Here is a 144,179-nt window from a genome sequence, read left to right on the forward strand (position 1 = left end):
CAGTTCAAAAACATCAATTGTTCGGTGCTCAGCTTTCTTTATAGTCCAACTTTCACATCCATACATGACTCCTGAAAAAACCATAGCTTTGACTAGATGGATCTTCATCTGCAAACTAATGTCTCTATTTTTTAATTTGCTGTCTAGATTAGTCATAACATTTCTTCCAAGGAGCAAGCATCTTTTAATTTCATGGCTGCAGTCATCATCTGCAGTGATTTTGCAGCCCCCCAAAATAAAGTCTGTTTCCATCGTTTCTCCATTTGCCATGAAGTGATGGGACCTGATGCCACGATCTTAGTTTTCTGAATGCTGAGTTTTAAGCCAACTTTTTCACTCTCCTATTTCACTTTCACCAAGAGGTTCCTTAGTTCTTCACTTTCTTGCCATAAGGGTGGTGTCATCTGCATATCTGAGGCTATTGATATTTCTTCCAGCAATCTTGATTCCAGCTTGTGATTCATCCAGTCCAGCATTACTCATGATGTACTCTGGATATAAGTTAAATGAGCAGGGTGACAATATACAGCCTTGACGTACTCCTTTCCCGATTTGGAACCAGTCTGTTGTTCAATGTCCAGTTCTAACTGTTGCTTCTTGACCTGCATACAGATTTTTCAGGAGGCAGGTCAGGTGGTCTGGTCTTCCAATCTCTGGAAGAACATTCCACAGTTTATTGTGATCCACACAATCAAAGGCTTTTGCATAGTCAATAAAGCAGAAGTAGATGCTTTTCTGGAACTTTATTGCTTTTTTGATGATCCAACAGATGTTGGCAATTTGATCTAGGTTCCTCTGCCTTTTCTAAATCTAGCTTGACCATCTTGAAATTCACCATTGACGTACTGTTGAAGCCTGACTTGGAGAATTTTGAGCATTACTTTGCTAGCATGAGATGAGTGCAATTGTGCAGTAGTTTGAGCATTCTTTGGCATTGCCTTTCTCTGGGATTGGAATGAAAACTGACCTTTTCCAGTTTTGGCCACTGCTGAGTTTTCCAAATTTGGTGATATATTGAGTGCAGCACTTCCACAGCATCATCTTTTGGGATATGAAACAGCTCAACTGGAATCCATTACCTCCACTAGCTTTGTTTCTAGTGATGCTTCCTAAGGCCCACTTGACTTCACATTCCAGGATGTCTGGCTCTAGGTGAGTGAAAAAACCATCTTGGTTATCTGGGTCATAAAGATCATTTTTGTATACTTCTTCCATGTATTCTTGTCACCTCTTCCTAATATGCTGTGCTTCTGTTAGGTCCATTCCATTTCTGTCCTTTATTGTGCCCATATTTGCATGAAGAGTTCCCTTGTTATCTCTAATTTTCTTGAAGAGATCTCTAGTCTTTCCCATTCTATTGTCTTCCTCTATTTCTTTGCATTGATCACTGAGGAAGGCTTTCTTATCTCTTCTTGCTATTCTTTGGAACTGTGCATTCAAATGGGTGTATCTTTCCTTTTCTCCTTTGCTTTTCACTTCTCTTCTTTTCACAGCTATTTGTAAGGCCTCCTCAGATAGCCTTTTGCTTTTTTGTATTTATTTTTCTTGAGGATGGTTTTGATCCCTGTATCCTGTACAATATCACAAACCTCCACCCATAGTTCTTGCGGCTCTCTATCTATCAGATCTAATTCCTTGAATCTATTTGTCACTTCCACTGTATAATTGTAAGCAATTTGATTTAGGTCATACCTGAATAGTCTAGCAGTTTTCCCTACTGTCCTCAATTTAAGTCTGAATTTGGTAATAATGAGTTCATGATCTGAGGCACAGTCAACTGCTAGTCTTGTTTTTGCTGACTGTATAGAGCTTCTGCATGCTGCTGCTGCTGCTAAGTCACTTCAGTCGTGTCCGGCTCTGTGCGTCCCCATAGACGGCAGCCCACCAGGCTCCCCCGTCCCTGGGATTCTCCAGGCAAGAACACTGGAGTGGGTTGCCATTTCCTTCTCCAATGCTGCAAATAATATAACCAGTCTGATTTCACTATTGACCACTTGGTGATGTCCATGTGTAGAGTCTTCTCTTGTGTGGTTGGAAGAGGGTGTTTGCTATGACCAGTGCATTCACTTGGAAGAACTCTATTAGCCTTTGCCCTGCTTCATTCTGTACTCCAAGACCAAATTTGCCTGTTAATCCAGGGAATTCTTGACTTCCTACTTTTGCATCCATTCCCCTATAATGAAGGGGACATCTTTTTTGGGTGTTAGTTCTAAAAGGTCTTGTAGGTCTTCATAGAAACATTCAACTTGAGCTTCTTCAGCATTACTTGTCAGGGCATAGACTTGGATTACTGTGATATTTAATGGTTTGCCTTGGAAATGAACAGAAATCCTTTTGTATTTTTTGAGACTGCATCCAAGTACTGCATTTTGGACTCTTGCTAACTATGGCTACTCCATTTCTTTTAAGGGATTCTTGCTGACAGTAGTAGATATAATGGTCATCTGAGTTAAGTTCACCCATTCCAGTCCATTTTAGTTTGCTGATTCCTAAAATGCCAATGTTCACTCTTGCTATCTCCTGATTGATCACTTCCAATTTGCCTTGATTCATGGACCTAACATTCCAGGGTCCTATGCAATATTGCTCTTTATAGCATCAGACTTTACTTCCATCACCAGCCACATCAACAACTGGGTGTTGTTTGTGCTTTGGCTCCATCTCTTCATTCCTTCTGGAGTTATGTCTCCACTGATCTCCAGTAGCATATTGGGCACCTACTGTCCTGGGGAGTTCATCTTTCAGTGTCCTTGCTTTTTGCCTTTTCATACTGTTCATAGGGTTCTCAAGGCAAGAATACTGAAGTGGTATGCCATTCCCTTCTCCAGTGGACCACGTTTTATCAGAACTCTCCACCATGTCCCATCCATCTTGGGTGGTCCTGAACGGCATGGCTCATAGTTTGATTTAGACAAGGCTGTGGTCCATGTGATCAGACTGGTTATTTTTCTGTGATTGTGTCTCCTCAGGAGATACTCAAAGACTGTTCTGTCTCAGTCTCTGTGTTCTGGTGCACACAAAGCATGTTTGATCCCTGTGAGCATCTTTGGCAGGTATGGGGTTAGAGTCTAAATGTGATTTCACCCCTCCTACCATCTTGCTGGGGTTTCCCCTTTGCCCTTGGATGTGGGGCATCTCTTCAAATTCGCTCAGTGCCACACTGCCATCATTCCAGCACCGCAGTGTCTTTTACGTTGACATTTTTTGGTAGTAAAAGGTTTAATTACTTCTTCATTTTTTTATGTGTGTATTCTATAGCTCTTTTCCTTGTGGTTACCATGGAGTTTACACTTAACATACTAATTATAAATTCTAATTCAATTTATACTAGCTTAGCTTCAATAACATACAAAAAATGTCTTTACACTTCTGTTTCCAGGCTTCAGTCGTTGAGGTTCCCTGAATTACATCTTTATACACTGTGTGCCCCTAAACGTAAACAACTATTTTAAATGCATTAGTCCCTTAAATGAAGTAGAAAACAACATGTAGATTTACAGACCACAATTACAATAAAACAAACTTATTGACTAAACATTGTCTATTCAATGTATTAGTCTATTAAATCCTGTAGATAACAAATGTAGTAACTGAACACTTTTACAATATTAGCTTTTATAATTGTTCCTATATTTCTCTTTATTATGCTCTGCATTTCTCCATATGACTTTAGTTATGATCTAGTGTCCTTTCATTTGACCCTTGCAAGATTTCCATGAGCATTTCTTGCAAGGAAGTTCTAGTGGTAAACTCTTTGAGCTTTATGTAGGAATGTCAATATCTCCTTCACTTTTGAAGAAAAAAAACAAACAAAATGGTCTTGCCAGATAGGAAATTCCTAGTTGAATTTTTCTTCTTTTAGCACTTTATATCAGCCCACTTCTTTTGGCCTCCCAAGTTCCTGATGGAAAATCTTCCGATAATTTTTGAGAAACCCTTTTATGTGGGTATTCACTTCTCTGTCTTATGCAATTTTATTATGTCTTGATATGGATTTTTGAGTCAGTTTTACTTGGAATTCATTGAACTTCTTGGATATTTATATTCCTAACTTTCATCAGATTTGTTTTCATCTATTACTTCCTCAATTATTCTGTCTCTTTCTGTCTCTCCTGTGATTCAGTGTGCCTGCTGGCCTGCTTGATGGCTTTCCACAGGACACTTAGCCTATGTTCACTTTTCTTCAATCTTTGGATTGTTCCTCAAATTTGATAATTTTCATTGTCCTATATTTTTTGTCCAGTGTACACTGATCCTTTCTTCTGCATACTCAAATCTCCTGGGCATTCCTCTAGTGAATTCTCTGTTTCAGTTATTGTACTTTTCAGCTCCAAAAATATTTGATTTTTAGGTTTCCTATCTATTGATATTGCCATTTATTCATAAATTGCTTTGCTTTTACTTCCTCCACATCTTCTGTTAGTCCCTTGAGCATCTTTAGAACAGTTATTTTACTCTTTGCTTAGTATATCTACCATCAGATCTTCTTCAGGAATAGTTTCCATACATTATTTTCCTTTGAATCACTCAAATTTTCCTATTCCTTTGTATGCCTTGTAAATTTTCTTTTGTTGAAAACTAGTCACTTGATTTTACATTATGTTAACTCTGGAGTTCAGATTCTCCCCCTTCTACAGTTTGCTCATTGGTTATTGTTTTGGGTTTTTAAATTATTGCATGCTGTATCTGTGTTAAGGATCAACCTGAATTGTAAAATCAAGGTCTTCTCATATTTTTTACCCTTTCCCTGGGTTTAGTGGTCAATTTCTAATCTTCCCCATATGTGCAGTTTTTTGGAATGTCCTAGTCTTTAAGCATGTCTGACTCTCCAAAGTGGGAAAACTAAAGAGGAAAGGAAAAAGGGGGGACCTGGCTTATTATTCCCCTGTAAGTCACTTCACTGGGGGTGGTAGAGATAGGAGAGATGGCTTACAAATGTGGGACGTGTAACAACCATGGCTGCCAATCTCTGCACCTCTGTGATCAAAAGTGGCATAAACAATTATGGCATAGATCCCTCAATATTTAAGAGTTCAGTGTTCTCTTTGCCCACCTTGACTCCTATCAGCAAGGTGCTCCAGGATACATATATGGATGCCTGCCACATGGTTGGGGTTGGGAAACTGGTTGCTATTACTATGCTAAGAGCTGAAACTGGCCTAAATTAACTACAATTTACTGTCCGAGGCTTCGTCTGGAAGTTGCAAGCCCTAGACTCCAGAATTCCAAAATAGTGACTCTGGTGCAACTATATTAGGTGTTAGGCTGGACTCCTGGTACTTCCTACTCCATCATTTTCCCAGAAAACTCTTAGGTATAGATTTTTGTGTGAACATAGTTTTTGTTGTTCTTAGATAAATACTCAGAAGTGTGGTGGATAGGTCACATGTTAACATTACTACAAACTTCCTCAAACTGTTTTGTAAAACAGGTTGTACCATTTTGTAATTTCACTAGCAACGTATGAAAGCTGTAGTTGCTCCACATTCTTGACTAATCTTGGTACTATCAGAGTGTATTTTAAGCCACTCTAATAGGTGTGTGATGCCATCTTATTGTGGTTGTATTTTGTATTTGTCTAAATAGATCAAATTGCCAACATCCGTTGGATCATCAAAAAAGTAAGACAGTTCCAGAAAAACATCTATTTCTGCTTTATTGACTATGCCAAAGCCTTTGACTGTGTGGATCACAATAAACTGTGGAAAATTCTGAAAGACATGGGAATACCAGACCACCTGACCTGCCTCTTGAGAAACATGTATGCAGGTCGGGAAGCAACAGTTAGAACCGGACATGGAACAACAGACTGGTTCCAAATAGGAAAAGGAGTATATCAAGGCTGTATATTGTCACTCTGCTTATTTAACTTATATGCAGAGTGTGTCATGAGAAACGCTGGGCTGGAAGAAGCACAAGCTGGAATCAAGATTGCTGGGAGAAATATCAATAACCTCAGGTATGCAGATGACACCACCCTTCTGGCAGAAAGAGGAACTAAAGAGCCTCTTGATGAAGGTGAAAGAGGAGAGTGAAAAAATTGGCTTGAAACTCAACATTCAGAAAACTAAGATCATGGCATCCGGTCCCATCACTTCATGACAAATAGATGGGAAACAGTGGCAGACTTTATTTTGGAGGGTTCCAAAATCACTGCAGATGGTGACTGCAGCCATGAAATTTAAGGACGCTTACTCCTTGGAAAAAAAGTTATGACCAAACTAAACAGCATGTGAAAAGCAGACATTCCTTTGTCAACAAAGGTCCATCTAGTCAAGGCTATGGTTTTTCCAGTAGTCATGTATGGATGTGAGTGTTGGACTATAAGAAAGCTGAGGGCCAAAGAATTGATGCTTTTGAACTGTGGTGTTGGAAAAGACTTTTGAGAGTCTCTTGGATTGCAAGGAGATCCAACCAGTCCATCCTAAAGGAGATCAGTCCTGGGTGTTGACTGGAAGGACTGATGTTGAAGCTGAAACTCCAATAGTATGGCCACTTGATGTGAAGAGCTGACTCACTGGAAAAGACCCTGATGCTGGGTAAGACTGAGAGCAGAAGGGGACGACGGAGGATGAGATCGTTGGACGGCATCACCAACTCAATGGACATGAGTTTGGGTAAACTCCAGGAGCTGGTGATGGTCAAGGAGGCCTTGGTGTGCTGCAGTTCATGGGGTCGCAGAGTTGGACACGACTGAACTGAATGGATGATGATGTGAAGCATCATTTCATGTGCTTATTTGTCACCTGTAAATCTTTGGTGTTTAAAATTTATTGTTCATTTTTATTTTTAGTTATTTATATATATCCTGGATAGTCTTTTGTCAAATATATGCTCCCCAAAGATTGTCCCCAGTGTGTGACTGCCTCTTCATTTTTCATAGCATCTTCTGAATAAGATTTTTATTGGATGACATCTAATTTATCTTTATTTTCAATGGAGAAAACTCTTGGTGTTGTATACAGGAATTCCTTGTGTAAGCAATGTCACACAGATATTTTTTCCTGTAACTTTTGGTCTGTATTTCAAATTTTGTGTGAAAGAAATTTTTTAAAGGTTTCCCTTTTGTGTGTGGTGGGGGTGGGTGGGGGTGGGGTGGGGTACAGGTGTCCAATTATTCCAACATATTTTATTTAAATAGCAATCCTCTCCACTGAACTGTCTTCTCATTTTTGTCAAAAATTAATCTGCCATACACGTGTGGGTCTACTTGTGGACTTTTCTATTTCAGTGATCTATGGATCTATCCTTCTGCCAAATACACTGCTATTCTAGGTTTATAATAAACCTTAGAAGTATGTAACTTAAATCATATAATTGTTTTTTTTTTTTTTTAAATTGTGCTGGACATTCTGGTTGCTGTTATTCCAAAGAGCTCTGAAAGTCAGTTTAGCAATATCAACAAATTATCCTGCTACAATTTTCAATTTGAAATGAATCTATTTGAGGTGACATCACAATAATCATGACTCTTTCAGGTCATGTATACAGTATAGTTCTCTCTTAACTTAGGTCTTTATTTTTTATCAACATTTGGGGAAGGGCCTTTGGTATAAGTGTCTAGTACACATTTTGGTAGACTTAGATATTCAAGCTGGTTTTAGAAAAGGCAGAGGAATCAGAAACCAAATAGCCAACAACCGCTGGATCATCGAAAAAGCAAGAAAGCTCCAGAAAAACATCTATTTCTGATCATTGACTATGCCAAAGCCTTTGACTGTGTGGATCACGATAAACTGTGGAAAATTCTGAAAGAGAAGGGAATACCAGACCACCTGACCTGCTTCTTGAGAAACCTATATGCAGGTCAGAAAGCAAGTTAGAACTGGACATGGAAAAACAGACTGGTTCCAAATAGGAAAAGGAGTACGTCAAGGCTGTACATTGTCACCCTGCTTATTTAATTTATATGCAGAGTACATCATGAGAAATGCTGGGCTGGAAGAAGCGCAAGCTGGAATCAAGATTGCCGGGAGAAATATCAATAACCTCAGATATGCAGATGACACCACCCTTATGGCAGAAAGCGAAGAGGAATTCAAAAGCCTCTTGACGAAGGTGAAGGAGGAGAGTGAAAAAGCTGGCTTACAACTCAACATTCAGAAAATGAAGATCATGGCTCTGGTCCCATCACTTCATGGGAAATAGATGGGGAAACAGTGGAAACAGTGTCAGACTTTATTTTTTTGGGCTCCAAAATCACTGCAGGTGGTGACTGCAGCCATGAAATTAAAAGACGCTTACTCCTTGGAAGGAAAGTTATGACCAACCTAAATAGCATATTGAAAAACAGAGACATTACTTTGCTAACAAAGGTCCACCTAGTCAAGGCTATGGTTTTTCCAGTGGTCATGTATGGATGTGAGAGTTGGACTGTGAAGAAGGCTGAGTGCCAAAGAATTGATGCTTTTGAATTGTGGTGTTGGAGAAGACTCTTCAGAGTCCTTTGGACTGCAAGGAGATCCAACCAGTCCATTCTGAAGGAGATCAGCCCTGGGATTTCTTTGGAAGGAACGATGCTAAAGCTGAAACTCCAGTACTTTGGCCACCTCATGCGAAGAGTTGACTCATTGGAAAAGACCCTGATGCTGGGAGGGACTGGGGGCAGGAGGAGAAGGGGACGATAGAGGATGAGATGGCTGGATGGCATCACTGACTCGATGGACCTGAGTCTGAGTGAACTCCGGAGTTGGTGATGGACAGGGAGGCCTGGGGTGCTGCGTTTCATGGGGTCGCAGAGTCGGACACGACTGAGCGACTGAACTGAACTGATACCTAATTATTTCAATTCTGGTACTGCTGCAAATGTTAATTGTAGAAAAAAATGTCAAGATTTAGTAGTTCATTGCTAGTTCATTTACTGACTTCTACATATTTACTTTTAATCTTACAATCTTGTTTAACTCAATTGTTGGAGCCTTTAAAAATTTGGGATTTTCTACATAAACAATCATATCACCTCTGTATAGGAATAGTTTTATTTCTTAATTTCCAATTTGTATACTCTTCTCTTTCTCATTTTATGAACTGGCTTTCAGTGAGATGTTGAATAGTAGTGAGTGTGGCCTTCCTTGACTTGTTTCACCTTCCTTTTGGGAAAAACATTTAGCCTTAGGACTTCTCTGTGGCTCAGAGGGCAAAGCATCTGCCTACAACACAAGAGAACCAGGTTCGATCCCTGGGTCATGAAGATCCTCTGGAGAAGGAAATTGCAACTCACTCCAGTACACTTGCCTGGAAAGTCCCATGGATGGAGGAGCCTGTTAGACTACAGTTCATGGGGTCATGAAGAATGGGACACGACTGAGTGACTTCACTTTGAAGAACAATTGAGAGACTTTGTAGACACTTTTCAGCTTAAGGAAGCTCTTTTCCATTCCCAGTTTACTGAGTTTTTACCAAGAATGGATATTTAGCTTTGTCAAATGCTTTTCTTTCATTTATTAAGATGATCATATGCGTTTTTTTCTTTAGTCTGTCGACAGGATAATTTACATTTATTGATCTCAAAAGGTTTGATAGACTGCCCTTCCCAATATAAAGTTCTCTTGGTGATGATTTAAATCCTTTTTACATATGGCTTGATTCAACTTGCTAATATTTTGTGGCAGATTTTTGCATCTACACTTACAAGAAATATAAACAGTTTTCTTTTATGACCAAGGTAATGCATGCATCTCAACATGAATTTGGATGTGTTTTGTTGTACAGTATTGTTGGTTTCTTCATTTAATGTTTTGCAGAATTCACAAGTGAAGCCCTTCAGGCCTCCAGGGAAACTTTTAACTACAAAGTAAATTTATTAGGTACAGAGTTATTCAGAGTTGAGAAGTAGGTTACCTGCTTCTCAAATTAGTTTAATACTTTCAGGAAGTTGGCTCATTTCATCAAAGTTGTCATATTTATGGAAATAAATTTACTAAAAATACTCCAGTATCATTTTCTTACAACCTGAGAGGGAAGAGGGGTTTTCCTTTGCCTTCAGGCTAGAACTTTTTCAATTGATCTTCTCAGGAACTAGTTCTGTTTCCAATATTTTCAACTCTTTTCTGTCTACAAGTCACTGATTTATAATTATTTTCATTATTTCCTTGTTCTGCATTCTGTTTATTCTTTTTCAGTTCCTTATGGTAGAAGGTTAAATCTGTTATTTTTCTTCTTTTCTAATATGCCAAATTCTCTTTTAGCTGGAGTTCCCTAATTTTGATGTAGTATTTTCATTTTCATTTAAGTATTTCCTAATTTCTCTTAAAAAGTCTATCTTGATCCATACATATAACATGGAAATGCATTACTTAATATCTATAAACTTGAATGTTTTTCAGATATTTGTTACCAATATCTGATTTTGTTCAGCTAAGATCAGAGAATTGCATGATTTAAGATTCTTAGCTTGCTAATAAGAATAATTATCTTTTAAATTCTACTGCTGGTTAGTTCACTGGGTTGGGCAGGAAGAAAAACCTTACTCTTAAAACGTAAGAACAGATACACAAATAGTCCAAAAGAGACATAACATTATACTGTGGTATTAAAATTTCATAAGGATGATTAGGAAAAAAAAGTCTAAAAATTCATGGCGGTAAAAGGGCAAAAAATGGCTAAGAAACACTGGATTAGAGCTGTTTCACTATTTTATTTTTCATTTAAGAGGTGATATATTTGTCATACAGAAAAGTGTGAAAAAGTGTAACAGATCCCATATCCCAAGACCCAAATTTAATAATGTTAACATTTAGAAATATATACAAATATCTTTTTAAAAGAAAAATCCAATATATATATAGAGAACAACCCACTCAAATTTCAACCTTTCCCCTCCATATTTTTCTTCAACAGAAAGATATTAAATGTTTTCATAAATAATATAACATTTTATGTATATTAAGCTCTGAAAAGATTCATGATAAAGAAATTAATCAGCTGTTCATATGTTCTTCTGGAATTCTTAAATTTTCAAAGATCCTGGTATATAAGTACTAGAGAAATGGTATATTGATGCCATACCATAATGTAAAAAAGAAGTCCTATGTAGTCAAATACCCTTTCACTGATTTCTGATATACATATAAATATACACACATATTTTAAAATATCATCCCTTTAAATCTTTGTATATTAAATCATAAATAATTAATTGATCTCCCAGTTCTTCCCCATGGTAATAAAGCTTAAGCTCAGCGGGAACAGAATCTCTCTTTCCTTGTACTTTTTCAGTATTTGGTGAGTCTTGGGTTGTTTAATTTAAATTCCCTATACTATCCTTTGTGTGAATGCTTTATCTCTATTATAGTTTGCTTTCAGGAAATTCCAGTGTATAATATATAGTAGCTTAAGTCATGGGGGTGGGAATTCTATTTCTGAGAATCATCAGTTCTGTCTCTTATGTGCCTAACACATGTAGTTTAGCTGTCATCTCTACTGAACAGTCCTACTGAAGTCACTATCTTTTGCTTTACATGCATTAGTAAAAACAATTAAATGTAATGAAGTATCTTATTAATTTACAGTTGAAGTTTATCAAAAAACTTCATTACTCACAAAGGGATGTGTTCTCTTCTTATAGGGTGTTAAAGATCAAACTACTATACATAAACAGTACAATGTCTTTAAAGACAAAGGTACTTTTAATAGGTATTGATTCCTTTGTCTTACTTCCTTTCAAATTTCAAAGACTTAATCTCTCAAGACATTGGTTTTTGAAGGAGTTTCACTTGCACAGCAAATACTTTCCAAATCATCTAAACCAGCAACTTGTATGCTTCGCTGTTGTTGTCTAGTTGCTAAGTTGTGTCCAACTCTTTTGCAACCTCTTGGACAGTAGCCTGCCAGGCTCCTCTATGCATGGGATTTCCCAGGCAAGAATACTGGAGTGGGTTGCCGTTTCCTTCTCCAGGGGCTGTTCCTGACCCAGGGATCGAACCCACGTCTCCTCTATTGCCAGGCAGATTCTTTACTACAAACCACGAGGAAAGCCCAACTTGCATGCTACCATTTTTTTTTTTTTTAATGTGGTGATTTACCTAATCAGGATTATGCTAATTCTGTTAATGACTAGGGTACAGTGAAGAGCACCTGCATTACTTGAAAGTATATGCCTCCTTAAATTTTACACCCTAGGAACTTTCTTTGCCTTACACTAGTCCAGGCCCTTGTAAAAGGCATAAATGGAAAACAATCACATGGCAAAAAGAGTTTTATATACTGCATATTATAGCAAAACATTTGTTTTTAGCTGCCTAATATCTAAGTTTCTTTTCTGATTTTACAATGCTATGCTTTTCCTTTAGAGAACAAGCCTATTCCCAACTCTCATTTCACATGGTTTATATGAAACTTCTATATGAAACTTCACTTCTCGCCTCAGAGGTGACATGTCTGACCCACTTGGCCAGTGTGCCAAATCTCTCTGGCAAAAGGAAAAAGGTACTTATTATTTAAAGTAACTGAAAAATCCAATGACAGCTATTTGGGCTCTTGCTCTGTAAGTATTTTTCCAGCTCCATAATTTCTAGACACCAAAGATCCTAAACTTTTCAAATAGTCTCTTGTTCCCTTGGTGTGGCAAGGAAGAATCTGGGCATCTCAGTGATAATCAAGGTGGAAAGATGACCGATTTTTTATTGAAAATCTCAGCATTTTTTATCACCTTCAATATCAGGGCGAGTTGAGAACCACCACAACTACCACTATGAGCGCTAATATTTATTGAAAATGTGACTCTCTCTCTCTCTATACACACACACACACACACACACAATCAGATGTAAGTACTTTATATCCATCTAATCAACTTTAAAACAATCCCAAATTAGGCATTTTTATTATTCCCATGGAAGATGCAAAAAAAAAATAAAGTCATAAAGCAAACTAAGGCATGGACACAAGATTTGAATTTTGAACCTATACCTGTAAAACCACTTTAATACACTATTTTTCAGTGAACTATTAAGGGTGAAATTCTCAACACTACAGGAGGATGGGTACTCCAGGGTTTTATTTAGGTTGATTTTTAAAAATATTCTTTTTTGATAGAGTTTGTGTTAGTCACTCAGTTGTGTCCAACTCTTTGCAACCACGTGGACTGTAGCCCTCCAGGCTCCTCTGTCCATGGAATTCTCCAGGCACAAATACTGGAGTGGACTGTCATAAACCTGACAAATTTACACATTCCAAGGAATAATTTAGCTTTTGGCTCACTACTCCTATCATAATTAATGATAATTTCAAATAACACATATGATCCTTTTGTAATCCAAGCTTCTCAATTTCTTGAATTCATCTCTTTCCATAACCTCACTTTCACTCAACTACCATACTCACATTCTAGACGTCACTAATTACTGTGCTCTAATATTTTCAATCTCAGTCCCTTACTCTATTTCAACCTCCCAAATTTCCTACCTCTAAGAAATAACAACACACCTTCAAACACACTGCAATCTCAATGGATCATACCATTTCTCTATTGTGCCTGAAACTCTGTTTTCTCAATTTGCTTATTACCAAATTACTTTCCATGTCCATCCTTCATAATCATTCTTTTGATTATGTCAACACTTTCCCCCTTCTCCCTTTTTGTTATATTCATGTGAGAAAATACTAATTTTAAAAATCTGACTGTCTACTCAATAGCAGTACAAAGGCTAAATTGGGAAAAACACAAAACCACATTGACTGATCTCAATTAAATTAACAACCATGGACTTCAAGTAGGCACCTTTTAAGTAATATCCAGCAATCCTTCTAAGCATTTTTTTCTCACTTCCCTAAATATCTATATCTTCTTTCCTCAATCCATTTTCCCCCAAGAGTTCTTCCCCTCTACTTCATGACCTTGCTTCCTATTTACTGAGAAAATACAACAAAAACTTTATATGCTCCCATTAGCTATACCAAACTGCAAATATCTAGATCTTTATAATCTGTCCTTCCTTCCACTGCAATTAATGAGCTGTTTACACACCCATCTTTAAAACTAACTCTTCTCTTTATACACCGTAACTATGGTTCCAGTGACATTCCTCTCACTCCTGTATCATGTCTCTGTTTTTTCTCTACTACATTTCACCATACAAATCTGCTATATTTTCAATCTTTATCAAATAAAAACAAAACCTTCTTGATACTATATCCCCCTGTATTAACAACCCATTTCACTATTCCCTCAGAAAGCAAGACTCCTTAACAGTTGTCTTCGGAACTCATCTTTCTTGCATCATCAACAGACCTAACATATTTAATCACTCCTTCCTAGCTGGGCTTCTTTCTTCATTTGGGTTTACCTACTCTTAGTTACATTTTCTTACCACTTGACATCTAAATATTAGATTGTTCCAGGGTTCAAATCCCATTCTTCTATTTCCTACCTTTAAACTTTTCACTTACCTTACTTCACAAAGCTATGAGTAAAAGGGAAGAAGCTGTGATACACAATATCATTCCAACAAAGATCTAAGTGACTCTAAGGTAAAACTGTTACTACATACTCACAGAAGAGTATCAACCAGAACAAATTCAATAAAACATATCAATGTTTCCTACTTAACATACAGCTGAAATTAATTTTACTAAGGGAACAGAATAATTTTATATAGGAAAAATTTATTGAGTGACATTCTGATACACTGGGAGACACAACAATGAAAACCTGTTAGGGCAAGTATACAAATTCCCTAACCTGTGAAAAATCCCCCACCACTTAAGAGAAAAAACAAAATCAAAACAACAACATCAAAATCATCAAAACTCAACTAAGTAAAACTACTCTGAGAATAATTACAAAAAATAAGTGCATCAGTATACAAGTAAGAATGAAAAAGGGTAATATTTGTAACCATAAAAGAAAATTTATATTTAGTATCATAAAATTACTTGATAAAAAATTTATGTAATTATCAAATTATACTTTCCTCAATAAATAACAAAGAAAAATTAAGATTATTTTAATTGGAAAGAAAATAATTTATTATATGAGGAAGATGATTAAAATACATGTTATAGATCTCTAATAAACTGATTTAAATGCATATAGATTTAATTTTTAAATACACTTTAAAAGCTATTACGCACAGTTCCATAGTCCAGGTGGTCAATTTCATCTCCACAAAGGTGGAAAGTACTTGAGAGATAAAAGGAACCTAAAACACCATAAAAATTCATTAAAAATAGTGATTATTAAACAGTTCACTAGTTCGAAAATAACTAAAAGCTAGAACATTTATATTTGGAAAATTAGTGAATCATGTCAGTGCAACAAAATTTTAATTATCTAACAGCACGTAAACTGATTTATAACATTAAAAAATAAAATATTTAACTGTGTCAAGAGAAAAAAGCAACAGCAATTTGAATATCTCCTGCTTTTTGTATCTTTGAGTGATAATGATTAACAGAATTTTGCATTGTTTTCATTGTACTATTAGTAGGATTTAGTAAGAAAATCCTACTATTAGTAGAATTAGTAAGAAAAGGGATGTAAAGACTCCAATGCTGTATTTTCCTACTAATAAAAGTTTAGATGGCTAGGGTGATATCTTGGATCCATGTAATCAGTTTAATCTAACAAAGCAGTATTCAAATTGGTCAGTCTTTAGAACTAATAAGGGAAAATTAGATTCTTGGTCCTGATTCCAGAGATTCTTATCTATCAGTTCTAGGATAGAGTCCAGGAATCTTAACGTATAAAAATCCTTCCTCAGTGGTTCTCAATCTTGGTTGCACATTAGAACCAATACTCTGTGAGGTTTGAAAATATTGATATCCATGCAGAAATCCAGGCCAATTAAAACAAAACTCTGGGAAGAAACCCAAGCAACATACTTTTTACTTTATTATTTTTCTTTAGTTTTTTTGTTTTTTTTCTTTTTTTTAAAGTTCTGCAAGTCATTCTAATATGCAGCCAAAATTGAGAACCACTATTTGGGCAGTTCTGATTATCAACAGGTCTGGAAACCACTTACATACCTACCAGAACTGTTTCTTTCCACTTACTGTGCTACCCTGAGTCAACTTTATGTCTTCTCCTCTCTGTTACTCTTTTCTTAATCCTTTTATTTTGTTTAGAAAAAGAAAGGGAAAAAAGATACTTCTAGTTGCTATCTCAAAGGAGATTTCAATAATAAAACCTCAGATGTCTGCTACTCTTATTTGGAATTCACACTGAAATTCAGTTATTTAAAATGTCAACACATGTACTTTTTATAGGGGGGAAAAACCCTTTTCCCCAAATTTTATAATAGGTTATACAGAATGCCTAAACCACATATATCATGAAAGAGAAAGCATTTATGTTACTGAATTAGAAAATACATAAATAGAAGAAGCAAGAATAAAATCTGTGTTAAAGCAAATGTATCCATTCTCCACGTAAATAAGTTGACCTGATTCACTAACTTTCTCTGGAAAAACTACATAACCTAAAGGATAGCATAGAAAATTCAGCAACAAATCTAAAAACCACATAAAAGATCTGTTCAATCAACACAGATAATTTAGAAATACTTAATTTCAGTACATTGTTAAAAAGAAAAATTATTGCATAAGCTGGATCAGTGGGTTGGGGAGAGACAAAACACTTCTATGAAAATAAAAAAACACTGCCCCAAAAGGATACAACAAGAAAGGATACACTTTGTATGACAGTATTACAGCAGTATTTACGCAGGGATGCTTCTAAAGAAGAACAGCAGAATGTAGTTTAATTTTTTTCCCTCATATTTCATGTTAAATTTACAAGTAATTTTTTTAAACACATAGAAAATGGTTTATTTTCATCTGTTCTTCTAAAGTATTTGTAAGACGTCTGACTATATCAGTATAGATACTTTACTACAAAATTCAAATATTCAAGGTGCCTCCCAAAAGGAATAAACATTAGCAAAACTTTCTTTATATAATTTTTTCAGCTTAACCATCAATAATTTTGGCCCATTTATTCATGTTCTTCATTATTCTAAAGCAGAAAGATTTAAAACAAAATGAATATAGTTCCACTCATCTTTCTTAAATCAACACTGACATAAAGTGCTTCATTTTACCACTTTTTAATTATGAAATTACTGAATTATGAATTAAAACTACTTATTTTAAAGCTGAAATACTTCATTCCAAAAAATATGGACATATTTCTGTGAGGAGGACAATTAGTAATTAGCAATGCAAATTCTCAGGTCCCACCAAGGGTAACCAACTTGTCCTGACTTGGCAGACATCTATCTTCCCAGTGTTAGCATTAAAAAGTCCAGTATCCTAGAGAACCTCTTATTCACAGGAAAACTAGGAAAATTGATTACCCAAAGCCAAACACCCTTGCAGACCTACTGAATCAGAAATTCTGTGTGGGGGTTAGAGGAAACCCCGTAATCTGTGTTTTATCAGGCTCTCTAGGTGATTATAATACATGTTAAAATTTAAGAAGTACTCTTTTTTTCTAAGAAAAGAAAGTAAATTAAGAATAATAAAGATACATTGCCCTTATAAAATTCATTCTCTCCAAATTTAATTTTTTACATACAAATGAACTTTATTGCATAATTGTGAAGTTTAATGAAAATTAACAGCATAGTTAGACAGTCAGAGTGATGCATCCTTTAAAAACATTACTCAGGCTGTTATCCTTTCTTAATTTTCTCTCAAGAAAGTCTTGTCCTTTTAGTATGTTATCGCCACACTTACCTTTACTAATTTTTAACACTTTCTTTTTCCTTCTTTAGAATCTTGTTTTGGTCTAGCAGATCGAGCAAACTGCTAATATTTAAAAATTAAGGTTAACTTCACAAACATGAAAGGAATCTTTTCTAAAGAATTATCAAGAACATCCTAATGTAGGGTAGGAGCAGAGTTTTTAATTTCTCTATTTGTCTTCCTACTCAGTCATTCGTCAGTATTTCTTGACTGCCTCTTACTTGTCTATGACCTGGGGGAGAAGTAAAAAATTTTCCCTTCCTTTTATAGTCATTTTTTACACCTATACCTCTGCTCCTTCATTTATCCACTAATTTCTAGTTTGAAATTGCATTAACTGCGGAAAGCATGATGGCTAATCAATGATATATTGTTATTAAAATTCTTAAACATAAATATGAATTACAATACAATAAAATGATACTGTACTATCTTTGGTTTAACAAGTATATATATTTTAAGTATTAAATAAAATGTTTAGACTTGGATGGATTTTAATAGCCTCATTATGCTTATTTTCCAATAAAAATCTAAATAACATTGTCATCTGACTCAAATGTTTGTATTATAAATATTATAACTGAATATTCTCAAGCTGGAATGCAAGCTGTTGAGATTTCCAAAGCATAATATAAAAATTAGTTTCAACTATACCCTTACTGCTATAAATTCAATCTGGAACCAACTAATTTGAAGGATACAACCACCATAGGTTTTCCAAAAAGAACATATCCATTAGCTTCCTTTAACGCTTTTGCTGCTGCTTTTTCATTTGGAAGGCCAATGAAAGCTTGTCCTTTCATGCGACCTTCTTTCATCAAACGTATATCAAACCTAGAAGTCAAGGAAGAAATAATGTTTTGACTTAAAGAATGTCAAAGAATTCTGATGAAGTGAATGAGAATGTTTTAAGTTAAAATTCTGCTATTTCAGAATAAAAATGACTCTACTATCTGATTAGCACATTATTTAGGCATTCTAAAATTATATTTTATATTGTTTTAAAATTGTTTTCATAAGTAGGTAATATAAGTTTGATGATGTTCTTATCATCTTTTAACCATCATAAAAGTATATATTATTTAAAAAAATCATATATACTTGCAACTATAAAAGTAAAGAAGTTTTTCTTTCATCTCTTTTTTAAAAGTTTTATGCAGCCAATTTAATACTGTTTACTCACGTGACAAAAACAACTATACAACCAAGAATAAAAGGGTTGACAGAAACTATAGAAAAGTAACATGGAATTTCAGAGAAGAAAGGGACCTTATTGATCACCTAGTCAAAAATTACCATTTTACAGACAATGTGTACGGAGATTGAGTGAATTCTTCAGTGTTATACTGATAGCTAAAGTTAGGGCCAAAAATACAAACCAGATTTTGTATTCCAAGTTACTCTATTATTCCATAGTGTATTCTCCTGTCAATATTTCAGGGGAGGAAACTATACTCTAAACTACTTAAAAAACAGACTATAATTTACAACTAAAATACTGCCTAGCATTTAGTCTATGAGATTAGCAAAAGCATATAAAGAAATTTTAAGAATCAAAATGTGCAGTTAAATTTTTTTCTAAAAAATTCACAAGACTAGTCCCACAGGAAACAATTATTAATTTATCATTTTGATGTGTACAGTTTCTCAATACAGAATTATTTTTCCTCTCAAATGCTAATGGGAGGCAATACTGGAAATAGAAAGGATGCATAAACATGGTGTGTACATACACACACACATGCATATATATATATATATCAGATCAGATCAGTCACTCAGTCATGTCTGACTCTTTGCGACCCCATGAATTGCAGCACGCCAGGCCTCCCTGTCCATCACCAACTCCCGGAATTCACTCAGACTCACGTCCATCGAGTCAGTGATGCCATTCAGCCATCTCATCCTCTGTCGTCCCCTTCTCCTCCTGCCCCCAATCCCTCCCAGCCTCACAGTCTCCTCCAATGAGTCAACTCTTCGCATGAGGTGGCCAAAGTACTGGAGTTTCAGCTTTAGCATCATTCCTTCCAAAGAAATCCCAGGGCTGATCTCCTTCAGAATGGACTGGTTGGATCTCCTTGCAGTCCAACGGACTCTCAAGAGTCTTCTCCAACACCACAGTTCAAAAGCATCAATTCTTTGGCACTCAGCCTTCTTCACAGTCCAACTCTCACATCCATACATGACCACAGGAAAAACCATAGCCTTGACTAGACAAACCTTTGTTGGCAAAGTAATGTCTCTGCTTTTGAATATGCTATCTAGGTTGGTCATAACTTTCCTTCCAAGGAGTAAGCGTCTTTTAATTTCATGGCTGCAGTCATCATCTGCAGTGATTTTGGAGCCCAGAAAAATAAAGTCTGACACTGTTTCCACTGTTTCCCCATCTATTTCCCATGAAGTGGTGGGACCGGATGCCATGATCTTCGTTTTCTGAATGTTGAGCTTTAAGCCAACTTTTTCACTCTCCACTTTCAGTTTCATCAACAGGCTTTTGAGTTCCTCTTCACTTTCTGTCATAAGGGTGGTGTCATCTGCATATCTGAGGTTATTGATATTTCTCCCAGCAATCTTGATTCCAGTTTGTGTTTCTTCCAGTCCAGCGTTTCTCATGATGTACTTTGCATATAAGTTAAATAAGCAGGGTGACAATATACAGCCTTGACGTACTCCTTTTCCAATTTGGAACCAGTCTGTTGTTCCATGTCCAGTTCTAACTGTTGCTTCCTGACCTGCATACAAATTTCTCAAGAGGCAGATCAGGTGGTCTGGTATTCCCATCTCTTTCAGAATTTTCCACAGTTTATTGTGATCCACACAGTCAAAGGCTTTGGCATAGTCAATAAAGCAGAAATAGATGTTTTTCGGCACACACAATAACACAATACATTTGTGTGTGACATATATACATTTACATACACACACACACAAATGTATATATTTTTAAATTTTTTCTGCTTATACAAAAGCAACAACAGGAACAAGGGTTACCATTTTGCACATCCAGCAAAATAAACTTTTGGTATCCCTATAAAAAGAGGTATTTGCCACTAATGAGTATAAATGGACATTTTTAAAATACAGTGCATGCTTATATAAAGAAGTACATTGCCCAGGTTAAGATTTTAAAATATTAATTTTAAATTTAAGTTTAGAGTATAGTTTCCTCCCCTGAAATATTGACAGGAGAATACACTATGGAATAATAGAGTAACTTGGAATGCAAAATCTGGTTTGTATTTTTGGCCCTAACTTTAGCTATTAATTAGTCACTTCTCTATCTAACTTCCATTCAAGAGTCTCCCTTCTTACATTTTCTAATTTTTATTTCTAATTTATATGGCCAAGGTCATACATATTTTAGACTTAACTAATTATAAAATTTCAAAGAATGAAATTCTAACTTCAAACATTACCTTTTAAATCATTTACAATCATATCCTTCTCTTTTGTACTCATAAAATGGAAGTCTTTTCAACTGAAAGAGAAGCTACCACTACAGGAAGAATCTAAAACACTTGGCTTTAGTACCATATACTCCTGGTTTAGTAATTAAAACACTAGTTTTCAAAATCTAATCTTTGGACCAGCAGTTGTGGCATTATCCACAGGCTTTTTAGAAACACCAATTCATCCATCCTATCTCAGTTTCGAAAACCAAACTTTCTAGGATGGGCCAAGGAAATGGTTTTACTAAACTCTTAGACACGTTAAAGTTTGAGAACCACTGCTTTAGGATTAGGAAAGAAGTCTAGAATTTATGATGAAGCCTGTTTCTATAAATGTTTTATTGGAACTCAGTCATTAATATTCATTTATGTATTGTTTAGAGCTGCTTTCATGCTACAAAGACAAAACTGAGTAGTTGCAACAGACACTGTAATATTTTAATATAAAAATATTAAATTTTTACTGTTCATTTAAAAAGAAATTTGCTGAATCCTGATCTAGATATCTAAAAGATTAATTATGCAACACGTATGAACAATTTCTTCATATAATTTTAATCACTAAAGGGAAAATGATATTTAAAAAGGGTTAATTTCTAACAGATTAAAAACAAAACAAAATTTGAGAATATACATTACACTTACATTATCCGTTGGGTTTCTGATGAAAAGTCAACATATCTTCCAAAAATAAATTTAAGGTCCTAGAATTTCAACAAAGAAAAGACTAATAAGGAAAACCAGGGGAAAACATGCAAAATAATAAAACCAATTTATAAATTTCAACTTACCTTTTCCTGAACATGTTTAGCTAAATTCTTTACATAAATTCTACAGTTTGGTTCACCAGGTTCGTAACTTCTAAAAACTGAAAGTGTTTCCATTTCTTACATAAAAACAAAGCAAGACAAGGATACAAAATTAAGACAGTTTCATCAATTTTTTGAAGAAAAACTTTAACAGAAATCAAATATAACTGCTAAATAGACAAAATAAGCATTAAGAAAATGTTAAAATCATAGAAATTAATGACAATGTTACTAATGGTATAAAAATACCCATTAAGAATCTAAAGTGATGTTAAAAAATTTCAGGCATCTAAAATTACTAAAATGTATCCATAAAATATTTTTATTAAAGCTTAATTTTAATTTATTTGAAAGACTGAAGCAAATAAATATGCTATCAAACATCTGTGTTATTTTCTGATTAAAGTCAATCTCCCTAAGTACCAGAAACCAATATAGTCAAATGTAAAATAAATTACTCAAAATGTAATTATCAAGTATTTCAGACAAACTGTGGGCTCTGAATCTCTATTTAGCTATTTCTATTCAGTCTCTGAAATGTGTTCCTGACAACTAGATGTTTAAGCAAAAATGCTATTTAGAAGTCAGTTTCCAATTATTATGAAAATATTGTGTGTCACATGTCAATCTAAAACCCCTAAATATTTTAAGATATACTAAAATAGGAAAAAATCCATTAGAAGTAAAAAAAACTATCATATTAGGATATAAAACTCATAAACACAGGCTTTTAATTACCAAAGAGTTAAAACTATATTTTTAGACAAACAACTGCTTTGCATACATCTCAGACACAGTATTGTGATGGTCTATCAACTGTATCTTGAATACAGAATTCCAGACTGTTGGTCACACTGACTTAAGATGTCATATAAAAGTCTCAGAAATGAAAACATTCTTCCAAACAAATATACTCTGGGAACACTGTATTGAGCGATACTTTCTTCCCTATAAAAGTATGAGCACTAAAAACCAAAAGTGATGATTAAAAACATTTAACTGAAGATATGTCTTGAAGTACATGCTTTAGTTAAGGTAAATAACATGAAGATATTTATTTTGCTTCTGAAGGGCCAAAGAAATGTAAAATAGTAAGTTCTGGTTTATTTCATGCAATTACCTTCTCGAGAAATTCTGCCCTTTTCCAACTCCCTTCTAGAAATACATTCTGATGGCATTTCATCCGAGTCATCTTTAATCTCCTCTGTGATGTTCAAATTTGGTTGGGGGAAGATTTTTCCAAATCCTATATTAGATGCATCAGCTTCAGTAGCAGGTAAATCTAGAGTTAACATTGACATTAGCCATTAAAAATCTTCCCTTCAAAATAGTTTTTCTTTTCCATTTTTAATTTTTAAGATATCTTCTAGCACTAAACCTCTTTGGTGTTTTTCTCAACGCTTTGAAATGGGTGAGCAAACTTTTTCTATAAAGGTTCAAACAGTATAGGTTTTGCAGGCCATATGGTTTCTATCATGACTATTCAATTCTGTCACTATAACATGAAAATCATAAAATAAGACACTTCCATTTGAGGATACTTTTTAAAAAAAAAAAAAAAAATCCATCCATTATACTTCTCCCCACCAAAAAAAAAAAAAAAAAAAAAAACAAAGGTCAATACTGGTGGTCCTACAAGAGGTCAAGAAAAATATGTATTTGCACACTTACTCAATTAGGAAAATTAAAATCATTATAAATTTTAAATTCACAACATAGCAATATAATGAATTTCATTCAGAAAACATGAATCTTAGCTTCAGTGAAAGTTAAACTGATTTGGGGTAGAGGGTTGGGAAGAACAGGATTAAACATGCAGTAGAAAAATTCCCAGTTATACTACCTAAAAAGGCAAACAAAACCTTAAAAAAGCTATGAAAACGATGCAAACATGCCACATTTGCATGCCACATTTAGGATCTTAAAAGTCTCCTAATGTAGAAAAACTATTGTTCCAAGAGATCTTCTGTGGCCTGAAGGCATCAGGAAGAAAAGAGCCTTTAGAACTGTTTTCATTGTTTATTCACCATTACTCTACATTGATACAGAATGGGATGACTGCCACGCCCCTCAATAAAGTCTTTGAGTAAATTATGCTTAAAAAATAGAAATTTGTGTCAAAGGGTCACTAGCCATCAAATACAGACACTGAAAGAAAAAAAAAAACAGCTATCTGTAAAGGCAACGTGTTCTCACTACCATCAGACAGACAAGACTTAAAACTAGCTATTCATTCAGTACATCTGCAATACTTACTAGAACTCTATCCTATATTCATACAAGGGCTTTTAAAGATGTATGTACAAAAATGTACATACCAGAATTTCTATAATAATAAAATGAAAACCTCAACTTCAATCATTAGAGTTTGATTGAAATATTGACATAACTCTACTATGGAGTGTAATGCAGCCTCAAAAAGTAACCTATGATGATTATTTAAAAAAAAAAGAGAGAAAATAAAATGTTTATACACAAGCATAGGATGAGATGTGGAAGGACTATCTTCATATCAAATTACTAACAATGCTTATCTCTAAGAAGTCAAATAGGGAAAAGTGGGGTTTGAGGTGTTAACTTTTTAAAATTTCACAGGCTTCTGTTCTGATTATATTTTCTATAGGCTGGTATTATTTCTAAAATTTAAAAATTTAAAGAATAAAGAAATGCCATTGTAGTATAATATCAAAATAATGTTTAAAATAAGCAGGAAAAAAATCTGTAATATCAGTATATTATTTTTAAACTTAAGAATGGTATCTTGTTTAACAACCTTCCGTGTCTTTTGAATTAAAAAAAAATTACATGAAATGTACTAAAGATTTCACAGCTTGTTTTCCTAACCAGTAATTCAACTGTACTAATAAAACCACAGAGCATCACACATTTAGTAAGCAATGAAAACTAATTCAATACAAGAAACATTTATATTTTTGGGGTAAGTAAACATCAGGAAAAACCAGACTAAATTTCACCCTAGAGTTCATTACTCTAAATAAAAGGTAACACATTTAGCACCAATTTTAGTTTTACTTAACAAGTTTAAAATGAATAGTATTCCATGACACTAAGAAAGATCTAATTGCACATTTTAAATATACTCACAAATACTAAAAACAGAAGCATATAAAATTTAATTCTAATACAAAAAACTGACTGAGAAAAATTTTTACATAGCATGTTAAAGAACTAGAATATGCTTACCACTATTTTCTTCTTCACAATTCTGTTGCTTTTCTAAATCTTTCTTAAATGCAGCTTGCATGTCAGTAGATATATGGAATTCAATTTTTTTATTACCTACAGGTTGTGGTTGGTCAAATACATCCGAAGGTAACAACACTGGATGTAAATTGCTGTTTATAAACAATGATAGCATTACTTTGTAATTGCAAACAAAATTTTGAGAAAAACATAATTTCATATTAACTTTAAATTTAAAAAGCTAATAAAACACACTAGAGGCACTGAACAAAGTAACTTACATTTAATACTTCAAAAATCCTAACAACTATTCTCATATGGATATTATTAAATTCTCAGTTTAGACAGATAAGGAGTTTGAGGTTAAAGGATGTTAAATAATTGCATACAGTCAGAAAATGACAAGAGATAGAACTTTAGGACTACTGATTCTAAACGTCAGGATATTGGCCAATATGCAAAAAAGTTCATTCTGTGTGTAATGTAAGCATTTTATGCACTGTATTCTATATACTACATATAATAAATCTATGCTGGCCAATGGAGTAGCCATAAGCCACATGTGGCTAATAAGCACTTGAAATCTTGCTTATGTTCTAATTTGTACTTATGTTCTAAGTACAAAATATACACCAGAGTTTGACAACTTTGTGTGGAAAAAAAGAAATGTAAAACATTTCAATAATGTTTTATATTAATTGTATTTTGAAATAACAGTTCAGGTATAACTGGTTAAATAAAATACATTATTAAAATTAATTTCATCTTTTAATGTAGTCACTGGAAAATTTAATTGGTTCACATTACAGCTGACCTTTGAACAACTCAAGAAGTTAAGGGCCCTGATGCCAGGAGTCAAAAACCTGTATGTATGTAACTTCGTCAGCCTTCCATATCCATGGTTCCTCTGTATTCATGGATCCATATCCATGGACTTAACCAACCTCAGATCATACAGTACTGTAGTATTTACTGAAAAAATCTGCATACAAGCGGACCCACACAGTTAAAACCCATGTTGTTTAAGGGTCAACTATATTAGTTTTTAATTGTTTGGTGCTGTTATAGGGATTAAAAGCACGGGACTGTGGTGTCAAAACATACACAGGTGGGAAATATGCATCATATTATGTACACTTAACATGAGAAAATAATTCTAAAAAATCCAAAGATTAAAGACCCATTCCTTTAAAAATGTAAAAACATCATTTTAACAAACTTTTCTCAATTTATGAAGTTACTTACAAGTTCAAAGGAAATTTACCTTGTAGAAAAGCTGAACAGAATTAAAACTGTAATTAATGGCAATTTTCATTGATTAAGATATTTAAGTACACAGAAATCCATGGCAAACAGGCTAATAATTTCTACCATAATTTCAAAAAAAAAAAATTTGTTAATGCAAAATGTCAGATAATCAGTCAAAAGGGATAATACATTTCAAACAAAATACACAGTAATAAACACTATTACATTGGCAATTTCTCTATTCTAACACAAAGTTTAAGACATACTGGGAAGTTAATTTATATCTAATAAAATTCTTTCATATGCATTGCCCTGATCATCACCCCACATCAGTATATTTCCTGAAAGCTTACTATAAGATGATAAAATCTGAGAGAAATTTTTAATTTTTTAATGTATTAAAACAGCTCCTTCAATGTATTCAAATATTGTTACATAACATTTAAGGCAGGTATCTCCACATCCTTCTAGCTTTCCCTTTCATCATTTCTATTCCTACGCACCAAACTGCCTTACCTCTGGAAATGTACTTTTTTATTCAAATTGCATCTCTCTTCCCTGACTCATTTTTGCCTCTCATCCTTCAAGCCCAGCTCAAATTGTCTCCTCTGTCTTCAAGTCTTTCCAGATTTCTTAACTGGCTGTGATTTCTCCTTTCTCACAATCTTTCATTCTCAGTTACATCTTGTTATATCATTTAATATTATAATTGATAATACAATAGTCATCTGTGTGTATGTTTTACCTGCCCATAAGACTATTAACTCACTGAAAAGATAGCACTGAGCTTTGGAAGCATGCTCCAAACCCCACAATATTTAGCATAGAACTTATCACACATTTAATAAATATTTAAAGGTGGGTCCTGTGTGCTAAGCCATGTGAACTTGTACCTGCGAGGGTACTCTGAAGCAAAAAAATGTTTGATATCAGGTAGTGAAGTTAGGAAAAACTAACAAACTTTCATATAAGCACACTGGTGATGCCATTATCAAAACTGTCAGTACAGGAAGAGAAAGACATAATGAAAGTAAATTAATTTTGCTTTGAATAATACCTTAAGTGCATACAAGACATTGAGTATCCAAACAGGAAACTGGAAATAAAACTCAGGAGTTTAAATCTAGAGATGGAGATTTGGAATCTATCAGTTACAACTGGTGAATCATAAAAATTAATGATATTAACAAGAAGTAAAAATATATGAATAGAAAATGACTACAGACAGGAATATATGGAATCCAATATTTAAAAAGCAAGTAAGTGAGTGAGTGAAAGTCATAAAAGAAAAAAGTAGGAAGAAAAAGAGGAAGAGACGGAGTTAAATATGAGAAACAAAAAAATTAAAGGTGGACAATTTTGAAACCTGGCATAGTCAATAGTATCAAATGCTGGTCAACTTTGAGAAAATTAGGGATACTTGTGAATTTGGCAAATAAGAAATCATTGGTAAACGAAATGCACTGATAGAAGTCAGAATGAGCAATGATTTCAGTTAAGCAATTAAACAAATTATATAAAGAACTCTTATCGTATAATCTAAAACAAAACTACCTGTGTGAAGCAGATGATGGTATATTCAACATATCCTTTATTTTTCTCTTTTTTCTCACATGGCGCTGCTTTATTGGTTTTGGTCTTTTGGGCTGAAGATTTGCCAGTTCCATTAGTTTGGTCATTCTACATTAGCGGAAAGAAGAGTAAAAAAGATTTATGCAAAAGCCCAGTTATTTACCATTGTTTTTGTTAAGCTTAAATTTTTATTTGAGCTTATAAATTATAAAATGATTTGTATGGCTTAAGTAGAATTTCTAAGTCATAATTCAAGATATAATTCATTTGACAAAAGCTCAAGTTATGAATCTCCTTGATCAATTTTCATCTTAGCTTGAAGGAACTGGGAATTTACTTAATTGCAACTTGTCAAGTTTTAAAGATGTGTTTTATTATGAAAATTATTAGTTCCCCAAATAAATGACTGAACGTTGTGTCACAAAGTTAAACAAGATACACTAAATATAATCTATGTAACTTTACTGCTCTTGCCTTGACAGATAGTCAACAGATCTTATAAACACAGTAAAATTATTTTGATTAATATTCTAATTATTAAAGAAAACCTAGACTTAAATACTTAATTTTAAAATATTTTGTGCATAATTGTTGGAAAGCATCCTTATATAAACAAGATAACTTACACTGTTCCTGAAAACACAGTTTTCAAATATTATACTCTAAAGCAGCTTAATCAACCAAAGGGTGACAATTGATACTTTGTATATAACTTATCTCCATTATGATTATGAATATTTAGAATAGATCTTCTCTAGTCTTTATTGGCTCTTCCACAGGATCAGATACAATGTTTCCACAACGCAAGTTCAAAACCATTAGTCACAGCTCTACTTCTCCAGAGTTAAATTTGTGAAATTTGAAAACAAGCACAATAAAATGTAGTAGTTAAGAAGAGTTAAAATAAGTATTAAACCCTTTTTCCTTAAGCAAGAAAAAAATGAAAACATATGCTACAAATTTTTAAAGCCTCTTAAAAACCATGGTTTAACAAAAATTTTATGAATAAATCCAGTTATATGAAACATATATCTATATTTATAAATTGCTCACCAAAAGTATACTAAGCCTCTACAACAGTGCAAGGCATATTTTATGTAAGTAATCAATAAATATTTTTTTGATAAATACATAGTAGCATGTTTTATAATATTTTCAAAAGATAACAGAGAAGCATGAAACCAGAGCTTAGTTCATTCAAAGGCTTTGTTCTCATGACTTAAGATGAATTAGTTGCCGACTTCCTCACTACATCCCTAAATGGAAATTCAAATAAAACGCAAACAGTGTGGCCTATAAAACATTTCTCATTATTATCATTGTTTTCATAAAGAAAATAAAATTTACAGAGGTTAATTAATCCACTGTAATACTTCTTGTTCTTTATTTAGCAACAAATTAGTCTATCAAAAGCTACCAGCCTTCATAAATATCTCTATACAAGACAGATGGTCTACTAACTCCCATTTTGGTAGTTTTAACCCCACCTATGCTTTGACTTTTAACTCTCTCCCTAGAAAGAGAATGTATAAGGAGCCATACTATTCAAGTGGATGTTGCCTCAATAACAGTCAAATTGCTGCTGATTACTTGTATACGGTGCCTAGATTCTCTGCTTGGATTCTGACTCCTGTTAAAACACTCCCTCTATCTGGTGGCTTCTGTGTGTATCTATGATTCTCACCATTTGCCTATACAGGTCTTCTAGGCTAGGTTTGACAAATTACAGCCAAAGGACCAAATCTAGTCATTGTCTGTTTATTTTTAAATAGAAAGTTTTATTGGAAGATAGCAACATCCATTCATTTAGGTATCATCCACTGGTGCTTTCCCACTACAACAGAACTCTGGCCCTTTACAGAAAATATTTAGCAATTTCTATTTTAGGCTCTGCTGAACATTATTAACAACTTATTGCTCTTTGCCAGAAGCTTTAAATAAAATATATGTAGATCGTCAAGAACAACCAATAAAAAAAAAAAAAGAACAACCAATAAAAGAATAATTCGTTTGTAGTAATTTTATTGTGAATATTCTTGTATAAAATTCTATAAAGTTGCTCTAGAAATTACTCTGAGGTAAATAAAGTCCAGGGAAGTAAACTGACAAAACAGAAATACAACCTAACTTTGCTCTGTAAAGGCTTCGCAAACATTGAATTACTGAATAATCAATCACTGTCCCTAAAGGAAATTCTGGATTAGGTTCCTGCAAGCACGTGCTCACATTTCATCAACTGATCATTACACACCTCGTTTTATGTTTGTTTACTTTTAAGAACATCTTATTTAATATATATTTTTGGTTCAATAACACTGAACTCATAGTCAACAGCACTGTAACTCAGGCCTGAACAAAGTTTATCTAACACACAGAATTTTCTCCATAAAACACATCACAGCCTTCTTGATTTTGGAAACCCTAGACAGCACTTCAACACTACACTTGAGGGCATTTTAAACAGCAAAACCAACAACAAACAGCACAAAAATGTGAAAAAGACCCTTATTTACAGTATAAGAGTTGAAACAAGAAGACAGAATGTCACTTTGTTCTACCTCATGAGTGATGTGCATATCAAATGACTCAAAATTTTCACCATTCTGTACATGCCCATGTCTGCTAGAAGACCGTAAAAGCACTGCAATTACTGATGTTGAAGTTATAAACAAACTGTAACAAGTGGGCAAGTTCTCAAATACAGAATCAATAAAAAACAATGATCAATTTTATACCATGATCAATCAAAAAAATTACTCATCATGCAAAAATTTTTCCTTAGGTCTTGATTTCTAGTCTCAGGCCTTAATCTATAGTATGATGGGGAGCTGGGAATGAACAAATGCTAAGGACCCTGAATTAGGAAGAACTATATGCAAAATTTATGAAGAGTAAGAGAATTTCATTCATATATTCTATGTTTATTAGAATCTACACAAATATTTGACATTACATACCTTTGACGGTCTTCATCATCACTGCTTTCATATTCTGATTCTTTACTAGATAATTCCTCATCCTCATCTGGCAAAGGAGGTTCCTCTGGTGGCTGAGGAGATGTAGGTGGAAGAGGTGCATGTAATGGCATATAGTCCTCATACTAAGTAAAAACAAAAAATACTATGGTAATCTATGATGTTTACAAATAGAAAACTATTTCCATTCAGGTACATGATTCTCACATTTCTCTATTCCTCATGATTTTCTTTTACACATTCAACATATATTGATGGAACACTTGCCTTAGTAGACTTTAGTCGATCACAAAACTTGTTTCTTCTGCCTTGGCACCTAGCTGGACTAAATTTCCAAACTTCCCTTGCAGTTAGATTTCACCCAAGTTTTAGTCAATGAAAAGGTAAGCATAAAGACTTCCCACACATAAAATTCTCTCGTTTCTTTATCTGCAGGCTGCACAGTACTGTCCTCACCAACCAGGGAATGCATATAGTGCAGATTAACTTGGATCTTTTTAGTAACTCAGGAAAGAACACCATTCTGCCCTACTTTTGGAATGAACCTGGCACAAGCAAGAGATAGTCTGAATTGTGTTAAGTGACTAAGATTTGAGCTTTGTTAATAGCAGCTAGTATAATTTTAACTATTATCCTCACAACATGCCAGGCATTGAGGTTTTGGAGTTACAAAGAAAAATTATGAAGCTAATATAGACATTAGAAAAGCAATCAATGCACAATACAAAAGCAAATTTTCAATTTGTTAGCCTTCTAAAATAATTTCTCATTGCTGTTACCTAAAAAAGTACTAAAGGGACATTTATACAATGGAATATTACTCAGCCATTAAAGAGAATGAAGCAATGCCACTTGCAGTGACACAGATGGACCTAGAAACTGTCTTACTAAATGAAGTTAAGTCAGAGAAAGACAAATATCATATAATATTGCTTATACATGGAATCTAAAAAAATGGTACAATGAACTTATTTAGAAAACAGAAATAAAAGAGTTACAACATGACTTAAGAATCACTCATGAATCTGAACAAACTTATGATTACCAGGTGGGAAGTGAGGGAGGGATAAATTGGGAGATTGGGATTGACATATACACACTACTATACATAATATACATAAGAACCTACTGTACAGCATAGGAAACCACTCAATAATCTACAATGGTCTATATAGGGAAAAGAATCTAAAAAAGAGTGGCTATACATATATTTCGGAGAAGGCAATGGCACCCCACTCCAGTACTCTTGCCTGGAAAATCCCATGGACGGAGGAGCCTGGTAGGCTGCAGTCCACGGGGTCGCTAAGAGTCGGATACGACTGAGTGACTTCACTTTCACTTTTCACTTTCATGCACTGGAGAAGGAAATGGCAACCCACTCCAGTGTTCTTGCCTGGAGAATCCCAGGGACAGGGAAGCCTGGTGGGCTGCTGTCTATGGGGTCCCACAGAATCAGACACGACTGAAGTGACTTAGCAGCATACATATATGTATTAATATAACTGATTTAGGTGTGACTGCACACCTGAAACACAACACCGTAAACTATACTCCAATTAATAAAATAAAATAAAATAAAACAAAGTACTGAGTATTACAGCAAAATAATAAAACTACTAAAATTACTGAAGAGCAGACATAACCTACCAACAAAATTATCGATAGATTTGCATAGTAAATTCTAATAAAAAATTATCAACCTTTTTTCTGCAAATGTAACTTACTAGCAATAAAACCAGAAAAATGGAAATTTTAGGCAATTCAGCTTGTTAGATGTAACTATCTTGTAGGATAGCACAATGTTCTAGATCAAAGGACTAAATAACCCTAAGAGAAATGATGGCCTCTATTACCAAAAACATTACTTTAATATTCTGGGGAATTCCCTGGCTGTTCAGTGGTTAGGATTCCATGATTCCACTGCAGGGGTCATGGGTTCAATTTCTGATCACAGAACTAAGATCCCACATGCTGCACAGCATGGCCAAGAAAGAAAAAATTAAAAAAAAAAAAAAAAGTTCTGGCTTTTTCCCACTTTCAGTTCTCCACAGGACTATTATTACGTTAACTTTGTATTTGTTCTTCATTTTCAATACACGTTAGAGATCACTGGCACAACATTTGTAAAATTTAGCCTCAATAATCTCACCACAAGAAGCGAAATTTTGAATGTTGAAAATTCCAAAAGCTTTCTTACCATGGGAGGCCGGGTAGTAATTGGTCCAAAAGGTGTGGGCAAATTCATTTTATTCATAAGATGAAGCACCTTAATAAAAAGGATAAAACATTTGAAATCAAATAGAAAAATCATGATTCAACTCACATCTGATAGTGTACTTAAAAACTCTGCAATAATACTAGTGATTAATTTAGTGCAAAGGAAGGATCACCTCTTGCCTTTATAATACCAGGAAAGGGCTAAACTGGTATATCTCAGGCACTGGTATAACTTAAAATATCAACCTTCCTAAAATATTTATCAATTGTACAAAATACCATTATTCTCATTATTAAAAATGTCATATTCTTACAATGTGAAATTTACTAAAGTGTTTTTTTCCCTTGATTATTGCAAATTATGAAACATAGAGAAACATAATAAAGAAAATCATCATCTATATTTTGTACTTAAAAGTATCTTTTATTGTCAATATTTCTAAGCATTTATTGAGGGATCCTCTATATATCTTTTCCTCTAAGAAAGGAAAAAGCATATGCTAAAGTAATGAAGAATTACCAGAAATTACATTTCCCAAATTAGCTTATGCTTATTAGTATTAATACTAAACATAGTATTTTTACACTATAGTTTATAAAAACCCTTACTTGAATGTAGTTATTTTTTCACTACCTTCTGCAATGGACTGAATGTTTATGTCCGTCTCAAAAATTCATATGTTAAATCCTAACATGTAATTGTATGGTATTAAGACATGAGGCTTTTGTGAAGTTATTAGGTCATAAGGGTAGAACTCCCATAAATGGGATTAGTGTACCTTATAAAAAGCACAACTGAGAGCTCTCTCACACTTTCAGTTACATGAGGTTACAAAGAGAAAATGGCCATCTTCCACCCGGAAGAGGGCCCTCACCAGAACCTGACTCTACTGGCACACTGATATACAACTTCCAACCTCCAGACTGTGAGAAATAATTTTCTATTATCTAAAAACCGCCCAGATCATGGTACTTAGCTATAACAGCCCAATCTAAGGCATCTTTAAAATTCTGTAATATTATCACCCCTATAGGAATTAGTCTGATTAATATAACTATTTTTTAAAAAGTATGAGAAAGTATTTACTTTGAGAAATGTTTATTCTACTTACCTGCACATAGAACTTAGGCACACTTGCCAAAGCATTTACTATATTTGCTAGGATTGTACTTGAAGGTGGTGGGTACATATACTTGAGGCATGAATTTAGAGGAAAAGTCAGCCTAAAAAAAATACTTAAAATGCTTATTGTGTTTTAGTAAGATTCATATCAATAACTTATTTTAGGTAACCTAATAACATACAAATTGCTCAAATGATTCAGTAAATCTAAGAGTACTCTGTTCCTAAAAGATCTAAATGATTACATTTAAACAGCAAGTTGCCTTCTCTCTGCATTATAGAATATAGCATTTCTTTTCAGAGCTTATCTTACAACTTTGAACATTTTAATGGAACCAAATTCAGTGACAAACTCTTAATGCTCAATATGTTTAATCAACACACTAAAAATCTTCATTATATATACTAAAATATCCTTTAAAAATATCTTGACAACACACACACACACATAACCCCCACACACAAACCTACCTATCCAAAATAAAAGCAAAAGACACAATGAAATACAAACAAAAATGCTAACCCATGGTTTGGTGCAATTCCATTTTCTATGGTTAAACAATCAAGTTCTTTCTTTTCTTTATCATCTTCCACAGGATCATCAGACCTAAGAAATATGGAATCAAAATTGATGTTATCTATAGAAGAAACAGAATGACAAAAATGACACTATCTTTTCAAACACAGCATTATAAAAACAGCTGCAAAAGTACAATTTTCAGCTATTAAGTAAATACCAATGAAAAAGAAAACTAATTCCAGATATTATATAAGGCAAGCCACGTTTTCATTTATTCTTCATAGCAATGACACGAAGATGGTATGATGAATCTTACTGACAGCCCTCACCCACCAAAACTGAAGTTCACAGGTATAAAATACTGGCACACAAATGTCTTTAATGTCCATCAGCAAGGGTTTCTTCAAAATCAGACGGCTGGGGCCTATCCTCCTCACCACCCCCAACAACCCAAATTTCTGATTCAGTACGACTAGGTTAAGGACGAACAATCTTTCCTTCAGTCAAGATTCTAGATGATGCAGCTGGTGCAGGGATTGTACTATGAGAACCACTGGTGTAAAGCAATTTATAAAGGTTATATAGCTACAAAGAATTACAGCTAGGAATCAAGGCTGTGCCTATTAATGATACCTTGCTATATATTAGGACTTTATACTAGTTACCTTCCCTCCACTTAATAGTTGAACGCTTTCACCTACTCTCTTTTCATTTCACACTGGTTAAGTCCTAATATTAAATCAATACTCAGGTTACTAATGCATAATTAGGAACAAACAAATGTATTGCTTTCAAGTACTAGATTTAGTAGAGAGATACAATCATTTACTGTTTCAGATTATTTACTTGTTAGTCTGAAAATAATCCAAGAGCAATACAACTCTTTAAAAAAATTAGTAATTTTTTAATTTAAAAAAAATTTTTAATGAATTAAAAAAATAATAATAAACTTTTAAAAGGCTAGGAAAACCTATCTACATACCTTTTCTTTTTTTCAGTGCCCAAAGAGGGACATGGTGAATGAACTCGATCTTGCTCTTTTGCAAATTCAACAACTAAAGTATGACCCAAAAGTTTCAGTTGATGAAGTCTTGTCAATGCCTTCAGTTGGAAGAACAAAAGAGTAAAATAATTAATAACTGTACCTAAGTTATCTGTTACAGACCACATATAAAGTAATTTATACACTTTTTTTGTTAATGCTGATAACATTTCCTTGGCTATTTTTCACCCATTTCTAATGTCAGGCTGCCAAGCCTTCATATACTCATTAGGCAATCACTTCCAATCACTTAGCAAAACTAAGATCTGGTTAAATCCAACTTTTCCTGTGCTAATGCAGCAGAAAATGTTTAGAAAAACAAACATAATGAACTGGGCTGGTCTCACTTTAAATTCACAATCACAACCACCAATCTGAGGGCAACCTTTAATGAAGCCAACCAGTTACATACTACATTCTCAGTTCATTTTTTTCTACCAATCTCTAAGATAATATTTTGCACTATTTCCTTCTTCCTTAACTTCATGATAGTCCTGTCCCATTCTTTTAGCCTTGGATATCACTTCCTACTTTAAGAAAACAAGCTACAAAATGAGATTTCGGATTCCAAACCATAATTTCTCATCTACCATCTTCTGAATCCACATATTCTACCTTCTATCTGTTATCACATATCAACGATCTATGTTCTTATTTAAATCTAGTTGACTTGTATATGCTTCCCTGGTAGCTCAGACGGTAAAGTGACTGTCTGCAATCTGAGAGACCTGGGCTCAATCCCTGAGTCAGGAAGATCCCCTGGCGAAGGAAATGGCAATCCACGCCAGTACTCTTGCCTGGAAAATTCCATGAATTGAGGAGCCTAGTAGGCTACATTCCATGGGATCACAGTGTCAGACGCGACTGAGCAACTTCACTTCATTTCACTTCACTTGTACACTAAATCCCAGCCCCTCTTCTTCTTTCTGGAACTGTACAGGGTGTGTTCCTACCTACATTGCTAATTTTCTGTCCTCTACGGGATTGTCCACAACAGCATACAAACACAATCTGATTTCTCCCATCCTAAAAAGTATTTTTTCCTCATCTATTGATCCCACTTATCACTATTCCCCTCTTCCCCCTTCCTCCTCTCAAATTACTCTTACAGTAAAGCTCCTCGAGGAACATCTATGCCCTCTATCTAAAATTCCTCTCCTCCCATCCAGTTTCAAACTCACTCCAATCAGGTTTATGCCTTAATCAGTCCACTGACACTGCTTGTCATAAACAAATTCTGTACTGCCACACCAATGGTCAACTCTCAATCTTCATTTTATAGTATTTAACACAATTCACTCTTTTTGATACATGTTCTTCACTTGGAGTCTAGACATTATAACTTCCCTACAGTTTTCTTCCACATTATTGTGTTTTACTCCTCAATCACTTTGGTTTATTTATGATGTCTTGAACTCTTAATGTTGGTATACTCCAGAGATCTATTTTTGGATCTAATCCAGTACCCTAAATTTAAAGACCGTCTCTATGCTGATAATTTCCCAACTTATAATTTCAGTCAAAATCTCTGTCCTTAAGTCAAGGAACATATTTCCCAACTACTGGATAGCTTCTCTTAATTTTAAACATTTTAAAATTAACACTCCAGGAATTGAATCTTCTCTCCCCACCCTCACCTCAAATGTTTCCCATCTGGAAACTTTCAATGGCAACTCCCTTCTTTCATTTACTCATGTCAAAAATCTTGCAATAACCCTTAACACCTCTTTCCCATGTTGCATAACCAAGCCATCAAAAATTGCTATTTGCTTCTACCTCCAAATTAATCTAGAATCTAACTACTCCTTACCATCTCCACTGCTACCACCATGGTCCAAAAAACCATCATCTTTGGACTGAACTAACAGTTTAATCTTTTAACACATTTTCCTGTTTCTACTCTTCCCTGCCTTCCATCTATTCTCAACACAAAGTGTTGAGTTCAAGTTTCTTCCTCTAAAAATGTGTCACACATTCTCTTCAAAGTTATAGCTTTCAATTTTTAATGTTAACTAGTCCTCTGCTGCTGCTGCTAAGTCGCTTCAGTCGTGCCTGACTCTGTGCGACCCCATACACGGCAGCCCACCAGGCTTCCCTGTCCCTGGGACTCTCCAGGCAAGAACACTGGAGTGGGTTGCCATTTCCTTTTCCAATGCATGAAAGTGAAAGGTGATAGTGAAGTCACTCAGTCATGTCCAACTCTTCATGACCCCATGGACTGCAGCCTACCAGGCTCCTCCGTCCATGGGATTTTCCAGGCAAGAGTAATGGAGTGGGCTGCCATTGCCTTCTCCCAACTAGTCCTCATAGCTTTCTAAATATAAGTCAAATTATGATGCTCTTTTGCTCACAGTACTACAATGGCACCCAATTTTATTCAGCAAAATCTAATGTACTTAGAATGCACATGTCATGGCCCTCTCTAAGTTCTCTGACCTCAAATTCAATTTCTCCCCCCATTTTTTATGCCTTGATCACAAGCTAGTGCGTTTTGCTTATTCCCCTTACTGGAATTCACTTCCCCGTATTATTTCCTTAGCTAACTTTCTTTACTTCTTTCAAAATGTTGGTCAAACATAACCCTCACTACCTTAACTATAGCTTAACCTTCTCAACCCAGCACTCCTGATCCTATTTTTTTTTTTTTTCAAATAGCATTTCTCATTTTCTAAAATACTAAACAACTTATTAAGTTTATTAGTTATGGTCCGTCTCTCCATTCAAGAACATGAGTTCATATGATGGTATAAACCTGCGTTTGATTTACTGATAGATCCCAAGATTTAAAGAAGCATCCAGCACATAGCAGGTACCGTGTATTTTTTGAACAAATGGAACTTTAGGGCTTAACTGGGACTATAATTTTATTTTACCATCTTTATGCATTCTTATTTGACTCCATTATACAAACCAAGTTTCTAAATGTTTTAATAATTTTCAAGTCCTTAATTCAATCTAGACCTCTTCACTGTCAACGAACCTTTGATTATCTGAAATACAGCTGAATTACTTCAAGTTTCTTCCTCTCAAAATGTGTTACACGTTCTCTTCAAAGTTATAGCTTTTAATTTTTAATGTTAACTAGTCTTCATAGCTTTCTCAGCTACTTACTATAAACATTTCTCTCCCTTTGTTTAAAAAAACTATCAATCAGGTGCACTATAGCCTAAAAACTCTATCACTGCTACCATCTTCTCATTCCTTCTTTTCGATACAAGTATTTCCCAAAGATAATGACGGGTTCCATGTTGTCCTCCAAGTTAATCTTGACTCTAAAACAATGTGGTTCATTACCATATTTACCAACAATATTTTAAAACTGTATTTCAAAAGATCTTTTTTGAAAAAAATGTTTTCCTATATTTTAATATATACAATGTGAAAGTCTTCTGTAATTCCACCCTGGGAGAAAGACATTTATTATTTGGTATATAGCTCTACTACATTTTGTTCTAGGCATACACTAACATACATAGTAGTAGTTTTCAAGAACTCCAAGGTTACATAATATGTATTTCCCAACTTTGTTTATGAATCTATCTGGGTTACATTCCTGATCAATACATATTCATTTGACTTCATTTTCTGAGGGTTGTAGTCCAGTGTATGGATACACTACAATTTAAAGTGTCCTTTCCCCTTATTAAGAATTTGGTCATTTCTACAGTTCCCCAATAAAAAGCACTTGACTATTAGACTGTTAATTCTTCACCTTGTGTCATTAGAGGTTCTTGTCTTCTTAAAACTCTCTTCTCTTTGCATCCATGAGAATTTGTTTTCTAGTTCTACTTCCTTTTTAACTTCTCCCTCCCTCCCTGTCTTCTTTGCTAGTTCTTCCTCCTTTGGCCAGCCATATTCATTCACTTTGTTGAAGAAATTCCATTTTTAAGCCTACCTCCACTCTAGACCCATATTTTTCATTGCTTTTTAAAATATTTCCACAGAAGTAGCCCACCAACTCCTCAAAGTTAACAGATAACATATGAATTCATTACATACCTTTGAAAACATTCTCTGAGTCCTGCCCCTCGTATCAGCTAAAGTAATAACCCAAGAACTCAGTCTGAAAATCTTCAAGTGTTCCCTCTCTCTCAACCATATCTACAGGGATCACAGAACCTACAAACACAATCTCTACCCAATGTATATCTACTTCTTCTTTTGTCTTCTTACTTCCTTATTCAGATCTTTTCTCCTGCCTTGGCCACTGTAACAGTTCTCTTGTCTAGGTTTTCCTTTTGATTTTTCTACGTCTAATCTTTTTCCCTATCTAATCCATTACATAAACTCTACAAGATATCTTTCATAGAGCTGACTATATTACTGGTCAGCTTAAATTTATCAAGTACCTTAAGAATAACTACTAAACAAAATTCAATCCCTCCCTCCCCTCAACCCAAATTTAGACTCAACCTACTTTCCAAGTCCTATTTCAACCCTCAGCTTTTGCTCCACTTAGAGCTTTCCATGCTCCACAGTTTTCTTTAGTGGTCTCAAAACATGGAAAGCCCATTTCCCTTTGTTTTCGTCTCAAGATCCAACTAATCATTAAAGGTCTACCTCAAAGGTCACCTTTGCAAATGATCCCCTAGGATTTTTTAAATATACATTCTCTATTTAATGCTTAAAGCATCTTGCCTTACAACTTTTATGTCTAAAGGATGTTTTCATCCTTCAAAGCTTGTCATTTTTAATTATACAAAAGGTTACAATTCAATTTTTATTCATGTTCCTGTTAATCTATTCCATAACATCATAAAGAAAAACCCCAATGAAACTTTTGGTCAACTCATAATAGTCTTACGCCCAAATATCTACACTTTGGGCAAAATCTGCCAACTGACAAGCTGAATGTAGCCAATGAGGCAAATTCTGGAAATACAAACCTTTTTGCTTTTGAAAGAGCTTCCCTGGTAGCTCAGTTGGTAAAGAATCCGCCTGCAATGCAGGAGACCCTGGGTTGGATCCCTGGGTTGGGAAGATCCTCCAGAGAAGGAAAAGGCTGCCCACTCCAGTATTCTGGCCTGGAGAATTCCATGGACTGTATAGGCCACGGGGTCGCAAAGAGTAGGAAAGGAAAGGACTGAGCGACTTTCACTTACTTCACTTTGCTTTTAAAAATTATAGTTTAGTCTAATGTTTCATTTTTTAACTATGCCTGGATAATAGAAAGTTGGTAATAAGTAACACAAAAGAAGGAGTCATACCTTTACAGCTGTTTTTTCATTAGGGAAAGTTGCAAAAGCTGTATGTTTCTGAAAAACAATTAAGGTACAAATTATTTAAAATATAATTTCAATTTCTCATAAGGACGTCTGATATTTTACCAGCTGACAGTGATTTGACACTAATAAAATCACAGAAAAGGCAGGAAATCAAGATCATTTAACTGATAACGAATTTCAGGACAGTGTTTTTAAATCAGTTTAGGATCAGACTTCTTTGAAATGAAAGCCTTGCAAGTGCACACACACAGCATGTTTTAAATATATTTTCAAGTACTTCAACAATCCTTAACCTCTACTACCCAGGGAGGCCCATTCTTAAACTATCCAAAATCATAAAATATGTTCCATGTGTAACGCATCCAAAGATCTAAACTTTTCACTATATAGCCAAATGCAAAGTTTAAATGGGTCTTTCTTTTAACTCAATTCACAACCTTGGCTGCATATTAAAATCACCTAGGGAGACAAACTATTGATGTCCTGTCCCGTCATAGATCATCTGGCAGAAACTTAGTAACATCACCGTCACTATTTTAATGAAGAGCAATCATGTAAAACATCTTCAGATATAATGGGAAATAAAGTAATTTTGTACATTTCTGGGTTGGACTTTTAATAGTTTTAAATTATCACTCCCTGAAAGATTACGTTGTACAATTTTTATGAAGAACATCTTCCTCAAAAATCTAGTAGAAATCCTGTAATTAGCTTACTCAAGTTGCCGACTTCTGTAGTTTCTCCTCTATTTTGATGAATATCTTAACGCTGGCTTATAAGCAAACCTAGATTTTTAAGTATCCCTTTGTTACATATTTTTGGGAGTACTCTTGAGTTTAAGAGAAATATTTCTAAATTCCGAGGAGTTTCGAGATTCCCAGGGTGGGTGAGAAACGGAATATAATAAAGGTTACTTTTCATTCTTTCTGCTTCGCCTTTCTCAATCGCCCTTTTCCGCAGCGCGGCGACTAATCGAGGCACAAGCCAATTAAAACTTGATTTGGGACGAAAGATATTTTGATATGAAAGAAGAAAGACTGGGAAGGGGAAGAGGAAGCCTCCACTCCACAAGCGCATCTTCCCCACTCTCCTTTTTCCTTCTGTCAGAACTTCCCTTCCCCACGTCACCGGCCTAGGACCTTCCCCAGAAACTAGGGGTTCGCGCGCTCTTACCAGGCGCCCCTTATCAGATAGGACGCGCACGGACTGCGCCCCGAAATACTTCAGCAAGTCTTCTTTCTCCTCAGCGGTAAGCTCGGCTGGCAGGTGCCTCACTAGAAGGGTTCGGTCGCCCCGCGGGGGAGAAAGCGAAGCAGAATTCTGGCATCCTCTTGACATCGGAAGCGGCTGTTCTGGGGCCGCCATTTCTCACACAGACTCAGCACCTGGGAAGCCGCTGAGGAAACCGCAGTCATCAAAAGAAGCGGAGCTAAAAGAGTATTCTTCCACTCCGCGCTAAGGATTCTGGAAACAAGGAAATAACGCGAGAGACGGTCGCCTTCTCGCGAGACCTGCAATACGGACTGATGACAACTTTTTGGAGACAAGTTCCTTAGATTGAAAGGGGAAGTTCCAGTGATGGGAAACCAAAGTGATTCAAATTTCAGGTAGCTGCTGATGATGTTTAAAACTAAAATTCCCCCGAGAGAGGTGTGAGGATTAAAATATGTTAAAGTACGACGGACTTCAGCCTCCTTTTCCGAGGAGGAAGTAACGCCAAGGGCAGAAGAACTTACTCCTGCGCATGTGCGAGCGGCGCGCCGGTCTGGGCGTGGCACCGGGACGGTCCCCAAAGATGCTTGTTAGGTTTCTAATCCTGGCAGATTTCCAAGTGCTTGTGATTGGCTGACAAATACAGGGTGTTTGTCCACGGCATTGGGATGGTAATACCTGAAGGTTGCAAGTTTGTTTGTTTTTCGGCTCAGCAGCCTTCGCATAGCCAGGCTAACTCAGTTTTAAGGATGAAAAAATTGAGACACAAACCGTGTTTTGTTTTGTTGAATCATGGGACACAGCAGCCTGATAAGGTATGGTCATTGTTCCCTTTCATGAAACTAGCGGCCTCTGGGGCTTAGTGGTAAAAGAATCCGCCTGCCAATGCAGGAGACACAGGTTGGGTCGCTGGGTCGGGAAGATCCCCTGGAGGAGGAAATGGCGACCCTCTCCAGTATTCCATGGGATTCTCCCATGAGGACAGAGGATCTTCTCAGGTTACAGTCCTTAGGGTCGCACATAGTTGGACAGGACTGGCATGCAGGGAGAGATACCCTAACATCAGTCCCTAGTTTACAGTTGAAGACTGATGTGCACAAAGAGGTGTAAATCACACAGCTAGTAAATGAGAGAGCTGGAATTTGACCCTGCTAGTAAGACTGGACTTTAGACTATTCTGCCCTGTTTCTGAATGGAGTGAAGCTGAGATGTTTTACTGATTCCATACAGTGAGGGCCTTGAGAATTCTAGGTAGAGGTATTTTAGGTGCAGCTACTACAGTCTGGAGGTCTAAGGTGCCTCTTACTGCTCTTTTTAATTTGCTACTCGATCAGATGATAACTATATAGCAATAAATAGTATACCAAAGTTTGGCTTCTATGGAAAACGGATTGGGGAGCTGGGAAGGGAAAAACGAATAAAAACTAGAGAAACTGTGACGAACCCATCCACAAAATGTCATGTATGGAGAGCCAGACCGTGAGGGCCCTGTGGGTTAGTTCGGAGTCTTGATTATCTGAAAAGCAATTGGAAACCGACACCATTTTTTAGTAGAGCCCTGTGTAAATATGTATGTAATGATTACATTTTAGATATGAAAATTTCTCTAGTTGCAATGTGAAAAATGGAGTAGAAGCAGGAAGACTAATTGGGCTACTGCAGCAGCCTAGGCAAAAGACACTGTTAGAAATAGTATGGTAACAGTTGTTTAGTCGCTAAGTCATGTCCAACTCTTGGAACCCCATGAATATAACCCAGCAGGCTCCTCTGTCCATGGGATTTCCCAGGCAATAATACTGGAGTGGGTTGCTATTTCTTTCTCCAGAGGATCTTCCCAACCCAGGGATGGAACCCACCTCTCCTTCATTGGCAGATGGGTTCTTTATCACTGAGCCAACAGGGAAGCCCTTGGTAACAGTAGATATGGAGAAAACAAACAGAAATTGGGATATATTTTGGAAGTAGAATTAATAGATTTGCAGATGAAAAAGAGTAGTTACACATAAAGTTGGGGGTTTTGGCTTAAGTCCCAAACCATCTAGGTGAATGATGATGTCATTTACTGAGGATGAGAAGAGTTCCCAAATTGCAACTAGTTTAGGAACTGTAGGGGAGGAAGGAAAACATTAAATTTAAAGAACCTATTCAGTATCCATTTTTAAAGTAGGTAGTTGGATGTGTCGGAGAAGGCAATGGCACCCCACTCCAGTACTCTTGCCTGGAAAATCCCATGGACGGAGGAGCCTGGTGGACTGTAGTCCATAGGGTCAGTAAGAGTAGGACACGACTGAGCGACTTCACTTTCACTTTTCACTTTCAGGCATTGGAGAAGGAAATGACAACCCACTCCAGTGTTCTTACCTGGAGAATCCCAGGGACGGGGGAGCCTGGTGGGCTGCCGTCTGTGGGGTCACACAGAGTCGGACAGGACTGAAGCGACTTAGCAGCAGCAGCAGCAGCAATTAGATGTGTAAGTATGGCATTCTGGTGAAACAGCAACACTGGGTACATATGTAGCATCAGCACATATAATATTTATATCCAAGGTATAAGAGTGTAGGTAGAGAGAAACAGGACCAGTATTGATCCATGGGGAATGCCAATGTTGAGAATTGGGAGGAGGAAGAACAAAGCAATCCTTTCTCTCTTGGCACTTATGTTCTAGTAGTAAAGACGGACTGAAACATGTGGATAAGTAAGTAAATGGGTTCCTTTTGGAGAATAAATAAGTGCTTTGAGTGAGAAAGAAAGAAAGAAAGAAAAAAAAATACAGCCAAGTTAGAGAGAGAAACGGATTGGTATGCTCAGTTGCTAAGTCGTGTCCGACTCTTTACAGCCCTGTGGATTGTAACACACTGGGCTCCTCTGTCTATGGGTTTTTCCAGGCAAGAATACTGGAGTGGGTTGCCAGTTCCTCCTTCAGGGACCTTCGCAACTCAGGGATTGAACCTTCATCTCCTGCATCTCTTGCTTTGTCAGGCCAGTTCTTTACTTAGTCACCTGGGAACCCCAAACTGATTGGGGCATGCTGCTTTAAACACTATCTTTGCATGCTTTCTCCAGCATCTCTTACAGTTATCATATATAATTAGCATATGGTGTGTGTGTGTGTGTTAGTCAGTCAGTCATGTCTGACTCTCTGTGACCCCATGGACTATAGCCTGCCAGGCTCCTCAGTCCATGGGATTTTCTAGGCAAGAATACTGAAGTGGGGTGCCATTTCCTTTTCCAGGGGATCTTTCCAACTTAGGGATTGAACCTGGGTCTCCTGTATTGCAGGCAGACTCTTTACTGTCTGAGCCACCAAGGAAGCCCTAGCATATGGTAGGCATTTGTATATATTTGTTCAATGAATGAATTCATGAATGGATTAACTTTAGTATTACCACTTCCTCTTATAGTCAGTAATAACTACATGAATCATTAAGATGAGTTTAATTGTCTTTACTATAATTGAGCTATCACAACTCAGTGAGATAAGAACATGACAGAATTTTATTTTCTCTATACTTAATTGCTTTTAGTGGTACTCAATTAAATACACCTTATCCTTCCCTTGACAGTAACTCAGGTGGATTTCATAATATCTTGGTCACCCTCGGTTACTAACAGTCCAAGTTGTTTTGAAATATCAACTTCAAACTCTAATAAATTCACAATTTTTACCCTCCCCTCTTATAAGGCTTGACCTGAGGGATAGGAGGAAGATGTAATTTGCTTTCATTTCTTTCATGTTTAAGTGGAAGTGGCTGTGGTCTGCTTTGAGTTGTGCTTTTCTCATTTCCTTTTCTTGATATAGCCCAGAGGTTCCCAAACTTTTCTCAGCTTATGGTACCCTTATTGTTTTAGTAATTTTTTCACAACATCCCTCAGTGCTTCCTTGTTGCCTATTATCCCTCTTTTTTTTTCTTTTTTTTTTTAAGATCTTAGTTGCAACAAGTAAGTTCTTAGTTGTGGCATGTTGGATCTAGTTTCCTGACCTGGAAATGCCTCCTGGATTAAGAGAGCAGAGTCTTAGCCACTTGGCCACCTGGAAGTCCTACCTTTTGATTTTTAAGAGGCACTGCCACCTGGGCAGACTCAGTAAGGCTCAGCAATTATTCCATGTTATTTCTCTACATTTTCCAACTCCCTTGTTAGGTGGGACTGTACAATTCAGTCTGGTCAGTGGGCTGCTAATGAAAGCAACATGTGTCAATTTCAAACTATATTATTGAAGAAGAGATGTGAAAGCAGTGATTGTGGGGGCTACATATTAAGGTCAAAGAGCTGTGAGGTAAACACTACATAGAATATCTACCTGGTCACCATATCAAAGGTGCTTGACTCTCTCCAAATTTTGCATAAGTAAGACATAACTTTTATTAATTTTTATTAAATAAATACACTGTTAGTTTAGGGCTAATTTTTTTTCCATAGTAAAGCCTATTCTTTCACCATTAAAAATATACTCTGTGACAGCTCATTTTATGTGTCAGTTTGACTGACCATAAGTACCCAGATGAAACATTATTTATGGGTATGTAGCTGAGGGTGTTTCTAGATGAGATTAACATTTGCCTTGGTGAACTCAGTAAAGTAGATTGCTTTCCCTAATATGGATGGGCATCATATAATCCACTGAGGGCCAGAATACTACAGAAGGTGGAGAAAAGAAGAATCATCCCCTTTATCATGCCTCACTGATTATGATGAGACATCTCATCTTCAACAGTCAGACGGGGTTCTGCAGCATCAACTCCCCTTGGTTCTTTGGCTTTCAAACTTAGGCTGAATTACACCACCAGCTTTTCTGGATCTCCAGCTTGCAGACGACACATCACGGAACTTTTCAGCCTCCATAGTCACGTGAGCCAATTCTTCATACTGCTGCTGCTGCTAAGTTGCTTCAGTCGTGTCCAACTCTGTGTGACCCCATAGACAGCAGCCCACCAAGCTCCCCCGTCCCTGGGATTCTCCAGGGAAGAACACTGGAATGGGTTGCCATTTCCTTCTCCAATGCATAAAAGTGAAAAGTGAAAGTGAAGTCACTCAGTCGTGTCCTGCTCTTAGCCACCCCATGGACTGCAGCCTACCAGGCTCCTCCATCCATGGGAGTTTCCAGGCAAGAGTACTAGAGTGGGTTGCCATTGCCTTCTCGGAATTCTTCGTAATAAATATATATATTTATATTTTAAAAATATATAAATACATATTTTAATTTATAAATAAATGATATTATATATATTTTTATAAAATATAAATATATAATGGGTTGAACAAAATGTTTGTTCAAATGTTCCATAAGATGTTACAGAAAAACCCAAACTTTATGACCAACCCAATAATGTATGAAAATACATTCATAAATCATATGCTCAATTTTATGTACTTTTATATTTTAGAATTTATTGTACATGTGTAATTTTATATATAATACATTCCTCAATATGTTTTTGTTACAAAGGCCACAGTGATTCTGTTATGCCCTTGGAACTCTCCAGTGGCCTTTCCTCTCACTTAGACTAAAAGGTAAAGTTCTTCCTTTGATTTGTAAGAGCTTATGTGATCTGGCTTCTTCAGGGTGGTATTTAATACTTTTCGAACTTCATCTATTCTTTTCCCCCTCCTTCATATAGTACTATAGACATATGAACCTTCTCTCTGTTCTTGAGTTCTTCAGACCCGTGACTAAGATCTTTATACTAGCTAAAACTTGGAAAAATGTTTTTCCCACAGACATCTGCATTTTGGCTCCTAATTTTGTTCATGTGTTCAAATGTTACATTTTCACTATATTGTTCCTTGTCCATCAACACTATCTCTGCACTTTCTGTTCTCCTTTGTGTTGCAGCAGCTGAAATACAGAAAACTAGATTTTTCAACGGAGAAGGCGATGGCACCCCACTCCAGTACTCTTGCCTGGAAAATCCCATGGACGGAAGAGCCTGGTAGGCTGCAGTCCATGGGGTCTCGAAGAGTCGGACACAACTGAGCGACTTCATTTTCACTTTCACTTTCATGCACTGGAGAAGGAAATAGCAACCCACTCCAGTGTTCTTGCCTGGAGAGTCCCAGGGCGGGGGAGCCTGGTGGGCTGCCATCTATGGGGTCGCACAGAGTTGGACATGACTGAAGCAACTTAGCAGCAGCAGCAGCAGCAGCAGCAGCAGCAGATTTTTCAATGGTTTTGTTGTTTACTGCTGTGTAATAAATCATGCCAAAACTCTGTAGTTTAATACAACCACCACCAAAGACTTTTCCTTTTCCTAAGGCAGAATTTATTTTTATAGTTCAAATCATCATATATACATTTTATTATAGTTAACTGCATGTGTGTATGGTTTCCCTCTTGCTAGTAAGCTTGAAAATAGTAATTGCTGTATTGTTCTCTGCATCCCCTAAGCATTAATGTATGCCTTCAGTTCAGTCTCTGAGTTGTGTCCGACTCTTTGTGATCCCATGGACTGCAGTAGCCAGGCCTCACTGTCCCTCACCAACTCCTGGAGCTTACTCAAACTCATGTCCATTAAGTTGGTGATGCCATCCAACCATCTCATCCTCTGTCATCCCCTTCTCCTTCCACCTTCAATCTTTCCCAGCATCAGGGTCTTTTCCAGTGAGTCAGTTCTTCGCATCAGGTAGCCAAAGTATTGGAGTTTCAGCTGCAACATCAGTCTTTCCAATGAATATCCAGAACTGCTTTCTTTTAGGTTGGACTGGTTTGATCTCCTTGTTGTCCAAGGGACTCTCAAGAGTCTTCTCCAACACCAGAGTTCAAAAGCATCAGTTCTTTGGTACTCAGCTTTCTTTATAGTCCAACTTTCACATCTATATATGACTACTGGAAAAACCATAGCTTTGACTAGATGGACTTTTTTGGCAAAGTAACATCTCTGCTTTTTAATATGCTGTCTAGGTTGGTAATAACTCTTCTTCAAGGAGCAATCATCTTTTAATTTCATGGCTGTAGTCACCATCTGCAGTGATTTTGGAGCCCAAGAAAATAAAGTCTGCCACTGTTTCCACTGTTTCCCCGTCTATTTGCAATGAAGTGATGGGACTGGATGCCATGATCTTAGTTTTCTGAATGTTGAGTTTTAAGCCAGCTTTTTCATTCTCCTTTTTCACTTTCATCAAGAGGCTCTTTAGTTCCTCTTCTCTTTCTGCCATAAGGGTGGTGTCATCTGCATATCTGAGGTTATTGATATTTCTCCCGGCAATCTTGATTCCAGCTTGTGCTTCTTCCAGCCCAGCATTTCTCATGATGTACTCTGCATGTAAGTTAAGTAAGTAGGGTGACAATATACAGCCTTGACGTACACTTTTCCTGATTTAGAACCAGTCTGTTGTTCCATGTCCAGTTTTAACTGTTGCTTCCTGACCTGCATACAGATTTCTCAAGAAATCTGTCAGGTGGTCTGGTATTCCCATCCCTTTCAGAATTTTCCACTGTTGTGATCTGCACAAAGACTTTGGTGTAGTCAATAAAAGAAGTAGATGTTTTTCTGGAACTCTATTACTTTTTTGATGATCCAACAGATGTTGCCAATTTGATATATGCTTTCTCTGCCTTTTCTAAAACCAGCTTGAACATCTGGAAGTTTGCAGTTCATGTACTGTTGAAACCTGGTTTGGAGAATTTTGAGCATTACTTTACTAGCCTGTGAGATGAGTGCAATTGTGCAGTAGTTTGAACATTGTTTGGCATTGCCTTTCTTTGAGATTGGAATGAAAACTGACCTTTTCTAGTCCTGTAGCTACTGCTGAGTTTTCCAAATTTGGTGGCATATTGAGTGCAGCACTTTCCCAACTTCATCTTTTAAGATTTGAAATAGCTCAGCTGGAATTCTATCACCTCCACTAGCTTTGTTCTCACTGATGCTTCCTAAGGCCCACTTGACTTCACATTCCAGGATGTCTGGCTCTAGGTCAGTGATCATACCATTGTGATTATCTGGATCATGAAGATCTTGTTTATAGTTCTTCTATGTATTCTTGCCACCTCTTCTTAAAATCTGCTTCTGTTAGGTCCATACCATTTCTGTCCTTTATTGTGCCCATCTTTGCATGACAAGTTCCCTTGGTATCTCTAATTTTCTTGAAGAGATCCCTAGTCTTTCTTTTCTGTTGTTTTCCTCTATTTCTTTGTATTGATCGCTGAGGAAGGCTTTCTTATCTCTCCTTGCTATTCTTTGGAACTCTGCATTCAAATGGGTATATCTTTCCTTTTCTCCTTTGCCTTTCGCTTCTCTGCTTTTCTCAGCTATTTGTAAGGCCTCCTCAGATGACCATTTTGCCTTTCTTTTTCTTGGGGATGGTCTTGATCCCTGCCTCCTTACAATGTCATGAACTTCCATGCATGGTTCTTCAGGCACTTTGTCTATCATATCTAATCCCTTGAATCTATTTCTCTCTTCCACTGTATAATTGTAAGGGATTTGATTTAGGTCATACCTGAATGGTCTAGTGGTTTTCCTTACTTTCTTCAATTAAGTTCGAATTTGGCAATAAGGAGTTCATGATCTGAGCCACAGCCAGCTGCCGGTCTTGTTTAGAATTTCTCCATCTTTGGCTGCAAAGAATATAATCAGTCTGATTTCGGTATTGAGCATCTGGAAATGTCTATGTGTAGAGTCTTCTCTTGTGTTTTTGGAAAGGTGTTTGCTATCACCAGTGCGTTCTCTTGGCAAAACTCTATTAGCCTTTGCCCTGCTTCATTCTGTTCTCAAAAGCCAAATTTGCCTGTTACTCCAGGTGTTTCTGGAGAAGGCAATGGCACCCCACTCCAGTACTCTAGCCTGGAAAATCCCATGGATGGAGGAGCCTGGAAGACTGCAGTCCATGGGGTTGCTGAGGGTCAGACACGACTGAGCAACTTCACTTTCACTTGTCACTTTCATGCATTGGAGAAAGAAATGGCAACCCACTCCAGTGTTCTTGCCTGGAGAATCCCAGGGATGGTGGAGCCTGGTGGGCTGCCATCTATGGGGTTGCGCAGAGTCGGACAAGACTGAAGTGACTTAGCAGCAGCAGCCAGGTGTTTCTTGACTTCATACTTTTGCTTTCCGGTCCCCTATAATGAAAAGGACATTAATATCACAGTAATCCCAGTCTATGCCCCCACCAATAATGCTGAAGAAGCTGAAGTTGAATGGTCCAACGTATGCTTTATAAGTAGATTAGTGGTTGCTGAATGTAATATGTAAATTAATATTGCTCACAAGAAACTAAAATATATCCTGCTGGCAACTAGGGGTTACATATTCATTGATTTGCATGCTGACTTTAAGAAACTAGGCTAAAGAATTCATTGCAGAATTATCATGCTGGTCAAGCAAAATGTCAGTGTTATACTGTGTTACTTATTGAGAGATGATGATGTGTGGATCTCATGGATAGCCTGTGTAGATTTACTTCTGGGTAAAATAAGCCTTTTAACCAGCTATGAAATCTTATGTTGGCATGCATATGAAGGTAGATTTTGTCATAGCTTTCAGAAGAGTAAATCCTTAACCTTTGCTTAAATAAAATATAAATGCACCTTTTCATCTAGCAATTCTGTTTTCAGAATTTACATTAGACCCACTCCAGTGTTCTTGCCTGGAGAATCCTGGGGACAGGGGAGCCTGGTGGGCTGCCGTCTATGGGGTCGCACAGAGTTGAACACGACTGAAGTGACTTGGCAGCAGCAGCTTGGGCTGCCATAAAAAAGATACCGTAAACTGAGTGGGTTACCTAAAGAAATTTATTTTCTTACAGTTTTGGAAGCTGAAAGTCCAGGATCAATGTCAACATTGTCAAGTTTTTGTGACAACTCTTTTCCTGGCTGGCCTTCTAGCTGTGTTCTCACATGGTAGAAGAGAGAGGGAGAGGGAGATAAATAGAGTGAATGTTCTGGTATAACTCTTAAAAGGGCATAATCCCATTATGAGGGCCCCACCATCATGAGTTCATCTTAACCTAATTACATATATATATATATTTTTTTTTAATTAATTATATATGTTTCTGAGACCCAAATCAAGCTTTTATTTGTGACCTAACAACTTACACCTGTCACTTTACAGCTTAGTTTGCTGAGTAGTAAGTAAACTAGCTTTCTGCACATGAACCTTCAGTTCAGTTGCTCAGTCATGTCCGACTCTTTGGGACCCCATAGACTGCAGCACGCCAGGCTTCCCTGTCCATCACCAAATCCCAGAGGTTGCTCAAACTCATATCCATCGAGTTGGTGATGCCATCCAACCATCTCTTCCTTTGTCATCTGCTTACACATATTTAATTCTACTAGTCTCTTTATGGATTTAATTTTTCTCTTTTGAGATAAATGAGTTCAAGTCTCTGGAAGTAATGTGGAATAAAAATATTACTTAAAAATAATTTTGTGATCTGTTTTTGGAAAACCTTTGTCTTGTATAATCATCTATCTTTGTATTATGAATATGTGGGTACTGACCTCTGTTCACAACATGTACATTTTCCATAATTCCAGTTTAGTGACATAACTAAGTTCTAAATAAACTTTATCTGCAGTTTCTTCAAGATGTAAATCATGGCAACAAATATATATGTATTTTACAGCTTCAAACATGTTTTATTGGATCTGCATTCCCTGACATGTCCCTTAGCTTTCCTACATTTTGATTTAAAAAAAACACTATTATTTATCATTCAGTCTAGTTAAAATAGTAATCTCAGTTCTAAGTTTATATATACCCTTCTCTGTGGAAATCTGTAGTGAAGAAGCTAGGGTAATCTTTTCTTTCAGCGTTCCTTCACCTCCTCTTTCTGCTTTAAGAGCCCCTAGAAAAAGATGTAGTTCTTTCTTGGCTCTTGGTTTCCTCTTTGTGGCAGATATCCAACTATATGGGTCATTTTGGTGGACCTTTAAAGGGCAAGATCTCTGCCATACAACTTCATGATATTGATGGTTCCCTGATGACTCAGAAGGTAAAGAATCTGCCTGCAATGCCAGAGACCTGGATTTGATCCCTGGGTTGCGAAGATCCTCTTGAGAAGAGAATGGTAACCCACTCTAGTATTCTTGTATGGAGAATTCCATGGATAGATGAGCCTGATGGGCTACAGTCCATTGGGTCACAAAGAGCAACTAACACTCCACTCTACTTCTAGCTGACTACTTATGAGTCCCCTTCAGTTACTGCTTCTAATCACTTGGAGCCATTCATTCAAGCAAATGACCCTGTTGGATAGACCCTATGCACAAGTAATCCAGCTATTTCCTACAGTGATTTGCTGGCTTAAATGTTGGTTACTTTCTAGGAAGTTTCATCATTCTTATGACTAGCTCACAAGTGGGCTGAGCAAATGGCAGATGTCTCCACTCACCTCTAAACTGCTCTGCTCTTCTCATTCATTCATTCCCAAAACAGGCATGTGCCTGCTTCATCAGTTCAGTTCAGTTCAGTTCAGTCGCTCAGTCATGTCTGACTCTTTGCAACCGCATGAATCGCAGCATGCTAGGCCTCCCTGTCCATCACCAACTCCTAGAGTTCACTCAAACTCATGTCCATCAAGTCAGTGATGCCATCCAGCCATCTCATCCTCTGTCGTCCCCTTCTCCTCCTGCCCCCAATCCCTCCCAGCATCAGAGTCTTTTCCAATGAGTCAACTCTTTGCATGAGGTGGCCAAAGTATTGGAGTTTAAGCTTTAGCATCAGTCCTTCCAAAGAACACCCAGGACTGATCTCCTTTAGAATGGACTGGTTGGATCTCCTTGCAGTCCAAGGGACTCTCAAGAGCTTTATTAAACTGAACTTCAACATTTTAGGCAAAATTAGTATTTTAAAATTTTTCTCTAATAAATGAGATAATAATGTTAAAAGCTATGCATGAGGGTGAAAAACTGTAAAATAAATAGATAAAAACCTCTTTGTTAATTAACTCCGATGATGTACCACTGAAAAAACTTTGTTCCCTTAAATAATAGACAACAAGAAACTTTGCTTTTTTGCAATCACCTTAGTGAGATGGGAACACCCCCAATATTTCCTGAGGAATGAACTGTGTGGCTATTTTGATACAGAGAAGTAGCCTCAATTTCCTACCCAAGTGTAAAGCATCAGATAATGTGTTCTCAGATACGATTCTGCATTCATTTTTACTTCAAGTTTCCAAGGAAACAGGACCTTAAGCCCATTTCTCAATCCAGTCCTGATCCTTTGCTTTCAGCTTATCAAAGAACTATTCACTTAAATTTTACTTAAACTTCACCTTTCCCCCATACCAGTGAGAATATTGGTTTTTCCTTCCTTAGTTCTGATGAAATTCTCCACCAGTTCTGCTGATGTGCAATCTCTTACTGCAGAAAATTAATAAACATAACTTTGTCAGACTATGGATGTGCCACAGTTTAATGGTCTTTGAGCAGATTTATTAATCATTTCCAAACAACATTTTCTGTGCTCAACACTCCAAGAACTTAAAAATACATGTACTAATCACATTGACAGAAACCAGCAATAACAGAATTGTTTTAGGACCTCCTGGAAGCTGTGTTAAGAAAGCATGGAGAAAAAAAAAAAAATAGAGATTAATCTTTTTCCCCCTAATTCTTTGAGTCCCTCCATTACTTGACTCTGATTCATGTTTTCTTGATCCTCATTCAAATGTGACTTTTTCTTTTATTCCCTATGTACTTTGTACCTTCTGTTATGACATTTATAGTTTTTTGAATTATGGTTATTTGTGAGTTTGATTTGACATGGTTAGACTTCTTCATCAATATCCCTTACCTGGAATTTTGCACTATCCTCTACCTTATATACTCTAAAGTCTACTTTCCTCACACTAACTAATGTGAAATTAAAAAAAAATTAATTTGATCATGTTACTTCCCTCTTTGAAACTTTGATTTCCCATCACACTTGGAATAAATTCTTATGCCCTCTAAGGTTTTCTGGGTACTGCTGTAATTTGATATCCCACTACTATTCTTCTTGAATACTTCCCTTTAGTCATTCTTGCTTCAGTGGGGGTTGGGGATATTGGGGTGAAGGCACTGAAGGAAAAATGGGGTCCCTTCTAATGCCTTTGTGTTTGCTGTCACTCTTTCTAGCATTCTTGGTTTAGATGCGCACATCCTTCACATTTATTCAGTCTCTTTTCAGATGTCCTTTCCTCAGAGAGGACTTTGCCAGTGCTGTCTGGAAGTAGCATGCCACTTCATTTAAACATCACTAATCACTTACTTCGGAGAAGGCGATGGCACCCCACTCCAGTACTTTTGCCCAGAAAATCCCATGGATGGAGGAGCCTGGTAGGCTGCAGTCCATGGTGTCGCTAGAGTTGGACACAACTGAGCGACTTGACTTTCACTTTTCACTTTCATGCATTGGAGAAGGAAATGGCAACCCACTCCAGTGTTCTTGCCTGGAGAATCCCAGGGACGGGAAGCCTGGTGGGCTGCCGTCTATGGGTCGCACAGAGTCGGACACGACTGAAGCGACTTAGTAGTAGTAGTGGTAGTAATCACTTACTTGCCTTATTCATTTCTTGGCATATAACAATCTAGAAGTTGTATATTAATTCTTATATGTGTATTTGTGTGTGCGTGCATATATGTGCTTATGATATAAGCTCCATGAGGTTAGAATGTTTGTCTTTATTTGCTTCTTTATCTACAGGCCAAACATAGTATCTGATACATTGTAGGAGGTTGGTAAATATTTATTGAATTAATGAATGTTGTCAAGTCATATTTTTATCTTGCTTTCATATATCACAGTTTCAGTTTTACATTCACAGTCAATTTAAAAACATAGATTTGAGAGTGAAACAGTCTGTGTCTTCTAATCTTGCTCTGCTTTGTGACATAGGGAAAGTTACTTCTCTTCTTCAGTTTTCTGATTGTAAGAAGACAATATCTTTATCTTAGAATTGCTGTAAGTATTAAGTGAATTATTCTGGCAGAGTTTTGGTGCTAGAGATGTAATTATATTTGCTATTTTTACATTTAACTGGTGATTATTTGGATATCTGTTTTCCACTAAACTTTTAGGAGCCATATTAATTGTTTCCAACCATTGTCTCTCCACATGCCAAGTCATAACATGAACTCTATAAATATTTGTTGGGGAAAAAAAAAAAGGAATGGTTTGTTTTGAGGTAAAACATGCATGTTTGTGGGCTTCCCTAGTGGCTCAGTTGGTAAAGAATCTGCCTGTAATGTGGGTCAGACCTGGGTTTGATCCCTGGGTTGGGAAGATCCCCTGGAGGAGGGCATGGCAACCCACTCGAATATTCCTGCCTAAAGAATCCCCAAAGGCAGAGTATCCTGGCAGGCTACAAAGAGTTGGACAGGACCTAGTGACTAAGCACAAACACAAGCACATCTGTGTTTGTATGCACCAACTACATTCCCATATTCTGTAGTTACAAGTCATTGTCACTAGATGGCAAGCTTGTCATAGACAAGGCGAATGTTGCTGGTATTGAGACCTCAGACTGAAGAATGAGGGCGCAAAATTGGGGCAAATGTCATATATGTGTTTGTAAGGTTGGTGAGATGAAAGGAATCTGAAAGTTTAAGCATAAAATAAGAATTGCATATATTTTATTCTGCTTCATTTCATTGTGTACTTTACCCTCTGACTAGCTCATCTTTTTATATAGTAATTCATTTTAGCATTTCTATCATTCCACCAACCTCTTATTATTATAATTTTTTCTTAAAATTTTTTTAAACATTGTTTGTTAAAAAACAATGTTTAAAAAGCTCTCTTAGTTCATCTCAGTTTAGTTCAGTCACTCAGTCATGTCTGACTTGTTGCAACCCCATGAACCGCAGCACTCCAGGCCTCCCTGTCCATCACCAACTCCAGGAGTTACCCAAACTCAGGTCCACTGAGTCGGGAGGGGATACCATCCAACCATCTCATCCTCTGTCGTCCCATTCTTCTCCTGCCCTCAATCTATCCCAGCATCAGGGTCTTTTCAAATGAATTAGCTCTTCGCATCAGGTGGCCAAAGTACTGGAGTTTCAGCTTCAACATCAGTCTTTCTAATGGACACCGAGGACTAATCTCCTTTAGGATGGACTAGTTTGATCTCCTTGCTGTCCAAGAGACTCTCAAGAGTCTTCTCCAACACCACAGTTCAAAAGCATCAATTCTTCAGCGCTCAGCTTTCTTTATAGTCCAACTCTCACATCCATACATGACTACTGGAAAAACCATAGCCTTGACTAGACATACCTTTGTTGACAAGTAATGTCTCTGCTTTTTAATATGCTATCTAGGTTGGTCATAACTCTCCTTTCAAAGATTAAGCATCTTTTAATTTCATTGCTGCAGTCACCATCTGCAGTGATTTTGGAGCCTAGAAAAATAAAGTCAGCCACTGTTTCCACATCTATTTGCCATAAAGTGATGGGCCTGGATACCATGATATTAGTTTTCTGAATGTTGAACTTAAAGCCAGCTTTTTCACTTTCCTCTTTCACTTTCATCAAGAGGCTCTTTAGTTTTTCTTCACTTTCTGCCATAAGGGTGGTCTCATCTGCATATCTGAGGTTATTGATATTTCTCCTGGAAATCTTAATTCCAACTTGTGCTTCTTCCAGCCCAACATTTCTCATGATGTACTCTGCATAGAAGTTAAATAAGCAGGATGACAATATACAGCCATGATATACTCCTTTTCCTATTTGGAACCAGTCTATTGTTCCATGTCCAGTTCTAACTGTTGCTTCCTGACCTGCATACAGGTTTCTCAAGAGGCAGGTCAGGTGGTCTGGTATTCCCATCTCTTTCAGAATTTTCCACAGTTTATTGTGATCCACACAGTCAAAGGCTTTGGCATAGTCAATAAAGCAGAAATAGATGTTTTTCTGGAACTCTCTTGCTTTTTCCATGATCCAGCGGATGTTGGCAATTTGGTCTCTGGTTCCTTGCCTTTTCTAAATACAACTTGAACATCTGGAAGTTCACAGTTCACATATTGCTGAAGCCTGGCTTGAAGAATTTTGAGCATTACTTTACTAGTGTGTGAGATGAGTGCAATTGTGCAGTAGTTTGAGCATTCTTTGGCATTGCCTTTCTTTGGGATTGGAATGAAAACTGACCTTTTCCAGTCCTGCAGCCACTGCTGAGTTTTCCCAATTTGCTGGCATATTGAGTGCAGCACTATCACAGCATCATCTTTCGGGATTTGAAATAGCTCAACTGGAATTCCATCACCTCCACTAGCTTTGTTCGTAGTGATGCTTTCTAAGGCCTACTTGACTTCACATTCCAGGATGTCTGGCTCTAGGTGAGTGATCACAAAATCATCATTATCTGGGTCGTGAAGATCTTTTTTGTACAGTTCTTCTGTGTATTCTTGCCACCTCTTCTTATAATCTTCTACTTCTGTTAGGTCCATACCATTTCTGTCCTTTATTGAGCACACCTTTGCATGAAATATTCTGTTGGTATCTCTAATTTTTTGAAGAGGTCTCTAGTATTTCCCGTTCTATTGTTTTCCTCTATTTCTTTGCATTGATCATTGAGGAAGGCTTTCTTATCTCTCCTTGCTATTCTTTGGAACTCTGTATTCAAATGGGTGTATCTTTCCTTTTCTCCTATGCTACTGGAGATCAGTGGAGAAATAACTCCAGAAAGAATGAAGGAATGGAGCCAAAGCAAAACAACACCCAGATGTGGATGTGACTGGTGATAGAAGCAAGGTCTGATGTTGTAAAGAGCAATATTAACTAGGAACCTGGAATGTTAGGTCCATGAATCAAGGCAAATTGGAAGTGGTCAAACAGGAGATGGCAAGAGTGAATGTCAACATTCTAGAAGTCAGCAAACTAAAATGGACTGGAATGGGTGAATTTAACTCAGATGACCATTATATCTACTACTGTGGGCAGGAATCCCTTAGAAGAAATGGAGTAGCCATCATAGTCAATAAAAGAGTCCAAAATGCAGTACTTGGATGCAATCTCAAAAACAACAGAATGATCTCTGTTCGTTTCCAAGGCAAACCATTCAATATCATGGTAATCCAAGTCTATGCCCAAAACAGTAATGCTGAAGAAGCTGAATTTGAAAGGTTCTATGAAGACCTACAAGACCTTTTAGAACTAATACCTAAAATAGGTGTCCTTTCTTCAACACCACATCTGGAAGTTCTTGGTTCATGTACTGTTGAAGCATTGCTTGGAGAATTTTGAGCCTTACTTTGCTAGGGTGAGATGAGTACAATTGTCTGATAGTTTGAACATTCTTTGGCATTGTCTTTCTTTGGGATTGGAATGAAAACTGACCTTTTCCAGTCCTATAGCCACTTCTGTGTTTTTTCAAATTTGCTGACATATTGAGTGCAGCACTTTCACAGCTTCATCTTTTAGGATTTGAAATAGTTCAACTGGAATTCCATCACCTCCAATAGTTTTGTTTGTAGTGGTGCTTCCTAAGGCCCACTTGAGTTCCCATTCCAGGATGTCTGGCTTTAGGTGAGTGATCACATCATCATGGTTATCTGAGCCATTACAATCTTTTTTGTATAGTTCTTCTATGTATCCTTGCCACCTTTTCCTAATATCTTCTGCTTCTGTTAGGTCCGTATCATTTCTGTCCTTTATTGTGCCCATCTTTGCATGAAAATTTCCCTGGTTATCTCTAATTTTCTTTCCCATTCTATTGTTTTCCTCTGTTCCTTTGCACTGATCACTGAGGAAGGCTTTCTTATCTCTCCTTGCGGTTCTCTGGAACTCTGCATTCAGATGGATAAATCTTTCCTTTTTTCCTTTGCCTTAAGCCTCTCTTCTTTTCTCAGCTATTTGTAAGGCCTCCTCAGACAACCATTTTGCCTTTTTTTTATTTTTTTGGGGGGAGGATGGCCTTGATCACTACCTCCTGTACAATGTTACCGACCTTCATTCATAATTCTTCAGAGACTCTGTCTATGAAATTTAATCCTTTTAATCTATTTGTCACTTCCAGTGTATAATCTTAAGGGATTTGATTTAGGTCATAGCTGAATAGTCTAGTGGTTTTCCCTACTTTCTTCAGGTTAAGTCTGAATTTTGCAGTAAGAAATTCATGATCTGAGCTACAGTCAGGTCCCAGGCTTTATTTTGCTGACTGCATAGTGTTTCTCCAACTTCGGCTGCAAAGAATATAATCAATCTGATTTTGGTGTTGACCATCTGGTGATGTCCCTGTGTAGAGTCATCTCTTGTGTTGTTGGAAGAGGGTGTTTGCTATGACCATTGCGTTCTCTTGGCAAAACTGTTAGCCTTTGCCCTGCTTCATTTTGTACTCCAAGGCCAAACTTGCCTGCTTATTCCAGGTATCTCTTGACTTCCAACACTCGCATTCCAGTCCCCTATGATGACAAGGACATCTTTTTTTGGTGTTAATTCTGGAGGGTCTTGTATGTCATCATAGAACCGTTCAACTTCAGCTTTTCGACATTAGTGTTTGGGGCATAGACTTGGATTACTTAAACTTTGACCACTGTGAAAATGAAAATTAGGCTAAAGTTCCTAATTTTTTACATATGTGTAATAGAATAATTATATATAAATAATATAAATCACATATATAAAATTATATATGTATATAATAATTATTAAGCTAAAATTTAGATTTGTGGTCAACACTGCTATTTATTAATGCCCCTCATCCATTTTCTTTCCCCTTATAATAATGATACATCATCTAGACTGGAAAAGAAGTTTTCCAGTCTCCCTCCAAGCTAGATATATTTACGTACTGGACAGTGGCATATAAACAGACCTACTCTCCGCCTCCTGTAAATAATACCCTTAAACAAAAAGGAAATATCTTTCCTTCCCTCTTTCCTTTTTACTTTTGTATAGATGGTAGTGAATCTTCTATGAACACATAGGTGGACACAGGATAGAAGGAGGCTGACTCTGTCATTAATTTGTGTAGCACAACTGCCACACCAGCATGGGCCCTTAACTTGTGTGAGAATAAATTTCTGTTTTATTTGTGCCATTGGTAATTTGAAATGTGTATCATAAAAATGCATATCATAGTCATCTGAGTTATTCCAATTAGATGGCTTAATGTTTTACGTATTTTTAAAAATTACAAAATATACGTGTTAGTGTGCTTATGCATTGAGTAAGAAATCAGAAATCTTACCCTCTGCACTCTCTTGTCTAGGACTGGTCTTAAGAATTTGGTGCTGTTATTGCACTTGCCTGACTAGGCCAGTTGTCATGTGTTCATTCCCTCCTGTGTAAGGTATTAATGTCAAACATACCTCATACCTCTCCAGAGCAGTGTTCACAAGTCCCTGGGCTTAGAGGCTACCAAAGAGAAGAGGGGAGAGGACAGAAGCAGAGAAGAGAAGGGGAGTGGGAGCAGGGGAGAAACATATGACATGCCACTTATTGCCTGCTTGCATTTTTTATTATTATTATTTTTTAATTTTATTTTATTTTTAAACTTTACAATATTGTATTGGTTTTGCCAAATATCGACATGAATCCACCACAGGTACACATGTGTTCCCCATCCTGAACCCTCCTCCCTCCTCCCTTCCCATACATCCCTCTGGGTCGTCCCAGTGCACCAGCCCCAAGCATCCAGTATCGTGCATCGAACCTGGATTGGCGACTCATTTCATATATGATATTATACGTATTTCAATGCCATTCTCCCAAATCATCCCACCCTCTCCCTCTCCCACAGAGTCCAAAGGACTGATCTATACATCTGTCTCTTTTGCTGTCTTGCATACAGGGTTATCGTTACCATCTTTCTAAAATGCATATATATGCATTAGTATACTGTATTGGTGTTTTTCTTTCTGGCTTACTTCACGCTGTATAATAGGCTCCAGTTTCATCCACCTCATTAGAACTGATTCAAATGTATTCTTTTTAATGGCTGAGTAATACTCCATTGTGTATATGTACAGCTTTCTTATCCATTCATTTGCTGATGGACATCTAGGTTTCATTTTTTAATAAGGCTGACATAAGATTAATTTTGAGGCTTCCCTAGTGTCTCAGTGGTAAAGAATAACCTGCCAATGCTGGAGATGCAAGTTTGATTCTTGGACAGGAAGATCCCCTGGAGAAGAAAATGGCAACCTGCTCCAGTATTCTTGCCTGGGTCATACCATGGACAGACAAGCCTGGTGGACTACAGTCCATGAGGTCCCAAAGAGTAGGATGACTTAGTGACTAAAACAACAGCAACAATAGGATTAATGTCTTCAAAGTAGGTATAAGGGTTAGAGAGTGGGAGTGGAGATCAAAAAAGTCAGGGTGAAGTGTTTTGAAGACAACTTACTTATCCAGAATAGCAAAAGTGATAAGGTAAGTATGAGCATCTGACAACTTTCTCACTGGTAGTAATTTACTACAGTCAACTCTATTTCTGACAGATATGTATCCTTCTAACTCAGTTTTAAAAGTTGCATTAAACCTGATTGCAATTAAAAATGGGCACGATGACTAATTTTACGTGTCAGTTTGGCTGGGCTATGGTGCCAAATACATGTTCAAACATTATTTTAGTCATTTCTGTGAGGGTGTTTTTGGATGAGATTAATATTTAAATTGGTGAAGTTTGAATGGAATGGATTCAAAGTGGATAGGGTTCATCTAATCAGTTTAAGGTTTAGATAGAAAAACAGACAGACCTCCCCCAAGTAAAAGGGAATTCTGCTTTTGATTTGAACTGTAGCATTGATTCTTTCTTGAGTCTCCAGCCTCCCTGCCTGCAAACCCTGCCAATTTTGGACTTGTTAACCTCCATAATCAGGTAAGCCACTTTCTTAAAACAAATATCTTCATATATTCAGAGAGAACCCTGGCCAATACAAAGGCAAAAATGAAATACTAAATATGAATTATGTTCATATTCATTTTCTAGAAAAAACTTCAAATCCACATGAAGGTAAGATGATGATGGTGGTGATAATTGCAATATAGACATACTAATTATATTATTATAATATAATATACCCCATGTCTAAGGTAAGAGAAACCCAAGTAAGACGTTAGGTTTTGCGAGAGGGCATCAGGGGACAGACAAACTGAAACCATAATCAAAGAAAACTAGTCAATCTAATCACACGGACCACAGCCTTGTCTAACTCAGTGAAACTAAGCTATGCCCTGTGGGGCCACCCAAGATGGGTGGGTCATGGTGGAGAGGTCTGACAGAATGTGATCCACTGGAGAAGAGAATGGCAAACCACTTCATTATTCTTGCCTTGAGAACCCCATAAACAGTATGAAAAGGCAAAATGATAGGATACTGAAAGAGGAACTCCCCAGGTCGGTAGGTGCCCAATATGCTACTGGAGATCAGTGGAGAAATAACTCCAAAAAGAATGAAGGGATGGAGCCAAAGCAAAAACAATACCCAGTTGTAGATGTGACTGGTGATAGAAGCAAGGTCTGATGCTATAAAAAGCAATATTGCATAGGAACCTGGAATGTTAGGTCCATGAATCAAGGCAAATTGGAAGTGGTCAAACAAGATATAGCAAGAGTGAACATTGACATTTTAGGAATCAGTGAACAAAAGTGGACTGGAATGGGTGAATTTAACTCAGATGACCATTATACCACAGTAGTAGTACTGTGGGCAGGAATCCCTCAGAAGAAATGGAGTAGCCATCATGGTCAACAAAAGAGTCCAAAATGCAGTACTTGGATGCAATCTCAAAAACGACAGAATGATCTCTGTTTGTTTCCAAGGCAAACCATTCAATATCACAGTAACCCAAGTCTATGCCCTAACCAATAACGCTGAAGAAGATGAAGTTGAATAGTTCTATGAAGACCTACAAGACCTTTTAGAACTAACACCCAAAAAAGATGTCCTTTTCATTATAGGGGACTGGAATGCAAAAGTAGGAAGTCAAGAAACACCTGGAGTAACAGGCAAATTTGGCCTTGGAATACGGAATGAAGCAGGGCTAAGGCTAATAGAGTTTTGCCAAGAAAACACACTGGTCATAGCAAACACCCTCTTCCAACAACACAAGAGAAGACTCTACACATGGACATCACCAGATGGTCAGCACCAAAATCAGATTGATTATATGCTTTGCAGCCAAAGATGGAGAAGCTCCATACAGTAAGCAAAAACCAGACCAGGACCTGACTGTGGCTCAGATCATGAACTCCTTATTTCCAAATTCAGACTTAAATTGAAGAAAATAGGGAAAACCACTAGACCATTCAGATATGACCTAAATCAAATCCCTTATGATTATACAGTGGAAGTGAGAAATAGATTTAAGGGACTAGATCTGATAGAGTGATGAACTATGGAATGAGGTTCGTGACATTGTACAGTAGACAGGGATCAAGACCATCCCAATGGGAAAGAAATGCAAAAAGCAAAATGGCTGTCTGGGGAGGCCTTACAAATAGCTGTGAAAAGAAGAGAAGCAAAAAGCAAAGGAGAAAAGGAAATATATAAGGATATGAATGCAGAGTTCCAAAGAATAGAAAGGAGAGATAAGAAAGCCTTCCTCAATGATCAGTGCAAAGAAATAGAGGAAGACAACAGAATGGGAAAGACTAGACATATCTTTAAGAAAATTAGAGATACCAAGGGGACATTTCATGCAAAGATGGGCTGGATAAAGGATAGAAATGGTATGAACCTAACAGAAGCAGATTTTAAGAATAGGTGGCAAGAATACATAGAAGAACTATAAACAAGATCTTCATGATCCAGATAATCACAATGGTATGATCACGGACCTAGAGCCAGACATCCTGGAATGTGAAATCAAGTGGGCCTTAGATAGCATCACTACAAACAAAGCTAGTCGAAATGATGGAATTCCAGTTGAGCTATTTCAAATCCTAAAGGATGATGCTGTGATAGTGCTGCACTCAATATGCCAGCAAATTGGGGAAATTCAGCAGTGGTCACAGGACTGGAAAAGGTCAGTTTTCATTTCAATCCCAAAGAAAGGCAATGCCAAAGAATGCTCAAACTACTGGCCAATTGTACTCATCTCACACGCTAGTAAAGTAATGCTCAAAATTCTCCAAGCCAGGCTTCAGCAATATGTGAACCATGAACTTCCAGATGTTCAAGCTGGATTTAGAAAAGGCAGAGAAACCAGAGATCAAATTGCCAACATTAGCTGGATCATCAATAAAACAAGAGAGTTCCAGAGCAACATCTATTTCTGCTTTATTGACTATGCCAAAGCCTTTGACTGTGTGGATCACAATAAACTGTGGAAAATTCTGAAAGAGATGGGAATACCAGACTGCCTGACCTGCCTCTTGAGAAACCAATATGCAGGTCAGGAAGCAACAGTTAGAACTGGACATGGTACAACAGACTGGTTCCAAATAGGAAAAGGAATATGTCAAGGCTGTATATTGTCACCCTGCTTATTTAACTTCTATGCAGAGTACATCATGAGAAACGCTGGGCTGGAAGAAGCACAAGCTGGAATCAAGATTGCTGGGAGAAATATGAATAACCTCAGATATGCAGATGACACCACCCTTATGGCAGAAAATGAGGAGGAACTGAAAAACCTCTTGATGAAAGTGAAAGAGGAGAGTGAAAAAGTTGGCTTAAAGCTCAGTATTCAGAAAACTGAGATCATGGCATGTGGTCCCATCACTTCATGGGAAATAGATGGGGAAACAGTGGAAACAGTGTCAGACTTTATTTTTTGGGGCTCCAAAATCACTACAGATGGTGACTGCAGCCATGAAATTAAAAGACTCTTACTCCTTGGAAGGAAAGTTATGACCAACATAGATAGCATATTCAAAAGCAGAGACATTACTTTGCCAACAAAGGTCCATCTAGTCAAGGCTATGGTTTTTCCTGTGGTCATGTATGGATGTGAGAGTTGGACTGTGAAGAAAGCTGAGCACCGAAGAATTGATGCTTTTGAACTGTGGTGTTGGAGAAGACTCTTGAGAGCCCCTTGGACTGCAAGGAGATCCAACCAGTCCATCCTAAAGGAGATCAGTCCTGGGTGTTCCTTGTAAGGACTGATGCTAAAGCTGAAACTCCAGTACTTTGGCCACCTCATGCGAAGAGTTGACTCATTAGAAAAGACACTGATGCTGGGAGGGATTGGGGGCAGGAGGAGAAGGAGATGACAGAGGATGAGATGGCTGGATGACATCACTGACTCGATGGACATGAGTTTGAGTGAACTTCAGAAGTTGATGATGGACAGAGAGGCCTGACATTCTGCAATTCTGGGGTTGCAAAGAGTTGGATACGACTGAGTGACTGAACTGAACTGAATTATATTATTATTCACTTTATTTAAAACCTTTCAATGTTATGTTGTCCTTAACATATTACCAGCTATGTACCTTGGCCCCTATGTGTTATTTATTAATTTATCAAGGAAATCTATTGTCTATAGCAAACTAGTTCAAATGTAAATCAAATAATTTACCATGACAAGTAAACAGAAATGTTTACTCAGTAAGCTTTACCTTAGGGTTGGTCTTCAACTAGTGGAAAATGTCCCCTTGTACTAATGAATAGATTCAGTTAAGCTAGCCAAAGCACCTGCCAAAAATACCTTAAAAACATTCCTTTTACACAACCTCCAAAATTAAAAGCTCTCAAATGTTAATTCAGGGTACTAAAGGAACAAGCACATACCTTGTGCTAATCAGTGTTTATATGAAGTGGGAATTCAAATTACTGAGGCTTAATTGTATAAGGATATCTGGAATCTAGAAATAATTTTGGGGTAAAGTGTTTGTATAAGGCATTACTCAAGTAAATATATTTCTCTCATTTTTTTTATTTAGTCAAATATCTTTCTAAATTTCTTTTTTTTTGGGGGGGGGGACGGATGATTTTTATTATACAACTAGAAAAGCAAGGAAGTGATTATTATTATGATGATCACATTCAAACTTGTTGGTTCTGTCGGTTCAGTCATTTCAGTCACTCAGTCATGTCTGACTCTTTGCAACCCCATGAACTGCAGCACTCCAGGCCTCCCTACGCATCACCAACTGCCAGAGTCTACTCAAACCTATATCCACTGAGTCAGTGATGCCATCCAACCATCTCATCCTCTGTCGTCCCCTTCTCCTCCTGCCTTCAATCTTTCCCAGCATCAGGGTCTTCTCAAATGAGTCAGCTCTTCGCATCAGATGGCCAAAGTATTGGAGTTTCAGCTTCAACATCAGTCCTTCCAATGAGTGCCCAGGACTGATCTCCTTTAGGATGGACTGGTTGGATTTCCTTGCAGTCCAAGGGACTCTCAAGAGTCTTCTCCAACCACAGTTCAAAAGCATCAATTCCTTTCTTTATAGCCCAACTCTCACATCCATACATGACTACTGGAAAAACTAGAGCCTTGACTAGACGGACCTTTGTTGACAAAGTAATGTCTCTGCTTTTGAATATGCTGTCTAGGTTGGTCATAACTCTCCTTCCAAGGAGTAAGCGTCTTTTAATTTCATGGCTGCAATCACCATCTGCAGTGATTTTGGAGCCCCCAAAAATAAAGTCTGACACTGTTTCCACTGTTTCCCCATCTATTTCCCATGAAGTGATGGGACTGGATGCCATGATCTTAGTTTTCTGAATGTTGAGCTTTAAGCCAGCTTTTTCACTCTCCTCTTTGACTTTCATCAAGAGGCTCTTTAGTTCTTCTTCACTTTCAAACTTGTAGGGTCAGTGAATATTCTTCAAGCTTAAGGTGGAAACATACTCAAGCTGGGACACACCGTGAAAATACTTTCCCAGATTTCAGCTCTCACAGGAAAGATCACTGAGATAAAGCCTTTCCCATGCTTTAGAGCCCATCTACTCCCATTCCTTCAATAATATTGTTTCATAAGTTAATCATCAGTTCTTTTTTCATAGCTTTATCTTATCACTCTTCATTATTTCTTTCTCTTCTGAAAATAAACATATATACTTGATTTCTCCTGTCTTGAAACACTCTCCCTTAGCTCTGTATATCTTGATCACACTCACTCCTTTATTTCACTGCCAAACTTTTTGTAAGGGATTTTATAGGCTTTCTCTCTCTACCTCTTTATTTCAGTAATTCAGAAATATTTCAAAACCAAAGCTTAGAGCTTGGGCTTTGCACATAATATCAAATTCTTAACCTTGTGACCAAACATATGTAGATATTCCTAGTCACAATTTACAGATGAGGAAACAGATTCAAATAAAAGGATTTGCTGAAGGTAACCTATATCCAAAAAGTGTTCACCATAATATAGATACTGTCATCCTTTCCTAAAATTCTTAACTGGTATTCGCTGTTGGAGTGCTTCCTCTATTAATATGTTTAAGGCACTGGCCAAGCTCTTTACCCACTTTTTCATGTTTGTTACTTACCACAGCTCTGTGAAGTGGATGCTCCCATTCATTCCTCAACCTCCATTCATCTTCCAAATTCATATGAATTCATTTTTAATTAAATTTTTTTTTACTTCCTAAGTAACTTATTTTTAAATTTCTATTGGAGTATAGTTGATTTATAATGTTATGTTAGTTTCAGATATACAGAAAAGTGAATCAGTTATGCATATACATATACATTTTTAGATTATTTTCTCATATAGGCCATTACAGAGCACTGAGTAGAGTTTCCTTTGCTATACAGTAGGTCCTTATTAGTTATCTATTTTATATATAGTATATGTATATGTTAATCCCAACCTCCTAATTTGTCCCTGACCCTTATAACCATAAGATTTCTTTCTACATCTGTAACTCTATTTCTGTTTTGTAGATCAGTTCATTTGTACCCATTTTAATATTTCACATATAAGTGATGTCATATGATTTTTGTGTTTCTGTGTTTGACTTCACTCAGTATGACAGTCTCTAGGTCCATCCAAAGTAGCTGCAAATGGCATCATTTCATTCTCTTTTATGGCTGAGTAATGTTCTGTTGGGGCTTCCCTGGTGCCTCATTGGTAAAGAATCCACCTGCCAATGTAGGAGACACAAATTCGATCCCTGGGTGGGGAAAAGTCCCTAGAGAAGAAAATAGCAACCCATGCCAGTGTTCTTGCCTGGGAAATCCCATGGACAGAGGAGCCTCGTAGGTTACAGTCTATGGAGTTGCAGAAGAGTCAGACACAACGTGGTGACTAAACCACCACAACAACCACATCTTTGTCCATTCCTCTTTTGATAACTGAAATGGCTTTTTAAATTGGAAATAATGTATTGATTGCCAGATCAAGTCAACACCTTTTTCATTTTTATTTATTTCTCTGTGTCATTTTAGTGTTTCTTTGTACAGAAAGATATCTTCATTAATGTTAAAGTAGGAAAAACCCTTTGCTTACACATATTTTTAATAGGAAAAAATAGAAAATATAAGTAAATAGGAGAAGAAAGAAATATTAATCCTATTAACTAAAGATTATCACCATTACTATTTCACTGTATATACTTATAATTTTCTTTTCTGATACACACATACATTAACATAGTCAAACAACTTTCTGGCCCCTCCATCATTATCGATTTGCTTGCATCATTCTTTCTTGGTCCTCTGCCTATTTCCTAGGACACTGCCAATCAATCTCCTTTACTAATAGCCTCTTTCTCTCTGAATCCCTTAAATGTTTCTGATTCCCAGGAATCTAATTATGCCCTTCTCACTATCCATTCTTGTGTGTATGTGTATGTGCACACGTGTGCGCATGCACGAATGAGTGCATGCACTAAATAGCTTCAGTCCTGTCTGACTCTTTGTGACCCTGTGGGCTACAGCCCACCAGGCTCCTCTGTTCATGAGATTTTCTAGACAAGGATACTGGATGGGTTGCCATTTCCTCCTCCCTATGGACTGTAGCCCACCAGGCTCCTCTGTCCATGAAATTTTCCAGGCAAGAATATTGGAGTGAGTTGCCATGTCCTCCTCCCTGGGAGTTTCCCGATCCAGGGATCAAACCCGCATCTCTTACCTCTCCTGCTGCCTGATTTGGTAGAAGGGTTCTGTTTATTATCTAGGCACCTGGTTTCTACTTATAGCTTCCTATCGCAGTTTCATCACCATATTTTCAGCCTTCACTAACAACTTACTCTCCACTTTCCGAGGCTTCACCCTTCACCTAGTCTCTAAGCCAGTGACATTTGCTTTGATTTTTAATGCAGCAGACCCCAATTCTCAGTACTTATATCTGTATCATTTATTTAGTACCTAATGAATCATATGAATATTTGGTGGCTTAAAACATCACACGTTTCTGTGGATCACAATTGGACGAGGCTCACACTGTGATTCTTATATGTCTGTAGTCTTCTGAATGTTCAACTGTGGATAGATGGTCTAAGATATTGTATTAGTTTCCTATTGCTACCATAAATAAACTACTTCAGATTTAGAGGCTTAAAACACACAAATTTATTGCTTCACTGTTCCATAGGTCAGAAGTCTAAATTGGCTCAGCTGGTTTCTCTGCTCTGGATTTCACAAGGAACAACAACCAATGAATTGGCTAGCTGAGTTCTTATGAGAAGACTCAAGGGAGAATCAACTTCCAAGCTCTTTCGGGCTGTTGGCAGAATCTAATTCCTCATGGTTATAGGGCAGAGATCCTCATTTTCTGCTAGCTGGGGGTTGACCTTAGCTAATAGAGGAATTTTTTCTTGTACATATCAGAACCAGCATCAGTGTTTTGAATCCTTCTCATGCTTGGAATCTCTTGTACTTCCCCTTTTCCAGTCTCTCTGACTCATTCTTCTGCTTTTAAATGAAAATTCAGCTAGTCATAAAAGAAAGCATGTTAACTCCGGAACTCAAAATAACAACTGAATTTTATATTCACAGGGACACAATTGGAATTGTACTTTTCCAGCTGATATTCCCATTCCCTTTTTCATAAGATGGAAAGAGGAGAGTGAAAAATTTGGCTTAAAGCTCAACATTCAGAAAACTAAGATCATGGCATCTGGTCCCATCACTTCATGGGAAATAGATGGGGAAACAATGGAAACAGTGTCAGAATTTATTTTTCTGGGCTCCAAAATCATTGCAGATGTTGATTGCAGCCATGAAATTAAAAGATGCTTACTCCTTGGAAGAAAAGTTATGACCAACCTAGATAGCACATTAAAAAGCAGAGACATTACTTTGCCAACAAAGGTCCATCTAGTCAAGGCTATGGTTTTTCCTGTGGTCATGTATGGATGTGAGAGTTGGACTGTGAAGAAAGCTGAGCACCGAAGAATTGATGCTTTTGAACTGTGGTGTTGGAGAAGACTCTTGAGAGACCCTTGGACTGCAAGGAGATCCAACCAGTCCATCCTAAAGGAGATCAGTCCTGGGTGTTCATTGGAACAATTGATGCTAAAGCTGAAACTCCAATACTTTGGCCACCTCATACAAAGATTTGACTCATTGGAAAAGACTCTGATGCTCAGAGGGATTGGGGGTGGGAGGAGAAGGGGACAACAGAAGATGAGATGGTTGGCTGGCATCACCAACTCGATGGACATAAGTTTGAGTAAACTCCGGGAGTTGGCGATGGACAGGGAGGCCTGGCATGCTGCGATTCATGGGGTCGCAAAGAGTTGGACACGACTGAGCAACTGAACTGAACTGAACAGAAGTATGTTAAGATGTTCTGCTACATATTCTTTCATTTATCCTGTCACATTCTTTTGGCTTCAAGGTACAGAAACCAACTTAAACTAATTCAAGTAAAAAGTTGTTTATTATAAAGCCACATATGTCTCAGGATTCCAAAGAATGAAAATAATTAATGTTGGGCTTCATGAAATCTGGATTTGGGATGTCAGGAACTGAGACCACTCTGTTATTTTCAGAAATCCTATGAACTCTAAAATCAGCTTTCTACCTTTCTATCTGCTGCTGCACTACTTGGTTTCTCTTTTTCTCTCACCACCTTCTTACTCCTTTTGTATAATGATCGTTAGACCACCAGCAACAAGTTGAAATTAAGAATGTTCAGCATCTATTTTTTTCAGTAATTGATATGATCATTCTGTCTTAGTTCATTTCTTGAAATATTTAGCGTTGGACTTCCAGTGCCTTGACTGGCTTTGGGATAGATGATTATCCATGGTTGGATATGAGGAGGTGAGTTAAAAGGTTGTAAGGTCCGCCTTTCAAGAGTCTGTGTTTACAGTAGATTCTAGAAAATGAGTATTTAAGAAAGCAAATAACAGACATGTCTATTATACTTGTCAAAAATTTGGAAAGTAGAATTTTAAGGAATATTTAAATAATATGTCATTGTGCTGTGCTTAGTTGCTCAGTCGTGTCTGACTCTTTGTGACCCCATGGACTCTAGCCAGCCAGGCTCCTCTGTCCATGGGGATTCTCCAGGCAAGAATACTGGAGTGGGTTGCCATGCCCATCTCCAGTGGATCTTTCCAACCCAGGGATCAAAAGCAGGTCTCCCACATTAAAGGTGGATTCTTTACCAACTGAGCCACCAGGGAAGCCCACTATGTCATTACTATTCTTAAATATTCATAAACAACATACTATATTTCTCTCCAGTTTCTGTATATACATTTGCATAGTTATGATCTTATGTTTGTGCATATTCTTTTATTTTGCTTTTTTATTATTCTTAACATAGTGTAAGTATTTCACTACATCCTTAGAAACATTAAGAGATAAATTATAAATGACTGCATTGTATTAAATTATTTGGGTATGTGATTCACCTAGCTAGTCCTCTGATATTACAAAATTTGTATGTTTCCAACATTACAAATATTTTGATGAAATTCTTTGCCCACAATTTTTTCCTGCATTTTTTTTTTGCATTTTAGGTTTTAATCTTTTTTTATTTATTAGATTATTGATATGTAATAAGGAAGCTGAGTAGGAAGACTTTTAATGCTTTTGAGTTTTGTCAAGTTATTGGCAACTTTCTGAAAGGATTATGTCATTTTACAACATGGCTTCTGTTAATTCTTTTTACTCATGGTCTAGTGATTCACTAAAGAAATATAATACTCCTGACACATACTGTGTGTCACACAGTGTGACTATTTAGCATAGTCAAAGAAGCTGAATTAGATTTTTTTCTGGAACTCCCTTGCTTTCTCCATGATCCAACAAAAGTTAAAAATTTGATCTCTGGTTCCTCTACCTCTTAGAAATAGCAGAAAATTATGTATTACCTTTATTACTCTTTATATTAATATTAAATTATATTATCTAGTCTAAAATAAATCTAAAATCTAGTCGGAGAAGGCAAGAAGTGGATCTTGTTAAAATTTAATACTAACTTCAAGGAGAGAGATCTATGTTTGTACTTTATCCACTAAGAAACATATGTTCTAGGAAATAGTGGCAGAATCATGAAAAGTACTAGCTACCTTTTTGTGAATTATCCATTCATTAAAACAATAATTTATTTTTAAGCAATTAATTAATTTGGCTTAATTAAGTCTTAGTTGCATCATGTGGGATCTTCTGTGCCACACACTGACTTTCTAGTTGTAGCACATAGGCTCCAGAGCACTTTTTATGTTCTTGTGCTTTTTATGTTGTTGTTGTTCAGTCACTAAGACACGTCTGACTCTTTGTGGCCCCATTGTCTGCAGCACACCAGGCTCCTCTGTCCTCCACTATCTCCAAATTTTGCTTAAATTCTTGTCCATTGAGGCAGTGATGCTATCTAACCATATCATCCTCTGCTGCTCCCTTCTCCTTTTGCCTTCAGTCTTTTATAGCATCTAAGTCTTTTCCATTGAGTCAGCTCTTCACATCAGGTGGTCAAAGTATTGGAGTTTCAGCTTCATCATAAGTCCTTCCAATAAATATTCAGGGCTGATTTCCTTTAGGATTGACTGATTTGATCTCTTTGCAGTCCAAGGACTCTCAAGAGTCTTCTCCAACACACAGTTTGAAAGCATCAGTTCTTCCACACTTAGCCTTCTTTATGGTGCACTTCTCACATCGATATGTGACTAATGAAAAAACCATAGCTTTGACTTTATGGACCTTTGTCAGCAAAGAGATGTCTTTGATTTTTAATATGCTGTCTAGCTTTGCAATAGCTTTCCATCCAAGTAGCAAGCATCTTTTAATTTCATGGCTATAGTCACCATCTGCAGTTATTTTAGTACCCATGAAAATAGAAGTTGTCATTGCTTCCACTTTTTCCCCATTTGCCATGAAGTGATGGGACAAGATGCCCTGATCTTAGTTTTTTACTGTTGAGTTTCAAGCCAGCTTTTTCACTCTCCTCTTTCACCTTCATCAAGAGGCTCTTTCATTCCTCTTTGATTTCTGCCATTAGAGTGGTATCATCTGCATATCTGAAGTAGTTGATATTTCTCCCAGCAGTCTTGATTCCAGCTTGTGAATCACACAGCCCAACATTTCTCATGGTATACTCTGCATAGAAGTTAAGTAAGCAGGGTGACAGTATACAGCCTTGTCATACTCCTTTCCCAATTTGAACCAGTCAGTTGTTTCATGTCTGGTTCTGTTACTTGACCTGCATATAGGTTTCTCAGGAGGCAGGTAAGGTGGTCTGATATTCCCATCTCTTTCAGAATTTTCCACAGTTTGTTGTGATCTACACAGTCAAAGGCTTTCACATAGTCAATGAAACAGAAGTAGATGTTTTCCTGGAATTCCCTTGCCTTTTTTATGATCCAACAGATGTAGACAACTTATCTCTTGTTCTTCTGCCTCTTCTAAATCCAGCTTGTACATCTAAAAGTTCTCAGTTCATGTGCTGTTGAATCCTATCTTGAAGGATTTTGAGCATTACCTTTCTAGCATATGAAATGAATGCAATTGTGCAGTAGTTTGAACATTCTTTGGCAATGGCTTTCTTTGGGATTGGAATGAAAATTGACCTTTTCCAGTCCTGTGGCCACTACTAAGCTTTAGCATAGTCAAAGAAGCTGAATTAGATTTTTTTCTGGAACTCCCTTGCTTTCTCCATGATCCAACAAAAGTTAAAAATTTGATCTCTGGTTCCTCTACCTCTTAGAAATAGCAGAAAATTATGTATTACCTTTATTACTCTTTATATTAATATTAAATTATATTATCTAGTCTAAAATAAATCTAAAATCTAGTCGGAGAAGGCAATGGCAACCCACTCCAGTACTCTTGCCTGAAAAATCCCATGAATGGAGGAGCCTGGAAGGCTGCCGTCCATGGGGTCGCTGAGGGTTGGACATGACTGAGCGACTCCACTATCACTTTTCACTTTCATGCATTGGAGAAGGAAATGGCAACCCACTCAGTGTTCTTGCCTGGAGAATCCCAGGGACGGGGGAGCCTGGTGGGCTGCCATCTATGGGGTCACACAGAGTCGGACATGACTAAAGTGACTTAGCAGTCTAAAGTAATGACCTCATCAGTGATTGGCATCACACTCTCTGTGTCCTCATACTAGACAGCCACTCTGATGTCTAATAACCTTAAATCTTATGATTTATTAGCTTCCTAGAGAAACCTCTTTAGAAAATAAAGTGATAGCATAAAGATTGAGGTCTTGGCACTGAAGGCAGGCAGACATGGTTTCATATCACATATCTGTTTCTGTTACATATTAGTCTGGATGACCTAAGGTAAGTTTTGCAGCTTGTCTTATTCTTTTTCCTCATCTGTAAAATTGGAATAATACTAGAACTCATGCTGTTGTTGCAAGGAGTAAATGAATTTTTCCAAGTCTAGTACTTGGCCCATAGTTAGCACTCAAAATGTTAATATTATTGATTTAATTCTAATAAATGTTAGCCATTAGCTATTTCTATCCCATTTGCTGTTTATTATTTTTACTTTATGTAAACCCTGATTCTCCAAAGTTAACAAAAAATCTAGTTCCTACTTCAGCTTTATTTTCTCCATATTTATTTCAAATCTTTTTGAATTACTAGTTTTAATGATAAAATTTCCCCTACATAAGTCCTTAATATAAATTGGAAGTCCACCCAATATCATTAAAACATTTTTAAAAGATCACATCATTAGTTGTAATAAAAGAATTAAACTTTGTAAAGATAATACTGAGTCACTCTACCCCATCTGGAGGAGGAAATGGCAACCCTGTCCAGTATTCTTGCCAGGACAATCCAATGGACAGAGGAGGCTGGTGGGCTACAGTCCATAGGGTTGCAAAGAGTCAGACATGACTGAAGTGATTTAGCACACACTCTACCCGTATTGCTTATTCAGGAGCACATTTGCATCTACATGTGATGACAAATGGTCAAAAGTTGCAATCTTCTATTTGTAAGATAAATAAGTACTAAGGATCTAAAGTACAATATGAGTAATATAATTACCACTGCTTAATGTTATATGTGAAGCTTGTTAAGAGAGTAAATCCTGTGTTTTTATTACAAGGACAATTTTTTCCTTTTATTTTATATCTATATGACATAATGGATGTTCATTAAACTTATTATGGTAATCATCTCGTGATAAATGTAAGTCAGATCATTATGCTGTACATCTTATACTTATCCAGGTCTGAATGTCAATTTTATCTCATTAAAACTGGAAGAAAAAACTTTTTTTTAAATATTCATGTTAATATAGTACAGAATTCAGTGAAAACAAAGCCACTGTATACATTTTTACTGAATTAAATGAACTAATTGTCAAAGAAGAGGAAAAAAGTCAACTAAATGTCTACATAAATGAATACTGATGAAGAGAAAAGTCACTGCCAACGTTTGGGGCCTGGCCTGGTACTATCAACATAGGCTTAGTGTTCTTATCAGTTTCCCTGCCATTCCTAGCTAAATGTTGGTGTTCTTTTTGTTGCTCATAGAATAATTTTACAGAATGCCAAGATTAGACAAAGATACTGTGTGACCATGATGGAGCAAGACAAAAACAAGCCCACTTAATCATGTCTGAACACAAAAGAACATAAATAACTGTGGAACAATAGAAGAGCAAACACTTCAGTCTTCTAGCTAATATGAATGACTATTGCTTCTTTACCAATTATAGCTTTAGCCTCACTCTAGTGTACCTTTCTTATAAATAAGATTTATTGAGATACCCAATCATAAAATTGTCCCATTTTCTAACAATCCACTTCAGGGCATCACTGCTTGCACCCTCCCCCAAATCTTGTAGCCAGAGTCTAGATCTCTGAAAACTTCCACAGTTCTCCGTAGCATGTCTTCTCTCTCACAGTAGCAAGCAACAAACCTAACTTGTTCAACTATAGACGTGTTCCTTATTTGGTCTTTGACTAGAGGGCATGACAAAACCTAAAAGCTGACAACTACTCAGATTTTCTTTACTTTTATCCAACATCAACTGTTATCCATTCTGTTGAATAGTAGGGCCATTTTAAGGTCTCATAGTTGGTTATTTAACAGTAAAATGTGAAAACTTTTCTACAGTTTTTATGTTAATGGCTAAAAATTTTCAGTGTACAGATTGGTGGTTGCCAGAGGCAAGGGATGATGGTGGGAGAAATGGGTACAAACTTCCAGTTATAAAACGCGAGTCTTGGGGATGTAATGTAGAGCATGATCACTCCAGATAAAAATACTGCATTGTATATTTGAAAGTTACTAAAAGAATAGATATTAAAAGTTCTCATCACAAGAAAAAGTGCATAAGGTAATAGCTGTTAAATTTATTGTGGTGATCATTTTGCAGTATATACACATATTGCATCATTAAGTTGTATACCTGAGAATGTTATATATCACATTTCTCAATACAACTTTGGTAAAATTTCATTCTGTTTCTTCATTTGGTGATTGCCATACTGTTTTTTTTTTTTTTATATTTAATAATATCCCTCAAATACTGTGTTTACCAAATACTGTTGTATAGCATTCAGTGTTTTTAAAGTAAATTCACTTAAGAGCTAATTAGAGCCACATTCTAAATTAGAATACACCATTTAGTTGCATGTTGAGACAGTTAATGGTTTGTGATTGTAAATTACAGTGTGAAACCTTTATAATGCTGTACTTTTCAGTAGGACAAAATAAGATATAATCAGTTCACTAACTTTTATATTGAACTACTGCCTAAAAGAATTGTTTAATCACTAGTTCCAAGGACAGTAATATTTAACAAGATAAACATTTAAGTAAACGGAACTTTTTAACATTCTGCTATCAATTGCAAATTCAATTCAATAGGAAATACTTTCTCATGAATAATTTTTTCACTAATCTAACCTTTTAAGCCAGTTTGGGCCTTTTTTTCCCTATTATAAAATGTCAGAGAGTATAAACAAATAATGTTTCTATTTGTATCCTTATAAATAAAATATTTTATTTATCAAAGATTATGTTTAACTCTACCTTGCCATAAAATGTATATGTAATGGCAATATGAGATCATCTTTTTTCTATTTATAGTAATTAATCATCCAGATGGACAATAATATGTTCAATGGAATTGCAGAAATTTCAAACAAAGCTAAATTTATATTTAGGTCAACTAGATCTTTTAAATTAACCACTGTAAATCAGCAGTACTAGACCCTATTCAGGGGAAGCATAAGGAAACAGGATAAATACACTTCTTTAAGATGCTTTTAATAGGACTTATTTATCCTGAGTTAAAGGACAAGAATTTGTATATGGGAAATGAATTGAAAATAATAATGGACATATATTGAGTACTTACCATGAATTTTTGCTATGTAAAATACTTAGAAGAGTATTATTCCAGAGATAACAAAATCACTAAAAAAAAAACTTGTACTTAAAAATGTAATTATAGACCAAATTCCTAGAGAATGTTTTTCCCCTTTAGTTTATTAAGAACAGAGGATAGCTTAGTCTGTTAAGGAAGATTGTTAAAGATTTATATAGTAGAACTTTAAAATTTTGAGCTAAATATTCAAAGGTACAGATTTTAAAAGGTTAAATGTCAAATTTTAATGGTCACTCCCCCAAAATGTATAGTTAATTACTTTAACACTGGAGGTAAAAGGGTCCAATAGAAGTCTAAGTCTCAACTTTGCCCAAGGCTTTTCATCAGCTTTTACACAAAAGAGCAAAGGGCTGATGAAGAAATGATCAGTCTATGTAGTACACTATAGTCCTTCAAAATGTAGGATGATTGATTTTGGTGAGGGATGTAGATTGGTTTTTGCAGCCTAGTTATTAGACTCTGTTTCTCTTGGTAGCCCTGTGCCTGAAGGGCTACCTGTGTCTCTATTCTAAACTATGAAGTTTAGGGGAAGTTAAAAATGTTCCTGTTGGTTAGGCAAAGAAAGAAAGGATGAGAAAGCTATGGATAGTGAAGTTAGTGACAGTGAGGGTGTGACAGATATGTTTATGTGATTAGATGAGCAGTGTAGTAAGTTATCACATTTCATCCAATCAAAGATGCATTTTTTCCCTAAATACTAACATATCTAAAATTAGAATGCATCTTACAATTGCTGTCAACTAAGTGTCAATTGTGATGTACTAGCTAATGCCTATACTTATTATGCAAACTTGGCATAGCTAAATTATATTTTACTTATCTAATTGAGTTATGTGTATTATTGGAACTACATCTGTTCTTCCTGCACATGAAACAATGCAACCAAAGCAGGAGAGATTACCAAGTTCATTGAAATAAATGAAACAAATTGTAAACTATGGCCAAAAGAATGACCAAATCCCTTCATCACACAAGATATTGTTAAGTATTGAGACATCAATTTGTTTTAAAACTTCCCATTATTTTTTAACAGAAACTGCTTAACTTTCAGAAAAATATAATTCAACTGAGGAAAAAATAATACTATGAGCTTTCAAATAGAAAAATACCAGCATCACAACTTTCAGAATGGATATTAAAAACTTGAAGATAAATCTTGTAGACAACAAAATAGAAGTCTTTTAAGAAATGCTGTAGCACCAATAAAATTTGATGAAACAGATTATGGTGAAAAATATGGAAGACAATGATTCCAAGTTAAAAACAAGATTTTATAGATTTAGATTTAATGAAGAAGTTTTTAGGAATAAACAAATTTCCTTAAGTAACATTTTCCTTGTGATATATGTTAAAAATCTATATCTAAATAAATATGTTTTCAATAAAAATTAGAAGAGTACATGTCTCTATGTATAACTAGGAGTATTTGCTAATATCCTATCATAAAAGATAGTGAGATGTCTTCTAATCAGTATCAGATTAGATAAAATATCATAATTTATCATATCTTCCATGATCTAATAATAGAATATTTTGAAACACTTTTTTAAAAAGTCTTAAGCCCATGTTTAAGGATATGTGATATTTAAATGTTGATACCCATGAATTGGTTGATCCCTTTGGCCCATCTGGTGTTATACCTGTTTGTCTAATATAGAGGAAAGGGAAGAGTGACTTCACTATCATTATCATGGCTTACAGTGATTAAATAATTTCAGTTAATAAACACTAAGCTGAGGGCTCTTTGTGGGCTATGTCATATAATCCTGACAAAGATCTGAATAAGACATAATTCCATTTATCATTCTAATGTGCAAATGAGGAAACTGAGGCTGAGAGAAATTATGCTCAATGTCACATACTAAGTATACATTGGAGTTAGTATTTGAGTTCAGGCAGTCTGGCTCCAGAGCTCTTTACCTTTGTTCTATGCAGGGAGATTATATTGTTTAAAGCAGACACAGAAGACTGGTTGGGTTAAAAAAAATTATACTCTGCCACTAACCAGTTGTGTAACTTTGAAGAATGAACCTCTCTGTCTCAATTATCTCTTCTGCAAAGTGCTTATGAAAATAGTAATAAAAGTATCTCATTAGGATTTTTTTAAGGATAAATAAGATATGTAAAGCATTTAAAACAGTGTCTGGTATATGATTAGCATTATCTAAATCTTAGCTAATACTACACAATCTACTTCATATTATAATTGGCCAGGAGAAGGATTGTCTGCCCTGAAAGAAACAACCTGGTCATCTCAGAAAAATCAATCAGGCATTTTCAAAATTTCTCTGCTACCTGCATTCATTTTTTAGCAGAATACCAAATGAGATAGCTCTTTTCCAGTTGTTCTGTTTAACTGAACAATTAGGATTAAAGGGCAGTATTTACTTTAATGAGTTCTCCTACAAGTATATTAACCCTACTCTTTAAATTGGTCTTCCATGGACCTTTTTATTTTCTCATTGATATTAGCAAATTCAAAGTCATTGTTTTATTCACTTGTTAAATGATTTTTTTCCTAAAGGTGAGAATACCAAGAAAGTTTAAAAGGACACCTGAAAAATCACAATAACAGGTCATATCGGAATAGAGATTATTATTGAAATGTACTTAATGTATTCTTTTTCCATGAATTTTGTTGTCATAAAACTTTCTTGATAGAACTAAGTTATTTGTTTGGCTCTAAAAGTTACCCATGCTTTACGAGTACTAGGGAATCATAACATAGAGGATAGAGTACACAGTGACACAGATCTGGATTTTAATCTTGGTTGTATTAATTATTACTTGTATGACTTTGAACAGATTGTTTTAATGTTTTTGAGTTTCTGTTTCTTAGTAAGCATTGAATAAATATCTGTTTTATAGGCCGGTTTTGAGGATTAAAAGAGTAAATTAATATAAAATATCTAATGTATGTGTGTGTGCGCTCAGTTGCACGGTCATGTCCGACTCTTTGTGACCTCCATGGACTTCAGCCTGCCAGACTCCTCTCTCTCTGGGATTTTCCAGGCAAGAATACTGGAGTGAGTTGCCATTTCCTACTCAAGGGGATCTTCCTGATCCAGGAATTGAACCTGTGTCTCCTGTATCTTCTGCATTGGCAGGCAGGCTCTTTACCACTGAGCCACCTGGGAAACCTGGAAATAAAGTACGCCAACTTACATAAAGTTTCCTGAATACTGAACATTATAATTCTTCCAGTCTTTGTTAGTGGGCTTCCTTGATGACTCAAGTCTTCCCTGGTGGCTCATATGGTAAACAGTCCACCTGCAAGGCAGGAGACCCAGATTTGATCCCTGGGTTGGGAAGATGCCCTGGAGGAGGAAATGGCAACCTACTCCATTATTCTTGCCTGGAGAATTCCATGAACAGAGGAGTCTGGCAGGTTACAGTCCATGGAGTTGCAAAGAGTTGGACATGACTGAGTGATTAACACTTTTACTGATGGCTCAAATGGTAAAGAATCTGCCTGCAGTGCTGAAGACTAGAGTTCAGTCCCTGGGTCAAGAAGATACCCTGGAGAAGGGAATGGCAACCCAGTCCAGTATTCTTGCCTGGAGAATTCCATGGACAGAGGATCCTGGAGGGCAACATTCCATGGGGTCACAAAGAGTTGGGCATGACCGAGTGACTAACACACACAGTCCTTGTTAGAGGATGTAAACTTTTAAAAGTTATTAATGTAGGAATTTTAATATTTCTTATTAATACTCATAAATACTATGATGGAGAATAAAACGTTGGCTGAAATGAGGTTTTGGATTGTTTTTTGATTCTATTTATCCATTTTATCTCTACCTTTATTATTACAAAATCTAGGTTATCTATTGGAATTGATGAGCACTTGATAACTTGAGTCAATAGTGTTTTATTAAATATGAAGACTTCTACAGTCATTCCTGAGTGTTTAATTTCAGTAGCATTTCACATAAATAAATCAATGGAAATCCTGATGAACTAAACATGGAATAATCCTTCAGACATTTTTGGCAAAACTTGCAAACTTAATTCAGGTAATTAAATGTTTCTCACAGCTGTAGCTTCATCATCCTCTATTTATAATCCTTAACCTATTACACGGAGAAGGCAATGGCACCCCACTCCAGTACTCTTGCCTGGAAAATCCCATGGACAGAGGAGCCTGGTAGGCTGCAGCCCATGGGGTCACTAAGAGTCGGGCATGACTGAGCGACTTCCCTTTCACTTTCACTTTCATGCATTGGAGAAGGAAATGGCAAGCCACTCCAGTATTCTTGCCTGGAGAATCCCAGGGATGGGGGAGCCTGGTGGGCTGCCATCTATGGGGTCACACAGAGTCGGACAGGACTGAAGCGACTTAGCAGCAGCAGCAGCAGCAACCTATTACAAGCGCTACATTGGATGCTTAATAAATGAAGTTCTAAAGAATGATAACTTTCAGAAAAATATGTTTACTGGTAGAACATAATGAATATATTTTATATAACTTTGCATGTTATTAGAAATGCCCATGTTGAACTTATTTATATTTTTATCAGCATTGCAAAATCCAAGTGTATATAATTTATTAATATACCTATTAAAATATACTTTATAGATGACAATTTTTCTAAATTTTATAAGCATTAATATTGTACAAAAATAAATTACAATGCATTATTTTTTGCTAATTATTGAGGCATTGAAAAATGGAGTAAAGTGGGGGATCATATTCAAAGATGTATAGTTCCACATATGAACTTAAAGAAATTAATCCAGGAAAATATGGGTAAGGTTATAAAAATGTAGGTGGACAAAATTTTATAGTTCAGGAAACAGACAAGGAAAGAGATTAAAATCATATAGTTTTTACAGGTATTGATGAGATTTCTTTAGACTATATATATGAAAACTGAGTCTTGGACTTATTCAGGGTTGTAAAACTAGCAAATAACATTTAGTGATTGAAACTCATATTTTACAATTTTAAGCCAGTGTTTTTTGTTCAATATCAAACTGTAGAAAGAATAAACTTCAGTGTCTTTGTATCACATTTTAAAAGGTTTACCCCCAACTCTGTTTTTATTCTGAAGATTGTCAATAAAAATGGTTTTGATTATTTTTATTTCTAATAATAAATTTTGAAACTCAGCAGTGGCCACAGGACTGGAAAATATCAGTTTCATTCCAATCCCAAAGAAGATCACTGCCAAAGATTGTTCAAACTACCGCACAATTGGACTCATCTCACATGCTAGAAAAGTAATGCTCAAAATTTTCCAAGCCAGTCTTCAACAGTACATGAACCACAAACTTCCAGATGTTCAAGCTGGATTTAGAAAAGGAAGAGGAACCAGAGATAAGTTGCCAACATCTTTTGGATGGTTGAAAAAGTAAGAGAGTTCCAGAAGAACATCAACTTCTGCTTTAATGACTATGCCAAAGCCTTTGACTCTGTGGATCACAACAAACTGTGGAAAATTCTGAATGAGATGGGACTACCAGAACACCTGACCTGCCTCCTGAGAAATCTGTATGCAGGTCAAGAAGCAACAGTTATAACTGGACATGGAACAACAGGCTGGTTCCAGTTTGGGAAAGGAGTACATCAAGGCTGTATTGATGACAATATTGTCACCTTGTTTATTTAACGTGTATGCAGAGTACATCATGAGAAATGCTGGACTGTTTGAAGCACAAGCTGGAATCAAGATTGCTGGGAGAAATATCAATAACCTCAGATATGCAGATGACACCACACTTATGGCAGAAAGCGAAGAATAAGAACTAAAAGAGCCTCTTGATGAAAGTGAAAGAGAAGAGTTTAAAAATTGGCTTAAAACTCAACATTCAGAAAACTAAGATCATGGCATCTGGTCCCATCACTTCATGCAAAAAGATAGGGAAATAAGGGAAATAGTGAGAGATTTTATTTTCTTGGACTCCAAAATCACTGCAGATGATGACTGCAGCCATGAAATTAAAAGACACATCCTCCTTGGAAGAAAAGCTATGACCAACCTAGAAAGCATATTAAAAAGCAGTGACATTACTTGGCTGATGAAGATCTGTCTAGTCAAGTCAATGGTTTTTCCAATACTTATGTATGGATGTGAGAGTTGGACTATAAAGAAAGTTGAGTGCTGAAAAATTGATGCTTTTGAAAAATGGATGTGTTGGAGAAGACTCTTGAGAGTCCCTTGGACAGCATCAAACCAGGTATCAAGCCAGTCAATCCTATGGGAAATCACTCCTGAATATTAATTGGCAGGCCTAATGCTGAAGCTGAAACTCCAATACTTTGGCTGCCTGATTCAAAGATCTGAGTCAATGGAAAAAACCCTGTTGCCGGGAAAGAGTGAAGGCAAGAAGAGAAGGAGACAACAGGATGAGATGGCTGGATGGCATCACTGACTTGATGGACAAGAGTTTGCGCAAACTCCAGGAGTTGGTGATGGACAGGGAAGCGTGGTGTGCTGCAGTCCATGAGGTTGCAGAAGAGTCATACACATCTAAGCGACTGAACCAAACTGAACTGATTCATACTGATGTGAGGTGATACCTCACTGTAGTTTTGATGTGCATTTTTCTAGTAACTACTGATGTTGAGCATATGCTTGTGGCCATATGTATGTCTTCTGTGGAGAAATGTCTATGTAGATCTTCTGCCTATTTTTTGTCAGGGTTTTTTGTTTTTTTATGTAGAGTTGTTTGAGCTGTTTATCCTTCCTTTTCTTAATGTTGTGTAACACATTGATTTATGAATATTAAGCCATCCTTGTATCCCTGGAATAAGTCTAACTTGATCGTAATGTATGACACTTCTTATATATTGTTGGATTTTGGTTTGCTAATATATTAAAAAAAAAAAAAAAAACTTTGGCCAGTAATTTTATTTTTTTGTAGTATTTGTATTTTTTTTTTTTTTTTTTTTTTTTTTAGTTTCAAGGTAATGGTGGCCTCATAGAATGATTTTGGGAGTACATCATCTTCTTGAATTTTTTGGAATAATTTGAAAGGGATGGATAATATATCTTTTTGAAAATCTTGTTTATTTCTGCTTTCATTGCATTTTTTTTTTTTTTTTGGTGTCAGATTCAAAAAAACCATTGCCAAGACCCATGTTGAGAAGCATATCTTCTATGTTTTATTTAGTAGTTTTTTTTGGTTCCAGGTTTTACATTTAAGTCTTTAATCCATTTTTAGTTAATTTTTGGTCATGGTGTAGATAGTGGTGTAGTTTCGTTATTTTGTATCCAGTTTTCTCAACACAATTTGTTGAAGAGACTGTCTTTTCCCATTTATATCCTTGGCTCCCTTATTATACATTAATTGACCATATATGCATGAGTTTATTCCTGGGCTTTCTTTTTTGATTCCACTGGGGTATGTGCCTGAATTTTTAACCAATACCATACTGTTTGGATTACTATAGCTTTGTAATCTACTTTGAAATCAGGAAATGTGATACCTCCTGCTTTGTTTTTCTTTCTCCATTTTCCTTTGGTTCTTTGGAGTCTGTTTTAGTTTCATACAAATTTTAGGATTTTTTGTTCCATTTCTGTGAAAAATACCATTCAAATTTTGATAGAGATTGCACTGAATCTGTGGATTGCTTTGGGTATGAACATTTTAACAATATTAATTCTAATCCATGAAGCATGGTGTGCCTTTCCATTTATTATGTCTTCTTCAATTTCTTTCATCAGTGTTTATAGGTTTCCATTTAAACCTTGATTAAATTCATCTGTTAGGTATTTATTCTTTTTGATGGTGTAAGTGGAATTGTTTTCTTACATTCTCTTTCTGAAAGTACATTATTACTGTATATAAATGCAGCTGATTTTTATATATTGATTTTGTATCCTGCATCTTTACAGAATTTATTAGTTCCAACTTTTTTTTTTTTTTTTTTTTTTTTTGGTGGAGTCTTTAGGGTTTCCTATGTATGATAACAGGCTTCCCTGGTAGCTCAGCTGGTAAAGAATCTGCCTGCATTGCAGGAGACCCCAGTTTGATTGCTGGTTTGGGAAGATCCCCTGGAGAAAGGATAGGGTACCTACTCCAGTACTCTGGGGCTTCCCTGGTGGCTCAGACAGTAAAGAATCTACCTAAATGGGGGAGACCTGATTTTGATCTCTGGGTTGGGAAGATCCCCTGGAGGAGGGCATGGCAACCCACTCCAGTATTCTTGCCTGGAGAATGCCCATGGACAGAGGAGCCTGGTGGTCACAGTCCATGAGGTTGCAAAGAGTTGGACGCGACTGAGCAACCAAGCCAGTACAGCACAGCACATGTATGGTATCATGTCATCTGCAAATAGTGACAGTTTTACTTCTTCCTTTCCAGTTTGCAAGCCTTACATTTATTTTTATTGACTAATTTCTCTGACTAGGACCCAAAACCCTACTTTTTATAAATTCTATTTTATTCTAGATTTCAGAAGCTTACAAAGCAATAGTTCTTTACAAACCATATCTTATTATTTTCAAGATATTCTGCCTCGTTTTATTGGGAACAATTTATAGATAACAAAATATTCTTAAATTGCTAAGCTTCTCTGCTTGAGAGTAGCCCTAAAGAAGGCAGATATATAGGTGTCATTGAAGGTTGTTAGCCTTGAAATGGCATAGAGACAGTGAGTGTAGGATATTGACAACAGAGTGTTTGAAGTGTTGGGATGTATAGCTAGGGAAAATAAACATATGTCAGTAAAGTTGAGGGCCCAGTCAGGTAAAAGATAATGAAAGTAGACGGAAGGATAAGGGATTGGAGTCAGAAAGCTGTACTATATTATGGTATTCAGGTATTCACTAGATCATTTAGTTTTGTTTGTTTGGCTTTGGGGCTTTTTTCACCATGCCATGTGGCTTCTTGGATTTTAGTTTCCCAACAAAGGGTCAAACCTGTGCCCCCTGCAGTAGAAGCATGGAGTCCTAACCACTGGACTTCAGGGAATTCTCTAGAACATCTAGTTTAACTAGAGAAAAATAACGTCAAAGCTATGGTTTTTCCAGTAGTCGTGTGGATGTGAGATTTGGACATAAAGAAGGCTGAGTGCTGAATATTTGATGCTTTCGAACTGTGGTGTTGGAGAAGACTTTTAGAAGCCCCTTGGACAGCAAGGAGATCAAGCCAGTCAATCCTAGAGGAAATCAACCCTGAATATTCACGGGAAGGACTGACGCTAATGCTGAAGTTCCAGAACTTTGGTCACCTTATGTGAAGAGCCGTCTCACTGGAAAAGACCCTGATACTGGGAAAGATTGAATGTAGAAGGAATAGGGGATGACAGAGGACCAGATGGTTGGATGGCATCACCTACTCAATGGACATGAGTTTGAGCAAACTCCAGGAGATGGAGAAAGACAGGGAAACCTGATGTACTGCAGTCAATGGAATCTCAAAGAGTTGCACATGACTGAACAAAAACAAGAAGTAGCCTAATTACTGGATTGATTAAATTTTTGGCTGACTTCAATTAGAATTTTTCCTTGAGAATTCAAGATGGTGAATATAAATTAAGTAATATTAAAATACTTCCCAGTTTATTTGTATACAATTGTGAAATTCGATACAGCCAACAGGGATATTCTCTATTTTACCAGCTTAGAGTATACTGTCATTTAAAAACCAATATAACAAAGTAAAATGCTAATAAAATAAAAGTATATTCCTGAAATAAAGTTTCAAAAGTGCTCATTGTCACTATTGATTTAAAGAGGAAAGTTTATGGTGAATAAGGAAAAAAATAATATCAAATATTCTGAGGTAAGATAGATTTATTCTTTTATAATTGCTTTCATGTTCACACACTTCTAGGAAAAAGAGCCATAATATAATGCTTTCTTCTTAATTTCCCATAAATGGAATATTTACATTAACATACATTTAAAACTTTTCTGCTTCTAAGCTATCAAAGTTTATTTTCTTTTGAATAAATCATCAAAGACTTTGTCAAGTATTACTTTGTTTTTAATTAGAGTCCACAGATATTTATGAGACCAGTTGGTTTTTGTGGGGTTGAAAGTTTTAAAATATAAATTGGCATTGAGAGTCTAATACATATTAAATTTATTATTGCAGTTATACCACCATTCTTCATTAAATAAACCTTTTACTCCAGAGCACCTACTTGAGTGTTGTGTTGTTGTTATAGTTGACCTGTAGAGGTCACTATTAACAGGCAAATGAAAAGCCTGTTAGAATTACAGGTTAATATAGTTAAAACTTAAAATCTGTTTGTCCCAAATCACTGGAAAGACCATGGCAGTACTTTATATTAAGATATCATAGAAATATGACACAACTCTAAAATCAGAATAGTTTTAGATAAATTATAATAAAAATCGATGTTATTACTTGGATCAGTTAGCCACAATCTCATGATTTAAAACTTCCCATCTCTGCAATTACTTACATTGAAAACAAAAAGTGACCCCACTAAATTGAGTTCTAATGATTCCCTATTATTTACTTATTTTCTCTAATATTTAGTATCAGAATATATGGTAAAGACAGAGATGGAAACTGGATTTTGTTTGGACTCAAACCAAACATGAGCTGTATCTTTAGGAAGTGTAAATTTTATCCCATTTAAAAAAAAAAAACAAACAAACAAAAAAACCTGAGAAAATTCTAATAAAAAGTTATATAAAGTAACCATTTTTAATGTTTATTTAGTTGGATGGTAATCAAGTGGATATATCTAGGGAAAGATAGGAGAACTACTTAACAGAGAAACCACCCTTACCATGCAAATGCCAGTAAAACCTCCTTAAAATGAAGGGAATCTGTCATTTTGTGTAAATTCTCTTCTGCTTCCATAAACACAGCCGTAATCAATTAAAGACCCACTTGTGAAGGAGTCATTGTTTGCAGTTCCATTCAGACATTGCTGAGTTGTCTTTTAGACTGCCCATGCGGAAAGCCTGGTAAGGTGATGAGAAAGTTCAAAGCACCTAACTTTTCAATGTGGATTTTGTTATTGAGACTTCTCTATCTTTTTTATTCATTTTAAACTTTGGAGTGTAGTATGTGTTGATTGTTGATTCTAGGAAATGGAGGGGGCTTAAGAATGTAGCAAAGAATGAAAATGATCTAATGATGTAATTCCATGTGACTTTCAGATTGCAGTGCCTCATAGATTAGTTCAAGAGACATCAGTGCTGAAAATGTTCACAAAGATAAATAATATTACTTTATCATAAGTCTTTTAGTAGAAAGTAAGAGTGCTTTCTCCAACACCAATAAGTCTTTCATTATTTTTTGTCATAGTCAGAATTTTATTTTTGTTCTCAACCTCTCCCTTGCACTCTTAATTTAAGCTGGACATTATAATTGTATTATTATTGGTACCAATAAGTACTATTGGTACTAAAATGGTCAATATCCCATTTTGGTTGCTGGATTTGCGAGACTGGTGGAATTTCTTCAAAGATGTAGATGTAAAAATATTTCAGAGAGAATTTAGCATAAGTGATTTAAAGCATTAAGATAAAAAATGTCTCAATACAAATGATTTAATGCTATTGATATGTACTAAACTAGAGGGAGTAAAGAAATTACTCTCAGATTTAGGAATACAAGTTACTTAGTATATTAAAGTAAATTATCATATGGTAAGCCTAAAGGCTAAGAAAGAAATGTCATAAGGTTAGTGTCAGGACCTCACCTTATCAGAGTGGGAATCTAACTTGTGGGTCACTTTTGATCCTTTGCTGTCTGGACAGAAATAGACCAACTTTCTCACCTGATTAGCTAAAGAATAATCTGGCATAGGTCTGGAAAGTCAAATTTAACCATATTTAGCAGGATAGTTAAACCAAATGTAAAAGATTTTGGGATGGAAATTAAGGAATGGAGAGATCTAACAAAAATGTTTGCTTTCATCCCTTTGCTTTTCTAGATCAAATGGAGGGAACAGCTTTCCTTGGGACTACAATTTAGTAAAACTACCACGTCTGTCACTGTTATGCAAGCACATAGCCTCTCTCTTTTCCTTGTGTGATAAATCTGGGGAGGTTATAAGGAAGAGCCTCAGTGTCCAGACCAGCCACTCTACAGATGACTCAGGACTACACCTTCACTAAATCCATTCATTACAGTGGCCCTAGTGGGAGTTACAAGTGAAGCCTGCCAATTAGACATTGGTAATGTGGACTCTACTTTAGGGAATTGGGCAAGACTGCCAGAATTCATTCCTGAACTTGAGCAGCCACAAAAGAGTATTTTTCTGTCGCCTGTAACTGATTCAAAACCGGGTCTCAAAAGGACAAGCTTCCTTTTGTGCACCATCTTTCCTGAAGTCCAACAACTAATAATGTTACAAACATCAGGTTTTTCACAAGATCACAAGAAACATCTGACGAAGGAGAAGCAAAGAAAAAAAATGTCATCTTTTGACTTGATTAGCCTCTGCTTTACTGTTTTCCAATTTTAGAACATTCTCTTTGGAAAATTATTTTGTGGTTATTTACCACAAATTAATGGTACCTATTAGTTAGATGAAAGATTAAATTGTGATATATCAAGGATAATAAAAAGTTTCCAGTATTTTTAGATGTTGATTAAAGCAGTTCATGTCAGGGTTAGTTCATATTCAAAACTGCTAGCACTTACCTTGAAAACATATTTACTACTTTCTTCTCTGCTAATAATCACACATAAAGGTGAATGCTTTGCCTTCAAATTCACTAAACTTTTTTTTTTTTAATTTTTATGTTTTAGTTAATTTGAATGCTTGGGGGATCTTTTGAAATTTTTTAAGAAGCAAAGGTAGATTTTCTTAACAAAGATCTTATTACTAGAATAAACAAATCTCAGAAAATTTCCAGGTCATTTTGTGGAAAATAACAGAGAGCTCTGAACATAGGAACATTAGATAGTAAAGCTCATAGAATCAGCCCCTGTAGACTTTAACAAGAAAGATTTGACTCTGTACCTTTATATCAAGCGTTGGGTTTGTTTTTTTTTTTTTTCCTTTTTAAAGCAATGTACTCTTTTGGCTTCTAGTCCTAATTTTACTTCAGAAATTATTTTTAATGTGCTTCAGACAGGGGCCTTCTGTCCAGGTCTTGAATGCAAGTACTGTATTTTTGTTTTGTATTCTTGTACAAATATATTTTATTGGGAACCTATTTCAAAATTCTTGTTAAACATATGACCTTATTCACATGAATGCATTCAAATGCTGTAAATGTAGGGGCAGATGTTGGAACAGAGGAACCAATGTCTCATATTCATGGCTGCAGCTTACTGTTTGAGGCAAGAGGTTTCCTTCATCAGATCACTGCTAATGCACATGCTGCACTATGTACATGCTTCTTGCTGCTGTGACTCACACACACACACACACACACACACACACACACACACACACACTTCTCTATGATTAAGGGGAAAAAAAACGCATCAGTCATAAAGCTCAGAAGTTGAAAGTAAGAGAGTAAGGCTGGGATAGTAACAGTTCAGAACTTGAATGAATTGCCAGTTTTCACCAAGTAACTGGCTGGCCTTCTCAGGCAGGCTCCAAATTCCTGTTGAAATGAAGACTTTCTTTCCTGGACTAAGCCTGGCATTCCTGGGAAACAATGGCCCTTTTCAAATAGGCTCTGAAATTTCACAGGTGAAGGGAGAGGGGCAGTCATTTGATCCCACCCACAAGAAGCCTGTTAGTATTTTACAAAGTGAAGACAGAGCATATCGTGGAAATGCATGCAAAGCTGGCTAGTGGCTAAGAACTGCAATCTAGACCCATAGTTCTGCAGATCTCTGTGAAATATGAATAAATTTCAACGTTCTGTCTTTGACTCACATTACAACTCTTTTTCTAGATTTTCTTAAGAGCGGTCTGCAAAACCACCAAAATAAGATTTTATTTCGTGTCTTGGAAAAGCAGTATTCTGGCTTGTCTTTAATTACGTATTGACATGACAACTATAAAATAAAGAATTCAATTGCTGATATGTGTGTGTGTGTGATTTTGGAAGCCATACAAGGTAAAAATATCCCATAGATGTATAAACATACACCTATATAATTAAATACATACATATACACATGAATATCTGTAATGATTTTATGTTGCTTCCAAAATGGTTTTAAGTAAGATCTCATTATAATTCAATAATTTAAAAAATTCAAAAATATTCAGGTAAGTTTATGAATCATAAATGGAAGTGTAGACTAGGAATCCCCAACTATTGGGATCTAATGCCTGATGATCTGAGGTGGAGCTGATGTAATAATAATAGAAATAAGGTACACAGTAAATGTAATACACTTGAATCATCCCAAAACCAACCCCTTCCCCCATTCCATGGAAAAATTATCTTCCACAAAACCAGTCCCTGATGCCAAAAAGGTCGGGAACTGATGGTATAGACAATATCAGTTTGAAAGAATTTGACCACACTGATCACCATACTTAGGTGTACAATTCAGTTCATAGATTTTATGAAAACTTATATTTGAGCAGATGTTACAATAATTGAATGAGATAAACTGAGGATTTTGGTACTCAGTTTCATGAATGAGAAAATTAATGGAAATTCAGATTTATCATTAGTAAACTGGGAGTCTATGTACCTGTTCAGCAAGAGACTGAGTCTTTTCTTCTTTTTGACAATTCTGATAACTCCTCCAAGACTGATGACACACCCAGTATGTAACCAATCTTGAAGACTTATTTTGAACATGGATAACCAAAGACTCAGGAATTAAAAACAAATAATAAATAATTACAAATAATTATTTATTATTAAAAATAATTATAAAACATAAATAATAGAACTATTTATGATTATCTGGTCATTATGTAGCATTTTAATATTAAAAATTTTTTTAAGTTGTTGCAGTTATTACATGGTAATCTTTCCCCTACCCTCAGTGGCCTCAATTCTAGCAGCAACCAGAGTATTTTGAGCTTGTGTCTTTTTTTTTTCCTGTGCTCAGTTGCTCCAGTTGTGTCCAATTCTTTATGACCCTATGGATTGTAGATTGACCTGGCTCCTTTGTCCATGGGATTCTCCAGATAAGAATACTGGTGTGGTTGCCATGTCCTCCTCCAGGAAATCTTCCCAACTCAGGGATCAAACCCATGTCTCCTGTGGCTCCTGCATTGCAGGGAGGGAGATTCTTTTGCCACTGAGCCATTTGGGATTGAACTTACGACAATATTGCTTCTGTTTTATGTTTTGGTTCTTTGGCCACAAGGCATGTGGGATCTTAGCTCCCTGACTAGGGATCAAACCGGTACCTCCTGCATTGGAAGGCAGTCTTAACCACTGGACAGCCATGGAATCTCAAGCTTATGTCTTATAAAAAGGGTGAAAGAGCAGAACAACAACAATACAACCGAAGTATCAGTGCTTGAGTTTCAAATGCAAAAATTAAAAAAAACTTTTTTTAAAGCACAAAAGCAAAAAGCATGTTAAAAAAAAAAAAGGTGCATTAATACATTAACACATCATCAATCAAAACCAGTTTCCCCAACCTACAAAGACAAATTTGAGGAGTGAGGAAGAGAACAAGAAATAAAGGGTAAAGAGTGTTTAGGGTAAAGGGTAAAGAAATAAAGGATACAGAGTGCATCACTTGAGAAAATATTCTCGGTATCTGTTTCCCCGTCTCCTCGGTTATAGAGAATTAACAATAGAACCAACTGTTAAATTTAGGATTCTAGAACTAAGAGACCTGATATTTCCCAAATGAAGCTTATAGATGCATCTAGCTTTAAGTCTGTCCTACTCCTCTACCCTTATTCAAATCTCTTCCCCCTTACATGGAGAGAAATAAAAGAGTGGAGGTGGATGAGGTGTTCAAAATACAGCACTAAGGTGACCCTATAGTATCTCTTGATCCATATACATATAGTAGCCCAGACAGCAGAAGAATGTTTTTCCAGTGAACTGAGAGCAACACAGATATGGTATAGAAAACCAACAGATTGGGGGAGGCCAGTTTTCCCTAGTCCTTGGCCAGGTTTTCCTGCTAATCTGTGTGAAAATTCAACTCAACAGTTAATTAGTGAACAGATGTATATGCCATGAAGATTATGTAAGTTAATAAATGACAGTATCTGCTTTTAAAAAGAATATATTTTTAGGGGACATAAGACTATAATAGTTATATAAATATGTATAATACAAAGCAGAATGTGATACATGCAGAACAGATTATTGAAATGAGAATATTTTTACCTAATTTTGACTGAAGTAATAATTCAAGAGATATGAAATGAATATGAGACAGACCTTACCCTTTGCCCATTTGCTGAATATAAAAAGGAAAATCCAGAAACTCAGTTTTCTGGTTTTTGAAACTCTCAGGTACTTCAAGGACATAAAAAACTGTCAGAATATAGAGAAGATGTTTTGAGAAAAATTTCTTTCAAGAAAGTGATGCAGTAAATCTCACCTTCTCTTTTCAGAAAGGTAATGTGGCTCTTCCTGTCAAAAAGAGTGGTCTTCAACAAGACCACTCAGAGAGCTTTATATGTGTTTCCTAACAATAAAAGGCCTTGCAACCTGGAGACAGATGCTTACCTGATCTATCTAAAGGATGAAAAAAAAACAAAAACAAAAAACAATTAGCTTCTTGGTGTAGAGCCAGGAGACTGTTGCTGTTGCTTTGAGACTAGCCTGTTCTAGAGCTTGGGACAAAGGATGTGTGAATAGATCAGCTATGGGCCATGTGGGCAACAGCTGGGTAAAATCCATTTAAGGACTGTCCAAGATCAATAGGGATTGTTGAAGCTTCTTCGATAGTTTGAGGTTATGTAAGGAAAGGGACTTCCCAGGTGACTCAGATGGTAAAGAATCACCTGCAATGCAGGAGATGCAAAAGACATGGTTGCAATCCCTGGGTCAGAAGATTCCCTGAAGAAGGGAATGGCTATCCACTCCAGTATTCTTGCCTGGGAAATCCTATGGACGGAGAAGCCTGATGGGCTACAGTCCATAGGGTCACAAAGATAGGACACTAGTGAGTGACTGACTAACACTTTCACTTTTTCAGTTTCATGGGACGGAAATCTCCAGGGAAGTTAGAGACTGATGGGATCCAGCTAAAGAATGAAAACCACAGCTATGAAAACCTGCAAAATTCACAAAATCATCCCATAAGAGAGGAAATTTTGTCCCATAAGAGAGACATTTGGCCAATGTCCAGCAGAGAATATGGCACAATCAATCAAAGGAAAATAATTTTATTCTCACTTTTCCTGCTTACTTTGACCCTGAAGGAATATGAGAAAGCTGATAACCTGTTAGTGAACAGGGAGACACGGATGGTAAAAGAGCACAGGACCAGTCTCACAGGTCTTGGGAAGATGAAAAATCTTAATTTGAATGCCTATCAATAACCTGGAATGTATATGTTATAATTATTGAACTGACACAACCACCAATACAAAATAAAAAGTTTTTAAAAATAAGCAGAAAATTATTTCCCTGAAAAATGAAAAAGGGCATTGAAGATAAAACAGAATTGTGATTTTTTTTTACATCCTATAAGTCTTGTGTTCTATATACTAATTGTATATCATATAGAATATGTATGAAATTCTGTGCAGTCACGTATAGTGGATAGACTATTTCTACATCTGGGTTAGGGAGCTATTTCTTATAGTATAAAGATCACTGGATAAGGACTTGCTGAAGCACTGTTTTAGTCTTAGCTCTATCTACTTTTCTATACTGTGTCACCTTATGTATTATGTTTCACATCTTTTCTTAATCTCAACTTCTTCCCATGTAAGAGTAAAAATGTAATAATACCATATGAAATGCCTTTTCTTCTAAATGAGATCATTTAGAGCAAATGTGATGATGTAATGAAAACATTTCAATATTAAGTACAATACATATGTAGTATTGTACAGGAAATGGCAGCCCACTCCAGTATTCTTGCCTGGAAAATCCCAAGGACCGCGGAGCCTGGTAGGCTACCGTCCATGGGGTCCCAAAGAGTCGGACACGACTGAGCGGCTTCACTTTCACTCTCAGGGAAAATTACGAACTCAAATTACTTTGTTAAAGAAAAGGCTTTAGTTTTTTATTTTTAAAATTTGTATTAATATGCATTTGAGACATTTTTTAAACACACAGCACAAACATACTTGACTTATGATTTATCATATTTTGTTTATTCATACTTTTTGATGGCATCTTAAAACAAGACTTTTAATCTCGTTTAAATTGTAAAATAATTAAGAACATAATAGTAGGTTTCAAGAACATATAGTAATTATTAATGAACATGAGTACATGTGTAAATGTACACATTATTATATACTAATATGAGTATATAATATATACTTATATTTAATATACTTGCTTCTTGGAAGAAAAGCCATGACAATACTAGACAGCGTATTACTTTACGGACAAAGGTGCTTGTGGTCAAAGTTCTGGTTCTTTCAGTAGTCATGTATGTATGTTAGAGTCAGACCATAAAGAAAGCTGAGCACTGAAGAATTGATGCTTTCGAGCTGTGGTGTTGGAGAAGACTTTTAAGGGTCCTTTGGACAGCAAGGAGATCAATCCAGTCAATCCTAAAGGAAATCAACTCTGAATATTTGTTGGAAGGACTGATGCTGAAACTGAAGCTCCAGTACTTTGGCCACTTGATGGGAAAAGCCAGCTCACTTGAAAAGACCTTGATACTGGGAAAGACTGAAGGCAGGAGAAGGGGACGGCAGGCGATGAGATGATCATATGTCATCACCAACTCAATGGACATGAGTTTGAGCATGTTACCAACTCAAGGAGATGGTGAAGGACGGTGAAGCCTGGCATGCTGCAGTCCATAGGTTGGCAAAGAGTCAGACGTGACTGAGTGACTGAACAACAACAGCAATATAATATATAGCATGCTGCTACTGCTAAGTCGCTTCAATCCTGTCCGACTCTGTGCGACCCCATAGACGGCAGCCCACCAGGCTCCCCCGTCCCTGGGATTCTCCAGGCAAGAACACTGGAGTGGGTTGCCATTTCCTTCTCCAATGCATGAAAGTAAAAAGTGAAAGTGAAGTCGCTCAGTCATATCCGACTCTTAGCGACCTCATGGACTGCAGCCTACCAGGCTCCTCCGTCCATGGATTTTCCAGGCAAGAGTACTGGAGTGGGGTGCCATTGCCTTCTCCGAATATATAGCATATGTATTCTTAATTGTGTGTATATTGTGTTTGTATGTGTATATGCAGTGGCATATATACACAAGACTATATATAAACATGTGTATATAGTTAATTTAATTCTCATAATAACCCTGTAAAATCTATATGATTTTTTTCTGTATGTTACAGATCAAGGAAACTGAGACACATAAAGTTTAAATAACTTGGTCAAGGTCACACAGTAAATGACAAAGCCAGGAGTTATACCCAACACAATAGCACCAGAATTTGTTCTCTGTACGTATATATTTTATTCCCACTATGTAAAGAGAGGTACAATACAACTCATGTAGGAATTAGAAGGCAAGTGATTAAAAATTAGCTTTTGAAAGGTCAGTGTTTATGTAAGTGAAGATTAATAATTCAGCCAGAAAGTAGGAAACTGATAAGAATTGTCAGGGTTCTATTAGTCTCCTGTAAATGAGGATAGATGACTTCTCACTTATGTCATGTCAAGTAAGAGGAACATCAAGAAGAATACAAATAGAACTCAATAAGTGCCCTTTGCAGCTTGGAATAGAGACATTCCCGTGTCTGATTCACATCCAAGAAATCTAAACAACAAAGCCTGGCAAAAGCTGCTTATGGCTAAATATAATATAGGACCCTATCCTAGAAAAATGCTTTAATAATAAAAGTTTTATACAGGAAAAAATAATTGAAAATTTTCACTTTGATTCAGTAAATTCTAGTTTGTTATTTTTATTATGAAAACAAAAAAGTACATGTTGTTTTATTCTTTTCTGTTTATTGATTTTTCTCCTTTATTTTAAACATAGGTAAGCTGAAGAAATCAGAGATTTAGTGATTTGCAAATGCCAGTAAAAAAAAGTCATGGCTGGAGAAATGTTGGCTAACAAAAACACACATGAAAAGATGCTCAACATCACTCATTATCAGAGAAATGCAAATCAAAACCACAATGAGGTACCATTTCACACCAGTCAGAATGGCTGCGATCCAAAAGTCTACAAGCAATAAATGCTAGAGAGGATGTGGAGAAAAGGGAACCTTCTTACACTGTTGGTGGGAATGCAAACTAGTACAGCCACTATGGAGAACAGTGTGGAGATTCGTTAAAAAACTGGAAATAGAACTGCCATATGACCCAGCAATGCCCCTGCTGGGCATACACACTGAGGAAACCAGAATTGAAAGAGACACGTGTACCCCAATGTTCATCACAGCACTGTTTATAATAGCCAGGACATGGAAGCAACCTAGATGTCCATCAGCAGATGAATGGATAAGAAAGCTGTGGTACATATACACAATGGAGTATTACTCAGCCATTAAAAAGAATGCATTTGAATCAGTTCTAATGAGGTGGATGAAACTGGATCCTATTATACAGAGTGAAGTAAGCCAGAAAGAAAAACACCAATACAGTATACTAATGCATATATATGGAATTTATAAAGATGGTAACGATAACCCTGTATGTGAGACAGCAAAAGAGACACAGATGTATAGAACAGTCTTTTGGACTCTGTAGGAGAGGGAGAGGGTGGGACGATTTGGGGGAATGACATTGAACATGTATAATATCATATAGGAAATGAATCACCAGTCCAGGTTCCATACAGGATGCTTGGGGCTGGTGCACTGGGATGACCTGGAGGGATGGTATGGGGAAGGAGGTGGGAGGAGGGTTCAGGATGGGGAACACACGTACGCCTATGGCGGATTCATGTTGATACATGGCAGAACCAATACAATATTGTAAAGTAAAATAAATAAATAAATAAAATAATTAATTAATTAAAGAAAAAAAAAAGTCATGGCTGGAGCCAAGAATCTCTCACTATTAGACCATTGTCCTTGAATGTACTGTGAAATATGTTGCTTCTTTGAAAATATGACAAAGTCATTTCCTTGGGAAGAAGGACTGATGTAGATCTATGTAATCTTAACCATAAAGTTGGATTTACATTGTTTCAATGCCTTCCTCAAGTGACAATAAACATATCTTTAACATTATACAAACAATTTATAGGTGGTCTAAAATATGTTTGGACCCTGTTAAAATTGTTGGGAGGGAATAGTCCAGGTAGAAATATTTGCAAGACTTTTGTATTTAAATGTGCCTTAGAAGTGCCTTGAGAAACCCCCACACCACTGTGGGCCATCCCTGCAAGTTATTTGGTTCCTCCTACTGTCCTGTTAGACTTGATAATTAATATTTGTAAAACATTTTTGAAAGTTTGGTGAACTTATAAATTATTTTCTTGTTCTTTTTGGATATAGCAGTGAGTCTAGAGAAATAGAGATTGATAACTCAAAGAGAAATGACTTCAACTTCTCTCTGTGAGTGACAGCACAGTCTTGATATTGTGACTTTTCCCATCCCATTATTGAGTAGCCTTGAGTCAAATTGTTTTGGAAGGAAATAGATAGCAGTTGACGTTAGTCATTTGATTAGGTTCTCTTCCAGAGAAGTTCAGGAAGATATTTTCATTGTAGTTCCTGGATATTATATAAAAATGCATCATGTTTAAGATGTCTTTGCCTTCCAGTGAGTTATAATCTAAAAAGAGGTTAGATCTTGCTCAGTATTTTAGCATGGTACCATAAAATGAACTGGGGAAATTTGATATTTACAACTATATTTGTGAAGTGGGTCAGTTTGGAGATCAAATTTTTCATGCTACTTAAAGAACCAAATAAGGTATTTCAAGCATATTTATTCTAGAAAAATAGAATTGAAATCTTAATTCGCTTTCTCCATTGCATAGTTTTTGGTTTTGTGTTATAGCCACTATTCTTAATGAGTAGTTATGAAAAGAGAAAAATAAAACTTAGACTCTACCAAACCCTTTTCATTTGTACATGTATAATGGATTCTTGGAAGGAAAGTTATGACCAACCTAGATAGCATATTGAAAAGCAGAGACATTACTTTGCCAACAAAGGTCTGTCTAGTCAAGGCTATGGTTTTCCCAGTGGTCATGTATGGATGTAAAAGTTAGACTGTGAAGAAAGCTGAGCGCTGAAGAATTGATGCTTTTGAACTGTGGTGTTGGAGAAGACTCTTGAGAGTCCTTTGGACTGCGAAGAGATCAAACCAGTCAATCCTAAAGAAAATCAGTCCTGAATATTCATTGGAAGGACTGATACTGAAATTGAAACTCCAATACTTTGGACACCTGAAGTGAAGAACAGACTCACTGGAAAAGACTCTGATGCTGGGAAAGGTTGAAGGCAGAAAGAGAAGGGGATGACAGAAAATGAGATGGTTGGATGGCATCACTGACTCTATGGACATGAATTTGAGCAACCTCCAGGAGTTGGTGATGGACAGGGAAGCCTGGCGTGCTGCAGTCCATGGGGTTGCAAAGAGTTGGACATGACTGAGTGACTGAACTGAACTGAAATAGCTCTTTATATAGTCAAGTAAGTAAAATAATATGGGCAGATTATTCTCTTGAGCTCTTATATAATACCGTTTTTTAAGTGAAAAAAATATAAAAAATTACAGGATTTTAGAGAAGTATTTTGCTAGCCTCATATCTAGTAAACCATACACTATAAAATATATTAGAAGGTGAATAGTTTAATAAAGTTATCATAGCAATTCAAATATAACAAATACAAATTATTTACTGGAAAAAGAAGAACTGCACACTTTGTTTCTTAATCTTAGAGTAAGTAAAGGCTATTGGGCTTCAAAAATTATGCTAAAATGTGGCACAATTACCATAATAGATACTATCAGTATCTGACATGTAAAATATTGTGTATTTACTCATCAAAGAAAAGTTACTGTCTCTGAGTACATATATTTGATAGTTCTTTTTCTTTCATTTATTTATTTATTTTACCACTTGTGTATGGTTTGGGAAGGAGGTCTGATAGATAGTTTACACTGTACCATTTGGAGTTAAAGGTACCTGGATTTGAGTCTTACACTACGTACCAATTTATTGTGTGGCTAACAGTAAAGGAGGATGACAGGGATTTCCCTGGTGGCCCAGTGGTTAAGAATTCTTCCAATGCAGAAGATACTGGTTTGATCCCTGGTTAGGGAGTCAAGAACCCACATGGCTTGAGGCCAAAAACCAAAGCATGAAAAGATAAAAGAATCAATATCATAACAAATTTAATAAAGACTTTAAAAATGACTTGCATCAACAAAAATCTTAGAAAAAAGGTGGGGTAGATAATAATGCTACTTTTTCATAGTGCTATTATGGACAGTTTATCTTCATTCAGAATATTGTAAACATCCCCTTTTGTCATCCATTGTAGGGAATGATGATGATATATGGGCTACAGTGATAATAAATATCAACCACAACATGCTTACACATGTAAACTAACCCTCTTAGAATATTATTTTAAAATGTAAGAATATAAATATGTATTTAATAACTTTTAAAATTTTAGAACAATTTTAGATTTACAGAATTATTACATGGATAGTACAGTATTCTATATACTCTACACCCTATTTCATCTATTATCAGCATCTTATATTAGTATTAAAACTTTATTATAATTAACTAATCAACACTGATACATTTTTATTAACTAAATTTACTACTTCATTCACATTAGTTAGTTTTTCCCTGATATTCTTTTTCTGATCCTATCTAGGATATCACATTACATTTACTTGGCATATCTCCTTAGGCTCTTAGCAAACACACTCTTCCAATGACAAAAGAGAAGACTCTACACATGGACATCACCAGAAGGTCAATATCAAAATCAGAATGATTATATTCTTTGCAGCCAAAGATGGAGAAACTCTATACAATCAGCAAAAAAAAAAAAAAAAAAAAAAAGACCAGGAGCTGACTGTGGCTAGATCATGAGCTCCTTATTGCAAAATTCAGACTTAAATTGAAGAAAGTAGGGAAAACCACTAGATCATTCAGGTATGACCTAAATCAAATCCCTTATGCTTATACAGTGGAAGTGACAAATACATTTAGGGGTTAGATCTGATAGACAGAGTGCTGGAAGAACTATGGATGGAGGTTCTTGAGATTGTACAGGAGGCAGTGATCAAGAATATCCCCAAGAAAAAGAAATACAAAAGAGCAAAATGATTGTCTGAAGAGGCCTTACAAATAGCTGAGAAAAGAAAAGAAGCTAAAGGCAGAGGAGAAAAGGAAAAATATATCCATTTGAATGCAGAGTTCCAAAGAATAGTAAGGAGATATAAGAAAGCCTTTCTCAGTGATCAATGCAAAGAAATAGAGGAAAACAGTAGAATGGGAAAGGTTAGAGATCTCCTCAAGAAAATTAGAGACTGAGGGAACATTACATGCAAAGATGAGCACAATAAAGGATGGAAATGGTATGGACCTAACAGAAGCAGAAGATATTAGGAAGAGGTGGCAAGAATACACAGAACTATACAAAAAACCTTCATGACCCAGATAACCACAATGGTGTGATCACTCACCTAGAATCACACTACCTGGAATGCGAAGTCAAGTGGGCCTTAGGAAGCATCACTATGAACAAAGCTAGTGGAGGTGATGGAATTCCAGTTAAGCTATTTCAAATCCTAAAAGATAATGCTGTCAAAGTGCTGCACACAATATGTCAGCAAATTTGGAAAACTCAGCTGTGGCCACAGGACTGGAAAAGATCAGTTTTCATTCCATTCGCAAAGAAGGCCACGGCCAAAGAATGTTCAAACCAGCACACAACTGCACTCACCTCCCACGTTAGCAAAGTAATGCTCAAAATTCTCCAAGCTAGGCTTTAACAGTACATGAATCATGAACTTCCAGATGTTCAAGTTGGATTTAGAAAAGGCAGAGGAACCAGAGGTCAAATTGCCAACATCCGCTGGATCATCAACAAAGCAAGAGAGTTCCAGAAGAACATCTACTTCTGCTTTAATGACTATGCCAAAGCCTTTGACTGTGTGGATCACAACAAATTGTGGAAAATTTGTAAAGAGCTGAGAATATCAGACCACCTGACCTGTCTCTTGAGAAATCTGTATGCAGGTCAAGAAGCAAGAGTTAAAACCAGACATGGAACAATATACTGTTTCCCGATTGGGAAAGAGTATGTCAAGGCTGTATATTGTTGCCCTGCTTATTTAATTTATATGCAGAGTACATCACGTGAAATGCTGGCTGATGAAGCACAAGCTGGAATCAAGATTGTTGGGAGAAATATCAGTAACCTCAGATATGCAGATGACACCACCCTTATGACAGAAAGTGAAGAAGAACTAAAGAGCCTCTTGATAAAAGTGAAAGAGAAAAGTGAAAATGCTGGCTTAAAACTCAACATTCAAAAAACAAAGATCATGGCATCTGATCCCATCACTTCATGGCAAATAGGTGGGGAAACAATGGAAACAGTGAGACACTTTATTTTCCAAAATCACTGCAGATGGTTACTATAGCCATGAAATTAAAGATGCTTGCTCCTTGGAGGAAAAGCTATGATGAACCTAGACAGTATATCAAAAAGTAGAGATATTGCTTTGCTCAAAAAGTCTGTCTAGTCAAATTATGGTTTTTCCAGTAGTTGTATATGGATGTGAGAGTTGGGCTATAAAGAAAGCTGAGCACCAAAGAATTGATGCTTTTGAACTGTGGTGTTGGAGAAGACTCTTGAGAGTCTCTTGGACTGTGAGGATATCATACCAGTCAATCCTAAAGGAAATCAATCCTGAATATTCATTAGGACTGATGCTGAAGATGAACCTCCAATATTTTGGCCACCTGATGTGAAGAACTGACTCACTATAAAAACCTTGATGCTGGGAACAATTAAAGGCAGGAGGAGAAGGGGATGATAGAAGATGAGATGGTTGGATGGCATCACTGACTCGATGGACATGAGTTTGAGCAAGCTCCACGAGTTGGTGATGGATAGGGAAGCCTGGCATGCTGCAGTCCATGGGGTTGGAAAGAGTTGGACATGACTGAGTGACTGAAATGAACTGCATTTGTAATAACTCCTTAGGCTTCTCTTGTTTGTTACAGTTTCTGAAACTTTCTTTGTTTTTGGTGACCTTGACAGTTTAAGAAATGTTGGTAAATTATTTTGAAAATAAAATGTCTCTCAGTTGGAATTGTTCTGATGTTTTTCTCATGTTTTCACTAGGATAATACTTTTTGGAGAAAATCACAGAGGTAAAGTGTCATTCTCATTATATCATTTTAGAACTACATACTATCAATATGATTTATCACTGTTGATGTTAACTTGATCACTTGGCTTAAGAGGATTTCAAGTTTGTCCACTGTAAAGTTATCCTTTTTTCTCTCTCCTTTTCTATGCTAGACTTTTTAGAAAAAGTCACTATGCACAGCCTATACTTAAGGAGTGAGGGGTTATATGCCTACTCTTTTAGGGTAGGGTATCTAAGAACAATTTTTAATTTTAGTAATAGCTATATATATACACATATACATATATAAATGTTTGAGTATTTTTATAGAAATTACTACACACATTAGAATATCATATATTGAAATCTATAGCAATTATTCTATATGGCAAATTTGTTTCTTCATTATTTATTTTTTAGTAATTTGTTTTTATCGGCATGAACTTATTGATTCTATTTTTGTTTTGGATTATAATCCAATACTATTTAACTTTATTATTCAAGTTGTTCTAGGATTTGGCCATTGGTACCTCTTCATTTGGCTCTATATCCTTTCTATCATGACACACATCATACCCATCATTGTAAGGTTTTGTTTTTTAAAAATGTTCATACTTTCTACACAACACAAATGATGTGTAGTATAGGCTTATCTTATGAATTTCCTCTCCGAGTCCTAGAATCAGCCATTTCTCGAAGGATCCAAGGTTCCTTTTGATGGAAAATATTGTTAGAACCTAAGCACTGAGCATTAAGAATGCTTATTGCTATTGGGCTGTCTAGACCCTCTCAACTGACAGAGTGAGATACATGTTTTTATATATGTTTGTGTGTGTATATGTGTATATATATGTGTGTGTGTGTGTGTGTATCCATATGCATCTATAATAAGGGACACAAGAGCTTGTATGGTCTTCAACTCTAATCCATTATCACATGGATCACTGTAGTTTCTTCTCCTTGCCCACGTATAATCTCCCTCTTCAACAGTGAGAAACTTGGCTCTCATTATCTACTATGTAATTAATTGTTTGATTGTTATATACATGTATTGTGGTTTCAAATTTTTTAATTTGTAGCCTTATCAAGAACAACTTCATCAAATAGAATATAGTGCTTATGTACAGTTCGTTTTGCCTTTAAGGCAAAGTCTCCACTCTTTCTAAAGTCTTAAGTCAATACTTATTTCTCTCACCCCCTTCAGAGAGGTTGATTTATACAGTAATTATGCATTGCTGTTATTGTTGTTCAGTCACCCGGTTGTGTCTGACTCTTTGAGACCCCACGGACTGCAGCACACCAGGCCTCCCTGTCCCTCACCATCTCCCAGAGTTTGCCCAAGTTCATGTTCATTGCATTGGTGATGCCATCCAGCCATCTCATCCTCTGATGCCCTCTTCTCCTTCTGCCCTCAATCTTTCCCAGTGTCAAGGACTTTTCCAGTGAGTCTTCTGTTCACATCAGATGACCAAAATACTGGAGCTACAGCTTAAGCATCAGTCCTTCCAGTCAGTATTCAGTGTTGATCTCCCTTAAGATTGACTGGTTTTATCTCCTTGCTGTCCAAGGGACTTACAGGAGTCCTCCAGCACCACAATTCAAAGGCATCAATTCTTTGGTGGTCTACCTTATTTACATTCCAGCTCTCACAACTGTATGTGACCACTGGGAGGACCATAGCCTTGATGATACAGACCTTTGCTGGCAGAATAATGTCTCTGCTTTTCAGCACACTGTCTATTTATATCTCCTGATATAAATTCTGTTTTTCATACTAGGATTCTCATATCTCCTATATTATTTTTTAAAATTTGCATCCATTAAGTTTTTTTTTTTTTTTTTTGCTACAAGATTCACCCAATTTATTTGTATAGGGTAATGGTTTTAGTATATTTAGAGAGGTTTTCAACCATCAGGACTTGTACCTCTTACTACAGCAGCAGTGGAAAAAATGGCAGTTTCCTGCATTGTGAGAATATCTGATACTTTATTAGCCTTATCTACATATACCTGATTTCTACTTAATGAATAAAGGTATTTACACATGCTGAACTTCATGTTTTGGTGTCCCATATTTTACCCAATTTTGATGGACAGCTTGAATTACATAGTTACTTGTTTCATGGTCAAATATTCAATCTCACTTATTTTCCAATAATAAACGATGAACTGTTTCTTAAAGGGAGAATAGTTACTTACTAAAGAAGAAACTTGCTTCAAAGTCCATGAGATTGAGCTAAGATTTTCTTTTTTTTTTTTTTTTTTTTTTTAGTTAATTTTTTTTTTTATTTTATTTTTAAACTTTACATAACTGTATTAGATTTGCCAAATATCAAAATGAATCCGCCACAGGTATACATGTGTTCCCCATCCTGAACCCTCTTCCCTCCTCCCTCCCCATTGCATCCCTCTGGGTTGTCCCAGTGCACCAGCCCCAAGCATCCAGTATCGTGCATCGAACCTGGACTGGCAATTCGTTTCATACATGATATTTTACATGTTTCAATGCCATTCTCCCATTAAGATTTTCTTAATGAGAATTGCCAAAGGCTCCAATCAACCAGGGATATTTTATGTATCACTTAATCTGGTCTCATGTGGTCATGTGCTTTGTGTGTGTGTTAGTCGTTCAGTCATTTCCAATGCTATGGACTGAAGCCTGCCAGGCTCCTCTGCTCACGGAATTCTCTAGGCAAGAATACTGGAGTGGATTGCTATTTCCTTCTCTGGGGGTTCTTCCCAACCCAGAGATCAACCCAAGTCTCCTGCATTGGGATCAGATTCTTTACCATCTGAGCTACATGGGAAGCCCTAGTGGTCTTGTGGTAGAGCCATATTCTCTGCATCTTGAACAGCTGGATAGATTTATTATATAGTGCCTTCCCAAAAGACAAACCCCATGTATTTTACCTGTTTAATAATGTTAGGATGTTCATGGTGCAGGAACCTGTCGATCAAAGAGGAACACTAGATTACTGGGTCACTAGATTATGGTATGCTCTGAATTATGGAAAGATGTGATAAATGCTTAGCAACATTAGCCAAAGTAATGTACAGTTAGAATGTAGCTTTTGATGAAGTCAAGAAGTTCATGGAGAAGTGTCTGAGAAAAGGCTACTAGACATATAACATAACTCAGAGCCTACCATCATTTTCCAAACTGACCTAATAATCTAGCGTTCTTCAAGTTATAGTTTCCTGCACCATGAACATCCAAAGGGGCTTCCCTGGTGACTCAGAAGGTAAAGAATCTGCCTGCAATGTGAGAGACCTGGGTTTGATCCCTGGGTCAGAAAGATCTTCTGGAGAAGGGAATGGTGACCCACTCCAGTATTCTTTCCTGGAGAATTCCATGAGCAGAGGAGCCTGGGAGGCTAAAGTCCATGGGGTCCCAAAGAGTCAGACATGACTGAGTGACTACACTTTCACTTTCAGAGACTAATATTTAGGATGAGGTTCAAGAATTAAAGATACATAAAAACCTTGTCCTTAATTTCTTGGACTGCCTGGGATATTTTTTAAAAGAAATAATTTTTTTAAATGCTGCTGTACCATCATAAAAATATTCCTCAAAAAATCTCTCCTTCACATTAGTTTTAATTGCAGATTCTGTTGTATACCAGTTGATTTGGTGATTCTATTTGCAAAAGTAAAGAGCCTCTTGATGAAGGTGAAAGAGAGTGAAAAAACGGACTTAAAACTCAACATTCAAAAAACTGAGATCATGGCATCTGGTCCCATCACTTCATGGCAAATAGATGGGGAAACAATGGGAACAGTGACAGAGTTTATTTTCTTGGGATCCAAAGTTACTTCAGATGGTGATTGCAACTGTGAAATTAAAAGACACTTGCTCCTTGGAAGAAAACCTATGACAAACCTAGACAGCATATTAAAAAGCAGAGACATTAGTTTGCCAACAAAGGTCCATATACTTAAATCTATGGTTTTTCCAGTAGTCATGTATGGATGTGAGAGTTGGACCATAAAGTAAGTTGAGCACCAAAGAATTAATCGTTTTGAACTGTGGTGTTGGAGAAGACTCTTGGACAGTAAGGAGATTAAACCAGTCAATCCTATACGAAATCAACCTTGAATATTCATTGGAAGGACTGATGCTGAATGAAGCTCCAATATTTTGGCCACATGAGGTGAAGAACAGACTCATTGGAAAAGACCCTGCTTCTGGGAAAGATTGAAGGCAGGAGAAGGGGATGACAGAAGACAAGATGGTTGGATGGCATCACTGATTCAGTGGATGTGAGTTTGGGCAAGCTCTGGGAGATGGTGAAGGACAGGGAATACTGGTGTGCCTCAGCCCATGGGGTCACAAAGAGTCAGATACAACTGAATTACTAAACAACAGTAACAACAAAACCTTTTTTTAGGTCAAAATCTTTATGCTTTTTCTAACTGATAAAAACAAGGATCCACCAAGCTCCACAAAAGTTTACTAAAAAAGTGAGGAAATATTCCTCAAGCTTATTACTGGTTCTGTTGCAGAGATGTGGCCATGTAGAAATATATGGAGAAGGTAATAAGGAAATAGGTAATAGAGTCATAATGGCCAATAATATTTGATCTATTAGATTTTAAGTAAAGAACTAGACAAGTTTACAAAAAAAGAAAGAGAAGTTGCTCAGTCATGTCTGACTCTTTGCAACTCTATGGACTGTAGCCTACCAGGCTCCTCAGTCCATGGGATTTTCCAGGCAAGAGTACTGGAGTGGGTTGCCATTTCCTTCTCTAGGGGATCTTCCTGACCCAGGGATTGAACCCAGGTCTCCAGCATTGCAGGCAGATGCTTTACTGTCTGAGCCACCAGGGAAACCTAGTTTTAGACTAGTTTAGCCAGACTGAATTTGTCTGGTAAAGAAGAACATTTTTAACAGAGCAAAGTAACCATTTTTTCCACATTGAAAAGCTATTTTTATTTTTGTTCTAGTCAACCTGTAAAGCCAATCCATGAAATGTTAACACTTCTGTGCATTTTTAAAATGGGTCTTTCTGTTTTGTCTCTAACAATGAGAATTCCAGGAATGTCCCTAAGAGAAGGTATATTTGGTTAGTGGGGCCCCTTGGTGTTTCTCAGATCATACCACCTACTCATATGGCCAGTATTGGGTGCCACTGGATTCTAAAAGAGGTATTTCTTTCTGAGGTGTGAACACTAGAGTTAAATGGGGGAAAAAACGACTTTTAGTTGAAACCTTCTCTCTTAAAATGACTTTTCCCTGATGATTTGAGCAAGTCTCTGTTTGCTGTCCTTCAAATTACCATCTATTATATGTCAACATATTTGGGGCAAAGCTGAGGTGAAGATAAGGGCCAAGAATACAGCTCAGTAGTTGTAATCCTATATATTTAATTAGTCTAGTATTTCCACTTTTCAGGTAGTTTAAAAAAATGGTATTAGTAATACTGCGATGATTAATTTCATGTGTCAACTTGGCTGGGCTATGGGATGCCCAGATATTTGGTCAAATATTATTCTGGGTGTTATATATGGTGTTGTATCTGAGTGGGTAATATTGTGCTATGGTACTCAAATCACTTTGTGACTCTTTGGGACTGTAGCACTCCAGGCTTCCCTGTCCTTCACTATCTCCCAGAGTGCTCAAACTCAAGTCTATTGAGTTGGTGATGCCATTCGACCATATCATCCTCTGTCATCCTGTTCTCCTCCTGCCTTCAATCTTTCCCAGAATCAGGGTCTTTTCCAATGAGTCACATCAGGTGGCCAAAATATTGGAGCTTCATTCAACATCAGTCCTTCTAATGAATATTCAGGGTTTATTTCCTTTAGGATTGACTGGTTTGATCTTCTTGCTGTCCAGGGAACTCTCAAGAATATTCTCCAACACCATAGTTCAAAAGCATCAGTTCTTCTTCAGTGCTCAACCTTCTTTATGATCCAACTCTAATATTTGAGCATGACTACTGTAAAAACCATGGCTTTGACTTTGTGGGCCTTTGTCAGCAAAATAATGTCTCCGCTTTTTAATATGCTGTCTAGGTTGATCATAGCTTTTCTTTCAAGGAGTAAGCATCTTTTAATTTCATGGCTGCAGTCACCACCTGCAGTGATTTTGGAGCCCAAGAAAATCAAGTCTCTCGTTGTTTCCATTGTTTCCCATCTATTTGCCATGAAGTGATGGGACCAGATACCATGATCTTAGTTTTCTGAATGTTGAGATTTAAGCCAACCTTTTCACTCTCCTCTTTCACTTTCATCAAAAGTCTCTTTAGTTCTTCACTTTCTGCCCTAAGGGTGGTGTCATCTGTATATCTGAGGTTATTAATATTTCTCCAGGCAATCTTGATTCCAGCTTGAGCTTTATCCAGCCCAGCATTTTCCATGATGTACTCTGCATAAAAGTTAAATAAGTAGGGCAACAATATACAGCCTTGATGTACTTCTTTCCCACTTTTGAACCAGTTTGTTGTTCCATGTCTGGTTCTAACTCTTACTTCTTGACTTGCATACAGGTTTCTCAGGAGGCAGGTAAGGTGTTCTGGTATTCCCATCTCTTTCAGAATTTTCCAGTTTCTTGTGATCCACACAATCAAAGGCTTTCATGTAGTCAATGAAACAGAAGTAGATGTTTTTTCTGAAACTCCCTTGCTTTTTCGATGATCCAGTGGATGTTGGCAATTTGATCTCGGGTTCCTCTGCCTTTCTAAATCCAGCTTGTACATCTGGAAATTCTTGGTTCACCTACTATTGACGTCCTTGGAATTTTCCTGGTAAGAATTACGCAGTGGGTTTCCATTTCTTCCTCCAGGGGATCTTCCCAACCCAGGGATTGAGCTCCTGTCTCCTGATTGCTTGTGGATTCTTTTACCTCTGAGCCACCAAGGAAGCCCGTAGGGTAATATTAGATGAGATAAAGATTTAAATTGGTAGACTTGAGTAAAACCATTGACTTCCATATTTTGAGTGGCCTGAATGAAACAAAGAGCCCACCCTACCCTGAGCAAGAAAGAATTCTATAGCAGATGAACTTTGGACTTGAATTTAAATATCAGCTCTCCTGGGTTTCTAACCTGCCTGCCTACTCTACAAATATTAGATGTGCTCCATCATCAGCAATCCAATTCATTATAATAAATATCTTTATATATCATATATTATATTGATATAATCAATTTACTTATATATATTTTATATAATGAATGTCTCTGTATAAATAAATATGAAATTCATGTCCATGTATCACTTCAAATTTAACTTGATAATAGTTTCTACAGGGCCTTCCTGTATAGCATCTCATTTAATCTCCACAAGCACCTTATGAGAGAGAGAGAGAAGGGGAGTCTCAAGGAGGAGTATATATGTATAATTATGGCTGATTTGAGTTTTTGTATGGCATAAACCAACACAACATTGTAAAAAATAAATTAAAAACAAGTGAGAAGAAGAGAAAATGTATTATGAATAATCTGATTTTACACTTAGGCAAGAGAGACTTAGGTCATCTGAGTTATTCAAAACTTTATAGCCCATAGGCAAAAAAAATACTGGATTTGAACTCAGGTCTTCAGACTTCTAGTGTAGTTTTGATTCTATTGACTAGCTATTTAGCTGGAAAGCTATTAATAATCCTGATACTCAGGCCATACTTCAGATAAATTAAGTAAGAATGTGAGAGTCAGATGTCAGTAGTTTTAAAGATTCCAGGTGAATACAGTTTTGAACAAAGTTAAAAACTAAAACTAATACAATTTTGTAAAGTTAAAAAAAAAAAAATACTAGTCTTTTTAATTGGGAGAAGGCAATGGCAGCCCACTCCAGTACTCTTGCCTGGAAAATCCCATGGATGGAGGAGCCTGGTAGGCTGCAGTCCATGGGGTTGCAAAGAGTCAGATATGACTAAGCGACTTCACTTTCACTTTTCACTTTCATGCATTGAGAAGGAAATGGCAACCCACTCCAGTGTTCCTGTCTGGAGAATCCCAGGGACGGGGGAGCCTGGTGGGCTGCCGTCTATGGGGTCGCACAGAGTCGGACACGACTGAAGTGACTTAGCAGCAGCAGCAGCAGCAGTCTTTTTAATTACTATTTTTCCTGAAGATTATTTACTCGTTTTCAGGATTGTTTCTAAGGCATAATTAACACATATTCTCACTGATTTCTTACCATGAATTTTATTCACGCAAGTGGAGGATGTTATCCCTAAACATAGAGACATAAATGTAATTAGTAGGCTTTTATCAGTGAAATCTCATATGCTAGAAATATGTGAAAGATAAATTGGCATTTATAAGTCCTATGAGAACTGAATAAATTCTTAGCTTACTAATTGTGTCAACCTAGTTACCAAGAAAAAGAAAAATGAAAACAAAAATACAATTCCTGAAAAAACTTTATCTTTTTAAGCCAAAATTCCTGCTTATTTCTTTTGGGAACTGCTTTCAAAGTTAGCTACTTATCTCATTCTTTTATTATCATCTTTACTCCTGTTCTGTTTATTTCAAAGGATTTTTGCTAATAAGATTGGAGGAAACAAGCAACTTTTGCTATCAGTGGGTATGAAAGAAGGTTGTGGATATCGAATACACCACTCTGTTCTCTTTTGTAAATCAGGAGTCCAGGAATTCAGGCCTAATTTGGCAGGATTTTCTGTGCCCAGTAGGCTAAGAGAATTCAATTCAGAATACTCCAGGAAGTCTGTCCTCATTGGAACCAGAGACTGGTAATGATAATGCTTTTGAGGTAGTCCAAGTGGGAAAATTCAATCAAAAGTCTAGGTTGGCTCATCAGGTTTAGGTTTGTTATCAGCAACAAACTTCAAAGCTTCTGGCTCTAGTCAAAGGCATAGGTGTATTTAAAAAAATAATAAAAATTAAAAAAACAAAAAAACAACTTCTTAATGGTTCTGGATAGGTGGGCCCACTGAAAGAACCAGAAGTTTGTAGCAAGGAAGATGGAATTCTGTGAGTGCAACTAGAGCAAGTTAGTATCTTACAACCAACCAACCAGAGAGTAATCCCTTAGAGCAAAAATGCAATTGAATCCTTATTGGTTTCTGGTGGGGTCTTTGAGTATTTGATCACTGAAGTTCCAAAAAGTAAGGAGATAGCAGTGAGAACTCCCAGATGATTTATAAAAAATATTTCCCTGACATATTAAGTACTTTCATGAGATTTGGGAACCAGAGGGTGGGAAGGGGGAGGTGGAATTTTTTTTCTTTGTTTGCTCTAGTGAATTTGGGCAGGTCAACTTCATTTTTTTAAGTACAATCAGTAACATTTCAACATAAGAAAAACACATCTGTGTCTATAACAGATATTTCCTAGCAAATTTGATATGTGTAAACTTACTATACTAGAAAACCTCAGAGAATAGTTAAGGTGACTTGTAAGGGTAAATCTGATTTCTTTTTTTTTTTTTTTAGTATGGGTAAAATAAATTCTCTTGAATGTGACCCAAGATAAATCAGTTTTAAAGTATATTCTGCTCTAGAGTGACTAGGGATTATAGAATTAGCATTTGATTCAGAGTCAAAACATTTTCTCTTCTTGGCTCTACTGCTGATTAACTGTGCACTTTCAATTCGCTATGTCTCAATTTTCTAATCTATTTATAAATGGACATGGATATACTTTCTCTACCATACTGCCATAGGTTAATGTAAGGGTCAAATATGAAAGTTCTTTGCCAAAAATGAAGTCTGAGGCATTATTTTTCATGCAATCTTTCTAAGCATACACTTTCACCTCTGTGTAAGAATGTAAAAAGATCCACTTATTGCCTATGCTACCCTTTTGAAACAGTGGTGTGCATACTTCAGGAGATACACTGTGGCATGCTTTAATGCCAAAGGGAAAGCCCAGCATACTTTTACACAGTGTCAGTATCACGTGAGTATTAGGGTAGAAGTTTGCTACTTTGATGAGTAATAAATATGTCCTATATTGGTTATTAGCATATAAATTTCTCCCAGATTTTAAATATAACAAATGAGACTTCAAAATAATTTTAACTAGTGGCAGATAGCTTCAAGTATACTTCTAGAATCTTAAGGCACTTCAGGTATACTTCTAGAATCTTATGTTCCTCTTTGCTATTAGAGACAGTTAGGCAGGACAATTTGAGAAGCCCTAGCACTGCATCAGATTTATTCTTTTTAATTTATTTATTGTTAATCAGAGAATATTTATTTTACAATGTTGTCTTGATTTCTGCCAAACATCAATCAGCCAATACATATGCCCCGTCCACCTTGAACCTCATTTCCACCTCGAACCTCCCTTCCAACTCCCACGCCAGTGTCAAATTTGAACTCTTCCATTTGGTATATGAGGCCATCTATAATACTGGTTCTAAGCATCTATTGATTTTCATTTCTACATACTATGACTCAATATATGTTCTGACTGGTATGTCTCCTCCTACTTGTTACAGAATGACTTCTGAGATTTCGTAAACAGTTTCAGTATTTCATAAACAGTTCCATAATATACTTGCATGCTTACCTTGAACTAAACTTGCTTTATCAGGTACCAAGAAAAGGGAACTCAGATCAATTCAGTTCAGTCACTCAGTTGTGTCCAACTCTTTGCAACCCCATGAACCGCAGCACACCAGGCCTCCCTGTCCATCACCAACTCCCAGAGTTTACCCAAACTCATGTCCATTGAGTCGGTGATGCCATCTAACCATCTCATCCTCTGTCATCCCCTTCTCCTCCTGCCTTCAATCTTCCCCAACATCAGGGTCTTTTCAAATGAGTCAACTCTTTGCATCAAGTGGCCAAAATATTGGAGTTTCAGCTTCAACATCAGTCCTTCCAATGAACACCAGGACTGATCTCTTTTAGGATGGACTGGTTGGATCTCCTTGCAGTCCAAGGGGCTCTCAAGAGTCTTCTTCAACACCACAGTTCAAAAGCATCAATTCTTCGGTGCTCAGCTTTCTTCACAGTCCAACTCTCACATCCATACATGACCACAGGAAAAACCATAGCCTTGACTAGATGGACCTTTGTTGGCAAAGTAATGTCTCTGCTTTTGAATATGCTATCTATGTTGGTCATAACTTTCCTTCCAAGGAGTAAGCGTCTTTTAATTTCATGGCTGCAGTCACCATCTGCAGTGATTTTGGAGCCCCCAAAAATAAAGTCTGACACTGTTTCCACTGTTTCCCCATCTATTTCCCATGAAGTGATGGGACCACATGCCATGATCTCAGTTTTCTGAATACTGAGCTTTAAGCCAACTTTTTCACTCTCCTCTTTCACTTTCATCAAGAGGTTTTTCAGTTCCTCCTCATTTTCTGCCATAAGGGTGGTGTCATCTGCATATCTGAGGTTATTCATATTTCTCCCAGCAATCTTGATTCCAGCTTGTGCTTCTTCCAGCCCAGCGTTTCTCATGATGTACTCTGCATAGAAGTTAAATAAGCAGGGTGACAATATACAGCCTTGACATATTCCTTTTCCTATTTGGAACCAGTCTGTTGTACCATGTCCAGTTCTAACTGTTGCTTCCTGACCTGCATATTGGTTTCTCAAGAGGCAGGTCAGGCAGTCTGGTATTCCCATCTCTTTCAGAATTTTCCACAGTTTATTGTGATCCACACAGTCAAAGGCTTTGGCATAGTCAATAAAGCAGAAATAGATGTTGCTCTGGAACTCTTTTGGTTTTTCAATGATCCAGCTAATGTTGGCAATTTGATCTCTGGTTCCTCTGCTTTTTCTAAAACCAGCTTGAACATCTGGAAGTTCATGGTTCACATATTGCTGAAGCCTGGCTTGGAGAATTTTGAGCATTATTTTACTAGCGTGTGAGATGAGTGCAATTGTGCAGTCGTTTGAGCATTCTTTGGCATTGCCTTTCTTTGGGATTGGAATGAAAACTGACCTTTTCCAGTCCTGTGGCCACTGCTGAGTTTTCCAAATTTGCTGGTATATTGAGTGCAGCACTTTCACAGCATCATCTTTCAGGATTTGAAACAGCTCAACTGGAATTCCATCACCTCCACTAGCTTTGTTCGTAGTGATGCTTTCTAAGGCCTGCTTGAATTCACATTCCAGGATGTCTGGACCCATTTATTTATTGAAGTGTGTGTGTATGAAAACTAAAAGATTTAAATGACACCAATTACTCAGATCTTCCATTCTTCTACCTCTGGCTTTATGGCATAAGTTTCAAGGTCTGGGAATTTTTCCCCTCATGGTTAAAATTTTCAGTATCAACAATCCTAATATGTTTTCTCGTACCATAGTTTATCTTTCAGTGTCCTCATCTTCCTTATATGTTAAGAAAAAATGAGTACAGGAGTACAGATGAATCTCAGGAAAACTCTATAACAGGATAGATGTTCATTTATGTTGTTGCATATATCAGTAGTTCCTTTTAATTACTGGATAGTAATTTCTTTGTATGCATATACATTAATTTGTTATTCACCTTTTGATGGACATTTGGGTCAATTTCATTGCTGGGCTATTATGAATGAAATTGTGATGGATCATCATGCAAACAATTTTTGTAGTATATATGATTTAGCTTCTCTTGGGTAAATAACATGGAGTGGAATTGGTAATCAAATTGTAAATTTATGTATAACTTTAAAAGCTTTCTCTGAACAACTTTCCAAAATTTGTTCTATCATTTACACTCCCAACCAACAATATATGAGAGTTCTGTTTGTTCCACATACTTCCCAATACATGGTGGTAACAGTTATTTTAATTTCACTCATTTTTATTAATATATAGTAGTACCTTTTTGTGTTTTAATTTGCATTTGCTTTTCTCTGATGATGCATTGAGCATCTTTTCTTGTGTTTATTAATAATTTTCATGTGTCCTTTGTGAGGTGTCTACTACATATTATATCTACTTTTAATTGACTTGTTTGCCCTATTAATTGCTGTGCTTAGTTGCTCAGTCATGTCCGACTCTTTGTGAGTCGGACATGACTGGACTATACTGGACTATACATGGACATCACATGGACTATAGCTGCTAGTCTCCTCTGTCCATGGGGATTCTCCATGCAAGAATACTGGAGTGGGTTGCCATGCCATCCTTCAGGGAATATTCCCAGCTCAGGGAGCAAACCTATGTCTCCCACATTGCAGGTGAATTCTTTCCATTCTGAGTCATCAGGGAAGCCTGCCCTATTAATAATTTGCTTTATAGATACAGATTTTCTTTGACTTATGATAGGGTGATATCCCAATAAACCAATCTAAAGTTGAAAATATCCTAGATTGAAAGTGTGTTTAGTACACATCTAATCTACCAAACATCACAGCTTTGTCTAGGCTGCCGTGAATGTTCTCAGAACACTTACATTAGCCAGGAGTTGGACAAAATCATCAACACAAGGCCTATTTTATAATAAAGTGTTGAATATTCCATGCAATTAATTGACTATTGTGTGTGTGTGTGTGTGTGTGTGTGCACCTAGTTGCTCAGTCGTGTCCAACTCTTTGCAGCCTTATGGACTATAGCCCGCCAGGATCCTCTGTTCATGGAATTTTCCAGGCAAGAATACTGGAGCAGGTTGCCATTTCCAACTCCAGAGGATATTCCCAACCCAGGGATTGAACCTGCGTCTCTTGTGTTGATTGTTTGTATGGGTACAGAATGGTTGTAACTGTGTTGGATGTTTACCCTCTTGAACTTGCAGCTGACTGGTAGTTGAAGCTCACTGACTCTGTGCAGCTTTGGAGAGGGTATCATTCCTACTGTACATGGCTAGCCTAGGAAAAGATCAAAGTTTGGGAAAGATCAAAATTCAAAATGCCAAGTATGGTTTCTACTGAGTGTGTACTGCTCTTGCACTATTGTAAAGCCTGAAAATCATAAGTGGAACCACATTTTAAGTTGAAATATGTTAAGTTGGGAACTGTCTGTATATCAATCTGAGGAAGTAAAGAGAAATTTATTCAGTTCCCTTCCACAACCAAAATGGGTCTCCAGATGTTCACTTGGACAGACTGCTGCTCTTCCCACAGTGTCTTAAGATTTTATTCTGTAGAGAAGGATCCAGGTGAGACTTTCTAATGTTCCACAGCTAGATTGTTCCCCTCCACCACATCTTCACCAGCAAATTAAACCCTCTAGGCTTCAGCCCTGTCCATATGATGCTGTGTAGAAAGAGCACATGAAGGGATGTACACTCCCTTTGTGTTTCTGGCTCCAAGACACTGTATAAGCTCATGCTATTCTACACTCAGATTTAAGCAGTTACAAATTTGGCTAAATTATTTTTATACATTTTTGAATGCCAGCTCCATCTCCTTCCTGAGTTCTGCCTTTGGTAAGCAATACTTATATCCTGTCTTTCCCTGGAAATGTTTGTCTTTCCTCAGATTTCAGGCTACTGGATTACCTTGCAACTTGACTTCGGATGAGTTCAAGAAATGTTATAATTTAATAAATCATTTGACTTTATCTAGATATTAAGTTGATTACAACACTCTTTTTCACTTGATGCATACTAGGAACCAGAGACAGAAAATTCTTTAAACATTTAAATCATTTAAATTATCTCATATATGAAACTTGAGAAATTAACAAAATGTAAGAAGTATCTTATTAAACTCATTTATATTAGTGTTTAAATGTTTGGGAAATTCTAATTTGTTAAATTTTACATTTTTAAACTTTCAGTTTGAAAGAACAGTAGACTCACAGGAAGTTGCAAAAATAAAGAGTCCTGTGTACCTTTGACCTAGCTTCCCCAATGCTTATATTCCACCTAACTGTAGAATAATCTCAAAACCAGTAAATTGATATTGGTAAATGCTCTTGTCTAAGTTACAAGCCTCATTCAGATTTACCAGCTTTTACTCAGCATATACTCATGTATGTGTGTGTGTAGCCCCATGCAATTTTACTTTGTATATAATTTACTTTGTATATATAGTAATTTTTCATTACCATAAAGGAATTCCCTTATGCTAACCATTATGCCATCACTGTCTTTTGGCAAACACTAATCTGTTTGTTTTTTTTTTTTGAAGCATTTGTCATTTTCAAGACATTACATTTTGCCAAGAATGTTATATAAATGGGATAATATAGTATATAATCTTTTGATCTTGGCTTCTTATCCAAGTTGTTGGATGTATAAGTAGATTTCTTTGTATTTCTGAGTAGTATTCCATTTTATGAATGTGCCACAGTTTGTTTACACATTCACACATAGAAGGATTTTTTTTCTTCCAGTTTTTGGTTGTTTTAAGTATCTGTTATGAGCATTTATGTGTAGGACTTTATGTGAAAGTGAGTTTTAATTTCCTTGGAATAAATGTGTAGGATTGCAAGTGTTGAGTCATATGATAAGTTTATATAGTTTTATCAGAAACTACCAAGCAGGTTTCCTACACAGGGTAACTGTACCATTTTACATCCCACAAGCAATGTATTACAAATCTAGTTTCTTTGCAGCCTCATCAGTATTTGATATTTATCACTTTTTAAATTGTAACCTCTTTAGAAGATTTATAGTGATACTCCATTGTGTTTTAATTTTTGTCTCCATAATGGCTAATGAACATCTTTCAATGTGCTATTTGCTATTTGCCATCTGTATATTTTCTTTGTATTTATGTCTTTTGCCATTTTCTAATTGAATCCTTTTCATCTTTTTGACTGTTTTTGTAATACTTCATACATTCCTGATATATAGTTTGCAGATATTTTCTTTCAGTTTTTAATTTGTTTCTCATACACTTGATAGAGTCTTTTGCAGAGAAAAAAATCTTTAATTTTAATGAAGTCCAATTTTTTTATTACATCCTTTTAGTGAATTGCATTTTTGCTGTCATGTCCAAGAATTCCTTTCCTAATCTTAGTTCTCAAAGTTTTTTTTTTCTTCATCTTTTCCCCAAAATTTTATAATTTTACATCTTTCAATTAAATCTGTGATCCATTTTGAGTTAATTTTTGTATACTGTGTTAGATTTTATATCAAGATTTATTTATTTATTTGGGCTAAGGTCGTCTATCTAATTGCAGAAGCATAATCATTTGAACTGCGTAAGAAATGGCAACCCACTTAAGTATTTTTGCCTGGAAAATTCCATGGACAGAGAATCATAACAAGCTATAGTCCATGGGGTCTCAAAGAGTCAGACATGACTGAGCATGCATCAAGACCTGCTTCCTGGTTCACAGATAGCCATCTTTTTTGCTATACCCTCACATGGCCAAAAGCATGAGAGAACTCTTTTGGATCACTTCAGTTCAGTTCAGTTCAGTTCAGTCGCTCAGTCGTGTCCAACACTTTGCGACCCCATGAATTGCAGCACTCCAGGCCTTTCTGTCCATCACAAACTCCCGGAGTTCACCCAAACTCATATCCATAGAGTTGGTGATGTCATCCAGCCATCTCATCCACTGTCGTCCCCTTCTCCTCCTGCCCCCAATCCCTCCCAGCATCAGAGTCTTTTCCAATGAGTCAACTCTTCGCATGAGGTGGCCAAAGTACTGGAGTTTCGGCTTTAGCGTCAGTCCTTCCAATGAACACCCAGGACTGATCTCCTTTAGGATGTACTGGTTGGATCTCCTTGCAGTCCAAGGGACTCTCAAGAGTCTTCTCCAATGCCACAGTTCAAAAGCATCAGTTCTTATGTGCTCAGCTTTCTTCACAGTCCAACTCTCACAGCCATACATGACCACTGGAAAAACCATAGCCTTGACTAGACGGACCTTTTTTGGCAAAGTAATGTCTCTGCTTTTGAATATGCTATCTAGGTTGGATCACTTCAGTTCAGTTCAGTTCAGTCGCTCAGTCATGTCCGACTCTGTGACCCCATGAATTGCAGCACTCCAGGCCTCCCTGTCCATCACCAACTCCCGGAGTTCACTGAGACTCACGTCCATCCAGTCAGTGATGCCATCCAGCCATCTCATCCTCTGTCATCCCCTGCTCCTCCTGCCCCCAATCCCTCCCAGCATCAGAGTCTTTTTCAATGAGTCAAGTCTTTGCATGAGGTGGCCAAGGACACTAATCCTATTTATCAGGGTTCCATCCTCATGACTTAATCACTCCAAAGCTTCATATCCATATACCATCAAAATGGGGGTTAGGAGTTCAACAAGTGAATTTTTTTGAACAGGGGACACAAATATACTGTCTCTAGCACATAGTTTCTGAGGAGAAGTTGTATATAAATCTTATCTTTACTCCTCTATATGTAAGGCATTTTTTGTCTCTGCCTTCTTTCAGGATTTTTCATTTTTTATTTTCCTTAGGTTAAAATGATATGCCTATCTATAGGTTTTCTTTGGCATATATCCTGCTTGTATTCTCTGAGTTTCCTAGATCTGTGGTTTGGTGTCTGACATTAATTTGGAGAAAATTCTCAATCATGAATGTTTTAAATATTCTGTATTTCTCTCTTCCTCTTCTGGTATTTCCATTACCTATATTTACACCTTTTGTAATATGTACCACAATTATTCAATAGTTTGTTCTTTTGCTTTTGTTTTCTTGCAGGTTATGTTTGTTTTGGTCCTTTTTTCTCTGCTTTTTCATTATGGGAGCTTTCCACTGAGGTATCTTCGAACTTAGGAATTCTTTCTTTTTTTTTCCATGGAGATCTATTTTTTTTTTGGATTTTTTAAAAATATAAGTTTATTTATTTTAATTGGAGGCTAATTACTTTACAATATTGTATTGGTTTTGCCATACATCAACATGAATCCACCACGAGTGTACACGTGTTCCCCATCCTGAACCCCCCTCCGACCTCCCTCCCCATACCATCCCTCTGGGTCGTCCCAGTGCACCAGCCCCAAGCATCCTGTATCCTGCATCGAACCTGGACTGGTGATTCATTTCTTAAATGATATTATACATGTTTCAATGCCATTCTCCCAAATCATCCCACCCTCTCCCTCTCCCACAGAGTCCAAAAGACTGTTCTATACATCTCTTTTGCTCTCTCGCATACAGGGTTATCGTTACCATATTTCTAAATTCCATATACATGCGTTAGTATACTGTATTGGTGTTTTTCTTTCTGGCTTACTTCACTCTGTATAATAGGCTCCAGTTTCATCCACCTCATTAGAACTGATTCAAATGTATTCTTTTTGATGGCTGAGTAGTACTCCATTGTGTATATGTACCACTGCTTTCTTATCCATTCATCTGCTGATGGACATCAAGGTTCTTTTGCTTGTTCTTTTGCTTCCATGTCCTGGCCACTATAAACAGTGCTGCAATGAACTTTGGGGTTTACACGTCTCTTTCAATTCTGGTTTCCTCGGTGTTTGCCCAGTAGTAGGATTGCTGGGTCATAAGGCAGTTCTATTTGCAGTTTTTCAAGGAATTTCCACACTGTTCTCCATAGTGGCTGTACTAGTTTGCATTCCCACCAACAGTGTAAGAGGGTTCCCTTTTCTCCACACCCTCTCCAGCATTTATTGCTTGTAGACTTTTGGATCACAGCCATTCTGACTGGCATGAAATGGTACCTCATAGTGGTTTTGATTTGTATTTCTCTGATAATGAGTGATGTTGAGCATCTTTTTATGTGTTTGTTAGCCATCTCTATGTCCTCTTTGGAAAAATGTCTGTTTAGTTCTTTAGCCTATTTTTTGGTTGGGTCGTTTATTTGTCTGGAATTGAGCTGCAGGAGTTGCTTGTATATTTTTGAGATTAGTTCTTTGTCAGTTGCTTCATTTGCTATTATTTTCTTCCATGATGAAGGCTGTCTTTTCACCTTGCTTATAGTTTCCTTTGTTGTGCAGAAACTTTTAATTTTAATTAGATCCCATTTGTTAATTTTTGCTTTTATTTCCAGTATTCTGGGGGGTGGTTCATAGAGGATCCTGCTGTGATTTATGTCAGAGAGTGTTTTGCCTATGTTCTTTCTCCTCTAGGAGTTTTATAGTTTTTGGTCTTATGTTTAGATCTTTAATCCATTTTGAATTTATTTTTGTGTATGGTGTTAGAAAGTGTTCTAGTTTCATTCTTTTACAAGTGGTTGACCAGTTTTCCCAGCACCACTTGTTAAAGAGATTGTCTTTAATCCATTGCATATTCTTGCCTCCTTTGTCAAAGATAAGGTGTCCATATGTGCATGGATTTATCTCTGGGCTTTCTATTTTGTTCCATTGATCAATATTTCTGTCTTTGTGCCAGTGCCATACTGTCTTGATAACTGTGGCTTTGTAGTAGAGCCTGAAGTCAGGTAGGTTGATTCCTCCAGTTCCATTCTTCTTTCTCAAGATAGCTTTGGCTATTCGAGGTTTTTTGTATTTCCAATCAAATTGTGAAATTATTTGTTCTAGCTCTGTGAAGAATACCGTTGGTAGCTTGATGGGGATTGCATTGAATCTATAAATTGCTTTGGGTAGTATACTCATTTTCACTATATTGATTCTTCCAATCCATGAACATGGTATATTTCTCCATCTATTAGTGTCCTCTTTGATTTTTTTCACCAGTGTTTTATAGTTTTCTATATATAGGTCTTTAGTTTCTTTAGGTAGATATATTCCTAAGTATTTTATTCTTTCCGTTGCAATGGTGAATGGAATTGTTTCCTTAATTTCTCTTTCTGTTTTCTCATTATTAGTGTATAGGAATGCAAGGGATTTCTGTGTGTTGATTTTATATCTTGCAGCTTTACTATATGCATTGATTAGTTCTGGTAATCTTCTGGTGGAGTCTTTAGGGTTTTCTATGTAGAGGGTCATGTCATCTGCAAATAGTGAGAGTTTTACTTTTTCTTTTCCAATTCAGATTCCTTTTATTTCTTTTTCTGCTCTGATTGCTGTGGCCAAAACTTCCAAAACTATGTTGAATAGTAATGGTGAAAGTGGGCACCCTTGTCTTGTTCCTGACTTTAGAGGAAATGCTTTCAATTTTTCACCATTGAGGATAATGTTTACTGTGGGTTTGTCATATATAGCTTCTATTATGTTGAGGTATGTTCCTTCTATTCCTGCTTTCTGGAGAGTTTTGATCATAAATGGATGTTGAATTTTGTCAAAGGCTTTCTCTGCATCTATTGAGATAATCATATGGTTTGTATTTTTCAATTTGTTAATGTGGTGTATTACATTGATTGATTTGCGGATATTGAAGAATCCTTGCATCCCTGGGATAAAGCCCACTTGGTCATGGTGTATGATCTTTTTAATGTGTTGTTGGATTCTGATTGCTAGAATTTTGTTAAGGATTTTTGCATCTATGTTCATCAGTGATATTGGCCTGTAGTTTTCTTTTTTTGTGGGATCTTTGTCAGGTTTTGGTATTAGGGTGATGGTGGCCTCATAGAATGAGTTTGGAAGTTTACCTTCCTCTGCAATTTTCTGGAAGAGTTTGAGCAGGATAGGTGTTAGCTCTTCTCTAAATTTTTGGTAGAATTCAGCTGTGAAGCCATCTGGACCTGGGCTTTTGTTTGCTGAAGGTTTCTGGTTACAGTTTCAATTTCCGTGCTTGTGATGGGTCTGTTAAGATTTTCTATTTCGTCCTGGTTCAGTTTTGGAAAGTTTTCTAAGAATTTGTCAATTTCTTCCAAGTTGTCCATTTTATTGGCATATAATTGCTGATAGTAGTCTCTTATGATCCTTTGTATTTCTGTGTTGTCTGTTGTGATCTCTTCATTTTCATTTCTAATTTTATTGATTTGATTTTTCTCCCTTTGTTTCTTCATGAGTCTGGCTAATGGTTTGTCAATTTTATTTATCCTTTATCCAGCTTTTGGCTTTGTTGATTTTTGCTATGGTCTCTTTTGTTTCTTTTGCATTTATTTCTGCTCTAATTTTTAAGATTTCTTTCCTTCTACTAACTCTGGGGTTCTTCATTTCTTCCTTTTCTAGTTGCTTTAGGTGTAGAGGTAGGTTATTCATTTGACTATTTTCTTGTTTCTTGAGGTATGCCCCTATTGCTATGAACCTTCCCCTTAGCACTGCTTTTACAGTGTCCCACAGGTTTTGGGTTGTTTTGTTTTCATTTTCATTCCTTTCTATGCATATTTTGATTTCTTTTTTTAATTTCTTCTGTGATTTGTTGGTTATTCAGCAGCGTGTTGTTCAGCCTCCATATGTTGGAATTTTTAATTGTTTTTGTCCTGTAATTGAGATCTAATCTTACTGCATTGTGGTCAGAAAAGATTCTTGAAATGATTTCAATTTTTTTGAGTTTACCAAGGCTAGATTTATGGCCCAGGATGTGATCTATCCTGGAGAAGGTCCCGTGTGTGCTTGAGAGAAAGGTGAAATTCATTGTTTTGGGGTGAAATGTCTTATAGATATCAATTAGGTCTAACTGGTCTATTGTATCATTTAAAGTTTGTGTTTCCTTGTTAATTTTCTGTTTAGTGATCTATCCATAGATGTGAGTGGGGTATTAAAGTCTCCCACTATTATTGTGTTATTGTTAATTTCCCCTTTCATACATGTTAGCATTTGTCTTACATATTGTGGTGATCCTATGTTGGGTGCATACATATTTATAATTTTTATATCTTCTTGGATTGATCCTTTGATCATTATGTAGTGACCATCTTTGTCTCTTTTCACAGCCTTTGTTTTAAAGTCTATTTTATCTGATATGAGTATTGCTACTTCTGTTTTATTTTGGTCTCTATTTGCATGGAATATCTTTTTCCAGCCCTTCACTTTCAGTCTGTATGTGTCCCCTGTTTTGAGGTCTGTCTCTTGTAGACAACATATATAGGGGTCTTGTTTTTGTATCCATTCAGCCAGTCTTTGTCTTTTGGTTGGGGCATTCAACCCATTTACATTTAAGGTAATTATTGATAAGTATGATCCCGTTGCCATTTACTTTATTGCTTTGGGTTCGAGTTTATACACGCTTTTTGTTTCCTGTCTAGAGAAGATCCTTTAGCATTTGTTGGAGAGCTGGTTTGGTGGTGCAGAATTCTCTCAGGTTTTGCTTGTCTGTAAAGCTGTTGATTTCTCCTTCATATTTGAATGAGATCTTGCTGGGTACAATAATCTGGGCTATAGGCTATTTTCTTTCATCACTTTAAGTATGTCTTGCCATTCCCTCCTGGCCTGAAGAGTTTCTATTGAAAGATCAGCTGTTATCCGTATGGGAATCCCCTTGTGTGTTATTTGTTGTTTTTTCCTTGCTGCTTTTAATATTTGTTCTTTGTGTTTGATCCTTGCTAATTTGATTAATATGTGTCTTGGGGTGTTTTGCTTTGGGTATATCCTGTTTGAGACTTTCTGGGCTTCTTGGACTTGGGTGATTATTTCCTTCCCCATTTTAGGGAAGTTTTCAACTATTATCTCCTCAAGTATTTTCTCATGGTCTTTCTTTTTGTCTTCTTCTTCTGGGACTCCTATGATTCGAATGTTGGGGCATTTAACATTGTCCTGGAGGTCTCTGAGATTGTCCTCATTTCTCTTAATTCGTTTTTTCTTTTTTCCTCTCTGATTCATTTATTTCTACTATTATATCTTTTACTTCACTAATCGTATCTTCTGCCTCCTTATTCTACTATTTGCTCCCTCCAGAGTGTTTTCGATCTCATTTATTGCATTATTCATTATATACTGACTCTTTTATTTCTTCTAGGTCCTTGTTAAACCTTTCTTCAATCTTCTCAATCCTTGTCTCCAGGCTATTTATCTGTGATTCCATTTTGATTTCAAGATTTTAGATCATTTTCACTATCATCATTTGGAATTCTTTATCAGGTAGATTCCCTATCTCTTCCTCTTTTGTTTGGTTTGGTGGGCATTTATCCTGTTCCTTTACCTGCTGGGTATTCCTCTGTCTCTTCATCCTGTTTATATTGCTGTATTTGGGGTGGCCTTTCTATATTCTGGCAGTTTGTGGAGTTCTCTTTATTGTGGAGTTTCCTTGCTGTGGGTGGGGTTGTACAGGTGGTTTGTCAAGGTTTCCTTGGTAGGGAAGCTTGTGTAGGTGTTCTGGTGGTTGGAGCTGGATTTCTTCTTTCTGGAGTGCAATGAAGTGTCCAGTAATGAGTTATGAGATGTCAATGGGTTTGGAGTGATTTAGGGCAGCCTGTATATTGAAGCTCAGGGCTGTGTTCCTGTGTTGCTGGAGAATTTGCATGGTATGTCTTTCTCTGGAACTTGTTGGCCCTTGTGTGGTGCTTAGTTTCAGTGTAGGTATGGAGGCGTTTGATGAGCTCCTGTCAATTTATGTTCCCTGGAGTCAGGAGTTCTCTGGTATTCTCAGGATTTGGACTTAAGCCTCTTGCTTCTGGTTTTCAGTCTTATTTTTACAGTAGCCTTAAGACTTCTCCATCTATACAGCACTCCTTTTGAAGACAATGGGCTGCTTTTCTGGGTGCCTGATGTCCTCTTCCAGTATTTAAAAGTTGTTTTGTGGAATTTACTCAGCGTTTAAATGTTCTTTTAATGAATTTGTTGGGGAGAAAGTAGTCTCCCTGTCCTATTCCTCCGCCATCTTAGGACCGCCCTCCAGGAATTCTTTCCTCATGTGTCCTGTCTACTGGACCTTCAAAGGCATTATTCATTTCTGTTATAATGTTTTTGATCCTTAGCATTTCTTTTTCTTTTTTTTTTTTTGCTTAGAATTTCCATTTCCCTGCTTATTTTACCCATCTGTTCTTGCATGCTGTATACTTTATCCATTCGTGCACCTAGCATATCAGTCATAACTGTTTGAAATTCCTGGTTTGGTTATTTCAACATTCCTGGCATATCTGATTCTGATTTTTATTCTTTGTTTTTTTCCAACTGTGCCTTTTGCCTTTGAGTGTGTCTTGTAAAGTTTAAAAAAAAATTTTTTTAATAGCTGAGCTATATGTACTGGGTAAAAGGAACTGCTGTAAATAGACTTTTTGTAATTTGATAGTAAGCTATGGAGGAAAGGGAAGCATTTTAAAGTCCCATGATTAAATCTTAGTATTTTAGTGACTCTGCCTCTAGACATTACTTTGGACATGATTTTCAGTCCTTTAGGTAGGACAAAAGATTAAAGGGTCCTTGAGTTGGATATTTCTTTTCCTCCATGTAGAAGAATAATGCTAACTAGAATGCTGTATATCCCTTCTCCCAGCATTGCATGGTTCCAACATTACTCTTCCTTCTCCATCATAAAAACCAGATAAGGCTGTTTTTTTCAGCTTGGGTCCTGCAATGAAGACAATATAAAGCAAAGCACAGATGAACTCAGAAGACCAAGTGACAGGAACAAGAAATCAACTTTTGTTGTTGTAGGCTATATATATATATACACACACACATATATTTACTAAGAATAACTTTGCAGAAGTTATGAATTTATTAATGAAATTAATATAAATTCAAAATAAACTAAAGCACTAATATGAGCAATTGGGCCTTTCCACATCCACTCAAAACCTAAGGTAAACGTTTTCTTTTCTCTGTTACTTTCATTTTGTCTATATTCATGCCGTGTGTTTGTGCACAGTCACACACATAAACATTTGTCTATCCATAGTAAAAGCAAATATGTTTTTAATAATTCTAGAACCAATCATTTAAAACACTACACACCCATTCTGAAAGAAGAAAACCACTGTAAAGTTAACCTCAAAAAATGAAAGAAATCAACTGAAAAAATATAGATGAAGTCAATTAGATCATTAAAGTTGCTGTGGCAAGCAAAAGTAGTTTTAATTTCCTTAGTTTTATTAGTGTTCAATTTTATTTTCTCTCTGTCTTCATTGCAATTCTTCTGGTTGCTTAGAGTGAGTGTGTATTTCATGCATGTGTTGAGAACACAGGACTGATTGCCATCCTATTTACTACTGCAGTTGTCTTAATCTAGACAACGTCTATTTTTGAAGTTTCACAAATACAAAGTTGGCTAAATCTCAAATCTATGCTTCTTCAAAAAATATAAGCAGCATTTTCTTTCTGGGGTAATATAAAGCAAGATTTTATAATTCTCTTGATATTAGTTTATATACTGTAGTATATTGTTTAAACCTAACATGTATTCAATAGGGCATGCAATTTTAGAAATTAAGATCATAAATAATAATCTCTAATCTCACAATTATTCTAGTGAATCAAATAGGAAGCAAAATGTTTATAAAGAATTTCTTTTTTTCTCTGCTGCCTTATTAAACTTCTCTTACCTGGTGGCTCAGATAATAAAGAATCTGTTTGCAATGTGGGAGACCCAGTTTTGATCCCTGGGTTGGAAAGATCACTGGAGAAGAGAATGGCAACCCACTCCAGTTTTCTTGCCTGGAGAATTCCATGGACAGAGGAGTCTGGTGAGCTACAGTCCAGGGGGTCGCAAAGGGTCAGACACTGCTGAGTGACTAACACACACATACACACACACTATTCAAAAGATGGCAATTTTAAGTGCTTAAAATGAATTTGTAATAAGAATTTCCTTTCTCCTTTCCCTCTTTCTCTCTCTCTCCCTCTTTCTCACCACATTGTCATATTCTCCATCCCTTCATCCCTCCCTCTTAATCTCTTTCACACACACACACACACACACACACACACACACACACACACACCTGGTATCCTAGGTTTTCTTGCTGTTGTGGAAACCTAGCAAGAAAATATAAAGCATTTTCTTTCTCATGTTCACCTCCCTCCCTAAAAGTCAGAAGTACTCATTATATTTTTTAAAGTCTGAGTTTCCACAAGTAACACATTCAAGAGGAAAATGAATAGCACTTTTTTTTAGGCTGAATTTTCCCGGAGAAGTAGGCAATGAAAGTGAGTTTTCAGTGGGAGTTAAAGATGTGGTTATTCTAAGAGTATTAAGTTATATGCAAATGCAAAAGGGACTTTTACTTTTCTGCTTGCTATGGAAACCTGTCTCTAGATAGTATATAATACCCCACTTTGGGATTGGGGTTAAAGATTGCTGCGTGCTGCCACTTAGGGGCCAATGGAGAGGACAGGGTGACAGGAATGTCTGAGTTTGGTTAAACTCAGAGAGAACCAATTTCTGAGGGGCAGTCAACCTCACTGCTCAATTACAGCAATGTGATGCTAAAGGACTGATGATAAGTTGAAAATAATGATGGACTGTTTTTCAGACATCATATATATCCAGGATTTTAAAAGTATTTCATGGGGAAAGATCCCAATATTGACTGAACTGAATTTACTTTCCAGAAAGTTACATAGAGATATGGAAGATATTTGATCTAGAATATTATGGGATAAAATTAATACCAATTGCATATGGGAAAACAGAATTTTAAAAAGTTTTGGGCAACATGCATTTATAAGGAATACTAATAATAATGCCTGGAATTGTGGACAGCTAATTTTTAGATAGTACATACTACCATGTTGGAAAGTTAACAGATAGTGGGCACTCTCATGAGGAGGGCATGGCAACCCACTCCAGAATTCTTGCCTGGGGAATTTCCATGGACAGAGGACCCTGGAAGGTTACAGTCTGTAGGGTTGCAAAAAGCTGGACACGACTGAAGTGACTTAACACATCACACATGGGCAGTCTCATAAAGACTGTGGATTATGAAATGGGAGTAAATGTGAAGGGAGTTTATATAATATTTTAAGAATTGTGAACATGTATGTAGTGATTGGCAGATAACAGTAAGGGAAGAGAAATTAATCTTTTAAATTAATTTCTCTGTGATTTCCAAGAGACTACAGAGAAGTAAGGGGCATAAAAGAGAATATTTAAATTTCCTATCTCAAGTCCTACATTTCAAAAATAACCATTTTCATCTGAGAAAGGAGTATACATTAGTCAATGTCCTCATTGTCCTAGAGAAGTGTTTTTTTAATTGTTTTTTGGGACCTATTAGTAAATTATGAAATAAGTTTGGAGAATAACAACAGTCATTGTTTAAAACATAAATTAAAGTACAATAGGATAAAATGGAAATACCTGATTACATCACATATAGTAAGATTCTACTGTTTTATATTTTTATATGTATTTTATATACCTATAAATACATATATAATGGATCACAATGAAATCTGTATTTGACTAAGGTTCAGATCAAATGAATTGGAGACTGTCATATTTTGTGGAAATTATCATATTCTCCAAACTTGGATATCATTTACACATGGAGTAGAATGTTATGACTATAAGTAGAGAAAACTGTTCTTCCAATGAAGATGATAAACTCTCCAAAACTGAGGACTTTTGAGAAGAATAAAACTTCTGGGTGGATTGAGAAGACACTGGAAAAATTCACTTCTAGAGTAATGGAAATTATATGAGGTCATGGAACACTAACAATGATGAAATAGAATGAAAGTCGCAGAGTTTGAGGCTATTTGATTCTCAAAAGTGTTAAGTGCTGTGGCTGACTGTGAGTAGTTTAGAGCAAGTTTCTGATCAGGTCAGTTTTTTAAATGCCAACCAGAGGGCTAGTTAAAAGGTTTCTACATGTTGATTCTGAGGCTAGACAGTTTGGAGACTTGGCCTTAGTCAGAAGAGACATAGACCCATGGAATGTGGCTCAGGTCCATCATGAACAGGCACGGAGAGGGCCTGCTTTGAGTAAACTCTCCGCTGTGAGCTCCACCTGGTAGAGAGTGAACCCCTCCCTTCAACTGTTTTCAATGTTAAAAGCTAACTAAAGAAGGAAAGTACGGGGAAGTGGTAACTCACTCCAGGAGAGAGGAAAGTCATGCATGAGAGATGATTTTAGTGACCCAAATTTGTACTCTATCAGCTAGGACAGGTAGGGACTTAATATCACAACTGAAGACTTCATTGTTTTGTCTTTCTTTAAGTCACCTGGGGGTGTGCTTTCACACACAAGGGGTGTGCCCCTTGAAATCCCAATACTTTGATATCTGGACAACACCGTTGTCCACCATTTTGGGGTGGCCTGAGCCACACATGGAAGCAACCTAGATATCCATCAGCAGATGAATGGATAAGAAAGCTGTTGGACGTATACACAATGGAGTATTACTCAACCATTAAAAAGAATGCATTTGAATCAGTTCTAATGAGGTGGATGAAACTGGAGCCTATTATACAGGGTGAAGTAAACCAGAAAGAAAAACACCAATACAGTATACTAATGCATATATATGGAATTTAGAAAGATGGTAACAATAACCCTGTATATGAGACAGCAAAAGAGACACTGATGTATAGAACAGTCTTTTGGACTTTGTGGGAGAGGGAGAGGGTGGGATGATTTGGGAGAATGGCATTGAAATATATATAATATCATATATGAAATGAGTTGCCAGTCCAGGTTCGATGCACGATACTGGATGCTTGGGGCTGGTGCACTGGGATGACCCAGAGGGATGGTATGGGGAGGGAGGAGGGAGGAGGGTTCAGGATGGGGAACACATGTATACCTGTGGCAGATTCATTTTGATATATAGCAAAACCAATACAATATTGTAAAGTTAAATAAAATAAAATAAAATAAAAGAAGACTCTGAAGAGTAACAGCAATCTAAGTCAAGACTCTACTGCTCAACTACACAGAAGAAGAACATTTCTGATAGTGGTTTAAGATTTCAAGTAAACATAATAGGCATTTGCTTTGCTGGTAGGAAAGCTGGACTGGGAAATCCCATGAATAGGGAGCCTGGAAGGCTCATACACCTGTGCTAAGTTCTGTGACAATCATAAGGGACATTAAGAGAATGAAGAATCCTTCATTCCCATTGCATGTGTGCTAAATCAGTTCAGTTATGTCCAACTCTTTGCAACCCCATGGACTGTAGCCCACCAGGAAACTCTGTCCATTGGATTCTCCAGACAAGAATACTGGAGTGGATTGCCATGCCTTTCTCCAGGGGATCTTCCTGACCCAAGGATCAAACTCACATCTCATGTCTCCTGCATTGGTGGACGGGTTCTTTGCCACTAGTGCTACCTGGAAAGTCCTCATTTCTTTTGACCCAGCTAGAAATCTTGCATTTCCACAGTATGATATCATTAGCCAAAAAAAAAAAAAAAAAAAAATCCCCCTTTTACCTGAACCAATTTGAATTGTGTTTCTTTTACTTGTAACTCTAAATATTCTGACCAATAAGTGCTAAATTCTTTATATATTAAATCTCTATATGCACTAGAGTCCTGTTCTCTACCAATATATTCTACTCCATTGATATATCCATGCATACCAGCGCTTGAACTACATTGTTTCAATTACTACAGCTTCATAATATATTTTAAAATGTTACTGGAAGAGTTTTCCTCCCATCACATGTTCGAATTAAATTATTTTGGATGTTTTATATGTTGATTTTTCTTTAGATTTAAGCTAAACTGAAGCATAAAAAAGGAAAAAAGAATAGTGGAATATATGTTAGTCTTTTATTGAGATTATATTAATTTATGTGTTAATTTTGAAAGAGTGAATCTTTACAGCATTGAGTTTGACAATACAAGAGAAAGATATTTCTTTTCATTTATCCAAATCTTTATAATACTTAGGTAAATTTTAATGTTTCTTCTATACAGTTATATTTATTACTAGATTAATTTATAATCCAGTGTTAATATTATTTTCCACTCTTATACATAAAATATTTTCTTTTGTTGTACCTCCTAACTGGTTATTATTTGTCAAAATAAAGAGTTTTGATTTTTGTACTATTCCATATTAAGGGCTTACCTGGTAGCTCAGCTGGTAAAGAATCTACCTGCAATTCAGGAGAGCCCGGTTCAATTCCTCTGTTGGGAAGATCCACTGGAGAAGGGATAGGCTACCCACTCCAGTATTCTTGGGCTTCTCTGGTGGCTCAGCTGGCAAAGAATCTGCCTGCAATGCAGGACACCTGGGTTCGATCCCTGGGTTGGGAAGGTTACCCTAGAGAAGTGAATGGGCTACCCACTCAAGTGAACAGCTACCCACTCCAGTATTCTGGCCTGGAGAATTCCATGGACTAGTGTCAGACATGACTGAGCAACTTTCGATTTCACTTTCTCATTTAAATTTTCATTGTTTTTGATTTCTAAATTTGAAAACTATCACTAAAAATAATAAAAAGTTTGCTTTTTACTTTGTCTTATCTAATTACATAGATTGCACTTTTTAAATAATTTAAAAAGTAATGTGTTGGTTATTTACTCTTGACTTTAATATAAATGCTCATCATATTATATGATTAGCCATATAATGTTTCTGCTTTTGCAAAACTACATATAAATATATAATTTTTAAATCCCTTTTTGTATTATATGGAGAATATTTTTATTTATTTGGCTTCTTACTCCATGAATTATAATTGATGTAGTTTTTCTGTATTTCCTTTTAATGCTGTTTTAAGCTTGTTTATGATCTTTGCATTAAAAGTGATAAGGAACAATAGTCTGAAGTTTTATGCTGGATAATAAATAATTTTGAAGTGTTTTTTTCCTCTATACTATAGAATATCTTAATTGCAGAAAAATAGCTTTCTTCAAATAAATGTATTTCATGAAGATAGTAACAAGAGCTTTCCCTCCATTACTTTAGAAAGAAAATATTATTCTACATTACATATAAACCCTAAGACTCAAACAAATTTCCCTAAATATAACTAAAACATGAAACCCATATAAGAGTAATCAACTATTTGTTTGTGATTTAGCATGTTTAAAACACTGATTTCTGACTTCAAAGCATTTATATGGTTAATAATTACTTTTAGGCAGAAAAAAAATTTTTTCTTTCATTTTAATCAATTTTCTCAATTAAGATGCTGAATTCTGTACAGTTTTCTTCAACATTTTCTCAAACTCTTTGTGTACTAGTTGCACAACATTAGACAAAAACATGATTATGTTTAAAGCATGGTGGAGGACAAGCCAGAGTGACAGAGGGTAATGCTAAGTATGACACTGTGTTGCTGCTCTGAACACCAACCATACCTACATTGATTCTGACAGTCTACCAATTGTATTTGCATTGCAGCTTGAGACTTTTCCTATACATCATTTTAATAAAAGTATTTTATCGTGTTTTGGGTATTAAAACACAATTTTTCCCATATAGCCATCAACCACTTTTTTTTATTGAGAGGTAAATACATTCTCAGAAATTTCAATTAAAAACCAAGAGGCTTTAAATTAGGAAAATATTAAATAGAAAGTTTTTGGAATATTTATTATCTATTTGTTTACTTATTTTTTTGATTGTGTATTACCTTTCCTAAAGAATTCTCATTACTATAGATGAATTTTAGAATGTTTATTATTGATAATCTTAAGACATTTTCACAGTTTCATGATTGACAATAATAAAATGTTTAACAACCATATATTAATTATCAGAGACTTTAGTTAGTTAGTTCAGTCGCTCAGTCGTGTCCGACTCTTTGCGACCCCATGAATCGCAGCACACCAGGCCTCCCTGTCCATCACCAACTCCCAGAGTTCACTCAGACTCACATCCATCGAGTCAGTGATGCCATCCAGCCATCTCATCCTCTGTCGTCCCCTTCTCCTCCTGCCCCCAGTCCCTCCCAGCATCAGAGTCTTTTCCAATGAGTCAACTCTTCGCATGAGGTGGCCAAAGTACTGCAGTTTCAGCTGTAGCATCATTCCTTCCAAAGACATCCAGGGCTGATCTCCTTCAGAATGGACTGGTTGGATCTCTTTGCAGTCCAAGGGACTCTCAAGAGTCTTCTCCAACACCACAGTTCAAAAGCATCAATTCTTTGGCGCTCAGCCTTCTTCACAGTCCAACTCTCAAATCCATACATGACCACAGGAAAAACCATAGCCTTGACTAGACGGACCTTTGTTGGCAAAGTAATGTCTCTGCTTTTCAATATGCTATCTAGGTTGGTCATAACTTTCCTTCCAAGGAGTAAGTGTCTTTTAATATCATGGCTACAGTCACCATCTGCAGTGATTTTGGAGCCCCCCAAAATAAAGTCTGACACTGTTTCCACTGTTTCCCCATCTATTTCCCATGAAGTGATGGGACCGGATGCCATGATCTTCGTTTTCTGAATGTTGAGCTTTAAACCAACTTTTTCACTCAGAGACTTTAATAACTAACAAATTTCAACTTAAGACATCAAGAAATACTGGCCTTTCCTGGTGGCTCAGTGGTAAAGAATCTTCCTGCCACCACAGGAGATGCAGGTTAAACCCCTGTTGCAGGAAATCCTCTGGAGAAGGAAATGGCAACCCAGTCCAATATTCTTGCCTAGGAAATCTCATGGACAGAGGAGCCCAGTGGGCTACACTCCATGGGGTTGCAAAAGGGTTGACCACAACTTAGTGACTAAAGAACAATAAGAAATACTTAAACGTTAGGAGTGAAAGGACAATGATGTGATAAAAACTTTACATTTAAGATGAAATTAGTAAAAACTAACAGAAAACAAGAAAAAATTGAATTTATTGAAACAGTATTGACAACATATGGGGTCTAAAGTCTTAGGGAGGGTTGATACCAGGATGGTCTCAGAAACCTTACCAGTGGAGATGCTTGGACTTCCTTTTGGAACTAAAATTTTAACACGACCCATCTCAACAAACTCTCTTTCTGTGTGTCAATTCAAAATTCTGAAAGTTCCTAGTTGGAGAATCAAGACTAATAGTATCAGTTTTCTGCTATTGCGTTCATATTTGATGGTTATTATGAGTTGGTCGGCCATTTGATAGAAGTATGACCGCCATTAGCCTATTTCTGTGCAAGAATGACTATAACCATAATAAATGGGATTTTTAGCAAAAATGATGTCTTGAAAGATATCATGTTACAATTCCAATATTTCTATAATTATTTGGTACATCCACTGTATGCAATATTAAAATGGTTATTAAGATTTATATTTATTAAATATTAATTCTACATTAGCCATAGGTTTTTCATGACAAATATTCTGCTTGAGAATTCTTTATATCTTAAGAATATGTATTATAAAATCAGTCACTGGAACTGTTTCACAAGAAAGTCCCTTAAAAAAATCTGATCTTAATAACTATTGGTAAAAAAAAAAAATTTTAAGTCTACATCTAGAAACATCAAAAAGCTATTTGTTCAAGCTGTGTACAAAGCTTAGGCTATGTGATTGCATTCTAAAACTACATCATCACTGTCAACTTTAAAAAAATGCACAATGTAAGAGTTGTGAGTTAAGTTTTATTTGGGGAAAAATGAGAGTTGCAGCCTGGGGACAGCACCTCAGATAACTCTGAGAAACTGCTCCAGAGAGGCAGAAGGAGGAAGGTTAATATATGTGATTTTGGTGAAGTGGGAGTTCATGTAATCAAGCACTTTTCTTACAAAAAGGTTCTGTGATAGTCATAAGGAGCTGATGTCACCATGGAGGGATTTAGTGCTTTCCTAGATATGAGGAGATGCTAGAATCACATGGATCACAGCCTTGTGTAACTCAATGAAGCTATGAGTCATACTATGCAGGGCCACCCAAAATGGATGGGTCATGATGGAGAGTTCAGACAAAACATGGTCCACTGGAGAGGGGATGGCAAAACACTTCAGTATTCTTGCCTTGTGAAACCCATCAACAGTATGAAAGGGCAAAAAGATTTGACACTGGAAGATGAGTCCCCTAGGACAGTACGTGTCCAATATACTACTGGGGAAGAAGGAGAAATAGCTCTAGAAAAAATGACAGTGCTGGGCCCAAGCAGAAGCTATGCTCAGTTGTGGATGTGTCTGGTGGTGAAAGTAAAGCCTGATGTTGTAAAGAACAATATTGCATAGGAACCTGGAATGTTAAGTCCATGAATTAAGGTAAACTGGATGTGCTCAAGAAAGAGATGGCAAGAATGAACATCAGCATTTTGAGTCATGAACTAAAATGGACAGGAATGGGTGAATTTAATTCAGATGACCATATATCTACTAAAATGGGAAAAAAAAATCCCTTAGAAGAAATAGAGTAGCCCTCACAGTCAACAAAAGTCTGAAATGCAGTACTTGGGTGCAATCTCAAAAATGATAGAATGATGTAAGTTTGTTTCCAATGCAAACCATTCAACATCATAGTAATCCAAGGCTGTGCCCAAACCACTGATGTTGACGAAGCTGAAGTTAACGGTTCTTTGAAGACATACAAGACCTTCTAGAACTAATACCAAAAAAAAAAAAAAAAGTCCTTTTCATCATAGGGGACTGGAATGCAAAAGTAGGAAGTCAAGAGATACCTGGAGTAACAGGCAAGTTTGCCGTGGAGTACAAGATGAAGCATGACAAAGAGTAACAGAGTTTACCAAGAGAACACACCAGTCATAGCAAACACTCTCTTCCACAACACAAGAGATGACTCTACAAATGGACATCACCAGATAATCAATATGGTAATCAGATTGATTATACATGGAGAAAATCTATAGAGTCAGCAAAAACAAGACCCGGAGCTGACTGCAGATCAGATCATGAGCTCTTATTGAAAAATTCAAGCTTAAATTTAAGAAAGTAGGAAAAGCCACAAGACCATTCAGGTATGACCTGAATCAAATCCCTTATCATTATACAGTGGAGGTGACAAATAGATTCAAGGGATTAGATCTGGTAGACAGAGTGCCTGAAGAAGTATGATGGGAGGTTCATAACATTGTACAGAAGGTGGTGACCAAAAATATCTCCAATAAAAAATAAATGGAAGAAGCCAAAATGGTTGTCTGAGGAGGCCTTACAAATAGCAGAGAGAAGAAGAAAAGCAAAAGGCAACGGAAAAAGGGAAAGATATACCCAACTAAAAGCAGAGTTCCAAAGAATAGCAAAGAGATATAAGAAAGCCAACTTAAATGAACAATGCAAAGAAATAGAGGAAAACAATAGAATGGGAAAGACTAGAGATCTCGTTAAGAAAATTAGAGACACCAAGGGAATATTTCATGCCAAGATGGGCACAGTAAAGGACAGAAACAGTATGTACCTTACAGAAGCAAAAGAGATTAAGAAGAGGTTGCAAGAATAGGCAGAAGAACTGTACAAAAAAGGTCTTAGTGACCCAGATAACCACCATGGTGTAGTCACCTAGAGCCAGAAATCCTGGGATGTGAAGTCAAGTGGGCCTCAGGAAGCATTACTATGATGAAAGTGAAAGAGGAGAGTGAAAAGTTTGGCTTAAAACTTAACATTCAGAAAACTAAGATCATGGTATCTGGTCCAATCACTTCATGGCAAATAGATGGGGAAACAATGGAAACAGTGAAGATTTTATTTTCTTGGGCTCCAAAATCATTGCATATCGTGACTGCAGCCATGAAATTAAGACACTTGCTCCTTGGAAGAAAAGCTATGGCCAACCTAGACAGCATATTAAAAAGCAGAGACATTATTTTACTAACAAAGGTTTGTCTAGTCAAAGCTAGACTAGTAGTCATGTATGGCTGTGAGAGTTGGACTATAAAAAAGCTGAGCACCAAAGAATTGATGATTTTGAACTAAGGTGTTGGAGAAGATTCTTGAGAGTCCCTTAGACTGCAAGGAGATCCAAACAGTCCATCCTAAAGGAAATCAGTCCTGAATATTCATTGGAAGGACTGATGCTGAAGCTGAAACTCCAATACTTTGGCCTCCTGATGACTCATTGGACTGACTCATTGGAAAAGACCCTGATGCTGGGGAAGATTGAAGGCGGGAAAAGAAGGGGCTGACAGAGGATGAGATGGTTGGATGGCATCACTGACGCAATGGACATGAGTTTGAGTAGGCTCTGGGAATTGGTGATGGACAGGGGAGCCTGGCATTCTGCAGTCAATGGGATTACAAACAGTCAAACACAACTGATCAACTGAACTGGTCTGAACTGAACTATGAACAAAGCTAGTGTAGGTGATGGAATTCCAGCTGAACTATTTCAAATCTTATAAGATGATGCTGTTAAAGTGTTGCAGTCAATATGCCAGAGAATTTGGAAAACTTAGCAGTGGCCACAGGACTTAGAAAGGTCAGTTTTCATTCCATTCCTAAGAAAGGCGACACCAAAGAATGTTCAAACTACTGTGCAATTGAGCTCATTTCACATATTAGCAAGTTAATACTCAAAATCCTTCAAGCTAGACTATGACAGTATGTGAACTGAGAACTTTCAGATATATGAACTGGATTTAGAAAAGGCAGAGGAACTGGAGATAATTTGCCAATCTCCATTAGATCAGAGAAACACCCAAGAGAATTCCAGAAAAACATCTACTTCTTCATTGTTGAGTGTGCTAGAGCCCATTTCTGTGTGGATCACAACAAACTGTGGAAAATTCTTAAAGAGATGGGAATACCAGACCATCTTTCTTGTCTCCTGAGAAACCTGTATGCAAGTCAAGAAAAAGCAAGCAGAATACTGGACTTGGAACAATGGTCTGGTTCCAAATTGGGAAATAAGTCTATCAAGGCTGTATACTGTCATTGTGTTTATTTAATTTCTATGCTGAGTACATCATGAGAAATGCCAGGCTGGATGAATCCCAAGCTGGTATCAAGATTGCTGGGAGAAATATCAACTACCTCAGATATGCAGATGATACCACTCTAAGGATAGAAAGCAAAGAGGAACTAAAGAGCCTCTTGATCAAGGTGAAAGAGAGTGAAAAGGCTAGCTTAAAACTCAACATTCAAAAAGCTAAGACATAGCATCTGGTCCCATCACTTCATGACAAATAGAAGGGGAAAAAGTGGAAACAATGATGGGCTTTATTTGGGGGGGGGATCCAATATTACTGCAGATATGATATTAAAAGATGCTTGCTCCTTGGAAGATAAGCTGACAAACCTAGATAACATATTAAAAAGCAGAGATATCACTTTTCAGACAAATGTCTGCAAAGCTATAGTTTTTCCAGTAGTCATGTACAGATGTGAGAATTGGACCATAAAGAAGGCTGAGCACCGATGAATTGATGCTTTCAAATTGTGGTGCTAAAGAAGACTTTTGAGAGTCCTTTGGATAGCTAGGAGATCAAGCCCATCAATGCTAAGGGAAATCAACCTTGAATATTCACTGGAAGGACAGATGGTGAAGCTGAAGCTCCAATACTTTGGCCACCTGATATGAAAAACTGACTCATTAGAAAAGACTCTGATGCTGGGAAAGATTGAGGGCAGGAGGAGAAGGGGACAACAGAGGATGAGATGGTTGGATGGCATCACCAATTCAATGGACATGAGTTTGAGCAAACTCTGGGTGATAGTGAAGGACAGAGAAGGCTGATGTGTTGCAGAACATGGGGTAGCAAAGAAAGGGACAGACTTAACAATTGAACAAGACATAAGAGATGCAAGGACTGGGCTCATAAAATCAGTTCCTGGTAATGTATATCCAAATATCTGTTCTCCAGTTTTCCTGGAACACAAAATGCCTCATTTTCCACCCTATCTCCTTTCAGAGCTTGTCAAAGGTCAACAGCTGCAGTAGCACAGGATTTAGCCCCTGCAGAGATAGATGGCAAATGCCTTTGGAAAATGCCAATTAGTGGTTGACATGACCATTTACCAAAACCTTTATTTCTGGGAATTAAAGAGCATATAATTATTTTAATTGGTTACTAAAGTAAATAGGAAGAAAAACTTAATTACTTGGCAATGGTGGCTTTATTGTATCAACACTAACCTAACACATATATCACTTCTGAAGCGCCAAGACCCTGATGCTGGGAAAGATTGAAAGCAGGAGGAGAAGGGGACAACAGAGGATGAGATCGTTGGGTAGCATCACCTACTTAATGGTCATGAATTTGAGCAAGCTCCGGGAGATGGTGAGGGACAGAAAAGCCTGGAGTGCTGCAGTCCGTGTGGTCACAAAGGGTCAGACATGACTGAGTGACTGAACAACAATATATACACATAATACACACCTTTTGGTAGAGCTGACCAACGGGTTTTTGCTTCTTTACTACCTCAGTTGAAATGAGTTCCTGTTTATTATTGCATATGTCCAAGATAGTGACTAGAGGAACAATCTGTTACTGCACAATATTGTCACATTTAAAATATCTGACTATGTCATTTTATTTTATTTTTTAATTTAATTTTATTTTTAAACTTTACATAATTGTATTAGTTTTGCCATATATCAAAATGAATCTGCCACAGGTATACATGTGTTCCCCATCCTGAACCCTCCTCCCTCCTCCCTCCCCATACCATCCCTCTGGGTCGCCCCAGTGCACTAGCCCCAGGCATCCAGTATCATGCATTGAACCTGGACTGGCAACTCGTTTCATACATGATATTTTACATGTTTCAATGCCATTCTCCCAAATCTTCCCACCCTCTCCCTCTCCCACAGAGTCCATAAGACTGTTCTATACATCAGTGTCTCTTTTGCTGTCTCGTACACAGGGTTATTGTAATAATAAAATTCCAACAAAAGTTAAATTATTTGATAAAATTTCAGAAATGTTCTTATATTCTATTAGTTTATTCTATGATGATGCTATCTGACTTTGAAACAGTGACTCTGGCTAGATGTTGACTTTAATGCTCAGACATTCAACAGTTCACAAAATGTATGCCCATTGTACCTCTTATAGGTAAAGTCACAATAAATGGTGTTTCAAGCAAAGGAGCAGGCTGACTTGTATGCCTTTGGGGAAATGGTCATTTTTTATTGATTCTTTTTATTCAAATTGTGTTAAGATATGCAAAAAGGGATTAGTGAGGAAAGAAGAACATGGCCAGTTTAGGTTATCTATTATCAGGTTGATTATTTAAGAAGCTTAAGGTATATGCTAAATTTACTTCACATGTTTTTGATTGCAATAGATTTTTGGCATCAGCATTTAATGTTTGACACTTTGATTCCTGATGAAGACCCAAAATACAAGCTATGTAATAATTTTTATTGGAGATAGTAAAACCCGTGGCATTAAAAGTAATTATGTTTTAAATTATGTGAAGTAATATATATAAAAAGAGCCTAACATGACTTGCAGTTACCTCAATTGTGAAAGATTTAAGCTATTGCTGAGCTTTTACATTTTGATTGCCATTTATATTTATATTTTAGTTACCACTATTGGTAAATTGATACTTAAAAAATCATTTGATAGTTTGTAAGAAAATATTATCTGTAGTAATTTACTTCTTAAATGGCAGTTGTGAAAAAATTATTTTAAGGAATTTATCTAAAATATTTGTATGTCCTTATGGAATCAACAATCTTAATTTACAAATTGAAACGGGAAACAGATGATGAAACAGCACTGAGTGCTTTTTGTTGTTGTTCAGTCACTCAGTCGCATCTGACTCTTTGTGATCCCATGGACTGCAGAA

At 36.5% G+C, this 144,179-nt stretch overlaps 1 protein-coding gene and 1 long non-coding RNA gene across 6 annotated transcripts; one reads left to right on the forward strand and one right to left on the reverse strand.

Annotated features, from left to right (window-relative positions):
• Positions 1-14,627: 14,627 nt before the first annotated feature.
• RNPC3 (RNA binding region (RNP1, RRM) containing 3) lies at positions 14,628-42,582 on the reverse strand. 5 transcript variants are annotated; one of them, XR_008715727.1, is made up of 17 exons: positions 42,243-42,582; positions 41,052-41,099; positions 35,785-35,903; positions 34,806-34,889; positions 34,272-34,383; positions 33,140-33,208; positions 30,925-31,067; positions 27,950-28,075; positions 25,148-25,299; positions 23,064-23,225; positions 21,926-22,020; positions 21,780-21,838; positions 18,387-18,519; positions 17,677-17,748; positions 16,631-16,674; positions 15,971-16,049; positions 14,628-15,140 (listed from the first exon to the last, which is right to left on the reverse strand). XR_008715727.1 is itself a non-coding variant. In XM_055584944.1 (15 exons), exons 1-14 carry the CDS (start codon positions 42,432-42,434, stop codon positions 17,689-17,691), a joined length of 1,503 nt encoding a protein of 500 aa, XP_055440919.1. In that variant the 5' UTR covers positions 42,435-42,582; the 3' UTR covers positions 14,628-15,140; positions 17,677-17,688. The 5 variants fall into 5 exon arrangements, 2 of the variants coding, with proteins under 2 accessions (XP_055440919.1, XP_055440918.1); XR_008715728.1 differs by having other exon boundaries at positions 16,616-16,674; XR_008715726.1 differs by having other exon boundaries at positions 15,971-16,674.
• Positions 42,583-42,745: 163 nt separating this feature from the next.
• LOC129655048 (uncharacterized) lies at positions 42,746-92,748 on the forward strand. The gene is made up of 3 exons (XR_008715729.1): positions 42,746-43,096; positions 44,602-44,751; positions 90,724-92,748. It is a non-coding gene; the product is annotated as an uncharacterized LOC129655048 (long non-coding RNA).
• The last annotated feature ends 51,431 nt before the right edge of the window (positions 92,749-144,179 follow it).

Source organism: Bubalus kerabau, chromosome 6, assembly GCF_029407905.1.
Source record: "Bubalus kerabau isolate K-KA32 ecotype Philippines breed swamp buffalo chromosome 6, PCC_UOA_SB_1v2, whole genome shotgun sequence".
In the NCBI taxonomy this organism is placed as follows: Eukaryota; Metazoa; Chordata; class Mammalia; order Artiodactyla; family Bovidae; genus Bubalus; species Bubalus kerabau.

Coding starts and splice junctions, on each gene's coding strand:
- RNPC3 (XM_055584943.1), bottom strand. CDS start 42,434: ATGGCGGCCCCAGAACAGCCGCTTCCGATGTCAAGAGGATGCCAGAAT. Junction 28,076..30,924: donor GATGATGAAGACCGTCAAAG/GTATGTAATGTC, acceptor CCGCTAATGTAG/AATGACCAAACTAATGGAAC. Junction 25,300..27,949: donor CCATCATCTGCTTCACACAG/GTAGTTTTGTTT, acceptor GTTTATAAACAG/CAATTTACATCCAGTGTTGT.